Source organism: Caretta caretta, chromosome 10 (genome assembly GCF_965140235.1).
Source record: "Caretta caretta isolate rCarCar2 chromosome 10, rCarCar1.hap1, whole genome shotgun sequence".
Taxonomy (NCBI): domain Eukaryota; kingdom Metazoa; phylum Chordata; order Testudines; family Cheloniidae; genus Caretta; species Caretta caretta.
In genome coordinates, this window is record NC_134215.1 from 4,972,240 (window position 1) to 5,114,649 (window position 142,410).

Below are 142,410 nucleotides of genomic sequence, written 5' to 3' on the forward strand. Positions count from 1 at the left end.
GCTTCTGAACAGCTAAGAAACATCACACAGACCTCTGGATACTTACCTGGTGGTCAGTGGTAAAGGGGTCTTTGATTTCCGATGTGTTTGAAGGGCCACAATGGAGGTTTATCCTGGCAATGATGCTCAGCGAAGCTCTGGGGCTGAGCAGGTGTATTGCAGTAGAACGTCTGGCAAAGCAGAGGAGCTCGTCTGGAAGGCTTTGAGCAAAGTGAAATGAAAACCATGTTAGTAGGGTAGGTGGGTGGGTGAGACAGAGAGAGTGTCTGCCATTGGCTATTATTTAGACAGCTGGTCAATATTTCTCATTTGAAACTTTTTTTCGTATAAAAATGATCTTTTTTCAAAAAATGGAAATATTCATATAGAATCTTTCTGGGTTTTTTTTTCAAAATTTTCTAATTTTTCAACCAAAAAACCCCAATTTGAATTTTTTTCAGTTTTAAGGTTTCATTTTTCTTTGTTCTTTTTTTTGTTTTTTCTCTTTCTCCACGCCCCTACACCCCACTTTCCAGAGGAAAAAAAGGGGGTGGGGGGACAAAAAACTGAAAAGTGAGAACAAATTGTTTTAAAAAATCAGAAACATTAAAAAATGCTCACAAAAAATTCAAGAAAACAAAAGATTTGTGTGGTGGGGTTTTTTTCATGAAACCATTTTTCACCCAGCTCTCATAAATATTACGAGCGTGTGTGTAAATTTAAATGAACAATAGATGCCCTTCTATAAATGTTAGCACAGTACATGGAAGCAAACTGACCATCTTATTTCCTTTCCTGCAAATTTTCTTTGTTTTTAGTGCTAATAAATATTTCTTACTCACTTGACAAGACTGAAGTTTGAATTCTTGGCAAACAGCGCTGTGGCATACAGCTCTGCTACGTCCTTATGGATTCTTGTGTGGTTGAGGAGTCTCAGATTGTCTGGGTTTATGGCTAGATCCTGGAGCTAGGAAAGGGTGAATATGTAGTGTCAGTCCACGCTCAGCGGGATTTTCAGAGATGCTGAGCATTTGTGGCTTCTGTAAATTTCAACAGAAACTGACAGCACTCAGCAACTCTGAGATTAAGCCAATAATATTCTTAATGCCCGCTAGTGGTAGGTCTAAACACAGTACTTCTTAGCACAGGAGACACCTGTTGGGGTGTGCAACCCGGAATACTTCACAGGAAGTTGGGTTGGCTGTCTGCTTGGAGAGGGAGAGGTAAAGCGTGTGCATTGTTGGCAGCAGAGATCTTTCTTTTCCCTGCAGGAACCTGAAAAGGGGGCCCAAGCGAGCACATGGGGAGTAAGTCTGGGTAGGATGCTGAGTTTATTTTCCATACCTGCTAAGGCTCCGTGAGTGTACCTGTCCTTGTCCCATTTCAAAGAACCCCTCCCCTCCTCCACAAGGGAACTGGCATCCCAGAAGAACCGGGTTCCTGAACTGCACCTTAACTATGTAAGCGGAGACCATACCCCTTTGAAGAATATCAACTCTCATAAACTCAACTCTATAGGAGTCGTGCATTCTCCCCTGGCTAACAGGTTCTGCTGTTGTCAGAGATCCAGCTGGGGTTGGCAGAGCTGTTTTGGGGCCTGGTAGCTGCCTTGACCATGCCGCCAGGGGGAGCTCATGAGTCTGTGCTCCTCTTCTTAATGGACGCGCTCCCACACCCATTGAATTCAATGGGGGTTTTGCCCCTAACTTCAGTGGGAGCCGGATCCAAGCCTAGAATCTCACGCTGTGGTTATTTCTGTGTTGGCTTGCATCGTAGGCCAGTATCACACTGAAGCCCCCAGCGACCATACTTACAACTGTTGCGTTGTTGTTGATGAATGATCTTACATCGTCCGCACTGCTGTAGCGGACGGAACGCCCAAGGTAAGCAGCAAACCAGTTTGCTGTGCGGGGGTCACTGGCATCGTAACATCTAGGCCTAGCACTCGTTGCTGCATAATAAATGACAGTTAAATCATAAACCAGGTAATGTAGCTAGAGGTAAAGCTCTGTATCTGTAGATACCTGTGCTGTCATGAGATTTCTACGGTTGGAAGTTAAAATTTCTTGCAAATACTTTACTACAATTTCAGCACACTGCAAAATCCAAACTCAGACCCAGCCTGACCTCTGAATTTCAGCCTATACCAGATCCAGGTTGGGGTTCAAACATTAACAGCTCAATTTATTTCTCCTGCTATTGGGCATTATCATGTCAGAAGAGAATACAGGCTATTTTCTAGCAGACCCTCTGCTCCTAGGGCGGGCATTGAGACTTACCAGTGAGATAGGCTTTGGTGAAGTTATAGATCTCTTGCTGGCTGACCTTGAAAGCTGTCATGTTATTGCTCAGTTTGCCCACACTGCATGGAGAAGCAGAAACAAAGATGTACTGAAGATTAGACCGCAAAAGCAAACACATCCTAGAAATGGGGAAAGGAACAGGTATGCAGCTAAGCAACAGGATGGCTTCCTCATATAGACAGGGAAGCTGGTACTGGAAACAAAGCCGGGACAAGGAAATGTTAAGAAATGTTCTGCGACTCTGAGTATTTTGTGTTACAGACACATAAATGTCAAGAAATTTGTTCAAATAAGGATGAACAATAAGGATATGAAGAACAATAAGAATAAGGATGTGAAGCAAAGAGGCCCTCCGTGCTCCGCTGAGGGTGCTTACATCTTGCGGAACGCTGTGCAGCTGGCGTTCTGGGTACTGCTGAAGTTCAGTATGTTGCCTTGGGTAAAACTGAAATATCGCGACAGACGTGCGCTGAGCCACATGTCCACCACTGTCTCGTTGTCACTCCTCAACACAGCAGGCCACACGCCAGCCAGAATGGCCATCCTGGTGTCATTCGGGAGGGTGTCCTAGAGGGAAGGCAAAGGAAAATGGCAGCTTCTACAGCTGTTGTACACTAATTCCCGAGATTTCTGTTGAAGAAACAGTGAAGCTCCACCTTCCACCCGAACCCACAAAGCAAGTCACAGAAGAGTTTAAAGCAGGCCTTGTTTAGCTTGTTTCGTTAAGATCAAGGGTCGTATTGATGTACATTTAGTATCAGCATCAGCCCCTTTCTGGAGGTTCTAGCTTGTTCATCCCCATGAGGAGGGATGAGCTAATAGGTCTTTCCCGTTTCTAACTTCTAGGGTCCTACCGCACTTCAGTCTATCTAGGTTCTTGTACTGATCAAAACATCCCTGTAATATCTGAGCACCTGCTGGATTCACAGCTGGGACGGCTGAAAAAGGACATATTGGGATCAGTCAGTATTTTTGGATAGCAGTCAGAGATTTAGGCCTTAATTCTTTGGAGCCATGATCCCTCCAAGGTGGATCCAAATGCAGTATTGAGGTCTTAGCTCCCCATCTAGAGTAAGCACTTTGAGAGGCTCGGACAAAAGGGAAAGTATTATTTATGATTAATTATTATCACTAACTTATTCATCTCACCTTGGATATCCCCAGTGACCTCTACTCCTCTAACTCCCTTGGGAAAGCGACTCCCTTGTCTAACTGGCCTCACTGTTATAAAGAATTTTGGGACTGATAGAGGCACATACTGTTGCTTAGTTATGCCCAGGAAGAAAGTGTCTCTCTTTACACTAAAGGTGGAAGGAAGGTCCAGCGGTTAGGGCACTAGCCCAGGATTTGGGAGGCGTGGGTGGGTTCAATCCTCTGATCTGCCTCAGACTTCCCGTGTGACCTTGGGTAGGTCACTTAGCCTTCTCTGTGCCTCAGTTTCCCATCAGCAAAATGGGGATAATACTTCCCCCCCCCCCAAGGATGTTGTGAGGATACATACATTAAAGATTATGATGCGCTTTGAGAGCCACTGATGAAAAGTGTTATACAAGAGCTAGATATTTTAATTTTGCACAGCCCCAGTTACAATATTACCTACATTATGAAACAAGTTAGGAGCTGATCCTGCAAGGCAGGGAGCCATCCACACTACCTTGCCGAAGGCTCAGAGTCCCTCAGATGGGATCTTTCATAGTTCATCATCTTTCTTTTATAAAACCCAATAAAATACTGTCAACTTCCAAGAATGCTCTGCAAGATCCAATACAACCCAAAGGTAAAGAGTTTCCTGATTTTTGGTACTTGCTGTGTCAGGACAAATTTTCAGTATCCCTTCGCTGCCTGTGGAACTCAATGAATTCTCTTGATTTGGACCCCTGTTCATTCAGGTCACTGGTGGAGTGTTTCTGTGCAAAACCCATTACAATATGGAGGTTCATTTGGATTTACGGAAAGAGAGAAGCAAATATCTGACCTACCACAATGCTCCTCTTGTTAAACAGGTCAATGAAGGCCCCTCTCCTTTTATAGTTCTTCAGAAGAACGGTCAGGAAGTTGTTGTCATTGAGAAAGTCAGAGCTGGATAACAAATCAGCCAGTGCAGCTGGGGCCATTGTATTCACAATCTGGGATGAAGAAATAAAGATGAGGCTGGAGAAAGGTGATGGTAGCAACTCTTAGACAAAAGAAACTGTTTGCTGTAAATGTTGTATGAGTGATGGGTGCTGGATTGACAAGCCTGAAGCCTGTTCGTGTACAGAAGGGTATAAGCCAGAGAGCTGGTAACGTCCCTCTGCTCTCTGCCGCCAATGGGCCCAACTCTGAACTGGAATGAATCACCCCTAGCAATGAAAATGGAGGTCAGACTCAGTGGCCAGTCAGCCCTTGGCCTCTCTGCTGAGATTGTCAGCGGTGGAGTCAATTAGTGCCACCTGAAGTGGTGGTTTTGGTAATGTGGACTGGACAACTTGTCCACTAGGAACCAGTCTCAGATCTATCCATTTAGGGTCCAGCTCTGTAAACTTTACTCATAGGAGAGATCACTTGAACCACCCCAATGTGAGTACAAGTAGAACTTAGCCTCTTATTTCACCTGTGTGACAACAGGCTGTGTTAAAGCGCATTAGAAACTTTCAAGAGACTTCACTAGACTTAGGTCAATGATGTACAGAAGAGTGGAATGGGGCAGTTGGCTCAGATACTACTGTGATTGGTCCCCTGTAAATACGAGAGAGAGAGAGAGAGAGAGAGACGTGCCACTGGCAATTGGACTAGAGAAACTCTGAAAGAATGTCTCCCCAAAAAGGAGGTACGTCAGGAAGCAGAATGCCCCTCTCCTGCAGTAGGCAAAAAATAAATGTGGAGACCATGGTCTGAATACGTGTACAATTTCACAGTATTGTTCAGGTGGGCTGTGTGTGTAAACGGGGGTTGTAGCAAGACCGCGAACACATTTCCTAACGATTCCAGTACCTTTTGGATTTCAGATGCTGGAATGACTGAGGCAAGATCTCTCAGATTCAGAAAAGCAGCAAAGCCCTGAAACGTCTCTCTGAGATATATGGCGAAGCTAGTGTTTGTGGCGTAGCACCGTAGGGAGGAACCTGACAAAACCAGAGGGAAAAGGACAGTGGCTTACAAACAATGCGTGGGAGTGGGGCTCAGAGCAGTGGAATGAACCAGTTCACAACAGCAGCGCTACCAAACACATTCTGCGTGCGCACAGCTACGATGAAAGGCTAACGTTTTGTCAAAGCAACTCAATGGTTTAGAGAAACATTTTCATGACCAATGCTCCTTACCGGCGGTCATGTTCAGTATCCTGTGGTAAATGCTCTGTCGTGTGGTGTTGCTGAAGTCGGTGATGGAGTTATTAAGCACAGTTACTCTGTAACACAGCAGATACATCACATAACTCATTCCAGTTAAGCAGCTTAGCAACCCCCTCCTGGTACTCAAAACCCTAATCAAACTCCTGTTGAAGTTTCCATCAAGAGTCTGAATTGACCTCAGTGAGATTTGGATGGGAGTCCAGGTAAACTCAGCTCAGGTACAGTGTATTCTTGGGAGGCTTTTCTCCAGCTGGGTTGGCACAGGGACAAAGCCCAGTGACTTGGCTGGGAAATTCCACCGGGAGCCAGAGGTTTGGACCCTGGGACAGATTAAGGCTAGCCATTGTTTGCATGGACCAAAAATATAGGTACGCCAATCTGCTTGTATATTTCATGGGCGATGGAGATGAAAAATTAGGAAGGCCTCTTGGAAACAGGGAACCCTGAACCTGCTCATGCTTTCAGGAATGGGGGGGGGGGGAAGGGGGTTGGATGGAGATTCAAAAGATGCACATCTCTACACAGCAACTGACTGGAACAGCCAGTGCATTTGATCCAGGCTAGAATCCACCAGTTGCTTGTGTCCATAATATAACACCATCATCACAATATTCTAATGCACAGACCTTGTATTATTAACACTACTGTACTTTAGCAGCCGTGCAGAGTTCACAGAAATAAACTACTTTCATTACCCGTAGATCTGGCTTCAGTGTAATCTATACAATTTAATACAACCCCCTTCCCCCGTAAAAAAACAAATCAAAACCATGTAACAGCTCTTCAGGACAGGAACTATGTCCCTATATACCTGCACCTAGCAGTGGGCAGCTCAGTAAGAAATAATAAGCTTATAATCAACAGAGGATGTGAAATGATGTACTGGTTAGCTCATACGAACAGGAGTCAGGGCTCCTGAGTTTTATGCTTAGCTCTGTCACTGCCTCGCTGCATCTGTTTCTCCCTCTGAAAAATAAGAATCATAATAGCCACTCATCTTTGTAAGGTGCTGCTTGAGGGCCTCGTCTGCAAGGTGCTCTGCACATGAGAAGTCTTGATAATAGGGGTGGTCAAAAGTTTTGTGTCAAAACTGTTTTTCTGACAGAAAACTGGGGTTTTTGAGGAATCATTGTCTACGCGATGACCAAGGATACCCATGATGTACCACAGCGGCTCATCAAGAGGGCAATCCAAGGGGCATCAGCGGGGATGTCGTCCAACCAGGGAGAGGAAAATGGGAGTGTGAGGCACTTGAACTACAGCTCCCATGAGGCATTGCAGCAGCTTTCCAGAGTTAAAGTGTGTCAGGGTTTGGCCGAGGATGTTTTTCTGAAAGATCAAACCTTTCCACGAGGGAAGGGGGGAGTAACATTTTCCAGACAGCTTTAACTGACGATGATAATCGTCTGAGCCAGTCCTATGCTAAACAGGGGAAGGAAATAGCTCCTACACAGCGTTGATGGCAGAGCAGTTTCGAGATTCCAGATGGTCAAAAACGAGTGGGACATGGGTGCTGTTCAGTCCTGAGATCAAGCCTGCAAGGCGAGGATCCATCCAGTGCACGAATTCAGCATCATCTGCCTTCTGAAATATTGGCCGGGCTGCAGCTAGGACGTGCTGTAGCAGCGTGGTTCTGATGGCCCCCTTCAGACTCACGCTGGCCTGGAGCAAAGGGAACAAGAAACAGCGAGCTGTTTGGGGGAAGAGCCTCAGCTGATATAAACTGACATAGCGCAGCTGAAGTCGAAGGAGCTATGCAGGACACCAGCGGAAGATGTGGCCCAAGGTGTCTTGGATTCGAAGCTGCTGGGAAGGGAGCTGATTATCTCATTCCAATGGGTCTCTAGTTTCTTGAGACTTTGGAGAGCACGGCTTGCTTTTAGATTCCTCCTCAGCCTCTTTTCCACTCCCATCCTCACACCCTCGCCCAGATTCCCAATGGAGACACACACTACTTTGAAAATAAAAGCACAGTTCTCCCGGTCCCAAATTCCTCCCAGCTGCAGTGCCCCATCCCAAGGCTCATCTTCCCCCCCCCAGATCCACATGTTCCTTACGGAGAAGGAGGGAATGTGTCACCTATGGATGGGCAGGCGGAACAGATACCATATTGTACCTACACACCCACATTTTGGAGGAAGTTGAGCCTATCAGGGCTATGAATCCTGCCATGGAGTTTTGCACAAAAGTTCCCCCTGCCTTCAATGACAATTCTTCCAGTGGCCGGCTATGGCCCTGGACACTGGAATGACTCTCACCAGCCTGACCTGTCTGTTCAATTCATCGATGTACTCGGTTACTGTGGAGGTGGTCACAAAACTCATCAGTTTCTGAACATCTTCGGGGGTCAGCAAGGTCCCTTGGGTCGCTGATAACTGCGCACGCTGCTTCACTGTCAAACTACTGAGCACATCAAGCTAAGAAAGAGGCAGAGTGAAAGGAGGAGGAACAGGAATGAAACATCTGCTTTAGGTAGGAAGGATGCTCAGAGCAGCAATTTTAGTGACTCAAGGCCAAACACACATTGCTCTTGTTTTCAGAAATGCCCCCATGCTGGTGAAGGGTGGGGTTGAGTTGATTTTCTGCAGAGCGGTTGATACAATGACAGGTCTACAGGCTCAAGCCTTGTATTTATCCACACAACAGGCACCACATGGACAGTGACAGGGTAAGCGTCCCCCACACTCGCTGATATCGATGTGTTTCAGCCATCGGCCACAGGAACCACTCACAGAGTAGTTCATTCTTCATGGCCCAATCAAGCACTAACTTCTCTGCTGGGACCCCCAACCAGGGAGCCGCTCAGGGCTGGCAGTGACAATGAGATTTCTAATTATTAGCACCTGTCTGACTCGGAAGTAGCCTGAAGCCAGCAACTCATTTAGAAGAGAGTCCTACCCCCAAAATATAACTGCGCCTGTCTCTATATGCTGGAATAATCACAGCGGCTACTTACGCCATTAAATCTGGAGTTCAGAGAGAGGAAGTCGTGATATGCAGCATGTCTGCTGAAGTTTCTAAAGTTGACCCTTAGCCAAGCAGTGCTGGTGTTAAGGCCATCAACACAGGCGGACTCTGCAAGAGAACAGTGGACAGCCGTGGGGGCACCTGCAGCAGCTCAAATGAAACGTGACGCTGAAGAAAGGACGCTTCACCAGACACTGCCATGAGATCAGACGCTGTGAGGCTATTCGACAGGCCGTGATTTGCAGGCAACAGGTGCTAAAACTCCCCGGCCCCAGCACCCTTCAATCAAACTTGAAGAGGCGTCAGCAAAGATATCCCAGGCCTAAGCCAGCATTGAAAAATGGTAGTGGTTTTTGGGCTGCCCATGCTTGTATTCCAGGATATTCGCAGCCCCTTTGCCAGGCAGCTCTCTGGATAAACTGAGCTCTCCAGCAGGAATCACTGTCCGCCTGGCACTCCAAGTGTCAGAGCCAAACCACCATTAAAAACTCCTGAAAACAGCCAGTGATATGTCAGGTTTGCCTGGAGCCATCATGGGTTCCCTTACCTGCAACGTTTAACCCTTTCAGGTAAGGAAGCTGGAATGCACCGTAGACTTCCTCTTGGGTACTGTGGCTCATCTTTTTAAATTCCAGATCCAGGCCTTTAACTCTGGAATAGGGAATGATACATCAGAGAGAGAGAGAGAGATGATTAGTTATCACAGGCAAGATGTCCCATTCAGCTTTTTGCCTCCCAGTCTTTGGTCTCAATATGGCTGTTTATCATAAATTCCACTTAAAGGAGGGGTCACAGAATCTCCTCACCTGGCTGTGAATGTTGTACACATGATTAGTACATGCTGCTCTCCCACTGTGGGTATCATGCCCACATACCAGGCTCTGAACCACTGTCTTACTGTATCTCTCATTCCACCTTTCCTAACGTCATTCTCTCTGTTTTTCCCTGATTAATCTCTCCGACTCTCTCATCAAAGAAGCAGATGTTACAAAATCTAAGGTATCAATCATCTATATAGTTACAGAATCCCCAGACACTCCTATCTATCTATCTATCTATCTATCTATCTATCTATCTATCTATCTATCTATCTATCTATCTATCTATCCTGCATCCATAACCATGGAAGGTGTCAAACTCAGGTCCTGATCCAGCATGATGTTCAGCACTTACTACGTGGTGCTAAGTGCTTCTAGCTCCCATTGATATAAACGGCAGCAGACAGCACTCAGTCCCTCATAAGATCAGGCTTTCAGGAACACTATTTAAATTGAATCCAGGTCACGGATCCATTTCTAACACAGAGAGTTGGGAGATGGGAGATATTTACTAATGATACTAGCTATAACCAGTGAAACATACATTGCCTGATACTGCACGCATCCCAAGGTCTCGTTCTGAAGGCACTGGAGTATGTCGATAGAGACTGCAGCTAAAAAGGGCCTTAGCCTCTTCTGGAACCATGGCCCCACAAACTCTGTCTCGTTATAAAGCTCTTCGTTTCTCAGCTTCCCATCCCATAATGCCTCCAGTGCAAAGCCTTTCCATTTTGATGGGATCAGTGAGGAGTTAACAACCTGCAGCATAAATATTTTATCTCTGAGATTGTGTAACAATCAGCATCCTGTACATCACACGGCTATAGCCCCAGTCAGCCAGGGATCCCGAAGAGTTTCACAAATGCTAATTCTTTAGGCCTCACAAGCAGAGATGGACAAACTATTTGTCACTAGTAATACTAGTTATGAATGTAGCTATTTTTTGTGCTAGGAAACTATTTGTGAGCTGAAGTTGGCTTATCTATCTGCCAAAATATTTTCTTTCTATTCCACCCGCTTTACTGACAGCTCCCCACACCTCGTGAGAGAGGGCAACATTTTATCCCTTACTTTACAGATGCATAAAATGGGACACAGAGAAACAAGTGATTTGTCCCAAACCAGAAAGCAAGTCAGGGAGAGGAACACAACCTAAGAGTCCTGGCTCACAGTCTTGGGTTACATGCATTCTCTGGACTGCACTGCATGCTGTAATAGTGACGGCTGCTTTCCGACCATTTCCGACCATAAGAAAAGTCTCTGTAGTTTAACAGCTAACACAGAACAAAAACACAAGGGCAAGAAAGGAGGGAGAAGGTAATGTTCTCTCTCAAAGTGCTACAGTAAGAAGTGTGCTTTAAACAACTCCTGCACTTTCTTCATGGATCCTAACTCAAGGTGCTATTTTACCTTGTCATTAAATTCTTCCAATGCTTCTTCCAGCTCTTTCCCGTTCACTTTGCTGACAAGGAGCTTCAGAACACTTAGCTGTAAATCAACATCTTTCCTCAGCAGGAACTCAAATGCTTCTCTGATAAAGGAACTGTTCCATGTTGACAAGTTGTGTAGCTGGAGAAGAAACAAATCCATTGACCTAAACAATAAATATTTCTTTCTTTCTTTCTTTCTTTCTTTCTTTCTTTCTTTCTTTCTTTCTTTCTCTTTTCTTTCTCATTTCCTGCATAATTTCTCCAAAATGACGACATCACTTCCTGCTTGACATGAAAGCAACTAACCCCAAGTTATTCATAGAGTTTAAGGCCAGAAAGGACCATTTGATAATCTACTCTGACCTTCTGTCTGACAGACCCTCACTGGTCACTCAGTTATCCCTGTATTGAGCCCATTAACTTGTGTTTAACTAAGGTAAATCTTCAGAAAAGGATCCATTCTTGATTTTAAGACACCACCACTTCCCTTGCTAATTTGTTCCAGTGATTAATCACTCTTGCTGTTAAAAAAACTATGCCTTATTTCTTATTGGAATTTGTCTGGTTTCAGCTTTCAGCCATTGGTTCTTCTTATGTCTTGCTCTGCTAGACTAAAGAGCCCTTTAGTACCAGGTATTTTCTGCCTGTGAAGGTATTTACACCCTCTACCTGGCATGGTTCTGGTATGGCTATTACCTAAATTTATGCTACTACTCTGGGAAAGTAAGGGAGAGCATGGCCTCTCCTAGATCCCTTGTATGGCTTATGGGCACCCCAAGTCACTTCCATGAGGCTGCTACTCCCCACTCCTTCTGCTCAGGTGCGTGAGGTGAAGTGCAATTGTGGGTAGCCTTGTGTCTGCCCCACCAGTACATTGGCCAGTATGGAGGGAAAAGTTCTGTTAAAGACCCTCCCCTAGGAGCAGGGGGTGGACCAAGCAGGGGATTGTGACTCTTAGAATGATCATTTCCTTGTTATCAATGCCCATAACGTCCTAGCAAACTCAACCAGTTTGACATTATGGAAGCTAGCAAGATGTTAACTTTGCAATGAAATAAGGTAGAATGGAATAGAAAGGACATTTGCAACCTCTTGACTAGCACTTTGTGATACTCACATTGTCACAGATTAAATGAGTGAAATTTGAGGACCCTCCAACATCATTACTGTGAAAAGAGAGGAAGAAACTGCAATGTACTCCATAAGAGCAAACACAAGAGTGAAACGAATGCTAATTCAGTGTCTTTAGTGACTGGATAATGAGCTGCTTCTTTTTCAGCTCAGAACATATGGTATGTGAGTTCAGCTTCCGTTGAAATCAATGGCAAAGTATCAGTGTGTGCAGAGAATCTTTCAATACATGTTTTCTAACTACTAATATAGGATACACATTGGGTGTAAACTGGTCAGAGAAAGGCTGTAAGTGGCAGAGTGGCATAACTTGTCCCAGTCTGGTTGAACAAATTCACCTTTGGCATAAGCAGGTGCAGCTCCCACTGTGGTCTGTGGTTGTATCTGGTGCCATTAGGGCAGAGCTGAATGTGACCTTATCAGTGTTGGGGATACTATAGTGTGGGGAGAAGATCCTGTTTCCACTCACAATCTCCTGTTTGTTGTTTTTCCTCTTACCTCCACTTGGCATGCAAGTTACACTCAATTTGTCAAATTGGTGCAAGTCCATATTCTGACCAATTTACACCCAGTGTGTAACTTACCACTCTGTTTAGGTCACCACTAAATATGGCTCAGAGACTTTAATGGGAGTTGCACCCACTTATTGCATCTTGAATCTGCCTGTTAGCCTTCTCCAAGTCTAATGTCAATACATCAGACCTTGGTGATGCTGGAAGGACTCATTTAATCAGCCTTTGCAAACAAGTTCTTCACCAATGTGATGAACCTGGATTTTACCTAGCCTTGGGCTGGTTCATCCTGAGATGGTTCATCCAATCATAGTCCTCCCATCTAACCCTGAGCACTCAATGAGCCAGACTGGCAGAAGTGAAAGTAAACCGGTACTGTATGCTATGGCATACAGGCAAGAGTCGACCGTACTGGCAGGGGGCAGCTTCCCCAGGCTGGCAATTTAAAAGGGCCCTGGGCCATAGCCCTGCTGCAGGAGCCCCGGGGTAGCGCTGGCAGCCCCAAAACTCTGGCTCTGATTTAAAGGGCCTAGGGATTTAAAGGCCCCACCCCTTCTGGTTGGGGCCCCGCCCCCCTGCTCTGGACCCTGGCCCTGCGTACCAGTAAATCCCTTAATTACTTTCACCACTGAAGATTGGTTTCCAATTTGATAGTTACCATAATCCAGAGCTGAACCTTTAAAATAGGGGTTGATTATGGACCTTTCTATGATTCCAAAGTGTAGGGGCAGGAAGATAATCTCCTCCCACCTCTGATTACACTGATTTTGAACCTACTCTGGGAAAGTATGCAACAGCCAAACTATGCTTCCAAAAAAGATTTTTCCAGTTAATTTCTGCAAATACCTGGTTATGTTCTCGCAAACTTCTGTTGCTGATAAAAGAGGAAGAAAAAGAAAAAATTAACAATCTTTTCTCCCCACAACAAACCTTAAGGCTTATCACAAAATACAATGACAGATTGTACAGGGCAATCACGTACCGTTTATCTGAATGCCAGGCGCAGAACACTAGAGCGGGAAGGGAAAAAAAGGCACACAAAGAAATTTAATCTTTTACTTATTGGTGAGCGATTGACTTGGTCCTACCGCAGACTTTATTATGGTTACAATACCATATCTTAATATAATACCAAGAGTATCTTATATTGTAGAACTTCTTTCCTCCTTCAAGAGGGTAAGTCATTTCACAGACTGTGGGCTGGATGTTCTGGGCTGTTACCGCCCCTCTGTGACACCGGAGCAGTTCCGGAGTGGGGCGGGGGGATTGGGAAGCTGCTGTCTCTGACATGAGCGGTGTGGCCAGAATGTCACTGCTATCAGCATTCTACAACAGCTGGAATGGCCTCTTGAGGTTGTGGACAGCTGAGAAAAAATCACAGCAGCTCTGAGACTGTTCAAAGTTACAACAAGGGCCAAACAGAAGCCAAGATGCAGGAGTGGGGAGCTGCAAAGGTGGCATAAAGTTACTTTTTCTGTCCTCCTTGGGTGCTGCATTTGTTGGCACTCGGCCAGACCCAGGATCAGGCCCTATACAGGACTAACTGTCACCTACACATGGCCTTCCTCAGCCATGACACATCCATTAACCTAACCGATCTTGCCCCTCACTCCACTTACTTAGAAATAGAATATGCTGTAGGACGTGAACCCACAAGAGAGGCACAAGACGAACTAGTAGGCTTGATTTTTATTCAGGATGCAAATATCTGTGCAAAATAAGTGTTTGTTTTTTCATGCAATTGCTATGATTGCATATGCAAATTAGATAATTACACATGGTCTACTTTAGTAAAGAGCCTAGCACAATGTGGTCGTTGGTCCATGATTAGGGCTCAGAGACACCATGGTAATACACATAGATGATAATAATAACAATAATAATAATGCTCCCACCATAACTGCACCTATTTTAGATGTGCAATTGGATGTTCATTTATGTACCTCCATTTTTGTAAAAAGTCAGGTCCAATACAGCTCTTTTCCTTCTCATTTTTATAGCCCTAGTATTATCCTTGGTTTCTATTGCATGGGCCAGTTTCAACATCTTATCATCCTCATTTCTTATTGCCCTATTTTCACCCTTCTTTTGGAGGTCTTTGCTAATCTCGCATTGGACTACCTGGTAGGATTTGCTGAGCTACTTGAAATACCTCATTGTTAGCATTCCTTAGGAGCGGTATTAGTGTCTTGATGATATTTAAGCAGATGGCAAAACAACTTACTGATGCAGCTTTCACCGGGTCCATTGACAATCCTGCAGCAAATTGGAATAATGTTAAAAATAGCCCATAGTTATGGAAACAAGATCAAATAAAAATTCTACAACTATCAGAGGAGTCTTGTAAAGCATCCCTTAATTTATAGTCTGTGACAAGGAGTCTTTTCTTCACCTCCTTATTGATAAGTCATTTTGATAAGCTAATACAGTTAGTATACTCAGGCGAATACTATTTGAAGGATCAAAAGAGCATATTCTAAAAATTCTGCAACCTAGAAGGCTATATGACAGGTTTCAGAGTAGCAGCCGTGTTAGTCTGTATCTGCAAAAAGAAAAGGAGGACTTGGGGCACCTTAGAGACTAACAAATTTATTTGAGCATAAGCTTTTGTGAGCTACAGCTCACTTCACTGGATGCATTCAGTCACTTTCAAGGAAGCAGGACTCAAATAATCTAACCCATCCATTGATTGCATGTTGGCCAGATGAAAAGAGAGTGAGCTGAGTGTATACAGGGACAATGTGAGTATACTCTTCTCTGGAGGAGTGTGAACAGTGCAATATATTTCCTATCCAGTGCCCATTTAGTCAACGGAAAGGTGCCCCTGGACTTCACTAGGGTATTGGATCAAGCCTTTAGATAGAACTCCTTGGCAGTTTCAGTGAACTTGGGAGCAATGTGGATCTGTAGATTAAAAGCCATTGTAACCGAAGGCTGTGTGGAATAAAGTGGAAGACATACTATTTAAATCCATGTTTGAGAGCCTGCTCTTCTGACAGTTTGCTCTAGCGAATGGATGCACTGATTATACATTGAGAAAACAAGTAAACTCACCCAGGCAAAGGGCAAAAGCCAAGATGTAGGAAATGCAGCTCATCTTGGCTGTGAAATGTCTTTGTCCTCAAATTAGATCTGGAAAACAGAATATACACAAAGCACGTATTAACTAAGCTGCTGTCCCATCGCAGCTCTCTGTCAGGTTAATTCCCGTGAGAGGGATGCAGCATTCATGTGGAATTGCACGTATTGTGTCAACTAGCAACGCTACTGACAGCGGATTTGTGTCTCATACCTTAGCCGGGGAATATGTGCAAAACCAAGGCCAAAATCCATTTGCTTTACATACAAGTAATTCATCTTACAAAGTAGCAGCCGTGTTAGTCTGTATTCGCAAAAAGAACAGGAGGACTTGTGGCACCTTAGAGACAAACCAATTTATTTGAACATAAGCTTTCGGGAGCTACAGCCCACTTCTTCGGATGCAACCGTAGCCACAAGTTCTCCTTTTCTTTTCGTCTTACAAAGGAGCTGATGATACCCCAGACACGTTAGTGCCTTAGAACAAACCTGCCACCAGCAATAAATCACACCCGTAGACTGTAGCACAAGGACCCAGCCTGTAAGTTAGGTGGCGCACTGTTGTGCTGCCCCAGGAGAATCTCCAACTAAGAAATTAGGTCTCCAGCATCCACAGTTCACGTCTTGCTTTCCCCTTGCTCTAGGCAATGGTAATTTGCAACTGGCCTATACCAGCTACAAATTCCCACCCCATTCCCTGCATTGACTCAGCGCTGCTGGCTGGCATGGTGGAGTGGGAAGTGGGGCCACCCACCTCCAGGAAGGGAGTAACAGGCAGTGCCGACTTACTGCTGAGCAGCTAGCTTCACCACATGGCCCTGATTCTGAAGTGAGCTGTAGCTCCCGAAAGCTCATGCTCAAATACACTGGTGAGTCTCTAAGGTGCCACAAGTCCTCCTTTTCTTTTTGCAGATACAGACTAACACGGCTGCTACTCTGAATCCTCTACACCAGCGTACCAAGAGGAACTCCACCGAAATCGGTGGAGCCACAGTGCCGTAGGAGTGCAGAATCAGACCCATTCTCTCCACTCAGTGAGTATGACCTATCAGAAAGAAAACCAGCATGCCTTTCACGTGAAAAGCAAGTCAGCGTGAACACTGTGTCAAGCTTTTGGTGCTGTAGGGAAGAGAGAATGAGGCTGGAGTCTCCCAAGGCCTTCACTGGTGTGACAGCCTGGACAATATTAAAGTGCTAAAGGGTGACATTCTTTTGGCGTCAGATGAGAGTCTATCTGGCCTGGCTGCTGTTCAGTGCCCCATTCTCAGAGAGGATCCTTGAGAAAGATCCTTTCTGCTGTTAACCAGGCATAATAAGCAAGATGTGTTTGATCCCCCCCGCCATTTAGGGCCTGATCCTAAAGTGTCTTTCTATTGATGTCATTCAGAATTGGATCAAGCCCTTGGAGGCAGAAAGAGGCTGGAATACTGAGTCTGTGCAGTCAGTGGCATGACCCCTAAAGTAACTGGCAATAACGAGGTAATGCAAATCATTTGCTGCCTTAAATCTTCTGGCTTAAGGTCAAACACCCAGTGATGACTGATATATCCGAAAGACAGAAAGCAGGGCACAATCATTGATTCCAGGGCTTCACGGCTCCTGATTTGAATCTGGGATTCACACAAGTGCTGGAACTCAAAGGACCACTCAGCTGAACTCAGGTTTTCCCTGTGTTCTATCCAAGCCATAAATCTGCCCAGGTGGGAGCATGTGGAATATTGGTAACAAAATGCAAAAGAATTTGAAATCAGAAGTTTTCATATTTTGGTAGGAACTCAGACAATGTGGAGATTTTTCAAGGCAAAGTGGGTCTGTTGCAGGCAAAAATGGGATTGTTTTTTGAGTGAAGTTGGTGGCCTTCCCATTGCAGATGTGATCATTTGTGTTTTCATGGGGTTTCTTATGAGAAACTCGGCCTTTTGTCTGCTCTGCCAAAACAGGGAAGGAGGGAATTTGTGCAAAATGAAGTCGGAACAATTTGAATTCAAAATCTGCAAAACAAATATTGTGAGATATTTTGTAGCTTGTAGAAGCTCAGTCTCTCAGACAATTGGCTTTTGTGTGAGCCTCCGGGAAACCTTGAATGAACCTGAGACCCTGAGCAAGACGGATGGTAACTCAACCAAAAACCAGGCAGGTTCTGATATTTTTGTGCTGTTTTCTTTCCAAAAGGTTTGCACAACTCTAGTCTGAGCCTTTCAAAATGATTATTATTTATACTGCAGTGAGCTGGTATTGTGGAAACATAGAGGAAGAGACAGTCCATGCCTCAAACAGTTTACAGTCTAAGACAAGACCCAACCAGGCTGTGTAAGAATGTAGTACAGAGGGAATGTAGTAAGTAGGATGAGATAAGAAACCTGTGGTTAGGTAGACACAGTATGAGCACTCTGGTTTTGTGGCCGGAGTCACTGGTACACTTCGATTGCTTTGTGCTGCTCTGATAGTACAGCACAGATGTAAACCCTGTATAACTGGAGGGCTGCAAAGCAGCCAGAGTACACTGGTTAATCTGGCCCCTCAAGCCAAAGGTTATTTAGATAGAAATAAAATAAAATACTCAATTCATAGATTTTAAAGCTAGAAGGGACCTTATGATGATACAGGCTGACTTGCTGTATAACACAGGGTTCAGAATTTCACTCGGTGATTTCTGCATCAAGCCTATAATTACTAGCTGAGCTAGTGCATGTCTTTGAGATGGCAACAGGAACGACAAGGACTCGCTCCTCTTAGATATTACCCCGACTTTACATACCCTTTGCCTGCTTTTGCTTGATAGCAGCACCATCTTTCAAACCTACTTGGTCCCCTTGGATATAAATGGAGAAAACGTCCCTGTGCCTTGTGTGTTAAGTGAAGAAAGCTGGGTGGTGAATCATGCAAAGAGTAGTTAAAAAATAATCCCTTTGAGCTGGGAACCAGACTCACATCCTCTCTCTCTCTCTCTCTCTGTCACACATATAGCAACCTGTATGGAATTTGGAAGGAGGAGCACAGATTGCAGGAGGGAAGAGTTTGGAGGATGCACAAGGAAGTCAGTCGGTGAGCACATGGCTGGAATGCCAGCTACAGCTGCAGCACTTCTGTAAATAGTTCTTTCTCTAATATCCTGGGACCGACGTGGCTGCAACTACAATGCATACTCTTAATAAAGAGGCAGTTTAGTTTAGAAATGTGGAGACTTCTCATGTAATTACCTCAGGACATAGTAGATGAAACATGGTCAGAGCAGGCTAGAGAGACCCATAGCAAGGAAGAGGGTGTAATTAACAGGAAGACAAAGCAGCACCTAGAAATAGAGCAAGCAGGCAGCATGGAGGAATGCAAAACACCAGGAATGCTGGATTTCCCGGCAAAAATCTTGTGCACGCATGGATGCCGTGGAAGCAAGAACTGGATCTGGATACATATCAGACTGTGGGGGATAACAACAAAAAACAAAAGTAAAACTTTTTTACATTACTGGGGAGAAAAGATGAGAAGTGAGTGAGACCATGTTGCCAGGAATAATACCTAAAACACGGAAACAGCTGATAAAAGTGTTTGATGAGTACTGAACAGAATGAGATTGTAGAGAGATACTATTTCTTTACCCAAAACCAAGAAGCAGAAGAGAAAATAGATTCTTCCATCACAGAGCCGAGAACTCCAGCATCCACATGTAACTTTGGAGCCCTAAAAAATTCCCTAACTGGAGACAGGATCATTTGTGGAACATGTGATTCCAGCTTATGGGACAGATTGTTGAGACAATCAGATCTAACCCTAGAGAAATGCCTCCAAATAGCAAGAGCACCTGAACTGTCTAGGCGGCAAAGGATTAAAACGATGGCCACTAGTGCAGAACAAGTTCACGGGCTCAAGCTAAACGAACCCAGAAAGAGGAGAGAGACAGACTGGCCAAGAACGCAGGCATCAGGGTCTGGTGTGTACACGGTGGAAAGCAACACAAAGGGCAGAAAGAAAAATGCCCAGCCTATGGGCAATGGTGCAACAGGCTGGAAAACAGAACCTCTTTGCACTGCAGCTAATCCCGGAAGATAAGGGCAGCATTATGGGCAGTGAATGAGGATGCAAAGACATTCAGTGAAGAGGAGCATATCTGCAGTGTGACTTTAGCAACTCCAAAGACTATTATAAATGCGCACGCACTGCAGAAGAAGGCTGCGAGCCATTCAAATACCATGTTCACAGCCGGGTTATTCGATCAATCACCAATTCGATTCCAACTGGGTTTCAGAGCCATCTGTACTGTTATTTCAGCACACAGATAAGCAGCAATATTAGACTGTAGAAATGTGACCAGGTGCTGGTGTTTTGTACAATAAAAAACATTCTGAGGCCAGTAGGCAAATGAAGGCTGTCAATAAGAAACCCACAAAACAAGAAACACTATTGCTTGAGGAGGCACCAGGAAGCCAGTCTGTGTGCCCATGGTAGAATGCTACTTAAGGTTTCATATCCCTTCCAAAAAGAATAATAATAATAATAATTAATAATAGCATTATCTCTTCTAACTCTAGATAGTCTTGTTATCCATATCAATGTCCAATCCCTCTTGGAATCATGCTAGGTTTTGGCCTCAGTGACTTCCTGTGGCAGTGAGTTCCACAGTCTACTTACAAGTTGAGTGAAAAAGCATTTCCTTTTATCAGATTTGAATCTGACCCTTGCTCATGTGTATTATGAGCCAGGGAGAACAGAAGCTCCCAACCATTCTGAACCATTTGTTATTGTATATACTTTCATCGTGTCACCTCGTACATGTCTCCCTTTTCAGGTAAGCAATCCAAGTCTTTTCAATCTCTCCTTAGAGTAGCGTTTTTCCATGCCCGTAGACACTCCTGTCACCTGTCTCACTGGTTCCACTGAAGAGGCTCAGAAGGACTCTCTGGCTTGTTAAAGGGTGGTCTGTGAAATGGGATAGGATTACACTGTCTTTCAGTGGAGTTCATGCATTCCTGCCCACTCACTCAGCTGCAAGAGCCTCTGCTTTTCAGAGCTTTCCAAACCATACCAGAGGTGTTTGTCATGGCCCCCAAAAAGTCATTCTGATTTTAGTACACAGCAAGAAAGCCCAAGAATTCCAGCCAAACATCACAAACAGGTTAAGCACGTGGGGTTGTTTTCAACAGTTACACTATGAACCTCGCTAAAGAGATCCGAGGCAGATGCTCCATTGAACTCAGTGGACCTGTACCAATTTAGACCAGCTAAATCTCTGGCCCTCCCTGTTTTCCTAACACACAAGAAGACTCAGTGTTTCATCCCTGGAATTTTCTTTGTCAGATAATCAGTCATCTGAATAAAAATTAACATTGCAAATACAGAACTGTGTCAAAGGTGTGATTTCCTCAGTGGTGCTGGAACAATGCGTATAGTGGGGGTGCTGAGAGCCATTGAACCAAATTGTAAATCCTGGATATAATGGAAACCACTTCACACCAGGGAGTGCAGCAGCACCCCCAGCACCAGAGGTTCCAGCACCTCCGGATTTCCCATTTTACCGCTTTAGAAGTAACGGGACAAATTCTGCTAGCAATCACAGGGCAATGCACCTGTGAAGCTGAGAGCAGAACCCTGCTCATCGTCTCTAATTAGCATTCCTCATGTACTAAACAGAAATATTGATCACTACTCTGATTTGATATTTATAAGGTTACCACATATTCTTAGGTACCACTGGCTGTGAATCTAAATGACAGATCAGGAGTAACTCAACTGTAGTCCTTACAATTATATCTGTATAAAACCAGACTGAGACCAGTTAGGTGGCACATCTCCTCTTTACCCCAGCTAGAGCCAGAGAGCAATCAGATCAACTAGAAATGGCTAGTAGAAAATAAAAAGCTAGAGGTCAGATCAATAGGTTGTTCACATATTCCACAGCGTAATTATTTCATTGCTACCCCTCTGAAACGAGCCACAATTAGTAAACTTTCAGCTAAGTCTCATTACATTCTAACCCCTCCATGGTACTATTGGCTATAAAGTCAATATCGTTTCATTTTCATCATTGCTCCACTCCAAGCATTTGTTTTCTCCTGCTTTTATTAGAGTGAAATTTCTTTAACCCAAATAAAGATGGTCACCCACCTGTTACCGGAAGAGCTGAAAACCCAGCTTCTGCTAGTGCCTGGTGTCCCTGGGATGAGTAATGTTAAGGAACAGGTCTGTCCTGGTCTTATCGCTCCAGGGTGGGGGATGTTGCTCTCAGGCAGGGGGTGGGACAAGAGGCAGTTTCTCAAATGGTGCTTTGAAAAAGATCCTTTAAAAAAACTGTTAGTTTGAACTTCCTTGAGAGTGAATTAATTCCTTCATGAAACATTTCAGCAGATGATAAAGGGCCCAGTCCTGCTTTCCCTACTAAATCAAAACTGTCCTTGAAGTCAATGGAAACTCTTTCCAGATTGCAGGCAGCATATAGTCTCCATTCTCATAGTCTGCTCACCAAGAGTTCCTACTTCAATTCTGGAGTAGACTACATATTCTGGAGTGGACTTGCATCCCAGGCTGGACTCTGAGCTCATTTACACTAGTGTGAATACGCAGTTACTCCATCAGTGTAACTGAGATCAGAATGTGTCCCACAATCTCTGATCTGGATTATTAGTTCACTAGACTGAAGTCACTGTGTTAAAAAAAAAGGGTCAAATTTTCAGCTAGGCCTCCCAGTCTGTGCACCCTCCCTCTGCATGCTCAAAACCTGCAGCTGTTTACAAAGATCTGCTTGTTAGACATACAATTACCAGATTTGCATGTCAAGGTGAAAGTGTGGGAGCAATTTAAAAGGCCCATAAAAATGTGATGGCTTGTAAAGCTAAAAACTGGCTGGAAGCAAAGTGTTCGGGCAGGACAAATACAGAATCCCTACCCCATGCTAAGGCAACCTGAGCCATCATTCTTTGTTACCAGTGAGTCCCTGTGGTATCTGCTTTTCAGGAGGTGTTACAGACAACAAATGATTATAAATAGAAAATGGTTGCATGGCAGGGAGGGGAGATGAGCCTCTCCCATGGCCTGACCATTGGAATGAGCTGGCCCATCCTCCACTGGATAAAGAAAAAAGGGGCTTACAGCTGAAATACAGAAGCTGAGGAAGGGGTGTGGAGGGGAAGACTGACAATCCTTCACTCAGGCCATCCCAGGCCCCCAGGGATTTGTTTGGATCACAGTCCCTTGGGAATCTATGTTCCTGGCAGGTCCAGCTGCAAATTCATCCCGTGAAAGAGGAAAATTCGTTCTGGACTGCTGCACATTTTGCTGCAGCCTGATGGAGAATATGTCTCAGTAAAACAACCTATTCATAAAATATAATAATGATAATTATAATAATGAGCCAGAGCCAGGGGGTCATAGATTCATAGATCCTAAGGCCAGGAGATACCACTGTGATCATCTAGTAGTCTAACTTGCTGTATAATGCAAGCCATAAAACTTCCCCCAAATAATTCCTAGAGCAGATCTTTTAGAAACACATCCGACAATTAAAAATGGTCAGTGATGGAGAATCCACCACGCCCCTTGGTAAATTGTTCCAGTGGTTAATTATTCTCACTGTTAAAAATGTACACCTTATTTCCAGTCTGAATTTGTCTAGATTCAACTTCCAGCCATTGGATCATGTTATACCTTTCTCTGCTAGACTGAAGAGCCCATTATTAAATATTTGTTCCCCATGTAGATAGTTGTAGATTTTAAACAAGTCACCCCTTAAACCTTCATTTTGTCCTTAGCATTTACTCAGGCAAAACTCCCACCAAAGACAATGAGGTTAGCCCAGCAGAAACAATTATGAATAAGAAAGTAATAATAATGACTCTTCCTAGCCATTGAGTTTGGCAGCCTTCTCCTGATTTTAATCAGTTTTTGCATTAATGTAAATACTGGAAAGTGAAAGAAAAAGTGGGGGGGAGGGGGGGCTCACAGTTGTGAGGTGCCTCTGGCTCCTTTTAGCCACAGAGAACTGATGGGTGAATCACAGTATCTTCCTATGTTGTTTTTGGTGGCATCACCCTTTGTGAACAGTTTGTGGGCACGAGGAGTCAGCTCCTCTGCTGGTGGAAGGTGGTGTAGCTCTGCTGAAGTCCTGAGGATCTGGTCCCATAATCCCAGCTCTATTTGCAAATGGAATTAAAAGCAATGGAAATGGGATGGGCATGCACTTCCTTAGCAGCCTGCACTTGAATTCCCTGGCTCTCCAACTTGTGGGTGCTTTTTGTCATCATGGCAAGATTTGAATTCTCGTATTTTTAATTGAATAACCATGGCACCGATTTTCAAGCTTAAATCCAGATCAACCAAAATAGTTTGCTTGGGAATTTCTACACACAACTAGCTCTGTATTCTGAAAGTTTAAGGGAGGGGTCCATGTCTCTGTCAACTCTTGTGCACGTTATCTACTCACTGATTTGGTATGGGGAGGAATCCCTCCTTGGGGATTAGAAAAGCCCATGAACCTGCTACGCAGCTAATGGGGTTACTCGAATGTTATGGCCTTGGGCTGATGGTCCCAGTGCCCTCTCCCCATAGGGCGAGAGCATCCTAGCTCCAGCCAGCCTGAGACAGATGAGTCAATTCTATGTCTGGATCTTACACTAGGGGTTCTCACGACAAATGTTTTGGTGGCCTCAGACTGCGACCACCAACTCTCACTGGTGGCCACTCTGACAATCCTTCCTAAAATACTTAACTAACTTTAGGGGAAAAAATAAATATGTCCCTATCCATGTCCAAATCATTGTAATTTATTTATGTAGGGTTTTTTTTGCAGATTCAATAATAAAATAATACAGAGTTGTCTTTATTCTTTACTGGACCTAAACAGAATAGAAACACAAATAAGATGCTTTGCTTTTTGGTTGGGTTTTTTTAGACTTGCTAGCTAGTAAGTCTGCCACTGTGAAAATATTTGCATATTTGTTAATATCGCTTTTCTCAGCAGACTTACTCATCCCTGGCAAGCTGGGGGGCAAATTAAACCATGGATGGGAAGGTGGATAACGAGGCAGGAGGGCCAGGGGTGAGGGGGAATGTGATAGGGGGAGGCAGAGGAGGCAGCAGGGGTCAAGGCAATGGAGGGGGTGAGTCTGGGGCTGGAGCCTGGGGTCCTGCTGCATGGCTGGGGTCTGGAAGAGGCAGTAGGGGCCAGGGGTGGCATGGGGGGGGTGAGCCCAGGGCCAGAGCCTGAAGCCTTGAGGCTGGGGGACGTAGCCTGCCACCACATGGCCAGAGCCTGCTGCCCACCACCCCAGGGCTGAGGCCCAAAGCCCAAACCCCACCGCCCCCCGGAAGGTGGGGAACTCACACTCGTTGCCTGGTCCCACAGTGTTCATGGCTCCAGAAGGGGGCAGGAATCAACCCCTGCTGGCAACTGCGGAGGAGGGACTGCTGCTTCCCCCACCCCCCAATAATTACCCATGAGTCTGTGGCTGCAAGAAAAGCCCCTGATGGCCACATATGAGAAACATAGACACCACAGTGTTCTCCGGTGGGTCAACAGGCCTGGTCTTTATTGAGGCTAAGGAGGTCTGGTTTCTTTTTTTCTGCCCTGTTACTGGAAAAGATGAGCAGGTTATTATTTCAACTCTCCTTCTCTCATTACCAGACAGCTCCTAGCGGAGACCATGATAAGGACAAATGCAAAGTACTCCACTTAGGAAGGAACAATCCGTTGCACATTGTACAAAATGGGAAATGACTGCCTAGGAAGGAGCACTGCGGAAAGGGATCTGGGGGTCATAGTGGATCTCAAGCTCAATATGAGTCAATGGTGTAATCCTGTTGCAAAAAAAAAGGAAATATCATTCTGGGCTGTATTAGCAGGAGTGTTGTAAGCAAGACAGGAGAAGTAATTCTTCCGCTGTACTCTGCACTAATAAGGCCTCAGCTAGAGTATTGTGTCCAGTTCTGGGCATCACATTTCAGGAAGGAGGAGGGAGAAAAAATTATTCTCTTTAACCTCTGAGGCTAGGACAAGAAGCAATGGGCTTAAATTGCAGCAAGGGCAGTTTAGGTTGGACATTAGGAGAAACTTCCTGTTAGGGTGGTTAGGCACTGGAATAAATTGCCCAGGGAGGTTGTGGAATCTCCATCACTGGAGATTTTTAAGAGAAGGTTACACAAACACCTGTCAGGGATAGTCTACGTAATACTTAGTCCTGCTATGGGTGCGGGGAATTGGACTAGATGACCTCTCGAGGTCCCTTCCAGTCCTACGTTTCTATGATTCTGTGATCTGTCTCTCCAAGGTAAAATTCGAAGCACAGCCCCATTAAGCCGGAGGGTGCTGCTCTCACTGTACAGCTTCTTGTCTCTCTGCTGAATGTCTCCCAGGCAAGGGACATCAAACCTGCCCAACTGGTTCCCCCGAAGCAGCATGTTAGTCAATACCAGCATTTACGTTTCTGGTTTCTATTTTAGAATGATCTACTGCAAAGATAGCTGCCTGGCAGAATGATTAGGCTACAGAAACCTGTTTGATGTGATATTATCTACAGGAAAAGGCCTTCGACTGCCTAAGGCTTGCAACCCGAGGTCAGGTCTAATATTGGGAATGAGAACACAACACAGGGATCTTGACAGCTCATTGCTTACATGGTAGGGGCTTAAAGTGTGCATGATATTGAGTAGACATCAGTCAGCATAAACACAGCATTCTTAACAAGGAAACACTTGCCCTGCCATGTACACCATCAGCCAAATGCTGAAGACCCTTCTAAAGATGAGTGCCCCTTTATGTGGGTCAATGGGGAAAAGCAAATGGAGGGTGAAAATGGAAAGTAAGGGGTCAGGGTAGGGGGAATAGAAAATGTAATCAACCCCTGAAAGAGGTTGGGTTTGGATTGTAGGGAAAGGTTCTGGGCCCGGGTCCTATTTTATCCCAGCTGCTTCTCCTGCTCGTATAGATCATCTGTTAGAAGATGCCTAATCAAGACTTCCATCACAAAGTGGTCTGTGAAACCTGCCAGAACCCTGAGCAATATGAATTAAACCCAGGAAACTACACTCCTTAAGGCCACTTTCCCCTGAATAAAGAACCTGTGATGTACCAAAAGCATTACTTATGAAAACGGGCATTATGAATAACATCCCTGTTGGCAATTTCCTCCTTGAACTAGCTGAGCACAAGTAAAACAAACCTCTCACCTATCTATCTAGCTACCTATGGAATTTCCAGTGTGCCAATCACCACCTCTGTGCCCCCAACAGATGGTTAGTATGTTTAAATCCAAAGGTACGTCGGTCTCATTTGGGTCAGGAGAATAATAAAATGTTGGTATGGTCAGTGGGACACCTCTGCCTACAGTGAAGTCCATTTTTTACAGTAATAATATGAAAGGTTATTAGCGAACAAGGAGTCATCCTCTCATGAACAGAGAGTGCTAGACATTGAGGAAGAGCCTGATGGCTGCATATGTAACAAATCCAGAGGTAAGCTTCCAAACAGCTGCACCTATTAAGGAGATGTGGGCTGAGTGGACTCTTCGGAGATGCCCCAAGACAGTGAGTTTCACCTGTGCGGCAGGTTACTAAATAAGGGCCAATTTCTCCACTGCTGTAACTCCATTGACTTCAGTAGAGTTACCCCAGAAGGGTATTTGCCCTGTAGGGTTTAGAGCTATGGCCCATTCCTGCCTGGGAAAGGCAAGTGCGAGAAAGGGTTGAACTGCAGACGTTTGAGACCGAAATGGCCCTGTAGACAGAGCTGAGCAGATAACTCAGAGAGGACAACTGATGCGTCCAATTTAATCTCTTGCTCTGGGCTCTAATCCTGGTTCTGATGTTGACCTGATACTGTATCACTTACTTTCTCTGAGACTCAGTTTCCCCATCGGTAAAACGGAGGGCCATTATTTGACAGCTTCACAGAGCCATTGTGAGGCTTAACTCAATAGTGCTATAAAATGCTGTGTATGTGCAATGTATTCAGAACCCTAGGCAATGGCAGCTCTAAGCATAGGACTCAGGAGTTCTGGGCTCCCCAGCCTAGGCTCTAAGTCGAGGGAGACAAACCCCTTCTCCTCCTTCTCATGGAATTCACAGTTACATTTCTTGTTGAAATATTGCATCAAAAGGAGCCTCTTGTTTTTTCACTTCCCTGTGAAAAATTTCACCAACTACTCCACCGATAATATATGGTCTATAAGGTAAAGATTCCATGAAACCAACAAGTGGAAAGTTCCACATATGGCCACCAAAGGGATTATGAGGCCTTTCACCGATAGGTGTCTGGTTCCACCCCCAAACATGACTGGAAACACCCTGCTACCACCTGACTGCCCTTAGGCGGCCTGTGTGAAACGAGCTGGAAAAGTCTCAGTCCAATTTCCAAGGGACATGTTGCCAGGTCACTAAAAGCCCCATCGTCATTTGTCCCCCATGCTGACGGAATCAGCAAAGAGGCCAAGGACTGATTAGCTCTGAAGAATAATCAACTCCCAACCCCTACCCCTCTTCTCAATTAAAAAAAGAGAGCAGTTTTTTAAAGGCAGATGCGGATGGGAGATTCGATCATCATCTAGTGACTGGGGGGCATTAATAGAGCCCTGTGTGTAAATTTGAACCTAAATTCGTCCACGATCCACGAACATGGTCCACAGATATCCACAGATTTGCAGGGCTCTAGGCATTAAGAATCTGAACAGTATTGTGAGCATGAGGTACAATGTAAATCCATCAAAGAAACCAAAAATCACAGCTGGCATCTTTGCACCCAGCGCTTCCCATCTGGTGAGGGGGTGGGAAAGCAATGCACTGGGATCTTCTTGTTAAATGCTTAGGGCCATTTTTCACCACCCTGAGTGCCTTGTCTGGCTTTTTCTCATCGCAATTTACTAAAAGCTCTTTAATGGTGAAGTCCCTTTGTCCATCTTCCACGCTCCAGTCGCTGCTGACCAGGAGGGCCTTTAAAAGCTTAGCACCAGCAGCTGGTGGGATTTCCCTTGAGTGACTGATCTGAACTAAAGCCTGTGTTTTCATAGCAGGTTTGCCGGGTTAGTGTGAGCAGATGGGAGAGTCAAGAAATTCCAGCCTGGCCAGTATGTGCTCATTCCTCCTTAAAGCCCCTCCTGGCTTGTCTGGCCTTCCTTGATACGGCAAACAATTGCTCTGCCTTCCACGGTCACTAGGCTGAACACGGCCCTGCAGCTGGTTGCATGGGGTTTAATTGCGCAGTGTGTGTCTGTCTGTGTGTGAGAATCTCCTGTCACTTACTATTGTATCTCCACTAGCATCAAAACCAGCTTCTAAACCACTCGAGGGAACCTCGGTTTGAACATGCTTTGGCTGCTCAGTGTAGACGGGATCAAACATTGTTTGGAAATTTCAAAGCCAAACCACTTATTGATTGGCTCAAGCGAATGCAGGCCAAGCTCCTGTATGGAGAGGGCTGGAGAACTAGGAGGGACCTGCTGTTGCAAGGAGGACAACAAGGTTGGGCTCAGCTGAGGTCACATTTCAGACTGCTGAGGTCACATTCTGAGTGTTAGGAGAGGCCTGGGCGATGCAATGCAATGAGGGTGGTGCACAGAGAGCAAGAACATTCCTGCTGCTCCCTCACTCAGAGCAAGGGGCCGACTCTCTGCTCTGACGCATGGAAGTAGCATCCTAGATGCACGGTGACTCATCCGAGCTCGTGTCTGAACAAGGAGAACATGAAGTTTGATGGGCTAGATTCACCCTCCAGCTCCACCTACAAAGAACCCATGACGTTCAAGAGCAGGTCGGGGAGAGCATGTTACTTCCCTGCCTGTCGCTGGCCTGAGTCTAGGCGACCGGGTTAGGCAAATCACAAAGACAGTCAAAAGTCTCGCTCTGTGTACATGATATGGGGGTATCTGGTTTCAGCTAGTGTGTGTGGAGGGGATGTGGGAGGAGAGTCAGATTTAGGCCATGAATACTGGTAAGAGAGTAACTAGGGAAGATTATGGAGACAGTAACTGGGCTGCAAAGAACAAAGCACCCCTTTAAACTATGCTTCATTCTTACATTTCCCTCCAAGATCACCATGGAGGGAATGGTTTATCTCCCTACGGTCCTTATCTGACCCTCATCATTGGAGGCCTCCCCACTGTAATGAATGCATCCTCACAACTCCCCTGTAAGGAAGGATAGTACTGCTACTCTTACTCAGGTGGGGAACTGAGCCACAGAGTGACAACGTACTCGCCCCAAGTTCACACAGGCAACCAGTGGGGGAGCATGGAATTGAACCTACTCACTGGACCCTCCTTGGTGTTCCATGGAGTCTGTTCCTTTACCAAAGAAAAGGAAACTTGTCTAGTAGCGTTTGTAGAATGGAGATAATTCCTCGTCAGGATAGCGGGAGGAGCAGTGCAGAAAGCTTTGCCTTAATTTAAGGGGCTAAGGACACTGGCTATTTATTTTTTTAATCTGGCAGCATCCTTTTCATGCAACACCCTGTTTGTGTGAATTGAACAGGCCATTGGTACAAGCACGGTGCACACTTAGTGGTTTATTACAGGAATGTCCACAAATGCATTAACAATGAACAACAAGGATTATCCCAAGGTTTACAAAATGTCACAAAACACTCCCACCAAAACTACCCACGCCACATTATAAATATATAAATAGATCGACCTAGGGCTCCTAGCAAATTACCCAAGGGAAGTAACCGTCAAATCTCTACCACATGATAAACACAGATGAGGAGCTAAAGGAGAGCAAACACTGTACAGTGGAGTTCAACAGTGGAAGCAGTGTAAAAATGTTACTGCAAAATATATTTCTCAATCCACAATTCATAAAATTTCAGGAAAAAAATATTCATCTCTGATTCCTGCAACACTGGATAAAAGTGCAATACATAAAGTCTAAACCCTCCCAGGCGTGCAGAACAAACAGGGGATGCTGTGGTCTTTGCACCAACATTTGGTCCACAGGGTTCTGAATGGAATGTTTTCAAGACTTTAAATATTTGGGACAAGTTTTGTCCGTCAACCGGTGAACAAACACTAGGGTGTGCTCACCGAACCAGTGAGGTTCCCCGTACAATGGCTTAACTTTCCTCTTTGCGTGTATGCGTGGGGGAGAGTGTGAGTTATGGGTCACCACAGCGAAGACAAATTGAGATCTTCATGGCCAACGGGCAGCCACACTCCAATGTGAGCCAAACGGCCCCCACCACACACACCGCTGCTGAGCTGGTAGGATTGATGCTGAGCATATCTCAGCTGGAAGACACTTTCTATATCTCTTATGGGGTACAATTCACCCCAGTGTACGTGCCCTGCACAAAGCCCTATGTTAAGGGCATAAGTGTTGCCAGGACTTTCTCCACCACAGTGGAGAACACCACATGTTCTCTACTGGATGAGCCTCTGCCTGCCTGGCAAAATACCAGCAGCTGAACTAGGATACTCAATGGGGACGGTCCGATACTAAAGCAAACCAAGCTAGAGACTCTGCTTCCTGTAGCTACTAAAATTTGCTGAATGCTTTGCTCCTAACGAATGTCCCTCAGCATCAATTCACATTCATTGATCACCTGATCACTGCTTCAGATATGAGTGGGAACAGTGTAGGGAAGAACCATGAAAAATAATGACCCACCAGGTATTAACTGGCCCTAACTCTGCAACACACACACAAAATATCAAGCAATAAAGTGCCAAACAGGAAGAGTCTCCTATCAATGCATCAAAAGCTCGGATGATGAACTGTTATCTCAAAGACCCATTTCATAGCAATTCCATACAGCTACTGGAAGCTGCAGGGACACATATGCATCCACTGGTGCAATGAGATGTAATTCTCTAAGACACAAATCCTCCTCCCGATGGGTGTGTCAGTCTGACCTACGTGTTCTCCAGAAGGAGAACATACCAGCTACAATGCTGGAAACAAGCGAGCCTGCGTGCATTACATTGGCAGCTGAGACTATACTGAGGATGTATCAAATGGCATCCATGGAAATAGGTGGCCAGAGCCATTCTGAGGGGCAAAAACTAAGGATGATTTAAGTGAACATTTATGTTTCCATGTCCCCTGGAGAGCGGTGAAGTTCTTTTCACCTCTCCCAGTAGATTTGTCAACTGGGGGAACAGACAAGGTGGGTGAGGGAATCTCTTTTACTCTGACCTTAAGAAAAGCTCTGTAGAAGCTCAAAAGCTCATCTCTTTCACCAACAGAAATTGGTCCAATAAAAGATATTCCCTCACCCACCTTGCCTCTCTAATATCCTAGGATCAGCACGGCTATAACAACACTGAAACAGTGTGCACTATCAGATCCACAATAGACTGGGGATTAAGGGACCCTAAAGGCATGCACTGATGTGACAGCTCAGTGCTTAGATACTAAGGTGACTTGTGCTACGTAAATAGGTAAGATACACAGGTCACAATAGAACTGAATGGGTGATTGTTGTTTATTGTCCCAATAATCTATGGACTGTCTCACAGAATTCCATTACAGTTTTATTCCATTATTTTAAAACTACCGTTAAAAGCCGAAGGAAAAAATTAAAACACAAAAATGGCAAGTACAGCAACACTGAAGATTTGAATTAGATTTGCAAAGCAAGGAAATTCTCGGTTAAGGCTTCCCTTCAACTCTTGACTCTCCCAGAACAGAGACCCTGAGTCCCAGCCTTCCTTGCTGTGGTTTGTGTTCACCAGCCCCTTAACATTCCTTTGGTTTTGTGTGTTTTTCCTCTAGTCTCACTGCTGAAGTCCTAAGACAATTTAAACAAATGGTCTGTGATACCTGACAGGTTTCAGAGGAACAGCCGTGTTAGTCTGTATTCGCAAAAAGAAAAGGAGTACTTGTGGCACCTTAGAGACTAACCAATTTATTTGAGCATGAGCTTTCGTGAGCTACAGCTCACTTCATCAGATGTATACCGTGGAAACTGCAGCAGACTTTATATACACACAGAGAATATGAAACAATACCTCCTCCCACCCCACTGTCCTGCTGGTAATAGCTTATCTAAAGTGATCAGCAGGTGGGCCATTTCCAGCACAAATCCAGGTTTTCTCACCCTCCACCCCCCCACACAAATTCACTCTCCTGCTGGTGATAGCCATGGGCTATCACCCATGGAGGTGGGGGTGGAGGGTGAGAAAACCTGGATTTGTGCTGGAAATGGCCCACCTGTTGATCACTTTAGATAAGCTATTACCAGCAGGACAGTGGGGTGGGAGGAGGTATTGTTTCATATTCTCTGTGTGTATATAAAGTCTGCTGCAGTTTCCACGGTATACATCTGATGAAGTGAGCTGTAGCTCACGAAAGCTCATGCTCAAATAAATTGGTTAGTCTCTAAGGTGCCACAAGTACTCCTTTTCTTTTTGTGATACCTGAGACTGCCTAAGGCACCATCTAGTGATGAAAGCCAGGAAGTCCCCTTTTCAGAGTAGCAGCCGTGTTAGTCTGTATCTGCAAAAAGAACAGGAGGACTTGTGGCACCTTACAGACTAACAAATTTATTTGAGCATAAGCTTTCGTGAGCTACAGTATGCATCCGACGAAGTGAGCTGTAGCTCTCAAAAGCTGATGCTCAAATAAATTTCAGAGTAACAGCCGTGTTAGTCTGTATTCACAAAAAGAAAAGGAGTACTTGTGGCACCTTAGAGACTAACCAATTTATTTGAGCATAAGCTTTCGTGAGCTACAGCTCACTTCATCAGATGCATAGTGTGGATGAAGTGAGCTGTAGCTCACGAAAGCTTATGCTCAAATAAATTGGTTAGTCTCTAAGGTGCCACAAGTCCTCCTTTTCTTTTTAGGCAGTACCCTGTCACAGGCAATAGAAGAACAAGGTGATTCTCATGAATTTACTTAGGATTGTGTTCGTCTGCTGAGAATTGCCTGGAATGCCAATTTTTAGTCACAGCAGGAGTGACATGTGCAGGCAAGAGCGAGCTCTTAGAAAAGGAGCATATAAGTAAAGTATGTAATAAAATCTCACCATCTGTAGGGAAACTTTTTGGGGCATTGGCTATTTTTAATCTGCTACTGGTGCCGGTGTACTAGAAGTGCGATGTTACAAATATCTGAGACCGACAGCACTGCAGAACTGTTCAAGGACTGTATTCAGTGTCAAATTTCCTTAGAAAGTTTAAAATTCATTAGTATTCATCAATTTAAAACCTTTTAGGAATAAAAGTGGTCTAAATGCAGACTTGGGAAAGGTAGTGAGTCCTACCCTCCAACGAGAGGACCCTCCCAGATGCTCTGTTTCACTGGGGTTTACCCACATTGACAAAGCACATGGCCGGTTGGCAGGACTCTCATCCTTTTAGTGGGATCAATGCAAAATGCTGCAGGATACTTCTTCATACCCTGCACTGGAAGACAGCAATAGCTAACAGGACTCAGTGAGTGGACATGATCAGTAGGCGGGAACGGGGAAGTGAAAGCAGATCCAAAGATTCCACCCAGAAAGGCGTAAGGTCCACACCTTCTCGTCTCCATTACTGATTCCCTTTAAATTGATTGTATCCTGGCAATGGTTTAGTACTACAGGTTTGAAAGGCGCTCCACCGTTCCCTGCACGAGCGCCCTAAAATGGATCAGCTCTGCTGAACCCCTCCTAGCAGTTTAGCGCTAATACAGAGTTGCAGGCCACTGGGGCTTCTGCCTCATTTCTGATATGGTGCACGCCATTCAAATCCCGTAGCTGAGTTGCAGAACAAGGAGAATGTGCATCCCGTGGTGGGGTGGAGCTTGACTCGCAATAAACAAAATCCTACTTGATGCTAAAATAAGTCAAATCTCAGTCCCGGAAACGAACCCTTGGAGGATTCATTCTAAGATAGCTCGGCATAAAAACGTGCTGACGTGGAGGTGGTGTTGGGTCCTGGGATGGGGGGGGGGGGGGGGGATTGTCTGTCACGTCCCACAGTGAGAAATGGAATATTGGGTTTGAAATGCACAGCAAGAGCAGCATCTCATGCCAAGGCCCACTCCGCCAACCACTGCTCACACTTGGCTCGTTCTTCCTCTGTCTCCAGGCTCTTGGCTTTGCTCGGCATCTCTTCTCCTCCACTATGAAGCAATGCTTCCTGGTTCCTCTCCTCTTCCTCTACCCGGATAGTCTTGTCCTTCAATTCCTGGAGCATCTCGTCCAGTCGGTGCACAGTGTGGTGAGGGACCCAGTTGCTATCCAGAGAGGTCAGAAAGGGGTCAGGAGCATTCACCTCAATCAGTTCCTTCCTGGTAGGGATCCGCAGGTAGTAGGCATGGAGCATCATTCTGTACGGGTTACTGTCCTTCTTAAAGCTGTACGTGAAGTCTCCCACTATGGGGTGTCCAGCGGCACTGCAGTGAACCCGGAGCTGGTGTGTCCGGCCTAAATGCAACACAGGAATGAAAGAGTAAAGGCACAGAGTTCAAACGCTGACATTGAATCCCTGGCTCTTGATGCCCGTGATGTTGGGAGAGAATGCATCATACTCTTTGACCTTTGGAGACCTGGGCTCAAGACCCAATTTAGGTCATGACTGACAATGAGTTTGACTTTCATCTCATCCTAGCCCCTAAATGCTTCTGGTCCACAGTGCAGAACCAAATCACAACAGTAGAGACAAGGCCCAGGGCTGCAAATGCCAGATGACTGGGGTTTCTCCCTGAAGGACATCCTGCTCCTTCCCTCTAGCTCTCTTGCCTCAGAGAGACTCTCAATATTTTCGCTGATGAGACACACCCAGCGCCACTGTCAGGGTGAGTCAGCAAAACAGCTCTGCACCCTAGTCAAGGCCCTAAGGCCTGGCTCCCTCTAACATAAGAAACAGTGCCATGCTGGGGTTGCCTCAGCCCTCCAGCACTTACCCGTCAGTGGTTGTAGAAGCACTTTAGTTGCCGGGTCACCACTATATGAACCATGCTCGAGGACGCTTAGCTCTGACTGGCAAGGCTTTGGATTTTCACAGCCTAAAACAAGATGGGAAATAGGAGTTCAGCCATATCCATCACAGCTGCCAGTCTCATGATACAAACCACCAAGATAACAGTGCAAGGAAAGGACACTGGGTCTGATCTATGAGCAGGCTTACCTTCTGTCCCTTCAATACACATCATGTGGGTCATTCCCTCTGTCGTGTTCTTCCCTATGGCATAACGGATCGTCATTCTGCTTTCACTCACGTGGCCCCTGACCTGCAGCACAGAAGAGTTAGTTAGTTAGTTAAGGGGACAAACCAACCCCTGAAACTCAGCTCAGAACAATTCCAGGCCACTGGAAAAAACAAAACCCAGAAATAAATTGCAATTTAACAATTGAAACCTTTTCTGAGCCATCAACTCTGGGCACAACTCTTCCCTCAAGAAAACAGAAACTTGACACAAAAAATCATGCTCTCACAGAAGGCAGCAAAGTCCCAGCACCAAAGAACTTACGATCTAAGGTTTTGATCCTGGAACTGACAGCGCGCACGCAGACCACTGCATCTCTGTAGAGCCCACTGGACTCCAATGCGTCTACTGTGTGCTGTCACTTTCAGCATCAGACCCGGAGTACTCGATTTAAATGTCAATGGCGGCAGCATCCAACTGTTAATACGACACAGAAAATAGAGTTCAGACATGTGATTCACACAAAGAATACCCACTCTGGAAGCAATACTAATATAGCCATGTACACACACACACACACATATATAAAATCTTGGGTGGGTTATCATAGAGACTTTTGCACTAGTGCTTCCTAACACCTGCAACACTAACAGTGGGTATCAATAATTACCTCTAGACACATCAATAGTACTTCCTAAGATGCCTCTCTGAGGACATGCTTGACATCCCTCAGTTCTGCTGGACAAATTGATTCTGTCTCAGAAGCAATGCCAAGTGACATTTACTCAACGCATGTTCGTTTTCTCCTGAGATACCATCCAAATGTCACTGATAATAAGCCGTTTGTCTGCAACTGGCTTTGAATTAATAACTTGGCCAGATTGCTAGGCAGAGGATTCCCCTCAGCTCATATCTATAAGCACAAAACTATATTCACACAACAGTTGTCTCTGAAACATCTGGGGCTAACAACAGCCAATAGTGGGAAAGTGACATTGCATACACTGTTATTACACAGGTGCACTGGAGCTGATCTCTCTATGGCATTTCTTTCACTCCAGGCTCCCTAGTCTCTATTCATATTTTAAGCATATGGTTAAATCACATCGACTTCTAAGTTAAACACGTGCTTAAATGCTCTGGTGAGTCAGGATGTAAGCACTAATTACCATCTTTTTTCAACTGTGCTCGCCATTGTTATTAAAGAGATTAGAAACATTTCATGAAAACTGAAGTTCAAAAGGGAGTAACACACAAGACCACAGGAAATCACACACGTTTATCCTCAGCTACTAAGATGAAGGAATCCTTGTATTTAAGGAATTAAATAATCTTGGAGTATTCCCTCCACCCCAAAGCGGCTGCCTTCACTCAAGATTGCTTCAAAACCAAATCGTTGTGATCTCTGCAGAGTTATGTCAGCTCGTACATCAAAAGATTACTGGCATATTTATACCGACTGATTTTCAATGCTGATTTAATCATGCCAAAGGTTTTACTGTAGAGCTGCCCATGGAGGGAAGTACTTAAATCTCCTCAGATATGAAGCAAACAGTATAATCAGGGTTTACCTATTGTTCGGTGAATCAAGCTAGGTAGAAACAATGGAACTACCAAACTGCTTGACTAATGCATGAAACCTTCACCCCGGGTTACCTTTAAAGCTTTGTGGATCTGTTTTCTTTTGGCATGCCCAGTATTCAGCCAATTACCAGCAAGTCCAGACCCTCACAATACTACAGGGATTTCCTTATTTGGTGCCAGTGAAAGGTGCCAAATTGGCAGACCTGGAAGACGCTCTTCTCCACATGCAGGAACGGTACAGCATGCACATTGCCAGTGCGGATAACGTATCATCTCACCAACGGCTGGTACAGATCACTTCTATCAGTGATCAGACTCCAGTCCATTCGATCCTTCGCTTGCCTGGTCAGAGTACCACCACGGGGACTGCTGATGGAGTGGTTTACTCTATTGAGACCCACTGGTAAGACCACAGTTGTCAGAAGGTAATGACTTGGCAGTAACTACCAAGATGGGCTGGACTGAAATTGTTGGATTAGGGAGGAAAGGATCTATGTCCTATTGCAAATCCTCTAAACCACCTACTCTCCTGGGCAATGCTGGATTTTACATCCTCAGTGTGGGCCAGGTTTTAAGACGGCTCCTCCGTGAGCAAGCTCCAATCTCATCACCAGGACATATGACATTCTGGTTTAGTTCTAGCTCTTAATCACCAGTGCTGCTGCTGAACAGCTGTGAGCCAGATGTGCCTTCAGAATCCCAACCTTAACCAAAAACGGCTGAGGACACACTACCGGTTTATACGCCTCGGAGAGTAACACTGCCATTAAAAGGGCAGGATGCAATGAATGGTGGCCGAGAGGACGTGGACCATGACAGAGCGGGCTACGCTTACCAGAGCGAGGTAGGCCTTGGTCACCATCCGTTCCTTAAAACACTTGTACGCGCTACCGGCAGCCGCTTTATTGAGAGCAACGCAGAGGGCTCCACTGGTGGAAAAGTCTAGCTGGTGGCAAAACCTAGGAGAGATAGATAGTGCAAGGGAGGGTCAGAAACACCCTCCATGGGATTCTGAAAAGCCACAGCTGGCTCTGTCACCCATACAGCAGGAGTCTGGTGTAATGGTTTAAATACAGGGCACTGAGTTTGGGTGCCTAACTCCCATAGGCTACTTTGAAAATCCCACCCTAAAAGGCTAATCTATGGTGCTGGGGTACATCTAAGTACATGCTGGATCTTGGCCCAAGCCCAGGCCCACACCAAGAGCTTGTAGTCCAGATCTGCCCAGCTCTGAAGATGCAAAGCCTTATGTAAGTGCTCAGCATACTCTCAAGACAGCCCATTCTTAAAGGGACACTGGCAACTTGAATTTTCTTTTACTGAAATAGTTACAGATAATCCTCATTGCTGGTAGAGCACCATTTCAATGGGACGTCTTGTACCTTATTTATCTATATTAATTGTAAGTGCTTTTAATTCTCAGTTTGGTTTTTCTGTAGTGCCCATTATCGCAGTATCTAGGGCAAGCTGCTCAGAGGATGGAGGCTTTCCACTGATAAGGGAAAGGGATTCCAAATGTCCCAGCAGTCAGCCCACCTGGAGCAGTTTGCAGTCAGGATCTCAGTACTTAGGCCTTTATCCTCAAATGATTTCTAATGATTTCAGTGGGAGTTAGGTGCCTAAATACCATTGAGGATCTGAAAAAAGAAAAGGAGTACTTGGGGCACCTTAGAGACTAACCAGTTTATTTGAGCATGAGCTTTCGTGAGCTACAGCTCACTTCATCGGATGCATACTGTGGAAACTACAGAAGACATTATTTTACACGTGTTTCATGGTCTCTGTGTATATAATGTCTTCTGTAGTTTCCACAGTATGCATCCGATGAAGTGAGCCGTAGCTCACGAAAGCTCATGCTCAAATAAATGGGTTAGTCTCTAAGGTGCCACAAGTCCTCCTTTTCTTTTTGCGAATACAGACTAACACGGCTGTTACTCTGAAACCTGTCATTGGGGATCTGGGCTCCAGTGGATAATTTAGATCCACCAAGCACTGTCTGTGTGTGATGGATTCTGCTCTTTGCCGGTCCCAGGTTTCAGGAGTGATTCTAGCTTTACCTTCTCCCTCTTTCCCCTTCTCCTTGCTTTCTTGGCTCCCATTACAGTGGGGCACGGTCGCATGTTCTGAAGGTGGCCAGGTTTTGGTTCAGACGAATCTGCTCTGGTAGCTCATTTTAAAGTCGATTGCCCTGGCCTGTGACTGTTTCATCCCCAGCTCTCTGCATCCTAGTCTTGCAAGCTCATGTTCCTGGAACATCTCAGCTGTCTCGGTGAGGACGTGCACTTAGAGCATTGGGATAACATCTCTGTCGAGCTGAGATGAACGTTGCCCTTCCGTGCTCACTTACCTGAAGCCATAATATGTGTCTGGGTCAGCCAGCTCTGGGAAACGGTACTTCAGCTGGCTCTGCAGGGTCAGCTTCTCATACCACATCTTGCTGTCGATGCGAACATCCCAGTGCTTGTTGACCACAATGAAGTCAGAGCTCTGGTACAGGATGGACAAGTTATCGATGCTGCCCGGCTCCATGGCCCTTTGAAGGGAAGTAAGCGTTCAACCTTGGGAGCGTGCTCTTTCGTTTATAAAATCCTTCAAAACAAAGCAAAAAGCATCAAAATCCATCAAACATACACTGGACTTCTGTGACATGGTGCAGAAGCATTGTCGCACTCCAGCTGTTGAAAGCTCCACACCTCCCTTCGTCCACCCTCTTCGATTGTTTGTCACGCCCCCTTGATGTGTCTTCTCATAGAAAGACTCCTTGGGGCCGGGACTGTCTTTTATTGTGTTAATACAGCAACGATGACAATGGGACCCTGACTGAGGCACGATCATAACACAGGTAATTAATAATAAGTGAGCGCACCCACCTGTTGTGGGATGTACGGCGATGTGGTGATGTTCATGGTTTCCCCACTTCCAGCTGTGTACAAAGGGCAGTGAACCCTCTTACTTCTACTCTCTATGCAACATTTAGGAGTCACAATGCGGTTGTATAGTGCCTAACACAACGGGGTCCTTGTCCAAGGCTGGGGCTCCTAGGTACTACCACAATACAAATAATTTATAATAACGAGCGCACCCATCTGATGTGGGATTTACGTGGGGGGCAGATACACTGCACTTGCTGAATTTCAGACAGGCTTTTGCACTGGCCATGATTGAAAGGATGCAGTCAACTCAGACTAGGCCCAAAATTTAGATGGTGTAAAACAAAGCTTCTACAAAACCCAAGAGAAATGTTACTGTGCCATTAAAAAATATATAATCCATGGGAAAAAGCGATTTTGAAAGGTATATATACGATCTGTTTATAGCCCTGCATTGGCTGAAACTGAAAAACTGCAGCCCTAAATACAAAGTGAAAGTCACTTCACTGATCAAGCTGTGAGCAATGCAAAATGTAAACACAAGCCATCAAGAGTGAAAGGTAACTTGGATTTTTAAAATCCTTTCCGTTACAACCTCAGGCGATGTCTTTGAACTACAGAAACTGCTGGTACCTGAATCCGTGTTGTCAGTAATATAGGCAAAGAATGGTTTGTTAACAGTGGATGGTTTTAAATTGGACAGTGTGCATTTAATGTCAGAAACCAGTGTGACGGGAACACAACATGCGTTGTGCTCCTTCACCGCCACTGATTTTTAGATACAAAATAAACCACCTGCCGTTCAGGCTGAATGACTGAAAACGGAAACGATTCTACCCGCGAACCCATCCAGCACCTCCAGGGCACAATACAAGATTGTCCCCTACACTATACGGTATATTCTCCTGGGTAGTCTGAGCGCCTGTCAAAAAGGAGGCTTGCTTTGGTAGCAGTCAGCATCCAATGATGCACAGCAGGAGAAAAAAAGGGATGCAGGCCCCAGGTGTTGTTGGTACCCACATCCCGTTGTGGGTACCCCACAGGTAACAACCCCCTTCATCCACCGCTTCTTGCCACTGACCCCTCCCAACGGCAGGAGCGCCGGCGAGGGGCGCTTATTTTAATGTACGATGAGGCCGATTGAAGGATAACGTGCCCTGAGCCTAGTCAGTGCGTCCTCCTGCCGCCCCCAGCCAGGACTCAGCGGGCCTCCTGGGCAACTTCTTCTTGAGACAGCGGCTCCAGCTGCAAAACCAGCAAAAGCGAAGGGGCGAGGGTCCCTGCAGGGGAGAGAAATGAGGACATTCGTGCAAACCCCTCCCCCGCCTTTTTGCGCTGGCCCGGGGGGGGTCCCCCAGCAGCGAAAACCTGCTTCCAACGCACCCCCGAAATGCACCGAGCGCGACCGACCTGCCGAGGCAGCTGCTGCCCTGCGCCCTGGGGCTGGCGGAAAGGCGCCGCGGCTACATTGTTTCCAGCCGGGAGCGGCACGAGCCCGGGCCGCGGCGCGCGGAGGGCGAGGCAGCCAATCAGCGGCTCGCGAGGCGGCGGGATGGAACGTTACCCGGAAGGGCATGCGAGGCGCGCGAGCCCGGCTTGCAGCTGCAAGAGGAGCCCGGGCGGTCGGCGGTGCAAGGCTGGGGGAGCGGAGCTCAGCTCGGGGCCGGGCTCATGGAGGAGCCGGAGCTGTATGGCATCGAAGATGAGTTCGACCAGCAGTTTGCGGACGAGCTGGAGGTGCTGGCAGAGATGGAAGGTGGGTGGCGCTGTGTGTGTCCGAAGCCAGCTGCTGGTTTGTTTGTAGCGTGTTGCCGTCATGCTTGCACTGGCATGGCAAGATCTGCGGGGCGAGAGAGGTGGGGCCCCCTGCGGCCCCTGGCAGAGCTGAGTTCAGGATGGCAAAGCCGGGGCTGCCTAGTGTTATCAGGAGATTCAGCCTTGGTCCAGCAGCCAGCCCATCAGGAAGGGGTTTATCATGCTGTGGCGGTTACCTAATGCCCTTGTGCATAGTGACAGGTTTCAGAGGGGTAGCCGTGTTAGTCTGTATCAGCAAAAAAACCGAGGAGTACTTTTGGCACCTTAGGGACTAACAAATTTCTTCAGGCATAAGCTTTTGTGGGCTAAAACCCACCTTATCGAATGCAGTGAAGTGGGTTTTAGCCCCCGAAAGCTTATGCCCAAAGAAATTTGTTAGTCCCTAAGCTGCCACAGGTCCTCCTTGGTTTTTTTTTTTTTTTTTTTTTGCTTGTACATAGTGTTGGTCTTGGATGTTGACTAGTTTCCCTGCAAGTTTTAAACTTGAGTAACAGTGAATTTTATCTGAGGGTTTTATGTGATAAAAACGTGTGTGGTACATTTCTTAATACAATCACCAATACTTAGGTTCCATCTCCCTGGGGCAAGCAACCATGTCTAAACTTGCTTCTAGCTGGACGGACCTGGAACTTGGCTTGACTAGCAAATGTAGACGGAACCCACCTGGATATTAAAAGAAACCTGTTCACTCTTAGCTGGGCTAAAGGACTAGTTTAGTGCTATGCCTGCTGGCTGGCCGGTGTTGCAGTCTGGTTTGGCATCTCCTTTGCTAAAATCGGGCTTATTCATGGCTGCTTCTCCCCCATGCAGAGGGGTCACCTCATATCGCTGTCGTTTTTTTTAAAATATCCCTTTCAGATGTCCCATCTCAGCTGTTGGCCCCAAAAGTCTCCCAGCTCCGGAGCAGAAAGCAGACATTTGAAGAAGCCATCACAGCCGGGGATGGGGTTAAGGACTCTGCTGCTCTAAATTGCAAGCCAGGCCAGGAAAAGGACTCTCAACACCAGACAAATGCCGCGGAGAGCGCTGGGGAGGCTAACCCAAGGAAGCGGCATCTAGAGCATATTCTGCATGAATCCGAGGAGGAGTGTTCGGGGAGCTTGCCCCCTCGCCAGCCTCCTGCTGTGCTCAGTACGTTTTGGAAATGCTCTTTGGTTAGCTTTATATACCTGTAGGCCAAGGCCCTTTTGTGCTTCCCTTTGCCTCCACCTAAATGGCTTCGTAGCGGCTGATTCCCTTTGCAGCTCAGACTATTGGCATGACGCTGGATTGGCCAGCTTGCCATGTTTGCTGTTACCTAGAGGGTAAAGCGGACACCTCCCACCCGTCTCCCAAGCCCACGTTCCTCTTCGAAGCACCTGAAGTTCATTTCCCAGGGTGTCTCAAAGGTGGGCCCTGAGCAGGCCACAACCGTGTAGCCTTGCGCTGAAAAATTTACTTTACGGGATCTCTCTAATTCAGGAAACGTTTGTGTGTGTGTCTTGGCAGGACAATCTTGGAAACTCGGACTTCCGGTGTCTGTTCTTGTCTCTGTTGTTGACTCTTTGGGCAAGTCAGTTTGCCTTACTGTTTCTCCGTTGCCCATCTGTTAAAAGGGGATACAGGGGGATGTGAAGCGCCGTTCACGAATGCTTATAAAGTGCATTGAGATCTTTGGATGAAAGGAGTTGTATTAACTCTCTGTAAATACCCTGCTTTGATCGGCATTCCCTCCCCCACTTCCCTGTGTGTCTAACAGCTCCTAAGCCAAAGCGGCGAAGACTTGAAGCCGTTAAGAAGCTGAATTTTGGTGCGGAGGACAAATTGGCCTCTCCTGATTTCCCCCAGGACGACATTACCCCGCCTCCTTCCCCGGGGGACTGCTCCAAACCACAGAGTGCCAGGTTAACAGGATTTGGATCCTTTTCTCGTTATTTTGTCACTGTTGTGAGGAAGGCCCTTGGCAGTCAGTAATTTTAAATCTTGGAGCTAAACTTGTGCAGTAAACTAAAGGTCGTTGGAAGCTTGGGGTCAGATGTCCATTTAGGTTACAAGGGAAAACGAGTTGGGTGGCTTTATCCTAGTCCCTTTTTGTTTCCACTTCACACAACAGCGCAGGTGGTTTCTGCTCCAGAGAGACCCCTCGCTATCTAAACTTTCATACCATACTCATTGCAGTGACATTTGAGTGCCTTGCTTGGGCCTGGCAGGAGCTCGAGGTCAGGTTCAGGGGCTTTGACAGGGCGGGAAGAGCAGGACTGGACTAACAGGATATGCGGGGAGTCAAGGTTGAGGGTCGGTAGAGTGGTGTATGGGGGGGACTGTAATATCAGGACAGAAGCTGTGCGGGTGACGAGACTACAAAGTGCTGAAGACCAGCACGTAGGTACGTTGGCAGAGCCGTGTGGAGGGCGCTCAGTGCTAGAATAGCTGGGAATGCTGCATGACAGGCTTTGTGTGGATGACCAAGCTTTGTTGGGTGGAAGTTTGCACAGCGTTTTCCTGCTTGTATTTGTTGCCATTTTCTGGTGACCTAGAAAGGCCCATGAAATCTGATTTGGGGGTGTATTAGATTTGAATGTTTTGGTTTTGAAGTAAGTTTTGGTACATTGAGTTTAGCCTGCTGGGAATGTGATTTCATGGGCACTTTCTCTTGTGTCCCTGTCTTAAAGGAGTCCAAAGTTCCTGAGCCCGGATAGCATGGAAGTGAGCGACATGGTTCCGCTGCGCGTGACGCCACCCCCTAAAAAGGACCCGAAACGGGTTCTCAAGCGCCCGCCCATCCTGGAGGACTATGTCAATGTGACTTCCGCTGATGGCACCAGAGTCTTCATGGTTCTGAAGGAAGATCACTCCAGAATTGGAGTGAAGGTAAGATCTGGCAACTGGAGACTGGGTTGGTTAGGTTGTTCTGTAGCCTCCAATGCAGTGATGGAAGCTGAGTAACTCTAGAGTCTCTTGCTAAGGGTGAAATATGAACCTGTGCTTTGTAAATACTAGTGCAGTCTCTGATCTTTACAGCTCCCCAACTCTCTGGGCTGGAACGCACAAAGACCACTTCATTTACTGGGGGTTCCTTTTTCCTACCTAAAGGAGCAAGTGTCTGAAGAGGTATGGTACCCAATTCCTATTTCTAGCTCTTTCTCTCAGCTAGCAATTGATATTTCTAGGGTCAGGCATCAACGACCTGAATCTTCAAGTGTTTGTTAATTCTGGGTGCCTCGATCTTTAGTTTCCATACATCTTAAGCTCCTGCAGTTCTGACTGTAGTTTGTGGAACCTATGAAAGAATTAAGCTATCAGTGTGTCAAGCTGGGTACCCAGAATTAGCAGACACACCTGAAAATCAAGGTTCCGGATGTTCTAAAGTATCGCCAGCAGGTGTATTTTTCTGATCTGCTGCTTGCTTCCCTTTTGATGGTAGAAGTTAGAGATGGAAAAAGACTGTGGTAACATTTCCAGAAGAACGTAAGTGACTTAGAGCCAAAGTCCTGTTGGCTTTCAATGAGAATTAGTCTCCTAAATTCCTAAGTCACTTTTCAAAATGGGATGTAGTCGCTTACATGCTTTGGAAAATGTCACCCCTAGTAAATTTATTCCCTGTATTATGTTCTTAAGTCCTTTGCCCACTTAACATGACTCAAATAATGTGTGAGATGGCTTCCCCTGCTTCCCTTTGAGTCTGTTCTGTTGGACTAACCCTTCTCCTTCCTTTCCCATATGAAATGTTTGGTTTCCAGGCATGGCTCCATATAGATTACCATCAAAAAGCAGATCCTTAAGGAATGTAGTCTCCTTGCAGAACGAGCACCATGCAAACTGATCTCTAGCTAGGTCTTTAAGACGGTCTGGCTGGATGGCCAGTCTGTGTCCATCACTGGTGATCCAAGGTTTCGTTGGTCACTTTCACCTCCGTGTCAGAAAAGCTCTTGGCTGTTTCAGCTACCAAGACAATTGACCAGATTGTAACAGGTGGTCCTGCCTCACTGTAAACACCCTCAGGATGTGAATGTACCGACCCCAGAGGGACCATATAGATTATATCCAGCAACAAATTTACATGATTCATTTTTCTTTCTTGTGTGGATAGAACACTGAGATCAAAATGAGCTAGGAGAGGGTAGCACTCTGTAAACTAGCTTTTTTTGTATATGGTAGATCGGAAAACCTGGTTCTTCAGAATTGGCCAGATGGCCTTCTTGAGGAGCATGCAGTCAGTGTTTGAGTGCTCAGCCTCATTCATACTTGCACCAAAGGACCCACCAGACGCACACAGATTGTTTTATTGCAAGCACAGATGGAGACCTTTCGAAAACGTGGCCTTAAATATCGTGTCCCTGAACAGCCAGGTCTGGAGAATGCCCACCGGGGAAGTGACGTATTTTAATATATGGATTTTAATTCTTGGACTAAAGCAAAATAGTCATCACGGCATAACCTCCTTGCCACCCTGCCAGGCAAAGAGCATTAGTTATGAAATCCCTGCTAAGTCACCAGCCATGTATTAGAGCATTTCTGACCCCCATCGCACCCCTGTTTGTTTTTAAGCGTCGGAGGCGGGTTTTGGAGGCATCGCAGCGGCTGACCGAAATATTAAACAGGTGGGTCATTTTGGCAATTCTCCTTCTGTCCTTCTAGCATCTACTGCCAGGGTTCTCACACGTCGCTCTCTGGTGCCGCTTCCGTCACCACGATGAGGCTTCTGTTGGGACTCAGCCACTGATGCTTCCTGCTCTAGAGGGTTTCTTTAGGTCGAAGAATGGCCTTGTGGTCCAAGACATGAACTGGAACTCGGGAGATCTGGGTACAATTTCCAGCTCTGCCACAGATTTCCTTGGGCATGTCACTTAATCACACCATGCCTTAGTTCCCCATCTGTAACATGATCATCCTTTTTCGCTTGCTGTTTGCCTCTCATGTCTATATAGACTGTGAGCTCTTTGAGGCAGGGATGGTCTCTTACTACATATATGTACAGCAGCTAGCGCAGTGGGACCCTGATCTCAGATGAGGCCTCCAGGTGTTACTGTAATAATGTTTCCAGTAGGGTCCAGCAGGCATGTATTCTTGGCCCTATGCTAGTCAAGATTTTTATCAATGACCTGGAAGGAAACATAAAATCATCACCGATAACTGCAGATGACTCAAAAATTGGGGGAGTGGTAAACAATGAAGAAGGCAGGTCATTGATACAGAGCGATCCGGATCTCTTGGTAAGCTGGGTGCATGCACACAATATGCGTTTTAGTATGGCTGTATGTACATGAATCCATCTAGGAACAAAGAACGTAGGCCATACCTATGGGATTGGGGACTGTATCCAGGGCAGCAGTGACTCTGAAAATAATTTGGGGGTGGGGGTGGAGAATCAGCTGAACATGAGCTCCCAGTGTGATACTGTGACCAAAAGAGCTAATGTGATTCTGGGATGCATCAGCAGGGGAATCTCCAGGACAAGTCGAGAGGTTATTTTACCTCTGTGCTTGGCAATGGTGTGACCGCTGCTGGAAACCCATGCTACAAAAGTGCCATGCAAACACCTGTTCTCACTTTCTGGTGACATTGTAAATAAGAAGAGGGCAGCATTATCTCCTGTAACTGTAGACGAACTTGTTTGTCTTAGCGATTGGCTGAACAAGAAGTAGGACTGAGTGGACTTGTAGGCTCTGAAGTTTTACATTGTTTTGTTTTTGAGTGCAGTTATGTAACAAAAAAAATAATCTACATTTGTAAGTTGCACTTTCACGACAAAGAGATTGCACGACAGCACTTGTATGAGGTGAATTGAAAAATACTATTTCCTTTGTTTCTCATTTTTACAGTGCAAATATTTATAGTCAAAAATATTATACACTTTGATTTCAGTTACAACACAGAATACAATATATATGAAAAAGTAGAAAAACATAAAAATATTTAATAAGTTTCAGTTGGTATTTTATTGTTTAACAGTGCGATTAAAACGGCTATTAATCGCGATTAATTTTTTTGAGTTAATTGTGTGAGTTAACTGCGATTAATTGACAGCCCTAAAAAATACCCAAGCCCCATCACCTCTATTTATCCAGTGCAGTCTGTGATCTTTCGAAAAACCTCAACACTGAATAGGTAGAAGTTGCTCAGTGGGCTAGCATGTAGCCCATGACCTGGGGCAGTTAGAGAAATGCGATGAAGGGAGAACTAACTGCTCAGGTGGATTTCTCTAACTGGATTAAGTTAGCTGGATTTAGGATCTCTTCTGTCCTTTTGGTGTTGGATGTTTTGAACCTAGGCTAGTGTTGACTATTGCCTGATCTTTCCTTTGACTCTGGTACAGGCTCTCATGGGTGGGCACTTTGTGCTCTGAGGTTTTTAATCTCTGCCTTGTTCCTTGCAGTCCCCTCCTTGGAGAGGCTGGAAATGAGACCCCGGAGCCTAATGAGGAAACGGATGGTGCTGACGAGGAGGAGGAATCTGCGCTGCACTGCCTGTGGGTCGACAGATTCACTCCTAGACACTACACGGAGCTGCTCAGTGATGATGTAAGATCTCTATATAAAGTAGACCTGATGGGGGTTCTTTTTATGATAGTTCTTTAATCCTGGGGGTTTCTGGTGCCAAATTATTGTTGTTTGTGTTATCGCAGCTCCTGGAAACCCCAGCTGAGATCAGGGCCCCATTGTGCTGGGTGCTGCTCATACATATAGTGAGAGATGGTCCCTGCCCCAAACAACCTAACATTTAAATGGCCAAGCGAGACAAAGGGTGGGAGGGAAAACAGGCAGAGAGGTGGGAAGGGACATGCCTAGGTCACCCAGCAGGCCAATGGCAGAGCTGCGCATACAACACAGGTCTCCTGATTCCTAATCCAGTGCTGGGCCTGCTAGATGGTGCTACTACCTCTAACCCAAATGGCACCTTCCATTCAAGAAGATTAAAATGTCAAATGCCTGATTTAGTTAATTATATCCATGTATTGGGACACCCAATTGTGTGTTTATTGAGGGGCTGAGGCTGGGGTGGGGAGAAATCCCTACTGCCTCCTGAAGGCTCGAGTCTGATCTGCTCAGCTCGTTGGTTGTTTCATGTGTGCACATGGAAAAGAACCTCCCAACCGAGATCTTTGCGGTCCATAAACGGTAGCTTTTTAAGCTACAGAGGAGGATACTTTCAGCTCTGTACATGGGAGGCTCTCTTGCACTCGTCTGTTTCTCATTTTCTGCTCAGGCAGATCCTTCAAGCTCCTTTGATTATTTATCCTTCCCCCTTTCCTCCTCTGTCATTCAGTACACAAATCGCTGCCTTCTGAAATGGCTGAAGCTGTGGGACGTGCTGGTCTTCGGGAAGGAAAAACCCGTGAAGAAAGCCAAGCCGAGTGTTGACGCCCGCCCTCCATTCAAACAGCCCAAGGAGCAGCAGAACAAATGGAGAAGTAAGGCACAATTCACAGAAGAGATTCTGGAAGCTGAGCTGGATCACCACAAGAGACCCAAATACAAGGTCCGTATTAGCAGCTTTGCCCCTCCTCTTCCAGCACAACCCTGAGAAATTTGGATTTACTTTTTAGAATTTAAGTGAATTCTTGGGGTTTTCCTGTCAACTTCTGCTTGCACTTGCATTTTGCAAGTTTAAAAAGTGGGATAGCGGCTGGGGTGAAAGGAGACTGTTCCAAGCACAGGCAGCTGCAGCTGGGTGCATACTTGTGCTTGTCCTGTAGTTCAATCTTGTCTTCTGAAAATCCCCTCCACTAGAGGTGACATTATGTACCCTTAAGCAGGCACGATTCCTTCCAGCAGAGGGCAGCGCTGCACAAATACATCATAGGAGGATAAAATCATACACTTGGCTTTATGATTTGGTCAGCTTAGCTCTGTCCCATGAATGGATTTTGAAGGGAAAACCAGAATAGATACTCAACAGCGGAATAGCACTGCATACATCTCCTCTGCTGGATTAAACAGCAAATTAAGGGATACAAATTAAGGTTATGGCAAAGATTGTTTTAAGTAAATACATTGCTGGGATCTTAACCACTTATGCAGAATGTGTCACCCTGAAGGGATCTCAAAGCACTCTACAAACTTAAATATACCATCATACATATTGCTGGCACTGATGCCTATAGTTAAGGTTGCCTTATGTGTTCCATTAATGGATTCTCCCATCGCTTTGAATAAGTGAACTGTTTTCATTTGCTTTTATAACTTGGCCAGACTTAGGTATGTAAAATACATAGCTATAGCAATCAGTGCAGCCACTGCTACGGTGGACAGAGGCTGTTGTTTAATAGCAGTACCACAGGATCATTTAGGACAGGAAGTGAAGAAGAATTTCATTGAAATGGCAGGAATTAAATAGGCAAGGTTACAATGACCCAAACTGGGATTTGATCAGGATACTGGGCTAGTGTTGCTGTATAAAGCACCATAGGATCTGAATGCCAAGAAGTTCGTGGAGTCTTGAGAGGTAGAAGATGGGGCAGCTTTGAAGACAGAGCAGTTTTCAGGCTATAGAGCTTTGACCCTTTGCAACATAGACCTTGTTTGGTATCGAGCGATGGTCTCCTGTGCTGGGCACACGGTGTGCATTGCTCTGCATTCCCACTCTCTGCTGTAGGTGGCGCTGCTGTGTGGCCCACCGGGTTTGGGGAAGACCACGCTGGCCCACGTTATTGCCAAGCAAGCGGGATACAATGCAGTTGAAATGAACGCCAGGTGAGTCGGTTCTCCTGCCTGGCCTTCCAGTCTATCCTGGCAGGAGATCTTCAAGGCCGAATAAACTCAAGAGGATATAAATGTCTCCAAACGGCTTTTGTTTCAGTGATGACCGCAGCCCGGACATATTCAAAACGCGGATTGACGCTGCTACTCAAATGAAATCTGTGCTGGGGGCCAGTGAGAAGCCAAACTGCCTGATCATTGATGAGATAGACGGTGCACCAACTGTAAGCCCCGTGACTTGGGACGGGGGGGGGCCCAACCTTGGGTTTCATAGCTGGGGAGATCCTACCGTTTCCTCGTCACTTGTTCTTCTGTATTGGGGGAGCAGGAAAATGACCAAGACTCTTAGAGCCAGATTTTGAAAGGTATCTAGGCACGCAGTGACATTTTCAAAAACACCTACTTGCTTGGCACCCACTGAAATCTTTGGGAGTTACTGGCTAGAGGCTTTTGGAAAAACTCACTAGACACTTTAAAAATCTGACCCTTAGTGGTTTGCTGCAGGTGTGTTTCGTCACCATCGCTCTCCTTTGCAAGTCCAGACTGGTCAGTAACTTTTTGAGAGAGAAGAACTTAGCCTGGCTTCTCCCTTGGCTAGGACCAATGAGATGTCAAAGCCTGATTCCTCGGGTGGCGACTCATGGCAGCAATGCGTGCTGCGTGTAATGCGGAAGAGGTCGAGAGGGTTCTAAGCAAGTCGGAAATGGGAGGGATAGAGTTCAGTTGTAGAATGGGGTGAAGCCTTTAACTGGGCTGTGTGGTGGTCGGCTGCCTTCCAAAAAAAACCATTCGGTACACTTGGGTGTCTTGGGGAGAGGATACATACAGGACCTAGAGCTCAGAGATTGGATCGCAGCGCCCGCCAGCACAGAGTCCCCCAGAAAGGGACAGATTTCATGCTAACATCAGTTCTGTGCTTGATCTTGGGCAGAAGACCCTGCAGAAGAGAGATCCAGCTGAGCAGTGCCCCACCCAGCAGCACTGGAGTCGAGCATCCTGACTCACCCCCCACCTTTCCCCCATCGCTGGGAATTCGCTCAGTTGTATTAACTCTTTCCTGCATCCCTCAATAACTAACATTCACTCTTTTTTCCCTTCTTTCCCGCACCCAATTCTTCAAGGCTTCTATTAATGTGCTGCTAAGCATCATCAACCGTAAGGACACGGAGACTGAGCCGGCAGCTAACCCTGGTGGAGCAGGTGGCAGAAAAAGGAGAAGGGAAGGCGGCATCTTATTAAGGCCAATCATCTGCATTTGCAATGACCAGTTAGTATCTTTCATTTAGGCCTTTCACTCTGGGTCAGGAAATTGAAGATAGGATCAGGCATAAAACCAGAACCAACCAGCTGGGGTTGCTGGCTGCTCCATGCCTTGCGGAAGGCTGGGTCTAGAATAAAGAATGGCGGTGTTTCGTTTTACTTCTGAATGCTTTGCTTCCTTCTCTGCAAACCACACTGAGTACGTGGTTTGTGTGGTGTGAATGTGAAGACCAGTGGTATCCAAACTTTTTGGAGGGTGCCCCCTTACCCTGGTCCACGCACCCCTGCTGGGCCGGGAATGGGGCCACATCTGGAAGGGGCTGGTGGGTGGATAGGGGTAAGGGGGCCGAAGCTGGGGTTGCAGCTGTGGGTGGGTGTAGGCTGACAAGATATCCTGATTTTATAGGGACTGTCCTGATATTCAGGGTATTTTCTTATATAGGTGTCTATTACCCCCAGCCCCTGGCCCGATTTTTCACACTTGCTGTCTGGTCACTCTAGGTGGGCAGGAACAGGAGTGGAGCCGCAGCTGGGCTGCGGTGGGGGCCGGCAGCCAGGCCTTTGGCCAGGTGTGGCTCTGCTCCTGGCCTTACCCCAGCCTCGGCCCCAAGCCAGGAACAGAGCCACACTGAGGTTGGGGATGGCACCGGGCACTGGAGCTGGGGGATGCAGCTGAGGGCAGGACTGGAGCAGAGCTGGGAGCTGGGTGGCGCTCCCTCCCCACCCCCATGGGGGCTGGCCCAGGCCCTGCCACGCACCCCTGGGGGGAGGGATAGCTCAGTGGTTTGAGCATTGTCCTGCTACACCCAGGGTTGTGAGCTCAATCCTTGAGGGGGCCATTTAGGGATCTGGGGCAAAAATTGGGGATTGGTCCTGCTTTGAGCAGGGCTTTGGACTAGATGACCTCCTGAGGTCCCTTCCAACCTTGATAGTCTATGATTCTATGTTCCTCTGTGCCCCCCTTGCGGGACGCGCCCCACACTTTGGGGACCTCTGGTGAAGACACTGATTCGTTATGTGAAAGCAATTCCCCCCCCCCTTCTTTCTCTCTCTAATCATTCAACTGTTTCTTTCTCCTCCAGCTAAATTACAACTGTAGCCCTGTTCGGGAAAGAGGCTGGCACATTTCTGGTCCCAGCACGCCCTTGTGAGCAGCATCTGCCCACCATAGCATTCCCAAGCCAACTTAGTGACTTGTTATCAAACCTCCCCAGAGAAGGCACCTTTTAAAACTCATTCTTACTAGCCTTTCTTAAATCACAAAGTCATCTGTTCGTGTGCGTTACAAACCCTCAGCTACCCAGGACCCTTTTAACCCAGTATGTGTAAATGTACGCTAGGGCCTACAATAGAGCGGCCTGAGCCCCTTATGGACCGAACTTCCACTGAAGAGAGGAGTTAGGCCTGGGCGGTAGCTAGAGGCCCATTATTTTGCTTGGTTTTCCTCCTCCCTAAGGGTTATCCTTAAAGGCCTCTGTGTTTCCCTTTGGCAGGTATGTCCCCTCTCTGAGGCAGCTGAGACAGCAAGCTTTCCTCTTAAATTTTCCTCAGACTGCACCCTCCCGGCTGGTGCAGAGACTATACGAGGTCAGTGTACACCCGAAGCGCCTTTCTTCCCGGGATTATTTCTCTGTGTCATACAGGAGCTAATGCACTAACTCCCTTTTCTGTAGATTGCCGTCAAGCAGGGCATGAAGGCGGATACAGGGGCGCTCACCGTGCTGTGTGAGAAGACCGAGAATGACATCCGCTCATGTATAAACACCTTGCAGGTACAGCAGAGCTGTCACTTCCCACAGGCCTCTGGGTGGTCTTGACTCTGTGGCTCTTGACACGGGGCTGGATTCCAGCTGGCAGTTTAGAGGAAAAGCTCTGTATCCCATCACTGGGCCCTTGAAATGTCCATGCAGTCTGCTCTACTTAATTTCTTTCAGCTCTCCTGTTAAGCAGATCTCCCCCTTTTCTGGGATCACAACTTAGCATCACCCTATCGACAGAGTATGTAAAGTCAGATTCGGGTGCCATTAACTCCCATTTTTATCAGCACAAGCGTGGAAGGATGAATGGTCAAATGCCACTGAAAGCCTCTTTCTGCCTTCCCCCTAATTTCCTTCCTCTTCAGCAGCAACCCTCCCTCACATTCTTCATCGCATTGGCTATAATCAGATTTCTTGGTTGTTTCTCCAGTTCCTTCATGGCCGAGGCAAGAAAGAGCTCAGCATGAGGATGGTGCAGACGATGAAGATTGGCTTGAAGGACCAGAACAAGGGGCTCTTCTCCATCTGGCAGGAGATCTTCCAGCTTCCAAAGGTTCAGAGGTAAAGAGTGCTGGTTATGTCTCCACCATGGAGAGAGCAGGGTAGCGTAGGAAACGGACTCTCATTTGTTCAGTATGGCGGAGGAGGGGGATTCAGGTACCACGATGGCTACAGAAACGAGTAGCTATGTGCATTTGCTTGCAATGGAGAAATCTGAAATCTCCATTACAGTGCATAGGCCATAATTCATATCCTGCAGCATGGAGGGCTTCATTTGAGCAGCTCTTGGGTACCCTGTATTCTTGCGTTCTCTTGTCCCATCTCCAGTGTTGGTTGTAACTTGGATGGATGGCAATGCTAAAGCCATTCTGAACAGCCTGAGTGTACTCTGCTAATCTCTGTCTTTGGACCACACCACCCTTTCTTCAGGGGAGATGGGGTTTATTATTCACCCATGCTCCCTCCTTTCTCTCTCCCCAGACAGAGGATTGGAATGGACCCTTCCTTGCCAAATCAGATCTTCCTGGGAGCTGATGCTGACCTGTTAAACATGTCGGGGGGAAGAGCTGGTCTTAATGCATCCACCCAAAGGTTCCATCACATCCTGCATCTCGCCACCTCTTCTGGGGAGCAAGAGAAGCTCACTCAGGTACAGCAGTTTCAGCAGGAAAGCCAGGTGCTGTTGCCTCCAACCCCCCCCAGGTGTTTTCCACCCAGGTTATGAGGCAGAGATCTGGCTAACACAAGCTATAGCTGGCATCACACCAGGCAGGTCTCTCCGTTTTAGTCTATAGGACCACATCTGTTGCCAGCTGACCGTTCGAAAATAAGGCCAAGCCAGAGGCTGTGGAATGGAATGAAGGGAAAAACCATGTTTCACTATGGTACGGTGGTGACTGAAAATTACTTCCAGGTTCCCTTATGACAGGGATTCTCAACCTTTTCCTTTCCGAGAGCCCCCTTCTTCCTCCCCATGCTATAAAAACTCCACGGCCCACCTGTGCCACACCAACTGGTTTTCTGCATATAAAAGCCAGGTCCGGCGTTAGGGGGTAGCAAGCAGGGCAATTGCGTGGGGAAACTACGTTGCTCAGGCTTCGTCTTCAGACCTGTGCAGAGGGCCTTTGGCTTTCTGCCCTGGGCCCCAGGGAGCCTAACCTTGGCCCTCCTTGGCAGGCCCCCTGAAACCTTCTTGTGGCCCCCCCCCAGGGGGCCCCCGACTCCTGATTGAGAGCCACTGCCTTATGATACCTCGGTAGATGAGAGAATCATGGCGCCTTATGCTTCGTTAATCTTGGCCATGGAGGGTAAATAACCATCGGACACCACCACAGTGGCAATGTGATATCGCCAGGCATCTTGGAAGCGGTGGACGCAGCGCTCCCGTGTGGAGTTACAATGCAATGTGTCGTGACGGAACTCAACGGTGTGGGGTGGGGTGGCGCAGTATCTGATCCTGGTGGACAGAAGGAAGGAAAAATGTCGCTATTCTACACAGAAAAAGGGAGATGAATTTTGTGAACCAGACTCTGAGGTGGAAGTCGGTATAGTTCCGTTGGCTTCTCCGTGATGTTCTGCTTACTCTGTGCAATGTGCCCTTTGTGAACTGAAAAGTTTTCTTGGCAGAGACGCTACTTGATTCATAGCAGCATGAGCGAGAGTTTCAGTTAATCCCAGGAATGTTACTGATTGAACTCAGTGGCTGTCTGGAGACTTCCAAGGCAGGCGTTCTGATTGTGAAATTAAATCATGTTTTTGTGTGAGGGCATTTGTGTGGAAGTTTAGCCAGGGAATGGATTTCTTCTTCAGTTAACTATCACAAATTATAAATGTTTACAGTTCCCTTTGATGGGTGGCAGGGGGTACCAAAGTTTAAAAACCCCAAAGGCACCCGTTAAACTCTCTGTGGAGGTATAACAAATACTTGCTGATGGAAACACTGATAACTCCATACTGTTCTAATTGGCTAAAGATCTATAGGCCTTTATTTTTGTAACTGTGTACCTGCACAAATCTGCAATCATTTAGATGCTAATTTTGCAAACACTGTTGCTGAAAACCACACACTTTCATGGGCAAATACCATGCTTGTACCTGCAATTGTGACTCAGGAATGGTAATTGTACACCTAACCTGCACACACAGAAATGCACAGTTATGAAAACACGGCCTTTAGCCTTCAGAGGGTGAGAAATAAGAAGCATGATAAATTCCGGTCATTGTGATACACCAATTGTGATAAAACTTGGGATTGGACAAGAGCAGCTGATCTGATCGTTGGTTGTCACAAATCAATAAAACCTGGTCAGTTGCCTGTGTGCATCTAACACGCAGCTGCCACAAGGATTGATTTGCTGTTACTTCTGGATAGTGCAGCAGGTGGATACGCAGCAATTTAACTACATACTAGTGGGATGCTTGAAACCCTGACTCCCAGCTATGAAGGTGACAGGCTGTCTAGTCAGGATCAATATGTAATCGTCGCTCTGCTCTGTTCCTTCCAGGGCCTGTACGACAACTTCCTGAACATGAAGTTAAAGGATTCCAGTTTCAGCGCGGTGTGTCTGGCTCTGGAGTGGCTAGGCTTCTGCGACATAGTCAGCAGCACCGTGATGCACGGCCAGAACTTCCAGTTGATGAGATACCTGCCCTTCCTCCCTGTTGCTTTTCATCTGCTCTTTGCTGCTTCGAGCATCCCCAGACTAGCCTATCCCAACAGCCAGTACGAGGCAAGTACCGAGGACTGATGGGCCCGGGCCAGTGGTTTGGGGCCTACGAGGGAGGGTTATTGGCTTCCTTTCTATAGGTGCGATGCTTATAGCTGTGTTGTGGGAAGGAAGCAGCCGTTGGAGCAGGGGACCTTGACTCGGACTCCTGGGTTCCTAGGTGATTTGCCTTTGGATATAAGTGCGTTTGCAACACAGTGGCTCACAGGTTTCCTGCTCTGTCTTAAACCAGGCTCTGACCAAACTGAACCAGATGCAGAATCTCGTGGCATCCATGATATCGGGGATCGCACCTAACTCTCGGAGCCACGCGAGGCCTCAGTCTCTCATCCTGGAGGCACTCTGTCTGCTCTTAGACATCATCTCCCCAAAGCTCAGGCCGGTGAGTGACCCCCTGGAAGGGCGGTGTCTGCGAATGTCTCCACATGGGTGGCAAGTGCCCTGTGCTTGTCCATGGGGCACGAGAACCCGTCCCTTTGGAAAGTGTCCGTAGTGCAAACTGGGTCCCAGAATGCACTGAGTAATTCCGAGCAGCAGACAGGGATGGGGTATGAATTGCAGAGAACAGAAATGGACTGAGCCCGCCAACCCAGAGTGTAGTGCTCCAAACTTTGGGCTAGCTTTAAAGTGGGGCTGCTGTGATAGGACATCCCAGTCCCGATGCTGGACTGTTGGGGTCTGTGGGGTAGTGCTGAGTGCCTACAGCTGAAGGCAGGAGGAGCTGCAAGCACTTGGCACCTCTGGTAATCAGCCTCTTGGGGAGAGGGGCACATGTCTGTTCTTATGCACTTGAGTGTCAGTTTGCACTTCCATAGGTGAGACATAAACAGTCCTGGTAAGTCCCCGGTGCCTAAAGAATTAGGGTGTCTATGGAGGTCAAATCAAAGGAGTGAGGCCAGCAGCGCTGGGAAGGGAGCAGAGAAGTACAGGCAGCCGTCCAGTGAGGGGGAGAGACCGGTAGCTAGACCTGAAGAGAAAGCTTTTGTACCAGCAGCGTGCACAGAGAAGGCCGGGAGCAGAAGCGGGGTATAGAGCAAGATTTGGTCTGTGAGTGCAACCGGAGGAGAACACGCTGCTGTATTAGGACGGGATCAAAGTACACCCAGTGGATGCTGGGACACTAGTGCTTTCCTCTCTGATCCCTCTTACAGGCCCTGGCAGCTGCGGAGGCTGGGTCTGACTTGGGTCAGCAAATGCTGCTCTTTTGCTTTGGCACCGGAGAGCGATGGGCTCTGTCCCTACCAGCCTGGGGGAGAGTGACGCAACCCTATTTGGCGTGTCTCACTATTTTAATCCTCCTGGGTATTAACTGTCCTCCTTGTATCAGGGAAAGAAATCTACTTCATGTTGTTTTTGTGTTTAAAGGTTTTACGGATTCATTGTGCTCGTCCCTCAGTTAATCTCACCTGTGTTCAAGGTGTGTCCTCCACGGTCAGGAAGCTAAGGCAGGGTGGTTTGGTGAAAGTCTCGTAACTGGCATTGCTAGGATGCCGTGCTCTTTGTGTGGTTGAAATACAAGCAGCGACAGAAGGCCCAGTCCTGCAAGGTGGAGGTTGTTCCTTTACGCTCTCCTGTTGAACAGATCTCCCCCTTTCTGGGAGGATCGTCACTCCCAGCTACAACAGATTAGGATCACCCTCTGGACAGAGCACCTGAAGGCAAGAGTTAAAGGCTCTCGGGGATGCTCTCTACTACCCAGAGTTAACACTAAGGCTGAGCCCCTGGGTCCCTGTAAAGTGCTGGCATGTTATGTCCTTTGCATGTCTGATGGCTGGTTCGACCATTCACCCAGAGGAAGAAGGAGGGGAGTGGTCTATGGATAGGGGGTTAGGTTGGGACACTGGAGAGCCAGGTTCAATTCCTGGCTCTGCCACAGGATGGCTTTGCCCTGTGTGTCCTTGGGCAAATCACTTAATCTCTCTGGGCCTCACTTCCCCATCTGTAAAATGGGGATCACAGCCCCGCCCTGCTCAAAAGAGAGGTGTGAGGCTTAATGCATTAAAGGTGCTGATGCCCCCAGTTACCATTAATGCCGGGTGGGGCACCGAAGTACCAAAGGGAGATAGATTGTCCCTTAGTGACTGCAAATGAGTCTGGGGAACAGCTTGCTAATCCTGCAATGGAAGGACCAAGTGTGGCTTCTAATCCTGGCTGGGAGGGATTTGCATGGGGTTTTCACTGGGTCAGAAGCAAGCAGGAGTTTGGTCTCTTCGTCAGAGTCCCCTATTTGCGTCACCAGACGGGCACAGAGCATGGCGCTTCTTGCTGCCCTGGCCAGCCTGTGCTTGGCAATCCCCAGGCATGGTGTGGCAGTCAGTGCTGCGGGTCTGGATTGAGGAGCAGCCATCAGGGAACAGGACAGGAAGGTTTATAGCTGAGAACACCCCTTTGAGCGCTGTGCTCAGTGGAATGGTGGGACCTGGATTGTGCTCCTGCATCAGAGCTGGGTTCAGGAGTACCAGTACCAAACTCTTTTGGCTTCAGAGAGTCCTTGGGAGTCTGCCTGTGTGGCCCAAGGCTCTGGTGAAATGATAGATGCCATCAAGGAGACAAGCTTTCCATGCTCCCAGCTGGGTGGGGGAGCACTGTTGTGACAGGAACAAGTGGTGGTTGGCATAATCCACAGCCCGCGAGAGCAATAGGGTGAGACCATATTGTCCAGCAGTTAGAGCCTGGGAGTGAGGAAAGCTGGTTTCTATCCCAGGCTCTGTCACTGACCCCCTGCATGACCTCAGGCAAGTCACGTAATATCTCTGCCTCCATTTCCCCATTTGCAGAATGGCATTGTCCACATTGTAAGCCTCAGAAGGTCAGCAGAGAGCAAGTGCAATGCATTGTTACTTCCTCGGGTCCCTGCTGGGGCTCTGCCATTAGACGTAGATCTTTTAAAAAACGCTGTCACGTCAGCTTTCTTTCTTGACATAGATTTCTGCTGTTACACACGAGGACTTTCATCTCCTTTATCTGTAACTTCCCTTTGTCATTTCTCTGTGACAACCCTTCCTCCCCTTCTTTAGGGGATGGGGCAGCCCTTTATCAGTTCACGTGTCACTTTCAGCATCGAATGCTACAGTAACATTCCTGATTTGTATTTGATTACACGCAAACGTACACACATACCGTTTGGGCTTTCAATTTTTTTTTTTTTTTTTTGCATGCAAACATCTCTGCTCACCCTCCTGTTTTGAACACAGCTGCTGCCTTGTCCGGCTTGGTTATATTCTGGTTATCAGATGTCAAGATGCAGTAAAAATGTGTTCTCATGCATCCTGAGTTTTCCTGTGAAATAAATGGGCAGGGAAAGGTACGTAGTTTATTGCCCACTGTATGCACAGCTCAGTCAGTGACGAAGGATTCTCGTGGGGATTTATCAGCATTAAAGCTGCTAGTAAAAATTGTTCCATTTTGCACTTCTTTATTGTCTTCCTTCAGCCATCTCAAAGGAATAAAACTTTAAGTAGCTCCCATTTTTCTGAGAGGTAAACTGTGATTTACCCAAGCTAACACAGCAAGCTGGTGACAGAACCCAGGAATCCTGACTCCCTGCAGCCCGTCTTCCTGTACTAGCTACTAGATCACTCTGTACAGAAAGGCCTTATGTTCTTGAGGGGAAGGTCTTTAACTGACATTGATACCATTAAAGGTAGTGATTCTAATAAAGCAAAGCTGCCTTCCCAGAGTCTTTGGTGCAATAGGCTGTTCCTTTCTGGAGGCTGCTGTGTTTTTAGAAAAGGCCTTGATCGGGAACATATGCAAATCCTAGGTGGTCACTGCGGTGTGTTTTCATACTGTAGTGTCTAATATGCACCTGCAGGGGAAGAAGAGCACGTTACCTGCACTCTAAGTATTGTCTCTGCAGCCCTTCACAAACGTGTTTAAAAATAGCCCAGAAAAGCAGCACAATGATGTGCGCTGGGTTTGTTTGCTCAGTTGGGAGTCGCTTGGCTCCTTGGAAACCAGCTGAAACCAACGTTGGGGGCCTAAGGATTTATTAGCTTAATTTTGTTTTTTCTTTCTGCCTTTTTATATATATATATACGGATTCTTGCAACATTCTATATAATAATGTTGCAAGAATCCATCCCTGATAAATTAAAAATCACAGCACAGCAGCAGCCATTGCTGCCTGACGCATAAGTGAGGGAAGAAAGAGAGGGCTGAAGGAAGCTGTTGAGTGGACGTCTCTGGGGAGTGGAGAAGTAGCCCAGATAGCAGCCACAAAAGCTTCTCTTTCACTGTCCCGTCAGCTCCGATTCATAAATTCCAAGTCCAGCAGGGACCATTGTGACCATCTAGTCTGATCTCCTGCATAATGCAGGCCAGAGACCTGCCCCCAAAATAATTCCTGGAGCAGATCTTCGAGAAAAACATCCAATCTTGGTTTAAAAATTGCCCCTGCTGGAGAATCCACTCTGATTCAAATTGTTCCCACGGTTAATTACTCTCTCTCTTACAAATTTACACCTCATTTCCAGTCTGAATTTGTCTAGCTTCCACTTCCAGCCATTGGATCGTGTTAGTCCTTTCTCTGTTCGATTGAAAAGCCCCTTATTAAATATTTGTTCCCCATGTAGATACGTATAGACTGTGATCAAGTCACCCCGCCCCCTAATGTGTTCTGGGGGACAGGAATGCAGCACTCTAACGGTGCCAATCGGGGAGTAAACTAGCTGGGGTGGTGGGTTTCACAGTGTAGGCTTGCAGCTGTTGGGAACGGATTGAGACCCGATGACACCAAGCAGCTATCTGAGGGGATAATCCTCTGGTCACTGCAGAGCCAGGCTAGCTTTGAGCTAATGGCCTAGTGGTGAAGGAGGTCGTAGGCGTGTGTGTGTGTGTTGTTTCGACAGGCACTCTTTCTTGTTGATTTTAGGATTCAGTCCTGCAGAGTGCTTAGTCCTCCACTTCCATCGGGCATCGCTGGGCGTTGAGGACCCTCAGCACTTGACAGGCCAAGACGCCTCAGCCTCTCCCTCCCCGCTCACTAAATTCATTTCGGCTCCTGCCGCACTAACTTCGTCGTGGGCAAACCAGAGCAAAACTCTGGAGAGGAATAACTGGCATGCAAGGAGAATCTGTTGCATAGACCAGACCTGGTCTAGGTCCTTTCTCGGATCATGGGGAAGAGTAAAGCACCTGGCCCCCTCTCGCTGGATGTCCAGAGGGAATGTGTGGATGGAGACGGCGGGATCTGCTCCCAGTGGGGGCAGAGAGAACTAGCTTGTGTCAGTTGGTGTAGATGGAATTTTCCCAATGTACATGGCATCTGACCTTGAAAGAGCTTCCACTGTGGCTTGAGTCCACTCCAGGTGCCGTGTATGTTTAGACCAGGGCGCTCCTTTCACTGATTCAATGGACAGGGCACAGAACTGGGAGCTAGGAGACCTGGGTTCTCTTCCCAATTCTGATCTTGGGCAAGTCCCTTCTTCTCTCTCTGCCTCTGGTTCCCCTTCCACCCTGGTGTGGCTAGGCTGTGATTTGGTAGGGGCAGGGACACTCTTGCTGTGTTGTGCGCACCCAGCTCAGCGGGGCCATGATCTTGATGGGGGTCCTGTAGGTGCTACTGTAGTGCAAATAAGGAAGAGCATGACCATTTATATACCAGTTCAAGCCAGGGCTCTGTCTGATTGCGAGTCCTCTGACTGATGGTAATCAGTACTATGCTCTGCAGAGAAAAAGGCAAGAATTCTGGTAATGGATAACTGTGGAACAATCTGCCAAAGGGGCAGCTTCTTCCGATCCCGTGATGGCTATCAGGACACAAGCCCTCACTCCGTGAGGGTCAGAACCCTTATAAAAGTTTGTCCTGATTCATGGAGCTGGATGTTCTGCTTCCTACTGCAGTGGCATCCAGCAGTTGTCCTGGGTTGCTGCTACAGGGTCGGTATGTGAGGGACAGCACACGATCGGTCCAAGCTTTACCTGAGGCAACCTTCCTGTATTTTCAGGCTAAAGGGGACAGTTATGTAAGGCAGCTAGACAAGGGTATATAATCAGGAGAGGACTTGAAACAAAAGCAATTGCTAACCAATGTCTTGGGGCTGCTTAAAATGTGACATTTATTTATTCAGAGCACTTTGATCTTGCATTCAGATGTCTTTCAAGATCTGGCATTTCTGCTGAAAAGTGTCACCTGTTTAATCGGTCAACCTGCAGTTACGTGTATTTGTTTGTCTTTCAGTGAAGTCTCAGAAACCAAGGCTAATGTGTAGTTTGTGTGAATAACGAGCCTGTTACTTTTGGTGCGAGCAAGGGGTTATTCTGAAGCCCTTGCGCTACCTTTTCCCTTCTTCACACTCCAGTTCTACCCACACCCTTGTACAGCACTCTGGCAGCAGGGCTTCCATTCATGGCGACAGGAGCCACATTCAGTCCTGGTGCAAGCCAGCGCACCTCTGCTGAACTGAGAGGAGCTGCAGCTGCTTACGGCTACTGGGCTCAGGTTAGCCTTCCTGTGTTTGCCTAGAGAAGAGTCCTCAGCCAGCAGGGGCAAGCTCCTTTAGGAACCTGGGGAAAAGGCAGGCTCTTTTGGCCAGATGGGATCAGTCAGGCTGGAAGGGGGAGAAGCAGGCTGCTGAAATGGAATCCCAGACCCAGCCGTGGGGCTGGCTTTCTCAAGCCCTCCCGTACAGCTGATCCCTTTGTGCCAGCCAGTGGGGGGGCTTCCATGGCAAACTCTGGCGTGTTCTGCGTTAGCGCTCTGGTGCCACTGGTTACCTGTACCTGCTCTTTGCTGAGTGAGCCCCCCCCCGCTGCTTCTGTCGTCCTGCTGAAATGCCCCCTGGCTGGGGGTCATGATGGAAGAGGAGGAGAGGGAGGGTCTTTCTTTAGCTTGTATAATCTTGCAAACTGCTGCCTAATTGAAGGCTGGATCACAAAGGGGTTTGACTGACCTGGGACCCTCTCTGTTGTCCCTCTGTGAAGCTGTGAGAGGTGTTTACATACAGAGCAGGCATAGTGAGACGGCAGTTGTGAGTGCAGGAGACCAGGGTCCCAGGGGCTGCTGTTTCAGACTTCCCGTGTGACCTTGGGTAAGTCACTTGGCCACCGCATGCCTCAGTTTCCCCATGTCTCTGGTGAGGATAATGCTGCTTCTGACGATTATAGGTGCTCAGATGCTTTGGTATTGGGTGCCAGATAGGTACCTTAGAGTGACAGCTAGCTAGCTCTTGTGTGAAGGGGTCTCAGTTTGGGTTATTTCTTTACAGGTGAACACGCAGCTGTACAGTCTCAAGGAGAAGCAGCAGTTGGCTGACCTGATCAGTACAATGCTGGCCTATAACCTCACCTACCACCAGCAGCGCACTCCCGAGGGGCAGTATGTCTATAAACTGGAGCCGTGAGTATGCGCTGAGCAATCGTGTGCTACAAAAGGCCTTTGTGACACAAACACTTGATTGCGATCGCCTGGGGTCAGAAGGTGAAATGGGAAGGCAGCAGATTCGAAGGGGATAAAAGGAAATAGTTCTTCTCTCATATGCAATTAGCCCATGGTATTCATTGCCACACGAGACTGGTGAAGCCAAAGATCTTGGCGGGATTCAGTGTGGTATTAGGCATTTCAAGGGCGAATAGAAATATCCAGAGTGAGAATAGCAACTGTTAAAAGTAAACAAGAATTTATTTTTCATGTTTCAGGGCATAAGGCAGCCCTCTGACTACTGGAGGTCAGGTTTTCCTGGGGGAAGCTTATGCCATAACTGTGAAAGAAACCTTCCTCAGAAGCAGCTTGTGCCGGTCCTGGGTGCAGACAAAATACTGACTGGATTCTCTGAGCCAATCTGGCAATTCATTTTTAATAACCTTTCAGTTGAATGTGTCACCCTCAGAGTTGGTCCAAAAGATTTCCCTGTTTTAGAGCGGAAGCTGCATCCAAAAGTTTAAAAGCCTACCCAGAAAAATGCTGAACTAAGAATACTCAAGAGCCTTCAATATTTACAGCCTTGGACATGTCTGCAATCAGTGAGCCCTTGGATTATTTCTTTGCTGCATTCCCGCTCTCTGCATACAATACAAAAAGTTTCCAGCTTTATAAAATGCTCAGCAATGTCCCCTCAAGATTCAGAAGAAAAATTGCAAGAATCAAAATAGTGACAGAGGGCATCACAGATCTGCTCGGTTATGTAATCTGCTCAAGGACTGGGCTAAGCTTTCGCTCCTGGCTGCAGTCTTTGGGAAAAGCAGGTATTTCAGAAGTTAGGAGCAGATGGCAAACTGGCTAAAATATCACATTTATTTCTCTGCCTATTGACTTTAAACACACCCCTCCCCGCACAATACCCATGCTCTTCTACCCCCTCACTTCCCTCACACTTGCTAATCAGACTTTGTTTTATCCTTTTTAACTTTCACCAATTTGTCTTCTCTCGCTTTTTTTTTTTTTTTTTTCATTTCTGTAGAAGGTTTTCATGGGTATTTCGGGGTCATGCCCTCTCTCTGCTTTACAGCAGGTTTCTAAATCTAGCGGCTGATACTTTGCAGTTAACTATTTAATAGGCGGGTGGGTCTGAACAGCTGCTTGTATCTAATCTCTGTAAACAGAAACCCTGCTTTCAATAGCAGATGGTTAATGAGTGTCATCTCGCTGTCCAGAGTGTATATTCCATTCTAGTTGTCCTTTGTTAGACTTCATTGTTTTTTAACCCCAATAAGAAGGAATTGCTTGCATTATGATGGACAAATTAGAGTTGATATAAGCCCCATGCGAAGAATATGGTCACTGGGAAAGGTGTGGATCTGAAAACTTTTAATTCCTTTATCGAGCTGTACAAAAAACCCCATGCGTAGGCTGGAAAGGATTTGATGGAAACAGTTAGTCGTTGGTAAATGTCGATTTCACCTGACACACACACATCAATGGGAAAAAAAATAACTATTGATAATAGTCTGTGAGGGCAGCCTCCCCTGCACCTAGCACCTGCAAGGTCCGGTACCCTGGCCCTTGGCCATGCAGGGAGCCCCTTGCAAACCCACCCACTCACTTCCCGGCCAGGAGTTCAGAGCTGTCTGGCAGCAGAGTGGTCTCTCCCACGGCCAGGGGCTCATTCTTCTTGTTGTGGTCCTAGGCCTGTCTGGGGGAGCTCTGCTCTGCTGGGCCAGGACCTTAGCCTTCTCCACACCTTGTGCCAAGTGTCTCAGGCCCCTTGGCCATGCAGGGAGCGCCCCTGCAGTCCCGCTGTCAACATTTGCTGTCTTTAAATAATTGTCTGATTTCCATCATCCGCCTTAATGTCCCACAACAGTGAATATTCAAAATTGATAAAACCCAAAATTTCACATAACTGAGAAAATGATAAAACTGATAAAAATAAAAAACATGCTTAAAAATACAACCCGACGATATCTATCAGAATTACAGCCAAATCAAAATCTGATTCTGCCACCCTTACCCATAAGGCAGTCGTCATCTTAGTATATGTGCAACGTGCCTCAGATGGCACGTGACCAGGATTCATCACCGAATTTGGTCTGCTAGTTGGATCACTGGCTTTGGGCCGGGTACTGATGGGGAGTGCGACCAGTGGTGGTGAGTTAAGTCAACAGCCACGAGGAAGAAAGCATGGAAATAGGGATAGCTTGCCTTTATCATCTTCCCAAAACAGTGATGCTTACTAGCCTACCTTGATGTCCCATAGAGGCCGGAGGCACAGTGAGAACTGTGTCCTTCTGCAAGTTATTTGTGACGTGTTGTGGAGACTTTCTATGGATTCCATTTATAAAACAATTAATAGATGTTCTAAGCATCTAACAGATATGAGTAGCTTTTTATAGATGGTTATAAGCACATCCATAGAAGGTATTATATTTCAAACAAGAATTAATTCAGGGAATCCTGTGACTTTACTTGTGTCATTTAGAGCCTGGATGATCAAAGTGGTCTCTTCTGGTCTTATCTATGAATCTATTCCCAATTCTGCCACTGACTGATCTTTGGGTGGGGTCAAGTCCCTGTAGCTAGCTCTGTGTAAAATGGAAGTAACACCGAAACGCTCTATAAATCTCTTTCAGATCCTCTGATAAGAAGTACTAAAAAAAAAATACTATTAACACATTTTTGTTTATATAATGTGTTAATTAAGCCTCTACCCCCCCCCCCCCCCCATGAGGTAGGGAAAGTGTTATTCCCATTTTACAGGTGGGGAAATTGAGGCACAGCAAGGATAAATGATTTGTCCATGGTCACAAAGTTGGTCATCGATGGATTCAGGGATAGAACCTAGGTCCTCTGCTCTAACCGCCAGCCAAAATCCCTTTCATTTGGCGTTGTGCAGAACTCCCCTGGGAGCATGGACCAGGATTTCACAGGGAGAGAAAATGGCTCAAGAAAGTTAATTTAAATATTTGAATTAATTATAGAAGTTGGATGAAATTTACATGCTGATGTGCTTCCTGTGCTATCAACTTTGATCATTTTTATAATAATAATTTTTAAAAAGCCCAAACTAGATGTAGCAGCAGTACTTGTGATTGACAAGTGGGTGGAGGGAATGGCTGAAACTGAGCAATAAAGATTTTCTAAAGCACCTAAGGAATGCAGGCGCTGACGGGCCATGGAAAGGACTTGTGCTTCTTTATCTCTTATCTCTCTCTTTTCATTCAAGAAATCTTTTTGCAAAGCACTTCCAAGGTTAATTCTGCTGAAATGTCCTGTCGTCCCAAATCCCTTATGTATCTAAGGGGCTTACTGACATTTTTTCAATATAACCCCCCTCTTTTTTGTTGATGGGGTTTTACTCTCTTTCTGCATCACTGAGCTGTCTCTTTCCAGGAAAATATTAAAGTGTCACAAATCCTCTATCTTCTCCACATGAAGTCTTGTTTTTTCCTTCCCTCTTGAGAACAGCAGAAAGGGAGAGTGGGCAATTCTGATGCATTTTGCTCTCCTACCACCTGTCCGATGTTCGCAAGGTTTCGCTCTCTCCCTGGGCATCCACGCAAGCTAATGCTGGCATGAGATTGTTCGTTTTCATCGGATTAAAGGAGGGGAAACAGCTGCCTGTCAGCTTTTAACACAGAGGTGTGAAGAGCCGGCAGAGAGAAAAACCAAAGATGCCCGTGGCTCTTCTTTTGTCCAAGGAACAATAGAATGCAGCACGAACCCCTGCTCCTATGTTCCAGGCTCGCTGCCACGAGACTTTGTTCATCATGGATTGGGGAGTGCCGCTGGTAATTGTGCTGCTCCTTCTCGGGTTGATCTATCTGTTCGTTTACCTGCCCGCCACGCTCCAGCTATCCACCGGCGATGAGACTGTGAGGAACTTAACAGAGAAGTGTAGTTACAATGGCCTGAACTTCGCCAGACAGTGAAAGACTCCTTACTCTTGGCTGGGTTTACGTGGTCCCTGTAGGTGAGTGACCGGTTTGATAAGAGACAGGTCTGCTCCATCTCTTGTTCGATGAGATGGGATGGAAGCAACTGGTGTGGATGGAGAGAGAGAGTTTTGATTTATTAGCCATGGGATGATCTGAAAAGGAAAACTCGATACATCAAACTCCTTGAGAGTGGCTTTCCCAGGACAGGAGGCTTTTGTGCACTGGGCTCTGAGGTTCTGCGTAGCTCTCCCCTTCAGTCATCTCCAGCTTGCAGTGTTCTGAGCAGGAACAATGCAGTATTGTCCGCCCTGAATGGTATTCTGTGCAGTGTGATTTTTAAACCTGGCTTCTCAGTAAAGACAAGTTTGTCCAAAGCCAAGTTAACATCATCTCGCCAGCGCAAAGCAGATGAAAGGGGATCCAGCACTTGGAAACATCAACACTCTGCAAACAGAGAACTCGACCCAAGGACAATGGTTGACTTTCTCTGTGAACTTTTTGTGTTGGGTTAAATGTTGGGGGTACATCTGGAAGTCGAGGCTGGTTTTGGTGAGAGAGGGGGACAGTAGTTTTGAAGATGGTTTACCCAAGGCAAAAAGTCAGAGATTCATAGCATTAAAAACAAGGGATGTATCTAATAACCTTGAGATTTCTCTCTGCATCAGGGCCGTTCCCCATTTAAATTCTTGTCTGCACAATGCAAAACCATAGGAAAATGGCATCATTCCATTTGCCAGAAATGTGTGTCAAGCTCCATAGGCTAATATGGAGTAACTAGGAGTTAGAGTAGAGGTCTCCAGAAAAACGATGTGTAGCTATGACTGGAGTTATGGGGCTGGACAGTGTCTTTAGCTTTGCAGCTCATCCATGTAGGTGGAATTAAGATTTCTGTTGCCAGAAAGCTTGCAGAGAGGGTTATTGTTAATATGTGATTGACATCTCTGTTCACGTGCACACAGGAGTTTAGAGTCTACTTGATTGCACCAGGAGTAAAGCCAGTCATTTTTTGCACCAAAAATATGCTGGTTGATTCACAGCCTTACCTAAGATTTGAGTTCTGTCCACCTTGGTTTGTGTTACTACTTGATGTAGTCTCACTGATCTCAATGGGGTTGCACCAGCAATGAATCGGTCCCCTTGTTATATTTTTATTTGCTGAATATTAGTAATAATGGTATTCAGTTACCAGGCTACAGACCTAATAATTTTTAAATATTATGTTTTAAGTATGTACATTACAGTTCACACATCCAAGGTGTTGGGGATGCATTACAGTGTAATAACACAGGACCCAGACTGTAGCTAAGACTTATGCTAATGTAGTCTCCAAGTTTTTAAAAAAAAAAAAAGGGGGGGGGAATAGCAGGAGTTAAGTCGTACACTGTATTTAATTCCAATGAAACCTTTTTCAAGCATCAGCCCAAAGGACTGGAAACATTTGAATTGGCCTTCTAATAAAGGAGAAGCTTAATGGAGGTGGATCTTCCAGTGACGGATTATAATCGCACTTGGTACATCTGAGGATATTTTGTGTGATCATTTAAGACAGCAGTTGTTGGACAAACATTTTGCACAGGTTTCACTCTGTGCATCTTATTGCTGGCAGTTACGCTATGCAGTAGGTATTTAGATTTGTTTCAAGTGATTCCTTCACCTTTCTTGAAGCGGCACATGTAGATTTCACAACATACATATGGAAACAATGTAGACCTGACTTAATACACTTGAGTGGTAGTGAAATGGTATCCCCTCCCCGATTGTCCCTGGTTTTGGCTTCTAATTGAAAATGTTGCAGAGTGTGGAAACCACATGACATGAAAAGCAGCATTTGGTGCAGGCATGCGCTGTGATATTGGATCTTAAGTTTTGAGTCTGGGCATTGTTTTCTTTTGCTGGCATATTCTGCAATGTACTGTAATAGTTACCGTAATGATCGGAAAATGCATGAAGGTGCGTTATGTTCTATTTGCACTTTAGGCTGTGTGACCATGGGTTGCTTGGAAGACAAGACTGTACAATGCAGCTGTTTCTCAAAAATGCTAGTGGCCATTCTAATTTCAAATAGTAAAATCTCTCTAAACCTCATCTTAAGCCATAGAAACTTTTAAATGAGAGGAATATTTGAAATGACAAGCACCACATTTTAAAGCAAAGCTCTGTTAGAAGTCCTTATTTTTCCTACAGTTACAGATTCAGTCGGATGTCTGTTTTATGACTTTGTTGCCTGTTTCTGAAGACAGCAGAGAGCCAATGAGAAAACTGGAAGAAGGGTGCCTTTTCAAATAGCAAATTGGGCAGAAAGCTGATCTCTAAATCACTGAGAATTCTTCTGATGCATGGGTGTTTTTTGTTCTTTCTCAAGAGAAATATTATCAAGTGCAAAGAAGACATAAAATATTTATAATTGTTATACAAGAAGGTTAATCTGGTTTCTAAGAAATTCTCTGGCTGTGTTCATGTTTTAACTGCTCTTCCCTCCATGTCCTGCGCTCAAATCCTGTTCAGAATAAACCTGCTTTGCTTAACCCAAATGCCTGTTTATAGCATAGCTCAATAAAATCAACAATGGGATTTGGCTATAACCCTTTTCTCTCCTTTGTTGGATTCAGTGCTTGATAGGAAATTGGGGCAGGAGGTGTCCCATGCAGTTTATGTGAAGGATGCTTAATTAAACCCATTCAAGTGGAATGGGTAGAGATACTTTGATACAAACGACAGTGTTGGGTTTTTTTAATAAAGAAAAAGACAGACAATACAACAAGAAATGCTCTGACAGGTTGCTGTAGCATGGAGTGCTTTACCTCTGAACCCACTTTTATGTTCCTCAGACAGGCAGATCAGACAATGCAGATCTTTTGCCAGTGTGCTAATTTATTGGGGAAGCCTGTCAGCCAAGATGAAGAACTAGAAATGGTCTCTTTGAAATTGAATTCTCTTTCATGTTGCAGTGTGACATTGGGGAGTTAATTCTAAATACATCTGTTGTTCAAATCCATTGAAAGTTGTTGGACTTATCTGCAAGTGTTCTAGATCTGCTCCTGAGTTTATTAAATCCCGAAACGTTACTTGTGCTGCATGATTTAGGTCTAGGATCCAAAATCCTTTGAAATGGATGGTCAATCCCATTGACCTCCCTGAGCTTTGGATCAGGTACTAAACGCCCAGTAAGGAATCCAAGAGAAAACTCCAGGAAAGACCAAACCTCTCTTCTTGTAGCTGGTTCTTACCTCGTCCAGGATTAGATGCGCACCCTTTATTTTGCAGGATCAGGTAGAAAATGTAGTAAATAGGCAAATGTCTGACATATAGGTTGTAGAAGTTAGAGCCTTTTGACCAAGTTGCAATAGCTGCAATAAAATCTGTCTCGCATGTTATTACATTGTCTATTTCCTTGTCTAGTCCATCCCTCCCCTTAATCCTTTTAATCCAGGATTTCTCACTGAATAATCTTCAGAAAATATTTTAAACCCAGGTGACCTGCTTTATTTTAGCTTCTACAACTCAATGGGCAGAGCACTGGAACTAGACAGAACAAAACTGAGCGATCTTGTTCTGATGTTGAATAATTGACATTTCTATCGGAGACACAAGGTGCGTGAGGCAAATATCTTTTAGTGGATCAACTTTTGGTGGTAAGAGACAAGCTTTTGAATTACACAGAGCTCTTCTTCAGGTAGCTTTCACCACCAAAAGTTGATCCAATAAAATATACCTACCCAACCTTGCCTTTCTAATATCCTGTGATCCACACGGCTGCAACAGCAACACTGCAAACAACAATGGAAGATTTCTATCAGATGCATTTGCAATCGGTACTGACCTTGTACATCTCAGGTGTCAGAGCCCTTCCAAATTTTGCTCTCTGTTCGGTAGGGCTGTATATATGGGAGCATGAGAATGAGGGATAGTGAGTCCTAACTGAGGTTGACAGGTGGACTTGATCATTGGCGATAACTTCCACTCATGCAGGCACTTACCAGTTACTAAAGGGCCCTATAATTAGACAGACAAAGGGCTGTTGCCTGGAAGTTGAAGCTAAACAAATTCAGACTAGAAATAACAGAGAGGTGGTTAAGCATTGGATCGGGCCACCATGGGACGTGGTGGATTCTCCATCATTTGACATCTTTGAATCAGAATTAGCTGACTTTGGAAAAGATACGTAGTGGATCAACCCCAATTTATCATGCTCAATACAGGCATTACTGGGTTGCTATGTAACGTACAGGCCAGGCCAGACCAGAAGAGCGTAATGGCCCCTGCTGACCTTAAAATCAATCCATGCATAGTTAGGTGTCTGTTTGAAGATAGACCTGTACAGTGGAGATTTGGTGGGTTAGGAGTGCAGTGCTTTGACTGTCCAGGTCACTGGGCTGAATGCTGCCCAGGGTCAGTGGTCTCTATGGGTCAGCCTCTTGGACCAGTCCCTACTCGCCCATACAGTTAATACTAACGGGTGTCCCTGTTGGCACTGGTGGCAAACAGGCCGAGGACTGGATTGACCATGGCAACTGCTACCCTGGCTAGTAGAGGTGGCTCTTTCTGAGCTGTTGTGGAAGTGTGTCGACAGAGCAATGGGCAAAGGGTCCTTTCACTGCTGCCGCTCGTGCGGTGGCTAGACAAAGCTCGGCTAGGGCAGGGCTGTCAACGTGGCTTCTCACGCAAGCATTACATTCGCCGCGTTCACATTAAAACAAACGATAAGAAGTATGTGACCTGTATGAACTTCTCCCTGGTTTGGAATCCATTGAAACGACCCTGCTCTGCACTCCTGGCACATTTCGCCAAGTGATTTCAAAGTGCTTCTCAGACCTCTAAACCTCAGCACGACCCTGGGAGGCTGGTAAGGATTTAAGGATGGGGAAACCAAGGTAAAAGGAGACAGTTAGTTACTTACCCAAAGTCTCACACCCAGGAAGTTACAAAGTTGGGGCTAGAACCCAGGTCTCCCGGCCCCCTACCCTATGACCAAGAGGCAACGCTTCCTTCCAATAAATAGAGCTTTCTTGTGAAAGGAAGGATAATAGAAAAGCAAGTACTAAATTTTGAATGAGACTAGGATGAAACAAAGCCGAGTTCCACAAGTCTGCAGATCAGTGTAAATGAACCTTTGACCCTAGATTTTGAGGGTAAGATTTTTCAAAGGCATAAATGGGAGCTGACTATCCAGCTGCACTCTGTACCTTTCTAAAAATCTCCCTCTTATCAGCAGCCAAAGGCTGTCACAGTACCAGCCAATATTAACTGGCTCCGTTTCATTTATTCCCCCAAATCTGTTCCCCCTAGAAACGTGGAAGACATCTGTAGATTCCCGGACCTACCGGCTCGCAAACCATTGACGTACCAGGCCAAGCAGCTCATTGCAAGAGAAATCGACCTCGAGAAGATGAGGAGGACGGAAGCTGTGCTACGAGCCCGGAAGGCCAGCCAGGTGGGAGTGGGACGCTGGTAACGGGAGACGGCCCGAAGCTTGAGGGGAGCAAACATGGCAGATTCATCAAGCTCTCTGTGTGGCCCAGGCATAGCTAAAGAGGGACCGAGCACCATGTTGAGTGGGGGTAGGTTGCACAAATTATAGGGGCCGTGTGAGCGGGAGCAGTGTACTGTCTGTCCTAGACACAGAGGCCAAGACTAATGATTCTGGATGGCTCGTTATATGGGTGGGCAAGCCCTAACGGAGGGAGAGACTCGGAGGGAGGGTGCTCGGCAATGACTGGAAACCAGCCCCCTGCATAGTGTCTCCACTTGGAAAGTCTTAGGTCAAGTTGCTTCTCTCTTGTGTTATAAAACTCCAGCTGCCTCTGCCCAGATCCTCAGCTCTGGCCTCTCAGTGGGATTAGCTGTCTCTGCTCCATGATGGCAGCGAGCAGGGGGGAAGCTTTGCCTGGCAACTTTCCTCTGAAGCCAAGTGCGGTGCGAAAGCTTTCCTTTTGCAAGTGAAAATCCTAGATTAAAACCTCCCTCCACCACCAACGATCTGTATGTTGTGCACCAGCAGCTTTAAGGCTGTCCATGGCTTGGACCATGTGAAACGTGTGACATTAGCATTGTGTCTGACCGAGCCAAACAGCTCGTCTTTCTGCCGGGACCCCAGTAATCAATACTCACTGAAATGTAAAGTGCTGAAAAGTGATTCTGCAACAATGGCTGAGGTCATTCTGAATGTATCCCATCTCCTTGCCTTTTGCATGCGTTGGTGAAGCAGCTGTCCGTGTAGAGAGATGCTCTGGCATCTGCTTGCTGGTAGATAGTCAATGACGTTATTTATTTATTATTGGACCCTTCTGTTTCACCTTTCTCCCAAAGCACGCCAGGAACATGAGGTCATTTCATCCCTCACTGAAACAGCTGCCTCTGTAGCTAGAACTGATCCCCTGGCCACGCATGTCTGCTCGGGTGCCTGCCGCATCCTGGGTGGTCCTCTCCACCTTCCCCTCTGAAACCAAGAGCAGCTCCCAACCTCAGCCAGGAGAGGGACCTGGTAAAACCACAATTGGGCCTGACACGTTCCACGCAGTAGAGGGCAGCAGTGCGCGCGCGTGTACGTACACACACAGACAGACAGACAGATTGTCGCTGGGACTGTAGGGTATTGCTAATGTGCCTTTAGCAAAGGGTCGCATTGATGTGGAGGGGAGGGAGGGAGGTGAAGTGAGGCACAGCTGGGGTGGATATTAAGTACCAACAGTGCTTCTAGCGCTGCAGAGAACACAGAACAAGGCATGGTCCTTGCCCCGAGATGCTTACAGCCTCAATAGCCGTCGGCCCCAGGAATTGGTTTCCTGTGCTGACGGCTGTTTCCCTCTCTAATGCTAGCGTTCTGTACCGCGCGCTGGTTTTCCCTGCCTGGCTAGGGGCAGGAACGCTCCGGCCGAGGCCACGGGTGCTGTGCTCTCCTGCCAACGAGCGACGGCCTCGCCTGTCCATTTCTGCTCTTGGTGCATTCGGGGGCCATTCGCGCCGCTGCAGAATTCCGACAGGGAGTCGCCCCCATCGCGAGAGCCATGGGTCGTGTGCATGGAGCGACGAGGGAGGGAGGGGTGGGGAGAGGGGGAGGCTCGGAAACGGCGTCATTGGGGCTCATGTGAGTCCGATCGCTTTCAACAGAGGCCTCCCCTGGTGCAGCTCGGCAAGATAATTAATCCTTAAGAGCCGGCGACTCGCAGCAGAGGGTGTTTTTCGGGGAATGCAATTGGGGAAAAGCGATAGTGTAAAAATCTCTGGAGGATTCTTGTTTACAAGATGCCATCGGGGAAATGCACATGCCAGTGATCAAGAGGCCAAGCTGGGCTTGAAACGTTCAGAGTTCTTAAAATGATGGCAAATAATTGCCACGGTATTAGGATTTTTGTTTTTTTAAAAAATTGTCATTTTTATTATTAGTCATGTTTATTACAGTGGTGCCTAAGGGCCAGCCATCATGGGGCTGCACCGTGCTAGGCGCTGTACGGACACACAGCTTCAAAGAGCCTAAACAGACAAACCAGAAACTGTGTTCTGAGATCTCCAGTCAGGCTTTTTTAGAGGAAGGCAGTGGGTCTCAGCCTAGCTCTCCTGAACTTTGATTCCCAGGGGGTGGAGTGAAAAAAGTCTGACAACCAGCAGGGAAAATGCCACTTGTCTGAGCGGGGCAGGACTGAGCTCTAAGCAGAACTTTAGGGTATGTCTACTCTGCACACTAAACCTGGGCTGTGACTCTGGTTTCAGCTCCACCCCCCTTTTTTCCACACATACATCAGTCTGACTGGGGTCAGCAAGCACCCAAGACCCAGGCCCAACGACCGTGCTAGGGGGGTGGGTCAGAGCCTGGGTCCAGGCCCTGTCATTTTGCAGTGTGGACGTAGCTTAAGCCACAGACCCGAGTCAGAAGGTCTGCTTAGTGCAGTCTGGATGTGTTAGCACGGCTGTGAGACCGAGGTCTAGCAATTGTAAGCAGTGCTCAAGCAGGAGCTTGAAAACACTGAGTCCACAAGCCCGTGTCCCGCAGACAGTGCAGTGTGTAGATGTGCCCTTAAAAGGAGACTTCCAAAGGCACAAGGAGCTGTTTAACATCCACTCACTTTCAGTGGAAATGGGCACCTACCTGCCCTTTCTGCTTTTGAAAGATCCCCAGGAACAAATAGGAAGGAGTCGGCAATAGGAAATGGCCAATAAGGGCATGATCCAGACTCCACTGGGCCCTAAAACTGTTAACGAGCCTGTGTTTTAGACCGGTACTGACGCAGACATCGTGGTGAGGAGCTGGAATGCCTGTTTTGTCTGGCATGCTTAGCAGGAGGAGAACTGGAGCCTTGAGATGTCTCGTGTTGTAACATAGGTGGGCAAGGGCAGGTGTGGCCATAGCCTTGCCTGCTGCCTTCATAAGGCTGGACTGGATGGCAAAGAGCTATTGGAAGTCGGGGGGGGGGGGGGACGGGACGGGACTTAAGTCTCCTGGCTAGACCACTCTTAAGGAGGGAAAAAGCTGTTACGTGCTCAGACGCCATGGTAATGGGCACGGAGTCTTGGGGAGAGTTCACGGTGCCCCCACACCTTTGAAAGGTCCCCTCTCATTCTAATTCCGTCCTCCAGCCAGGAGAAAAGAGAGAGACACTTAAGGAAAAACACCAGTGTGCCTTGTAGATCTGATGGGACCAAAAGGTAATTGGAGGCTTATCCCCTGGGGCAGTGCGCTCTTCCTCCACCGTAGACCCTTGTATCGCGCTGACAAGAGGCTGCACTAAACAAAACTGACCTAAGTGAGTCCTGTTTCATGTGAAAACTGCTTGGTAACTTCCCTTATCTCACTTCTCAAGGAAGGATAAACCCATTGAAATCCTCGCTCCGTGCTGGTTTGTCATCTTCAGTCTGTGACCTTTCTTAGGTCCCTGAGCATGTGCATTAGCTGAACAGGCAGGCAGGAATAAAATAAACTAATATTAGATTATTTTTCCCCCAGGCCGGTAGAAGCTTGTTATAACCTCCCAGTGTATTGCAAAAGCACCTAAAATTCCCAACTCAGCTCTGGGTCTCGTTGTGCTAGGTGCTGCACATACGCATAGTGAGGGACAGTCTAGACCCCAAAGAACTCACAGTCTAAATAGACAAAACAGGCAAAGGGTAGGAGAGAGAAGACGGGCACAAAAGATGAAGCAACTGGCCGCAGGTCAATGCAGAGCATGCCAGAGCTGGGACTAGAACTAGGGTCTCTTGACAGCTGGTTCAATGCCCCAGCCACTAGACTGCACGGTCTTCTCATTGTCGTTGCACCTGCAGCCCACCCAAGAGCTGTGTCCAGCACAGCTGGCTGGCTGGCTGACTTGGGCCCTTTGAAAGGGTGATACTGCCCAAGAAATTAGCACTTCAATGTTCCCATGCAGAGGCTTCCCATAGCAAGTCCCATGTGAACGGTGATGTTTATTGCTGAGTTATAACCTTGGAATAACGAGATTTGTAAGAGAGGATGTTCCTTAACCTGCTGTTGCACATCCCAAGGAGTATCCTGGTCGTGTCATACTGAATTTTATGAATGAAGAAGGAAGAGGTTGCTCATGGAGAGCAACTTTTACCTTCACAGGATCAATGGTTTGTCTCCAAGAGAACAAATGAGAAGGAGGAACTGTAAATACAGTGTGGCTTGTCCAAGTAAACCTCCGTCATTGCAGGTCTCTGAAGAAAGCCTCGGTGAAACAGAAGATAAGCCAAGTGCAAAGCCAGGGGTGCCCAAGTCCCACGTCCGCAACCATGAGCAGCGTCTGGAGCACATCATGAAGAAAGCTGCTTTTGATGAAAAGGTGAGATGGAAGCCCTTTCACAGAGGAGATAAAGGGGGTTGGCTGCCTGGCCCAGGGCCTGAGGCAATGGCACATGGAGCTGTTCCCACGCTGAGGTCAGTGGTTCAAATCTGGCCCAGGTAAAGTTGTTCTTATCTGGCAGCTGCTTGTTCGCCATGATGAAATGAGTCGTTGGGTTACAGTCAGCACAGGTGGGTACCTGTGCTGACAGACTCTGAAGAGGCGCTTACAATAGCTTTTGAAGGCCTGGTCTACACCTAAAACTTATGTCAACCAAGCTACGTCACCCAGGGCTGTGAAAAATTTCATGCCCTGTGAGATGTAGGTCGATTAACCTAACCTCCAGTGTAGATGCAGCTGGTCTGACAGAAGAACTTTGCCTCTGACCTAACTACTGCCTCCCACAGGGTTGGATTAACTACAGCGGCAGAAAAACTCCTTCCATGGCTGTAGTAAGTGTCTGTGCCATAGCAGCATAAGTGTAGGCATACCCTAACTGGACTGCAGTTTTTCATGGCATTTAAGTGACTGTATTTGCCTCTTATTTGTAAAACTATTGGTCATGGCATGTTCTTTGATATCAAGGCAACCACTTTCCCTGCTGTTGCCCACCTAGTAACATGCTCCTCTTCCCTTGGTAGGACTTTGGCACGGGCTCTGTAACATAGCTAGACATGTCCTCTTTTAGAGGAAACACTAAACCAAGTTCTCCTCCATGAGCGGGGAATCACCCTCCCACGATATGTGCGCAAGCTATTATGGAGCTTGAAATGGCTCCTGCAGCTTTTTCCTAGCTGATGGTCACTTTGCACTGAGCTTTAGGAAGGTAAGATACCATGAGGATGGGGGCCTTAGAGAAGCCTACTGGATCACGCTTAGTTTGATTCAAATTCTGTTTTGCTTTTCAGCACTGATCGGTGAGATTTTTAGCTGGTGTAAATCAGCCTTGCTCAGTTGGCTTTATTGGAGCTACGCCGATTTACACTAGCTGGCGATCCGGCCCCTGTATTTATAAGGCATATCAATGTTTTTGGTGAAACAAACACGGCGGTTGCGTCTGCTTGTGCCGCATGCACGACCCGTCTCTGCGGTCGGAGCACTGGAGGGTTTATCTCAAGGAGTCGGGTTTCAGAGGAGGTGTAGCTAAGTAACCTAGCATCCGTTGCCCTGGCCAAATGTGCTTTGGGATTTTAACGTCCTGGGATCCAGGAAAAAAGCAATCTTCCGGGAGGCTGTTGCTACTGCTGTGACCCAACTAAAGCCCCACGTCCTGAGAGGGCAGGCCGCGTTGCTGGAGTGCGAGTGCCTCTGATGCAGATTGCATAGCCATGTATTAAACATCAGCACACACTGATCCACACTTCAGACTGCTTTCTCCTCCGCTACGCTCAGGCTTCTGCAGCAAGGGGGGGCTGCTGGTATTGGGGAGGAGAGAGGGAGTCAACCGCCTGTGTGTAGTGAATAGACCGTTCACAAAGGCATTGAGGGAGAGGGGGAGGTCAATAGTGGATATTTATAAACCTCTCTTTCGCTCTGAAAAAACAAAGGAATTCAATACCATGCTTCCCTTAAATGCATTAGTGATTTTTATAGTGCATAGAGCAGTATAATTAAATATTGATGGCAGAATTACCTACATGCCAGGCACAAGCAAAGCAGCAGCTGCAACATTGGCAATGTTTATGAGCCTGCGTCAAAGTCCTCCGGGCCAGATCCTCATCTGGTGTAAATCACTGAGGCTCCATTGAATGCTAGGGAGTTCTGCCGATTTGGGCCTTAATCTTTCAGGGCAAGGCTAAACATGGGAAACCCTGCCACTGGTTTGAGGGGTGTGAGACTTACGAAACAGATAGTTGGAGGCTTTGGGAGGCCGGGTGGGCGACCTTGGGAAGCTTCCCGTGAAGCGCAGAGTAGCTCGGCCTCCCTGCTCAGATCAGCGTAGTATCTGGTGCCGAGGCTCCCAAGCAGGGGGCACCAGCTGCGTCCGTCATGGTAACGCGAACCCCCGTGTGACATGGTGGGCTCACCCAGAGCCATCGGGGTTCTCTCTGCCTGCCTGTTTCATGTGCTGTGCTGGTAGGCTCAGGGCTCTGGCACCAGCCAACAGGTGCAAGGTTTCACCCTGCCTTCCACCAGCCTAGTGACCTCTTGCAACATGACTCAACAGCCGATTCCAGTCCCGAGTCTCCCCAGATCTGTCTCCCCAAGTTCTGAACCCCCAGACACTTGGACTTCTCCCCTCTGGGCCGTCACCCCCGGAGGTGTGAAACCTGCCACCAGTTAATTCACTTCGGAGCACCTTTATTGCCAATCCTAAATGCTCAAAACCCATGAGTCAGGCTCACCAAAAATCACAAGATTAGCTTTAAATCATGAGATTATGTAAAAATAATAGATTTGATGATCTTTTTATTTGCCTTCTGCTTTGAGCCTTGAGGGTGCACTGGGGTAACATTTTGAAGCTTTCTCCACCACCACAAGGGCTAGAAACTTACTTTTTCTTTAAGAACGAAGGCTGAAATCATCACATCTCCACCTGACTCCAGGAGCTGGGGCTTTAAGGAAACCAATAATCATGAGACTCATGACAAAATCATATGAATTAGCAGCACTGGGACATAGACCACACAGTTCGCACACCAGAGACCTGCTCGGGGTAAAAATAAACAGCAGATTTATTTGACAGGAAAATCGTAGGTTCAGAGATGAACTAGTGAGGAAAAGCAACACACGCAGGTTACACAGAAAATCAGCTTAAAGACGCAACCTCAGGCTTTACACTCCTGCGTCTGCTGAACTCCCTTTTCTCATACAAGTTACCTACTGCTGCTGGACGGCTTCCCAGCGTGCCCTTGGCCTAGCGGGGATCCAGTATTTCACAGGCAGTACCCTACTTCAATGCTGGCCCTCTGTTTCTGGCTCCCCTTCACTTTAGCCCCTCTTTCCTTTTAACAGAAGTTGCTGTTTTCTTTCTTTTCTTTCTCTCTCTCACATTGTGGTAATTCCTGATTACCCAGTGGGGAGGGGAACTCCCCTTTCTTTGGTTTTCTTGGAGTTTTAATGTCTTTCCATTGACTTTCATGATCCACCCTTGTCTTTCCCTGGGTTGTAGGATACTCGGTGCCTGGAGTTAGTTTCGTGTAAACAGCTAGTCTGGGAGGCGTCCCTCCTCGCCTGTTGGCTTCACTCCCTGTTGTGAGGCGATGCCACAAGTACAACTTTCTACACAAAGGTACACGTGTACATTCAGAACTCTAACCTGGATACAGATCGCCTAATCACCACCAAGTTCAGAACATTGCAAGCTTCCATAAAAGACGTTGCCTGACATATATTTATACACCATAACCTTGTATACAACCAGTTGATTCACTTGCTTATTCTTTGGGGTTCAGCTCCCCGGTTCTTCCATTGGGGTGTCTGGGGGATGTGGACACTGCGCTTCTGAGGCTTCCAGTAAGACACCCAGTTAGCGTCAGTCAAAGTAATGTGAACCTCTCTCTGCTGGGCACTGAGCTGTGACCTCCGCCCCATCTCATTTCACCCAAGCCATCAAACAGCCAGTGGGGCTCCCACCGGGTTGTCTTGAGCCAGGTTGGGTTTGAATCGACGAGGCTCTATATCCATCTACCAGTCTCCTGAGCCATCCAGTTCCCCTCCTGCAGTGCCTCTGGATAATTAACAGGGAATGCAAAGCTTCCAATGCAGGAGCAATGCCTAGAATGTGTGGCTGTTACCAACCGGAGAAATGCTTGGAGTTATTTCTAATCCAGTAGATCGTTATATGCCAGTAATCTCATCCAGAGGGAAATCAAGTTAATGGCAGATAGAGAGTATAAGCCATAGGAAAGATAAGCTCTCTGGCTTTGAGGATGTGAAATAAAACCAAGAACCAAAGACCACATTTTAAAAATAACACATAAATACGTTCAGAATCGTCTTGGTTTGTGGAATCATTTTCCTTTTTATTCTTCTGACCTTGCAGGCTCTAACGGGAGGACCTGGCTAATTCACACTAGGCACAGGGAGACCTGTCATCATCTACTAGATTCTAGGAACTAGGGAGTAAGTGAATAACCGCAGTAGGAAAAAGAAAATCTAATGCATCAGAATAGACTTTGCTTCTTGTTAGACCTGTCAAGGGCACCTGCCCTCAGAATGTGGTGTTGTTTGCAGCCTTTGGGTCCATGTGAACTGCTTGCTGCTCCTTAGCACCTGAATCACCAGGCAGCAAATATCGCACTCATCCCTCCAGCTAGAAGTTTGCACCCCAGCCTCCCAGTCACAGAGCTGGCCACAGAGACCCATGTATTTGTGGCCTCCAGGCTCCGTTTGTTGCAACTCATTATATCTAGGGATGCAGCCCCAGGCCCTGTAAGAGCAGCAACCAAGATAAAGTGAAGAAACTTCTACAGCAGAGGTTGCTTCAAACTCCTCACCCTGGTGCCCCTCTCTCTGTGCTCTGAATGTTTCTTTCTTTTCCGCAAGTCTGGAGCCTTAGGGCCTCAGACCTGTGTAGCAGTTTAATAATGAAACCTCCTATTTTATTTTAGCTTGGCATCTAAGCTTGTAGAAACATCTCTGTCCGTGTGGGTGTTTCTGGGTGTTTGGGGTGGGACAAGAGGGAGATCTGAGTTCAGATTTCTGTTGCTGAACTTGCTTTTATGGAGAAAGCATCCAATGGCCTGAGCTAATAACTTTTCATGGAGCATTCTTTACTCAGTAAGTGTTGCTGATGAGAGAAATAGCAATGATCAGGTCAGACTGAGGGCTTGTCTACATGGAGGCATCCAGAAAAATTAATCTGAATTAAGTAAAATGTAAATATGAAGTGGATTAGTTAAACCACATTAAATCCCTGTGTGGACTCTTTTTTTAGTTCAGAATTAAAGTGGCCTTCATTCAGTTTAGTTTAATTCACTTTGGAAGTAGATTGATAAACTGAATGAAGGCCACTTTATTTCTGAATTACGGTGTCCACACAGGGCTGTAATGCAGTTTAACTAATCCACTTCAAATTCACACGTTTAGTTAGTTCAGATTAATTTTTGTGGCTGTTCCCGTGTAGACGAGTCCTTAGAACGTGAAACTGCCCGAAGTTGTGCTCTTGTGCTCTCCCTAGGAATCAGAAGATGCAGCAAGTTACTGTCATTCTGCCTACAATGGTAAATGTCAAACTATCTGTCTTAAGGTTTTCTCCTGCTGTCCATCACCATAGTATCTGAGCACCTTCATGTAAAAGCAATAGCAACAGTAAAGGGCCTTGCGGACAGCCACATTAACGTTTCTTGCATGCTGTTGGCAATGCATGCCCAAAAGCACGAGCCTGGGTCCCCAATAATATAATGAGGTCTAAATATTTTTCTAGATGAAAGACTTTTGGCCATTGGGAAACCATCCACAATTCAGAAATGTTGTCCAGAGCAGAGAGCTCAGTCTGTGCAATGGCACTTGGACTGTTTCCTGGCTTTCTCCCTCATTGTGCAGTGCTAGTGGGGTGAATGCTGGCCAATCTTGATGACTGGTACCATTCACCCAGTGCAGCATCTCTGTGCTCAAGGGAACAATGGCACCAGGAAATGGCCCTTTGGACCTGAAAGCCAGCTGCTTCCAAAGCTCGTCCATTTGGAGTGAGGAAAGGGTTGTCCGAGGCTGTTCTCTGTGCCCCGGGGAAGTTTAGTACAAGGTGTTTCTCTGCTTTTAATGTTTTCTCTCCTTCAGCAGCATTAACATGCACAGAGCCTGGAGAGAGACAGGCAAGGGAAGCAATTGCCAGTCTGTCCAGGTTTGCGGAAACTGGATCTAGCTAGAAACAGCAAGCCACCAATTTGAAGGCTGGCCTAAATGTGATCAGTCCCATCCAGCAAGTCGCTACCATCCATGATAAAACTGAGTTTCCATTTCGGAACATCCCATTTCCCTTCATCTTCTGCTCAGCCTGGCTAATTCATCGAATCCCTGCTGGGACAGAGTGAGCGCGCTTCTGAAAGCTGGCCTCTGTCCTGCAACATGGCTGCACCGTGAACCTTTTGGGTCCAGTCCCAAGGTGTTCAGCTCCTCCAGCTGTTGAGTGGATGTTGAAGGCACCTCAGCACCTTGCCATGGACTGGAGACCTGCTCTGCCTTTCTGTCCCTTCTGGCAGATTGATGCAGCTGTAAATAATGCAGTGGCTGCCTTGAGCCAGTGAAGCCAAAGGAATTCCTTCACCCCTCCTGGGGCAGGGACCATGAAAGAGGTGAGAAGGCCCGAGCTGTGTGTGACTCACTAACACACCACAGGGTCCTCCCCTCACTTTCCACTGCTACTGCTTATAACAAAACCAGTCGTGGATTCACGTACCTCGACTGGAATGACCTCCTCCCCCCTTTCCCCCCCCCCCGCCCCATGACTATGAAGAAGCAAGAACAATAAAACACAGAATGTGTTTCCCGCTGGATCCTGGAGCACGTGCTCACATCTGTTCTTTATTGTGCTGAACTTTTCATCTGCAAATAAGGGGCGACCTCTTGAATTGCTGTTTTTAAATAAATGTGCCTGTGTTAACTGGCATTGGCGGTGCAGCATGCATAAAATATCGTACCCGTGGTCCCCAGGTGCACATACTCTAGTGTGGTCCATGTGAGGCTATACAGGCAAACGAACTTGACTGGTGCCATCCAAGCTCCATTGAACTCAATAGCAAAATTCCCATTGAGTTCAATGGAGCCAGGATTTCACCTGATTATATCTGGGTGTTTTATCCCATCTTATTATGCAGAGACCTTGTAAACTGTTTCTTTTTTTCTTACAGGGATGGTGTTTATGGCTTCCATTTTCAACAACAAAAACCCTCCTTTTTTCCCCCTGTTACTAGCACCAATTAAAACTGCAATTCTTTAAAAAAGACAACTTTAATTTGTCACCATTTCTGCTTTTTTTTCCCCTCCAGTGTCTGCATTTCTCAGTGAAATCAGACCAGTCACTTTCACGCTTTGTTTCTAATCATTTGCATTCTAGTTCTCATGCATGCTAAGGTTTCTTGCTTGGGTTTCCGGACTTGTGCAGGCTATTTGAATGAATAAAGAAAGGGCCTGAAATATAGAGTGATCTAGGTATACTTAATCCTACCTCAGTTCAAGGAAATGGTCTAGATGACCTCTCCAGGTCCCTTCCAGCCCTACATTTCTGTGCTTCTATAACAAAAGGAAACATTTGTACTGATAAGTTGTGTAAACTTTTTTCTTTCTTAATGAAGTCACATTTTGGGTTTGTAACTAGATAAAAATCCCATCTGATGTTGAACTGTACTGGGCTGGCACTAGTCTCTTTATAACCAACGTGTACCCAGAGATCTGCTGAGGAGGAGTCTACTAAAACCATTTTGATTTCTTTCCACAGCCAGAAACTGACTTCTTTGGGCGCCAGCTTGTTAAGAAGCAGGTGTCTCCATCAGCAGGTATGTGTAGAAAAGGCATGATATTAGTCAGGAGAGATGAAAGGAAACTGGGAACATGTGCTGTAGTAGAAAGCTTTGCAATATCTTCTGTGGTTCCATAATGCTGAAATAAGACAGACTGTGGTTCCTCAAAAGGGTGGATGGAGCTGGGGAGCAATTTCCATGGTGTGTTTTGCAACTGTCTGACAACATTTATGTATAGGGGAGGATTGGAAAGAAACTTGGGCCATGACATCAGTCCAGTCCCCTACATGGAGCAGCTATGGTAGGATATTTCATTATGGAAGTACCCAAAGGCCCAGTTAATGAGTGATAAATATGGCTGTGGTTCTGCTCCTTCAAATGTTTTAAGCAATAATTTTACTTCGGGCATGTCTATGCTATAGCTGTGTTGTAGCGTAGACACTTCCTCCACTGACAGAGGGAATTTCCCTGCAGTTCATCCATCTCTGAGAGACAGGAGCTACGTTGACGGAACAGTTCTTCCGTTCACCTAGCTGCATCTGTGCCAGCGGTTAGGTCGACCGAACGGTTGTGGTCAGGGCGGGACATTTTTCACACCCCTGAGTGACGTAGCCAGATTGATCTAATTTTGAAATGTGGACCAGAGCTTTGCAAAGTTATGCAAGATGCTTAAGTGTGTGTAGGACCAGGGGCTTTGAATGTAAGAACCAAGTTCTGAATGCACTTAGTGTGGCGTAGTGAATTGACTGTGGGAGCACTCGTAGTAAGCACTACACCCGGCAGTAATGTTTGCAGGTGCCGTCCTTTTCAGTGTCTTATTGGTACTTCCTTGAGAGTCTGTTGCCTAAACTTTAAGCCTTTCCCATTTTAAGTCCGTTGATTTAATTGTATTATCGTATCTTCTCTCCCCACCCACCAACCTTCTCTGGTTACCATCAGCTAATCAAACGTCCGAGCACGACTCTGTTGAAAAACAAATTGGAAAGGCTGTTGGAAAGAGCGATGTTTGGTTCCGCTTTAATGAAGGGGTTTCGAATGCCGTCAGGCGGAATATTTACATTAAGGATTTGCTCTAGTGATGATGTAAAGAAATGAAACCAAAGAAACAATACATACAGAACAGAAAGGAAAATGTGACTCTTAGCTTTCTGAAGAACATGTATGGTTCATGAGAACTTTCCGTCTTTTAGTTTCTATTCAGCTGTTTGTAAAAAATAAATAAATAAGCAAAATAAATGTTTTTGAACATTTGTGAAGTATTGCTTTGTTTATTTCATTTATAAACCCTTAGTTCTCGTATTTCGCCGGCTTTGCTGCAAAATTGTATATTCTACAATATACAAAAAAGTATTGAAATTTTTTTTATAAAAGTGTTTTTCTTTTACAAAGGCTCTGCGAGGTTCACAGAAGCATAGTTAAGCTCAAGCTTAATTGAAAACTACAGGATTAATCAAGAGAAACCTTCTGCCCGTTGTTTGACATTGCTTTTCAAGTCCCCACTCTGATGCTGCTAATCAGCCATTCTCCAATACATTGCATCTCTTACCAATTTACTCTTATGGCATGTGCTTTTTCAGTATAAAAAAGAATCGCTTCTACTAATAAAAATAATAAGACAAGATGAGGATAGTGTTTGTACAGTTAGTCATATTAGGAAACTAATAAAAAAAATTTACATTCAGAGTTAATGCAAACTTGAATATCTCAGGAGGAAGCCATTTTGTCAGCCACTGCTGCTTGGGAGTGAAGTTGGATTTAGGTACATTAGAGTATGGTACATTTTCCTTTTTCCACCCAAGGGTTGCTTTTCATCAGCTCTGGATTCAGAAATGGGTCTTCTGGAATGCTATCTTCTATCCACTTCATCAACCTGCAGAGAAGAGGGGAGAGGCGGGGCAGTTAAATGGCTCTGTGCGTTTCTCGTGGTCTTTTTCTGGCTGAAGTGGAGCTAGAAAGTTTTTTTTCATCGTTATGCAGTAATGATACTTAGCGTCCCCATGGCATCTCTCAGTCGGCCATCCTGTCAGGTAGGTAAAATACTAGTATCCTCAAAAGACCAGGGGGCTAACCAGATTGCCCACGGCTACACAAAGAGTCAGGAGTGTGACTGTGAAGAGAACCCAGCCGTCCCACCTTCTCTAACGCTAAACCCTCAACGCCCAGACTCTGAGTTTCCCAGTGCTGTGGGGTTGCTGCTGTTGGAGTAAGCTGAATTGGACGCAGCACACAGCATTGTCCAGGGTGGTGGCGAAGCCCTGTGGGCTGTTCTGTGGTGTTGGGAGCAGGAAACTTAGCAGGTGAGCAGCGGTTCTTGCATTTTGAGGCTATATTTGGCTCTTTAGTTTTGTCCATCCCTCGCACCCAGTCTCAGCAGGCTGCCCTTGGGATGTCTGAGTGGGTGAGCTGCCCCCAAGACTCCTGGCACGGTGTTCAGCTACACTTACAACTTTCTGTCCTGACTTCACTTCTCTTACTTTTCAGTGTATCTTCCCTTTCACGTGTCTTGCTGACTACGCCCCTCCTCCTCCTTACTCTCCCCCACGTACCCAAAGGGTGTAGCCTGTCAGAGGCAGAGCACAGAGAAGTGTGGGGTGGCAGGTCTCTGCGTGAGCTTCCGACCCTGGGCATGTGACCTGTTCGCATAGTCAGATCTATGAGGGATCACAGGGAGGGAAGGTGGGTGGCTTCCACCCCTTTATTGATAGAAGCAGCAGCGTATCTGCCGTGTGTTTGTGTATGTGTGTGGAGCTGAGATTCTGTGGCTCCCACATCCACACCCGCAGTGATCAGGCACAAGGGTGCATGTACACCCGCTCCCCCCCCGGGCTGATCTGGTGCCTTCATGATGGGGATCTGGCATAACTGCAGATGCTACAGGCATAAAAGGTTCTGTTACGAGTTCTACAGTGTTAGGCAAATCACGTCCCCAGGTCTCTGAGGTCACACATCCTCCTGAATGGGCGGTAGCGACAGGCTCAGTTACAACTGTACACGTTTTTCAGTAAAAAGAGCCTTGCGTCCCAAAAGATCCTAGAGAGCTTTGCAGCTTTAAGCTCTTTGAAAGTTGCCACCTGGAGCAGAGCGGTTTGGGGAACCATCTTAAGTGGTGTTGGTGCCCCCGTTGCCCTCCGGTGACCAGGAGACCCCAGACTCGGGTAATTGGAGAAGACAAATGAGCAGATAATTTTTCAGCTACTTTGTTTCCAGAAGGCATGCCTCCGCTACAGCACAGCGTGGGTCACATTTTAATAACGCGATTGTCTCTCGGATGCCTCACTCCCATTCATGATGGCGTGGACCTATGGTCCCCTCTCATTCACGATCACCTAACACCTCCAGGCTACAGTGATTATACGGGAAAGTAACAGCCCTGAAGCATTTAAGGTCCTCCGAATTTCTGCTAATGTGCATTAGCAGCTGAAAATGAGGAGTCAGCATCGTGTGGCCTGTCAGCCTTCTGCAGACCACAGCTTGAGAACCTCTGGTTTAAAACTCCTTGGCTTTGAACTGTGCCATTCACACGCGCAATGGGTTACCCATCAGGAGATTAATTTTTTTTTTAATACAAGCAAGTGTATTCTAAAGCTTGGAAGATCACTGCCCAGAGTGTGAAACACAAAGGCTTAAGTGTACAGGACAGGTCAGAGCTGAATGTCTTTATCACCAAGCTGTGGAGGAGATTGTAACAATGCAATGCATTTTAATGAACATCTCTCATTTCTTTCATCCCGCAGGAAACCACTGGCCTCTGCTAGATTTGCCATCCTCCTCCCAGAATGCATCATTCGGAGATGCCACTGGTACCAGAACCATTTGGTTTCACCTGATATTCATGACCGTCCAGAATGCTGTATTCTGGGGCACAGTTGGAAGGTTTCAGAGACGAATCAAGCTACTAATCAGCCTGTAATCTGTATTTCTCCCTCCACAGCCTGGTGAGGAAAAGTATTCAGCACACAGGGCTGGGCCCGCTTCAGATTTCGCCAAGGCTTTGTCGCTCGCGCTTGAAAGCAGCTGCTGTTAAACTTGTGAGCATTGTCTCTGCAGCCATTGGGCAGTGACCCTCCCCTGGCCAGCACCCACAGCCCGGACTGTCGCAGCACGCTCAGGCGACCCCCGCAGTCAGAACGGGGCCCAGTGTGTGAGTTTGGATTGCAGCCCTTTGCTGTTAAACCTGTTCCTGTTCAAGTGTTGACGGTACTGATTTGAGCGGGGCACGGTGAGCCTGCACTGTCCATGCACCCGCGGCCGCATCTCTGCCGCTGCAGCTTCCCGTTTTGTTCCGGGCCTGCCCCCAGCAAAGCACCTCCCTTCTAACTTCCAGGCCTGAGACAGACAGTCATGTGCTGTTACAGCCGCTTATGGGGTGGGGATTTGGGGACTACAACAGGTGGAGGTGAGCGGGTGTTTGACATTAGTACCTCACTCACCGTCTCTATTCTTGTGGAAACAACACTCGGGGCTCCACGTGCAATAGCCAGTCTCATAAACAAGCACTTGAAAGGGGCCCCAAAGTTCCTGCGGCAAATTTATTCATCCCGCAGAGACCAGGCTCGGCTTTTTTCTTTTGCAGATGAGTTTCTAGGGCAGGTTTCACTATATTCTTACAGGTGATTGTTAATAATTTGAGTGTGCCGAGGGGCGCCAGTCAAGGACCATGTACTAGGTGCAGTACAAATACAACATAAAAGTCCGTGCCACAAACTAAGATGAGAAAACGGATGCAGGCAGACGGGGGAGTATGAGGAAACCATGAGACGATATAGGTCAATGGGATGGGCAGTGATCGCAACACACCAGTTGCCTAACCACTGTAACATTTGTTGTAGGCTTCACAGCAGAGGAGAGTTTTAAAGAGGGTGTTGAAGGAGGACAGTGAGCTGGCTTTGTGGCTGGAGACCTGGAAGGATTGCGACCTTAGCAGCACACAGGAAGTGAGTCACCGGGCACGGTCATGACTGTGTGGACTTTCAAATCTCTGCTAACGATTTAGCCCCCCTCCACACTTCAGCTAGAGGTTGCAGTGTTGCCGGCTTTCTCAATATTTGGTATTTTGTTTTTAAAGCCCCCGTCCCAGAGTCAGGTGAGTCTGTGCGAATCTCAGCTTTCAATAAAGACATAACCCCCATAGCAGCTCAGAAACCCCACGGCAAATAAAAAGAGCCCAGCCTTTGTTGTTTCTCTCGTTTTCTGGGCAGGCTCCATGTTTGTTTGAGGATTTGGAGCTGCTGATGTAACAGGTGAGAGATTTCTCAGCATCCCTCTGTGGGGAGCAATCTCAAAGCCCGAAGGGGTGGGAGCTTTCTGTGGGGCAGAGGATGATGCAAAGGCAGCTGCATCTGATGCTATGGGAACATCAGTCTGGGAGCAGTTGGGTCGGCACTTCTGCTATCTAGATAGGTCTTGAGTTGGATTCTTAGAGCTACCAGGGCTTAAATGAACAGTGCAAGGCTCCTTTCTCAAAAGAATTTGCACAACTCTACAAAGATTTGGAACTTAACAAAGTCATTAAGTCGTATGAATTTTTCCAGAAGCCAGGAGAGATGCCTAGAATGGAATAGGTCCTGCCACATGCACTATGGAGTTGTCCCCAGTGCAATAAGTTTTATAATACAAAAGCACCTGACAGAGCAGATTTTCAAAGGTAAATGCAAATTCAGTGGCAGCTCCCTCTCTCTTGCACCGGCAGCTGCCTGCCTTTGCACATGTATTTGGCACAAGTGTTGCAGAGCGACTCTGTTGTACATGCACTTATCCAGGCTGTGGGTGCGGAGAGGGGAAGTAATGTTTCTAGGTGCACTTCCAGCCTGGCTCTGCAGGGAGCACTATCTGCAGGCCTGCTGGGCGCTGAGGGGTGCATGGCCCCCATTAAATCTGGACTAAAGCAGGAACCCTGCAAGCTACCACCACCTCATGAGCAGGTCACCAAAGTGGAAGGGTCCTTTGCTTTCTAATCCAGGGGGAAAGAGCTGAGAAACAGCTGATCCAACCCAATCATGGCTAAAACAGAGCTAAACTAAAGTTAGGTGCAGACATATGTTAACCTAGCGTATCCCTTATCCTGGGCAAATCTTTCCTGCTGGCCTGGTCTTCTTGATGCCAATTTATTTCTGGCAAAGGGCGCTGGATTCAAGACCCTGGAGTCTGCTGTCCTATGTGGGGCCAGCAGTGGGGCCCGCTTCCCGCAGGGCCTGCCAATGCACCTCACTCCTCCCAACTATGCAGAGCACCTAGAGGGGTTTTCTTGTCTCCAAGTCTATCTCATCTTTAGCCTTTCTGCTGAGGCTGCTGACAGAGAGAGCAAGATTCTCAGCTGGTGCATATCAGCACGGCTCCATTGACCTGAAAGGAGCTACTCCAATTTATATCAGTGTGGTCCAAAGTGCCTGTTAGAGTGACCTGTTTGAGATGAGGGCGTATATCCACTAGGCCTTGGTCTGAGACCCACCAACTCATTCCATGTGGGCTACTGAACGGCCGCCAGAAGGGGCCAGGGGAAAGCATTGACTCACTCAGGTATTGTTTTAGAAGACATCTCCCTCTTGTAAGCCAGTTGGTATTTCAGGCTGTCTACTTCCTTCTTCCACTGCGGGAGGTCCCATTCATCCATGGTGGCAGGTCTTAACGAATGTCCTTTCTAATGTGGAAGCAACCTGGGCTGAAAAAACAAAGGCAAATTTGCACTCGTTAATACTCCCAAAGCCCGTTCCTCCTCAGGTGCGTTGGTTATAGCTCGTTCCCTCCCGCTCTAGCCCTTCATGGCTGAACACGTCCGTGTTGGACGGCCGTTGGAAATGAGCTTTCCTACGGGTGTGTCTATTCTCTGGGAAAGAGCTCTGCCCTGCCGTTCACAGATGAAGTGGCTTGTCAAGAACACATCAAGGCTTTCTGTGCAGCCCGCCCCTTTGCCCGGGACCTGTTGGGTGTAACGGGCGTAATGGTTACCCGGTGATGGTGGCTTCCCACATAGCCCTGCCATAAGAGTTCAAACAAAATGAACTCGCAACCTGGGAATTAGGATCTGCTGAGGCAGAATCCCCCCTTCGGCATATTCACCGTGCATTCTCCACGGTCTCTGGCTGTCGTCACCACTGTGGGTTGCAAATGGTCAGTGAGGTGATGCCAGGAAGCTGAGCTTTGGCTACCCTTCATTGTGGTCCCTGGCACTGACTTCCCGCCCCCCCAAATCTGCTCCTGCCATGCCCTTAGATGTCCTTCCAGACCTTTACCAGGGGCTCATTGTTTGCAGCTCCTTCACTGCCACCCAGCTCCACCTCTCTAAACTCTTAGGCCAGAGCTGCACCGTCGTTTGACAGCTGTTGCCCTTCACTCTCTTCTTTCTATGATGCACCTGCATCATACCAGGGGTCCCTCCCATGCATCAAGGGTGGCTGCTGCTCAGTCTGAGGCTACCACTAAGGAACTAGGTCGGGCTGGTGTGTTCATTTGAAAGTAATTCTCCCCCGTGTTGATCCCCCTCCCCACTGCAATTTGCATAGTGCATCAGACGGCATTATCGTTTGACTAACAAATCTTTTTGAGTGCTGCATGGGGAGGGAGAGCTGGCAGCTGTTCCTGACTGATGGAAATGAAGGATTTAGCCTTAATGTAAATATCTGCCTTTCAGAAGTAGTCAGACAGCAGGCTAAGCTCCAAAGTGGGTTGGACACATGGTACTTGCTAACCACAGCCCCTTCATTCTGAGTCCTGCCTTCCCTGGATGAAACCAGGCCCAGATCCTGCTGACTGAGAAGCTCCTGGCATTGTGTGTCTCGGGGTCAGAGAAGAGCCAAATGTACTTGTCTGGGATGTTAGGACAACACTTACACGTGGCATCTGAATATAAGCAACCTGGGATTCAGAAGGGGAAGGGTTAACTAAGAGAGATGCAACGAGTGACTTCCAGGGGAGACCAACCAAACACCATTCTTCCTCAGTGAGCCTGGGGAAGGCGTCCTTTTGGATACCTGGGAGAGACCCACCAATGTTCTGATTTGGGCGAGTCGCTGGGGCTACACATGCAGATACCCACTAAGTCTGGATATGAGAGGAAAGACCAATTTCGTGTGAGGGGCTTTCAGACAGCTGGGGAGAGGCCCCGGGTCAGAGGAAAGAATGCTCGATAAATCTCCGAGCCAAGTTTGGGAGTCCCTGGGCATAGGGCTAATCTGCCAGTGGACACAGAGGAGGTCCAACCACCGGAGACAGGCTCGGCCATTCTAACGGTTGGCTGTTGGCAAACACAACTGAGCACAGCTTCCTAGTGTCTAATCTCTAACAAGGCAGGTAGGCTGGAAGAAAGATAGTCCCGTGGATAGGGTGTAGGCCTGGCGTTTACGCCTAGTTCTGCCACAGACTTCCTGTGTCACTTTGGCCCAGGTCCTCATAGCTATTTGAACACCTATCTCCCATTAATTTCAATAGGAGTGGGGCTCTCAAATACCTTTCAGGTCCTTGACTCTCAGGGGCCTGATTCCAACAAGGAGATAGAACCTATCGAGTTTGTTGTTATAAAACGTAGCGGGTTAGTTAGTTTGCCATCTGCCTCACCTAGCGTTCTCCTGGTGCGTCACAAGCCCAGGAGACCCTTTTGAAGCCCCAAAGGGAAAAAAGCATTGCTTTCCTGCAGAGCATGCAAGGAATAGTTCAGAGATTCCTCCTGGATCTAATAGGACGTTAAGGGCCAGATTCTGGTACCCTTAACCTGAGTCATACATTACACGTAGCCTCACTGAAGTCAGTGGGACTTCGGATGGAGTAAGGTGCTATTCAGCACAAGTAAAGCTATCGGAATCTGGCTATGGTTGCAAACGCTGGGCCAGACCCTTAGCTGCTGTGTTGTCAATCAGTCAAGCAACATTCATATTACATTTATATTAAATTGGGCGCAGATAGTGCGGCTGAAAGGTGCTGGCTTGACGGCCCTGGTTCTCTGCTGTGCCTCAAGCAGCTGCAGGGCAAACATCCCTCACACCCTGTCCTACCAACATGCTTCAGGCCTGACCTGCAGGCTCCCCCTATTTCGTCTTCCAGTGGGGTTCAATATGCATATGTCATTTCTCTACCAGCATGGGCGGTATGAAGTGCCAGTTGTCACAGTGATGGTTTGGTGATGTGGACAGCTCTCCATATTACTAGGAACTGCCCTGAGACCAACTCATTGCACACAGGTGGGCTTGGCAGAATTTGATTCTTGTTTGTGATGATTTGGATGGATCATATCAATTTTTATGTTTAGATTTTTATCTATTTGAATTTTCACTGTTGAGGGAAATTCTGGGAGGAAGGTCAGACAAGGGCTGGGGAGGGGCAGCCAATTGTTTAATGCCAGTGGATGCTGCGATTCCAAAAATGAAAGCTTTAACTGTTGAACCACAAATGCTCAACATCACATGTCAAAATATACAAAGTAAAGATCCTAAAAATCAAACTCTGAAACCTTCTCTCAGAGCATTTTTCTTATCTCGCCTCTTTGTACATTTCCATCCTCATGGATGGAACTATTGTATAGTTCTCCTCACTTTAGTGTGTGTGGTGAAATTGACGTTTATCAATATTTACTGGTAAAAATCAAATCCTCTCAAGCCAATACCAAACAGCCACCGGACAAGAACAACTTGTCTAACACCAGCCAAACCCGAGTCCTAGGTGAAAAGCGCGTTAACAAATACCAATTTCCTCAGTCGTCTTGATCACTCTCCCCCCTACCAGCTCTTTCCAAGTCCAGTTCCCATTTCCTCCTGCCACCTCGAAATTAAAGGTTCCAGCAGCAGCTGGGGACTCCAGACTCCGGGATACCTGTAGAGGTGCAATTTCAGGGGTCTGAGGCCCAGTCTCCCTGTTCACCGGTGCAATCTGCCTGCACCAATGAACCTGCAGGCACCAAATGGAATATTTGCCCTTCTCCCTGCAGTGGGCAGAGGTGCAAACAATCTGAGTTGCTCCTGCAATTCAATTCTAAATACAACTTTGCAGGTACAAAGTGCACCTGCTGGGAAAGACCCTGCCCGTCTCCCAATCTGGCCCTTAGTGTAAAGAGTGTCATTCCCACAGTGAAGCATATAGGCCTGTCCTGCTGCCCACTGGCTATTGCATTTGTCTCTGTATCGCAACAGCAGCCCCACACCTACCTTTGCACGAATCCACCAAAGTCAGAGCTAAGCAGCGGCATAAATAACACAAGAGCTTCTCCTTTTATAGCGTGGGCTAGCAGGTTTTGTGCTTTGCATACGCTGCCGGAAGCATTAACATTCAAATAAGTAACCAGGAGAACCAGGTCAGCTTTGATTGCGATTTAGATTCTATGATGCCCTTAGGTGGAGTGTGGCACGTAACCACTTGGCCACTATAAATGGAGCCTGTTTGATGGTGGGGGAATACATTATCTGTGCTGATAGGTTGTCAGAAGGGTGAGAAGGTGGGACGCAGTCCCTGAGTAAAGGGACCAAGACAAATGTTGCCTTCACAAAGAAGTCATTGACCCTTGCACAAGGGTGGAGGTCAGGCTAACATCCATGAAGACAATGAGTTACTCCTGTTTTACACGGATGTAAGTGAGATCAGAGTCAGGGTTTGGTTTGAGGTCGATATACACCGAGGGTTCACTGCAGGCTGTTGCAGTTGGGTTCATAGGCTTGACTGGGCCTGGCAGGATTGTCCCCACTGAGCAGCATAGTGAGCTGATTCAGGGCGATCCCTGTTACTTGAACATCCAGCGCTGGTCAGGTTTCCAACATCGACTGCCCCTTGCCAGCTAATGCCAGTTGACATGTGCTTAACGCTAGAAGCACTGGTGAGAGCAAGGGGCATGAGGTGAGCAGTGATGGACTGGAGAGGCTGAGAGGAGAATGGGAAGGGATGGATGGGGGAGAGAAGAGAATTTAAAGGGGAGCGAGGAAGGGAAAAAAATCACAGAAAATAGAAACGGGGGGAAGGAAGCCAAAGGGCATGCACACTGCAATGTTGGTCTCGCTCTCATGCTGCGCCTGTCAGCTCTAGCTCTTTGCAAAGATGAGGCAGGAAGTATTCTTGTCCCTATTTCACAGCAGGGGAAATCAAGGCACAGAGCATTGACATGGCCTAAGGTTACCCAGCAAGTCCATAACAGAGTCCAGTTGAGACCCTGGAAGTCCTGGCACCGAATGCCACAATGAGCCCGTGATAAGCCAAGCTATTTCACGTCTGAGGAAGGGGCCAGAAGCCACAAGCACCTGACCTAAGACTTTTCTCTGGGCAAGGCCCCACTGTCTAACACCTTAGCCCCAATGGGTCCCTGCTGCACTTTGCTGTCAAGCCGAGCTGCGGTGGGCAATGGCCAAGGCAGGTGGGCAGGGAGGTCCCCATCCAGCTCGATCTACCCTGGTCCCGGTTTGTCCCTCTGGGCAGCCTCCAGCAGGGTGTGGAAAGCAGCATGTAATGCCCAGCCTGGCAGCATTGCAAGAAACCGTTCATGCTGCTGGAGCAGGCGGGCACCTGGGCATCAAAGCCTCTGGCGCCAGTTCCAATAATCCAGGCGGGGGGAGAGGGGGCGGCCGCAGAGATCTCACCCCCCGACCCCCACCCCGGGCTAAGAGTCAGTGCGCCAGCGAGCGCTGGGCTGCAGGCACCTTAAAGGAGAGCGAGGGGGCAGCGGGCAGGAGGGAACTCGTCAGAGCGGGGTTTGGTAGGGGGTCAGGCCCATCAGCTCCGTTCCGCTCCTCCCCTCACCTGCAGCAGCCCCGGTGCTCGGTCGTATTTGTCCATCGGCCTCTGCTCTGCTTCGCAATCTAGCCCCATGGATGTGGCCCTTGCCCCAAAAGACCTAAAACAACCCTGCGGAGCGGCCACAATGTTCAGCCCCCCCCCCCCCCCCCCCACTGCATTCTCCAGCAGGGTGGCCACGGCCCGGGGGTGGGGGGAGGGGGGTCTGTCTTAGCTGGGCTGCATGGATGCAGCAGCATGAGGTGTGCGCTCACCCTGGACACAAACACACACCCCCTCACTGTCTCCCCACGTCTAGCCTCCAGCTGACCCTGCCCCCTCAACGCCACACACCCTCGCCCCGGGCAGCCAAAAGGCGAGAGCTGCCATGACCTTAGCCTCGGCGTCTCGCTTACAATATTAGGCTTATAATGTTTTGGCCCTGAAACTGACGTCCCCGCTGGTGAGCGTGACGCGGTAACAGCTTTTAGTGGACCAACTTCTGCTGGTGAGCAAGACAAGCTTTCGGGGGTACGCGGAGCACGTCTTGGCAATCACGTTCCTCTACCGTGACGGCAAACGCCAATGGGCCCTTCGGAAACCTCCACCCGCTGCAGGGATGCCAACAGAGCATCACCGAGAGGCCGCACATGGCTAACTTCAAACACACACATACACCCCCCCCTCCCATCCCCCAACAGAGCTTCCCAGGCGGGACTACACGAAGGCCCCGGCTTTTCAAAAGACCGGCAACGCAGTGTGACCGAGACTGAGACGCGAGTCCCAGGCCGCAGCTGCAAAGGGCCGGTTGTGCGGGGCACGTCCCATCTCCCCAGACTTTTCCGACACGCCGCAGACGCAAGCTCCCCGCCGGTGCCAGCAAGCAGCAGATGCGTGTCCCTGCTGTTGTTCCAAAGCGATGCAGGCAAATCAATAGCAAGGCACACAAGGCGGCTTTGATTTAATCTCTTCCCCTGGAGGGGGTGGGGGGGGGAATAATTCCTCTCCCCTCCCCTGCCAACGCCTTTGTCGTGCTGCTTTTCAAATAAACAAATCAAATCAGCCACCTACCTTGTAAGAAAATATGTAACCAGGAGGAGAAAAAAGTGCAGGTCCCCCCTAAAGGATGCGTCCTCCACTGGCTCAGCGAGACTCAGTGGCCCTTTACCAGCATGGATCCAGCTAAAGCTCTCCTCCCTGTTAACAATCGCCAATCCTCAGTGTAAGCTATTAATGTGCAGCCAGGCCAGCTGCCTCAGACACAGCACCGAGCGGGATAATGAGACCGTCTTTTCCCCCACCCCACCCCAGAGGATTTTGCTGTTTAGCGGTTTGGTACTGAGCTAAGCCGAGCGCCAGCCAGCCTGTGTCCCTGGCTCCTGTGCTGATCGCGCCAATGCCCTCTGTGCTGGAGAACGGGTTCTGCAGAAAGGGCTGATGCTGCTGGCTCTTGACCAGTCTTTCTCCTATTGACAGCCGCTGACAGTAACAGCTCCTGTTTGGATACCATAGTTACCTCTGCCGAAGCCTGGTGCCTTAATTGTCTCCCTAAGGGATCAGGGACCCCCAAGAGATGCTCGAGTAGAATAACACGGTGTAATACAGTCGTTACTGTACCGCTCAGACACAGTGATCATTCCTCAGGCTTTGCTGGATCCCTTGCACAAGATTGCCTGCTTAGTGTGTGCTGAGTTATTAAACAACCAACCAAAACTCTAGTCCCACTGCCGGCTTTTCCCCGGAGCCCCTCACGCAACTGGTGCAAGAGCCGTCGGGCTGTCTCCGGCGTGGGTCTGTGCCGATTGCTGGCACATCCATGAAGCCAAGCGATCCCCATCGCCAGCAGAATGAAATGGCGACGTTACAGGTTTAAACAAAGTCAAACGAGAAGCGGAGCCGTAACAGAAATGCCGGCGGATTGAAAAACCCCAACCCCCCTCTGAAAATCAAGGTAGCTAAACTGCTAAGCATTGAAGTAATGAACAGGGTCCCTGGTTTAATTACCATGAAACAAAAACTAGAATAATACCACCCAGCTAAACGTAGTGTCGCCATCGTGGAAGAAGTGGGAAAGTCGAGTGTCGAGGCACTATTGGGGGTGGCCAACCTGAGCCTGAGAAAGAGCCAGAATTTACCAGTGGACATTGCCAGAGAGCCACAGTAACACATCAGCCACCCCCAACCAGCTCCCCTGCGCCCCGCTCCCAGTGCCTCCCGCCCACTAGCAGCCCCTCCAGTCAGCTGTTTTGTGGTGTGCAGGAGGCTCCGGGGAGGGGGGGACCGAGGGCATGGCTGGCTCAGGGGAGGACGTGGGAAGGGGTGGAGTGGGGCAGGGCCTATGGCAGAGCCAGGGGTTGAGCAGTGAGCGCCCCCCAGCACATCGGCAAGTTGGCACCTGTAGCTCCATTCCTGGAGTCGAGTCAGGGCCTGTACAAGGAGCCGCATATTAACTTCTGAAGAGCCTCGTGTGGCTCTGGAGCCCCAGGTTGGCCCCCCCCTCTGCACGATGGTCTCGACTAGACGACTGGGATTCGAGACTATGCTGTGTGCTGGAAGAGAGTATGGTCTAGTAGCTAGAACTAGGGTGTCCTCTTCAACCCAGAGCAAGTCACTTCCCCTCTTCAGGTTCCCAGCTGTAAAACACATCTATTTACCAACCTGCCAGGCGCCTTCCAAGTCTTAATTCACTGCGGGGGTTGGTTTGTTTGTTTCCACGCTTGGAGCGCGTCGGGCATAAATCGCAATAGAATGGATAATAATAATGACACTGAAAGCCTGGGCTGAAAGCTGCTCCCCAAGTGCCCAGTATCATATTACGATCGTTTCATTCTTTCACTCTGATACGCCGGCGGCCCCCCTTTCTAAGGCCCCCAGCTGAGCTCACAGGTGTATTGTTGGCTCCACTCGGGAGCTCTTTCCCAGTCCCTGTCCGTTCCATCTCAGACCGGTGGCCAGTGGCCATGCCCAAGCCAGCGGCTAAGAGCCTGGTAATGCGGCCATTCTCCTGCCATTAGCGCCTCATCGCTGCCGCATTAGACTTGGGTTTTAAACTGCAGCCAGCAGTGGTCATGAACCACGAACGAAACACTTACCTGCCCATACACATCCCGTTGGCTGTACCCTGCTTTGAGCACATGGCACATACAGTAAGTGTATGAGTACAGGGAAATTACCCCTTGTCTCAGCGGTTTGTATTCTAGGCCAGGCTGGCAGCTACTGCCTATTAGTAAGGTTGCCTGATACTTCCTGTGACAACCCTGTGTTTTCAGTTACTTGTAACGGTGCCAATTTTCACCTGTTTGGGCTGAAATGTTTCCATGCTGGCTGGGCCGCTGCCTCATGGTTTGCAAACATTCAGCCCAAATGGTCCAGCTGTTTCCAAGATGGAGGCGAGTGAAAAACAGATTGTTTTGCCCATGTTTTTTTTTTTTTTTAAAAATCCTTTGAAAAGCTCCAGCGTGCCCGTGCTGTGAAGCAAGGACTACTGAGCTGTAACGTCCCACAGCTTTGCAGCTGGACACAGAAGACTCTGTCCGGGGCTGAGCAGGACTTTGCAGCTCTGGGTGGCTGTGGGCCAAGCCGAGGCTGGGCCCCGAACCGGAGAGCAGGGACCGTGTCTGTGCTGGGCACTCAGAGCTTCCCTCTGCTGACACCCAGAGCAGTCAGGAGAAAGCTGCCTGATTTGAACACAGAGCCAGATGGCGGGGGCGACGGGGCGGAATTCGATTGGAACAAGGAGCCTGGGATGGGAGACCGGGAGTTTGCGGGGCGGAGGGGGTGGAGATTGGGCCAGGAGACTGGCGGGCGGGAGATTGGGAGTTGGGAGGCGACAGATTCATAGATTTTTTTAAGGTCAGAGGGGGCCACTAGATCAGTCAGTCTGAGCTCAAAGGTGACTGCGACTCACTTGGCAAAGAGACTGGGACAAAGAATCGGGTTGGGGCAGGGCTGACCTTGGCTGAGAAGCTCAGCGAGCAAGACTGGGCTTTGGCCAGGGAGCCAGCAGGGGTGGGGAGGAGTGCCAGATTGTCTGAGGCACTTGGTTGTTGCTTATGCGGTGAAGCCGGGTGTAACAGTCGCCCTACCCAACCCCTTTGCAGTGCACCAAAATGTGCACCACCCCAGCTGGCCAAGAAGCGACAGAGGACTGTTCTAGCATTATGCTGCTCGATGGTATGGGCCGTGCTTTTTGTTACTCCATTCCGTGTCAAGCATTTTCGCTCAAGGTGGAGCCAGCTGAAATCAGCAGGGCCTTGCGAGTAGCAAGCTGAATGATCAGCGGCAGAGCTGGCTGGAGGAGATGGCAGAGGAGGAGACTAAGAGCTCCCAGTGCTCAGGAGTTACATTTTCTTTGAGAACCAGTCGAGAGGGCACTGGATTGGGTGTCAGGCCACCTGGGTTTCATGCCCCAGCGCTGCTGGGTGACCTTGGGCAAGGCTCCGCTCTCTCATTGCTTCTGTTTCCCCCTTCTCCGGCCTGGCTCTCTCTATGTGTTTGCCCAGCATGTCCTGCCACAGAGGCCCCGTCTCGGCCGTGCTATAACGTGGCTGGTAATTACAGTGTTGCCAGTAGCTCCCGCCTGTCGCGCTCGTTCTCGCGTGACGGCCTCACCTGGGAGCAGGGCTAGTTGCCGGATGTCACGCTTTCACGTGCTTCCGTCTCTGCCCGCTTCTCTAACCGCTCTCTCTTCAACCTGGCCCCTGAGGGGCGCCATCCAGCCATGGCGGCTTTGTGCAGCATTCACATGAAGACGCCACACAGACACAGCTGAGTTCCAGTTTTACCAGCCCTACACAAAGCCGCCCAGGTGGCCGAGCAACGCCGCTGCTTCGTTCGGGTCTGGGGGGTGCCTGCGATGGACGGTGGGGAGCCCCACTAGGAAGCTCCCAAACTATTTAAAGGGGCACCACCCACTTCCTATTCACTACACGAGCCCTCTATTGCCAAGTTGGCCGAGGTGCCAGATCAGTCACGTCACAGCGTTCACAACATTTGGCACTGAGGTGCCCCCTCGCCCCCCCCGCTTTTGCCGGACATGTGGGGAGACGCCAAGAAGCGACGCCACGGACAATGGGCCATGGTGACAGCACTATCATCTCACTGGTGCAGGCGATCCCCCCCCCCCCCCCCAGGCCCGTGCCGAGCCGAGTGGGACACTACAGGCCCTGCTGCTGGTGTCTGTGCTGGGGGGGGCGAAGCAGAGCCAGCGTGGCCAAGCTGGCGCCTTGCACGAGCCGCACGGCTGCACGAACCCATTGAAAGGGGGCACGAAAATTAGTAAGGGCTCAATGCCGAGGTAAAGGACGGCAAGAGCTTAACTACGTGCACGTGTAAGAGAGCACAGCTGCACACACACGCTGGTAATGGGAGTCAGCATGCATAGGGACAGGACAGCGTGTGCGTCTCATTAATGGCTCTTGACCGTTCTCCAGCAGCCCGTGCTTTCTCGTCAAGGCCGATACATTTCCAGCTCCAAATCAATGTGGGCGCCAGGGTATTTGCTGTTGGCAGGTACTGTACGTCCGTTATGGCCAAAGTCCCTTGCGGGCTCCATCCGCCGCCTGTCAAATCGAAAGAACTTCAGGTGCGTCCCTGGGGAGTCGCTGCTCATTTGACCAGTGCAGACTCAGCTGATGGGAACCAAAGACAGAACCAAGTCTGCCTTCAAACCGCAGTACAAGCTGTGTTTTTACAGGCAGCAAAACCGTCGCTCAGGTCTCAGAAAAAACGGGCTAAGCGCCTTGGACTGGTTCAGTTTGGAGTTGATGGTCAAGGCACACAAGGAAAGGGCGAGCAGAGAGGAGCTAGCCAGCCGGCCGCTGTAAGAACTAAAGCCAGCAGTCCCGCCAGAAGGCGTCACTCTACTTGAATTATACTGGCCTGGCAAGTCAGGCTTGTGGGGCTGCTGTGAGGACTGGGGCTTCTCAGCTGCGGGCTGGCTGGAAAAGATGGGGGTTTCTTGCTCCATCGTGGGGCTCAGGCTGTGTACCTCTCAATACACACACAATGCCCACTCGGGGGGCCTCACTGTGCTCTTTCCTCTGGCCGAACAGTGACTGAAATCTCTGTGTTAGGCCTCCCCAGACAGATTCTCAGTCTGGTTGCTGCTCAGCCTCCAGAACTTAATTTCCAAGAACATTTTCACTGGAAATCCTGACATTTTTGTTAACTGATGTTCAAAATTTCCACAAAACAGTTGAACAGAAATGATGCCGTTCAGAAACGGCTGGCCTGTGCCTCCCTTGGGCCGTTCTCTTCATGACAACAGCGGGGAAGGCACCATCTTTGCTGGGGCAGAGCTGGAGTCCAAAAGGGACAATATTGGGCCAATCTGCGCTGGCATCACTGAACCAGCCTCTGCAGGCCATTTGTTCACTGGATGCTCCTTCCCGGCCATAGCGTCTGCCTCTTTGGGCACCATGTCCCCTGTTAAAAGTATTCCAGGGACTTGAAAAATCGTCAAGGACTTGTATGAAGACTAAGGGAGTAATTCACCAGGGAGCAGGGAAGGAGAATTCCACTGCAGTCCAGGGACTCAGCTCATCCACCACCCATGTTCTCTGAGACAAATCAATTTATCAATATCACAGCACTAGGGCAAACGCTCATTGGCTAATCTTGACCTTGAGGGCATGCCACAGCTGTTAGCAGCTTAACCCTTTCCGTGGCTTCACAAATATCTTGCCTAAGCCCTTGGCAGTTGGTTTCAGCTTTTTAACTTCTGTCCTTTTTATAAGGCCATCAGGACTTGCTCACACTGGTGACAGGACCATCTTCTGGGCACCCCTCCTCTGCTAGTCCCAAGTCCTTTCTTGCTCTCGTTATGATAAGGCACTCTTTTCCTGAGCGCCAGCCTGGTGGCCCGGTGTCTCTGATAGGGGTGCAATGTCGGGGGAGAGGGCAAGGGGCCCAGGCTCGCCCGGCCAGCTCTGAGGGGAGACCCAGAAGCCTGCACCATCTCTCCGGGCGGTGCCTGACGTGGCAGCCCTGCAGCCAGGGACCCAGTGCCCACTCAGGAGGCAACAGGCTGGAGCCCCGGCATCCCCGACCAATGGAAAGCCCTGGCATTCAGGCTGCAGCCCCTCTCCCTGCTGCTCCCCACCCACGGCTGGGGAAATGTTGGGGCCTCCCCTTCCCAGCCTGCAGCACTGGCAGGTGCCCCAGCCTGATACCTCCTGTGCGAGAGGCCGGATCCTGCTGCTGACTCAGGCATGGCCGGGATGGGAGGTGGCAGTTGCCAGGTTTCCGCTCAGAGCTGGCCAAGGGAGGGGGACGAGGTTCCGCACTTCATTGCACCCCCGTCCCCCCATGATCCTTTACCTTTGCACAGGCCTGGCGGGAGGATAGTGCCCCTGCTTCTCCGCTTTTGCTGCCCACAAGTCAGTCAACCGGACTAGTGGCCGCAGGGCACCAACGGAGGAGCTCCAGCACCTCTTTCTTTGGGGCACCAGCACTGGGCTGCTGTCCCTGTCCTTCCCCCTCCCGCCCCCCCATCACCTCGCCTCTGCGCGCCTGCCAGATAAAAGCAACAGCAACAGCCCTAGTGGAAGCCGAAGTTTCTGGCACGTTCTTTGTAGCCAACCTGGAGCCTCTGGTGCTTTACCCTTTTCAGGGAGAAAACTCTTAGGGAGCAGGGGTGAGTTTCTTTCTTTAGTTAGTTGGTTGATTTGTTTATTTCAGGGGTGGGGTTTGGAGGGGACCTCACTAGACCTACATAATGAAGCCATGCTTTCTCTTAAAGAGAGCTGATTCATTTTTATTGTGACACCAACACTGGGCTTTTCTTTGGGACTCTAAATCCGTGATGTTGGGCTCCTGTTTAGCAGCCTCTTGGGGTTCCTCGCTCCCGCTGGTGCGCTGCGTTTTTCTGAACGACACCACATGTTGCTTAAAGAGGTCAGCGATACTGGCTTCAGAAATACCAGCTTACTGAGCCGTTGACATCAATCGTAAGCTCCTCGTGCTGCCTCTCCAAACAGTTCTGGGGCAGGATTGGGGGGTTAACGACAAAATGACGCTGAAGGTGGGTTATTGGATTTTCTTGTCTTTTCCGACATCTGACTGTAGTGGCAGCTAAACAGGGCTGTGCACATCTGCAGCAGAGCCCAGAAAGCCCCTTTAGAAAAGAGCTTTGTTAGGGATGACGTCATTGGCTTTGGACTTGCCTGGGGCTCTGTTTACCCTCTCGCTTAGAAGCAACTGGGAATCACGAATGCTGCAGCACAGCTGTGGCAGCCAATGCACGAAGCATCTCCTCTGACAGCTTTGCCAGCAAGGTAAATGGGTGAGGGGGCTGACAGCAAGGGAAGTTCAGCTTTTCTGTGTAGATTTTCCCAAGAAGCAGCAGGGGCCACTGGACAGGAACTCACAAGTCATGGGCCCTGTGCCTGGCTCTGACCCTGGCCTGTTAGCTGATGTTGGGCAAGTCACTTCACTTCCGTGCTTCTCCGTTTCTCCCATCCGTAAAATGAAGATATGCTGCCCGCCTCTGCAAAACACGTTGAGCTCGATGGCTGAAAACAGCTACGTGGCAGCTAAGCATTAATAAATCACAAGGCATCTGCTGCTCTGTACCGTGAATCAAGACTGGTACGTCGTGGAAGTTCAGCTTCCCATCAGACTAAATAGCCCTCCCTTGGGGTACTTTGGAGGAGCATACGTCCCTTTCTTTAGCATCGTGCACAATTGCCACCCATCTGTTGGCCTGGCCCTAGCACACGGATCTGTCCACCTGCTCACATTGAAATATCAGACGTGCCAAATTCTTCAGCTGGTCAAAAAAGTCAGTTTTACAGAGGAATATCCCCAGCTGGGGGGCATCATCCCAGGAAACGCTTCTGGGCCAGGCCTGGCAGATTGCAGGCCCAGCTTTATAGATTAGGGAATTATGAACTCCTGAAGTTTTGTAATATTAATGATTGTGGGCCAGCTGTTAATCTGGCAGCCAGAAACGAGCTGCTGGTTAGTTGCTTAGTCCAATTTATTAAAAATTATATTTCTGGCAGGCAGCTGGAAGAAAGATACTGATGTGTGCCTCTAGTTCATTGACAGAGTCTTTAACTAACATCACAATAACGGAAAGTAAATGCGTTAGGATTACCGTATTGCCCCCAGACCCTCCCTGCGATTACAGCCCTTCTGGGCGAGGTGCTGGACAGACCAATAGAATGAGGCAGGCCGGTCCCTGAAAAGCTTACAGTCTAAACAGAGAAGGCAGACTAAGGGAGGGAGAAATGAGATATTATTTTACACTGGGGGAACTGAGGACCAGCTTCAGTGACTTCCCCACCGTTGTGGGGCCCAAATATTCCCTGGCAGAGCTGGGAAATGACCCCAAATCACCGGAGTCCCAGCCCAATGCCTTCATCCATCCTTCACACATCGTCCAATTTTAAAGCATTGATTTTGAAGTTCCCATGAATTCCGGATTCAGATTCCCTTCTCCATCCCCTCTTCTGAGCCCAGCCTTGATAACCAGCCATGTAACGAACTATCCTCACACTGCACCTGTGGAGGACAGCAGCTCCTGCAGAATGTCACAACTGCGCCTGTCCAATGCTTGACTTTGTTCCTTCATTAGCCCAATGAATGGCAGCATGCAATACGAATATGATGTTCCTTCTACTGGAGAGTTGGGCATGCTTAACCATGCATCTGGAGGTGAATACATGTACATTTCAATCTAGATAGTGCCAATGTGTTTAGCGACTTCTTACCAAGATGCCATCTCAACACCAGCTACCTGCCCAGAATTTTCATGTCACATGCTGCAGTAACTCATTAGAGCTACTTAGAACTTTCCAGCCAATCTGAAGTTCTTCCACGGAAGCCATGATGGGGGCTCAAATCACAGGCTCTTGCCTGAAAACTACAGAGCCCTCTGACAGCTTGCTTCATCTGGCACATAGTAAATGACCTCCGCAAATGCAGGACCTCCAGCCTGTGCAACGTGTTGCATCCAGTGGAAACCAAGTGCGCTACTGCTGTACTTACTTGCCTATCACTCCTACCTTATAGCCACCAAAACACACCCAACCAAAGACAGAGCAAGCTCATTACACTGCAGCCCTTGGAAACTTTGAAATATGGAGCTTCTAGAAGACTACATCTATTGTGCTCCAACCCACTTAGTGCTCTAGACGCTGATCTACTCACCTTCCTTAATGCCTCATGCAGCATGATGAAGTCATTTTTTGGGGGCTTTGATCTAATGTCAGATCTGACCCTTCTCTCAGTAAAGTCTCTGGTGTGTCTGCCATTAGCATCGGTGGCTGCAGGATCAGGGCTGTAAACTGTAAGGGCCAAATTTCCAAAGCCCTCCGACCTTTGGAGCCCAAAGACGCAGGCGCATGCTGTAGAAAGCCAATCATATTTTCATTCACCAACTTCTGTCTTATTTTGCAATCTCACCACTATGTCTGGGGGACATGGTGGGGGAAGTAAGAGCTTTTACGAGGGACCGAGTTGGTTGCATGCGGTCTGCTGGCCTAAGCGTTCTCTGTCTTTGTAAATCCTCTCCTACACTCACTGAGCCAGAGAACGTTGAGGCCAGCAAGGTGAAGTGGCCTGGTAACAACAAAGCATGCCCGGTGAGGACAATGGAATCTCAGCAGAAATGAGCCCACCCAGCTCCCCACAAAAAACCCACAGAGCAAGCACAGCAGAGGTCATCAAAAACGGACCTTAGGCAGAGGTCATCAAAAACATTGATGGTGACCTCAGAGCAGGTGGCTAATTATGGATCTCTTTTGAATGGTGTTTTAGCTAATTTAGCTTTCTAATGCATGCTCAGAAGGGATAATCTCATTTAGCAGGTTAATTAGTGTGCTCTGTAGAAATAGTTTATCAGTGAATGTCCTATCCTGCTCAGCAGAGACCATTTAAAGGTACAGTACTGAATGTCTGGACTGCAGGAAAAGCCAAAGAGACCTTCAGTGTTGACTGTATATGGCACCACATCTTGCTCTTATTTTGATTGGGTAATTGACTGCCCATTGAAAGTCTTAGAGTATGAACAAATGCAGAGATTTCCAAAGTTGGCAAGGGGGGCTTAGATACCTAATCCATATTCGAGTGAATAGGAATTTGGTGCCCAGAAGCAGGTTGCTTTGCACAACTCAGCCTTAATCTCAATATCAAAACTTGTATTAGTAGTAATGAATAGCTGTATAGCAGCAGGGCAGAAAGGTCCTGTTGAGGCTTAGGCCCCCCACTGTGTCAGGTGCTGTACATACACACACAAACCCTGCCCCAAAAGATCCTGCTCTAATTAGAAACACAAAGCAAAGAGTGAAAGTAACAAACAATAAGTGGGGCTGGGGAAGCGAGGATGAGGGCAGTGGTAATAAAAAACATGATTATGTGGTTTTGTCCACACGATTCATAGTTTTCTTCCACACTTGTAATCAGACTGTAGCACTCACTGTCACAGGAAGTAATTGAGATCAAAAACTTAGCATGATTCCAAGAGGGACTGGACATTTAGATATATAAAAAGATTATCCAGCATTACAATAGTTACTACAATTTTCGGGGGAAGGGATATGCAACCTTGTGTTTCATGTTTAAGATAATCTCTAATATTAGGGTTTAGATGAGATCTTCAAAGGAAGCAGTTTAGTTCACATCTGCCTATTGCAGGGTTTATTGCACCCACCTATGAAGCATCTGATGCTGGCCCCTGTCCGAGACAGGATACTGGACTAGACGGACTCAGTATGAGCTAGTTTGGCAAGATCTGTGCATAACTAGATGGTTCCTACATTTCTGTATCACTTGATCAGCTTCCTCTTCCTCCTCTATTTTGTAAATATAAAAAAATTCAGCTGTCGCCAATGGATCCTCATCCTCCAGGATGCAAGCTAGGATTAAAATCGACAAGCGGATAATTTAGGAGCTGTATAATACCAGAGAGCATTGATCATGCAAGATTAGCAGCAAGGTCTAGTGAAATCATTTTCCTAATGGGTCTAAAATGAGCTGGAAATAAGCAGTCACAAGCACTATGTGAAAAACGTGGTGTAAAATATACGGCGTACGGCAAATCTGTTAGCCCTGCCCCTTCAAAAGGCCTACAGAGCACTTGCCGTGCTGACACTGGCATAGGCATCCAACTCCCGGTAACCAACATCCCACCCTCCTCAAGCCATTATTATTATTAGCTATTATTTTATTAGTAACCTTCACTCATCAGGTCTGGGAGCCTCACAACGAGTCTACCTGAAAGACAGCTGAGGAATGTTGTGAAATATCTTCCTTTTTATTTTCTATTTGCAAACTGGCTTGATGCTGCTAAGAAGTCATAAGCAACATTGGAGTGACCAGGAGTGAGCAGTCCATTGCTAAGGAGGTCTTGTGTGTCTTGTAATATCTTTAGGGCAGGGACTGAGTTTTACTAAACCTACCATACAGCACTTAGCCCACCAGGGCCTCTGCTACTGAAAAAAAGAATCCCTGGTGCTTCTCATCGACAGATCTCAAAGTGCTTTGTCAAAGGTGGTCAGTAGCATTATCCCCCTTTTACAGATGCAAATTATACCTCATTCAGGGGGGCTATAAGGACCATGGTGCTCAAAGATCCTTGGATGAAAGGTGTCTAAATACAAGCCAGTATTATCCAAAAGGAATTTTGTTTCTTTCACAATCCAGCTCCTACCCATAACATCAAACAGCATCAACATCTGTTAGTAGTCTTTAGGATATACGCTATAGTAGGCAAACATTGTTCCCCCACACCCATCTTCAGAAATTTAAAGAGAGCAGTTGCTATGGCTAATCACAATCTCCTGTTAGGTTAGGAACAGTATTTTGATCATTTGGTCATACTTTTGTTCCCCAATATCTCCCCTCCTGGGCACCAAAAGAGTAGCAGGAAATAACCTTAAATGTGATTTGATTGAGGTCAAGAAGGTATCCCCTAAGGTTGTCTTTAAGGCTCTCTTCTCATAAACTTTCTAATTCTTTGGCACGGTGCACAGCTGATTTCTCTGCTGAAGGCATCATGTCAGTATTTCTCTGTCTGAATTATCATTTAAAATTAAAATTACAATTAGCTTTTAATATAAGAACAGGCTTCTTCTGCATACCGCAAAAAAGCCAAGCTGAGGTTTCTTGAACCTGATGCAGGAATTGTCCATAATTTGTAATGAAACCTGTCACATGTAATATTAAGATAGAAGTTGTTGAATCTTCAGAAATGTTTTGTTCTTCAACTCAGACATCCATTTACTCTTCCTCAAAACTGGCCTGTATTTAGAGCAGAGGATTTCACAGCATCGCATACATAGGTGATCTTAGGAGACAACCCTGCTGAACTTTTGATCTTAAGGTTTTATTTACAGCAAAATATAAGTTGAATTGCCCCCAAAGAGTTACAGGATACATGCTAAAGACTGCTAACGGTCACTGCACCTGTTTGACAATGGAGTTAGGAAGAATCCCTATCAGGGAGTCTAAACAGATGTTCAGATTGTACAGTTTACTATTCATTCATTCACTGCACAGGTCAAATTTAAGATCCGATTGTAAAACCTAGGGAACATTACTTAAGAATGGACAGGCAGGCCAGACGTCATGAGAAGAGTAGAGACACAATGTGGGTGAAGCAAAAGCTTTTACTGGATGAACTTCTGTTGGTGAGACACACAAGCTTTCAAGTTTACCCGAAACTTTTGCAACAGGTTCAGAAACTTACTCAGGGGGTCTCAGCTAAATACAAGGTGAAAGATTGTTCAGCATAAGTAGTTAACACATTTCAAGGGACTAGTCAAGGTGAAGTGGCTTGTTAACACTGCATAATTCCTAAATATTTAAAAGTAAGGAAGATTACCCCCCACCCCACCATACTGGATGTTGAGAAATAATTTATTATTACACATTTCTAAAGCTCCTAGACCCCTAGCACCAGAGTGCTCAGTAACAGTACTTTCTACTGAGACAGTGCTTTCCATCAGAGAATCAGCTCAATTTTACTCAAATTCAGTGAGTTTATCCTTACTGGCCAGGTAGAGCATGGAAGCACTATCCTGTTACTGATGAAGAAACGGAGGCACAGGTGGTTTGTGTGACTTGCACACGGTAACACAGGAGTTGTGAGGCAAAGGCTGGAACAGAACCCTGGTTTCTGACACTCAGTCTTCTGCTACAGGCAAAAGACCATCCTTCTGCCTGGCCATAAACTAGCCGTTCGTTAGTCACCCATTCAGAAGGCCACGGCAATGGAATTCTGAAACATGGTATGGCCAAGGTAACATGAGGCCACCACCATCTCCAGATGCAAATAAGTGGTGCCCCTTCCTTGAATCTCTATATTAGAATTGAGCTAATTTTCAGATGAAATTTGACTTTGCATGCAGACACGTTCATTTTTTGGGCAGTACTGGCTGTATAATGGTGTCTGTTAAAGGAACACCCCAGTTTAGATAACTTGGAAATTTGGATCAGAGAAATACTAGCAAAATAAACTCAACCATTTTTGATCATATAGAACTTTTAACATCTGAAATGAAACTCCACTTATCTTGATTACTCATGCATTAAACCCGATTGGCCTTCAACCTGACATCCCACACTGACCACCAGACAAACTTTTGAGGTTATGTGGATGCTAGTCTCACAGGAAGGCTGGGAAGAGGTTTTCAACTTCTGTTGATTATCCAAATTTGGATAAACAAACAGCTATAAAGAAATTTGGTCTTTAGAGAAAGCCAGTTCTTCATACACATCAGATTACCCCATTATCTATAGCAAGGGCGGGCAAACTTTTTTGGCCTGAGGGCTGCATCAGGCTTCTGAAATTGTATGGAGGGCCAGTTAGGGGAGGCTGTGCCTCCCCAAATAGCCAGGCATGGGCCGGTCCCCACTCCCATCAGACATCCCTGCTTCTTGCCCCGACAGCCCCCCCAGGACCTCTGCCCCATCCAACCCACCCTGTTCCCTGATAGCCTCTCAGGGACCCCTGCCCCATCCATGCCCCTCCCCCCAGCTCTTGATCCCCCGAGATCCCAGGCCAGGATCTCAGGCAACCAGAAGACAACGAACTGGTGTGATGGGTAAATCTTTTGTGTTACCAGGAGCAAAGGCCCTCTCCCTGCTCAAGGACTCTTTCAGTAGTGAATGGCCCAGTGGTCAGGGTAGGGTAGAATAGGATAGTGGTATTTGACAGGTTTCACTTAAGTGAGGGAAGTATTTCTGAGCCTCATTTAGAAAAAAATATACAGTTTTGCATTTCTGATGTCAGGATATGATTCTCTCTGCAGTCACTTTGCTAAGGGATGAACAGGGAGTTAAAGTGTCAAATGTGAGGGCTACGCTTTTCTCTGTCCTTTCCCCATGTATGACGGCCATCCCCAATTCCTCTAGAAAGGAACCAATATATCACAGGCTGAAATAAGCGTATTTTTTTAAACAGAAGATTACACTGATCTGATGAGTTGGGAAAGTGTCAAATGAGAAAGGACTTGGCGAGGTGTGATGACCCTTCCCCCGGATACTGGGTTTAGTTTACAGCTGAAGTGATGGGTTTTGTGAGTTGTAAGAACATAGACTTTGAGACCCCAAGTTGTCAGTCTCTGCTCAAGATCACCAGGACGGGAAATAGCAGTTTATTGCAGGTCAGGACCCACGTGCATTTGGGGAAGGGGAAACTTGAATAGCCTCTGCTTCCAATAAGTGAATAGGCATCAAACTGCAAATTAAGTAAACTTGGAAGGATTAGATTTTTAATCCGTAAACATAAATTTCATTGCACACACACAAACTGATGGAAAATTTTTCCATCAATCATCAAAACTGAGATAGGCAAACAAAAAATACTACTTGAGAGCTCAGAGTTGGAGTCACAGATACTTAGTTTGTATATTTTAACATGTTAAGCAGACAATGTGTGTTTAACGGTTTATAAAGCTAACCTTTTGAATTTCAACATCTGCTCTCATTGTCTGACCCACCCCCTATAATTTCCTACAACTGTGAAAATTTAAATAAATACACGTTTAAAAAAAAAAAAAAGAGATATCCAGTGAAAGACTAAAATATAAAATTCTGCCCAGCCTACGAAGCACCTACCAGAATTGTATTTGAACTAAACAGATGCACAGCAGGCAAGAGTACTACAATAGTTACAATTTATTTAACGTTTTATACAAGGGGTTTCAATTCACATTTTCACTTTTTTTAAAAAAAGAGACAAAGCTTCAATAAAAGTATTTTTGTAAAGAAAATAATTTAGCCGAACTTGGCACGAATAGGCAGTAAAAGCCATTATAAGCCTTAAATGTGCAAAATAAAATACATGGACATGCCAACATTTCTTCCCCTTCGCTCCCAACACTGAAAGATGTCATGGGGATTGTAGTCAGACTGTACTTTTTACTGAATTACATTTCTCTAATTCTACATCCAGTTTTAAAGGCAACTATTAAACTACAATTATGATAGCAATTCAAGTAACCCAGAAGTGTTAGCACCTGTCAAATAGCCATCAACTGCAATACATCAAAAAAACAGAGCTCAGTCTGACACACCTGAAAGTTAAAATTTCTCTTTACAAACTATTAATTTACAGCATTAGAACCATTTCTAGTTTCTGTATGAGCATTTGGGATTGGAAAAGTCCAGGAAAATGGAGAGTGGAGGTACTAATCTAAAACAAGTGGTTCATATTCATAATTAGATGCCACATGCAGGAGGGATTCCAAAGAACGCACACTATTATCATAAACTCGTGCAGGACCATGAATTAACAGTTTCTCTTATCCAGGAGCTGTCTGCTCAGTCAGCAAGTCCTCTGCTCCTGACATCACAGATCAGCGTGCATGTGTCATGGTAGAGAACAGATGTCTGTTGCTCTCTCTGCACTTCCATATAGTAAGCAGCCCTGTAAGTACGTTAAGTTATAGTCCATAAAAGCCAGATTGCAGAGAACTGCTAAAGCACGTGCCTGCAAGAAAGAAGAAAGTGTTAAGCACACTTTGGCTTAAACACCTCCTCCACTCAACACAAATCTAGAGTTGGATGGGATTTTTAAAAGTTTGTTTGTAAAATCAGCTCATAGGCTGAATACTTTTATTGAGGGGGAATAACAAAAGGCAACCAATTGGGAGGTATTACACGGCAAGTCAGAAAATTCTCAAGAACCTCTAAGAGTGTTACATTTTTTCCAAAACAGCTATGAACTTGGCAACTTCATGATCAGCCGTGGTGCCAAGAGGCAGCCTCCGTAATCCCTGCACAGAGAAGAGGTGGTTAGAAGTTGTTTTTTTTTAAAAAATTCTATAAAAAAAAAAGAGGCGCTCACTTACTAAAGTCATCTCCCATGGAGGGGTAGATAGCCAGCCTTACATCTCCCAAAATACCTCCCTTCCAGAATCCCTGACTACCTGCTGGATTAACTACTCCCTTTGTGCCCTCCTCTCACTCACATGTGTGTGTCTTCTTCTACCTGGTCTCATACACATGAATCCCTCCTCTCTCTCTCTCTCTCTCCACAGTCCACATTGCCTCTACTCTTTCCTCAAGATCACTTCTTCTGAAAGACCTACAACATTGGAACTCCCTGGAGAGATGTGTTCAGCTAGATGGGACTATCTTTCCCTAAAAACAAAACAAAACAAAAAAAAACCACCTTTTAGAAATTCCCTGCCCCCCCAAAAAAGGCCAATCATTAGCAAGACAGGTACTAAACTTCATGATTCAGTTTGCTTTCTGTTCCTTTCTAGTCTGCTTTGTGGAGATTGTCTGTTTAGACTGTTAGTGCTCTCAGACAAAGGCTGGGTTTTAAGCTCAACGTGCCTCATGATGTAGACAGATGGCACTATGTAAATTAACAACACTGTATTCGTTCAGCAGAGGAGAAAACAGTCCATCTATCCTGGTGTGTTAATGCTATTCTGACCAAGCACTAGGAAAGGCAACATATTGCAACCCCACAGCCCAAGGAAAATCACCAACATGGAAATTCTCTCAATATTAGAACCAACAGCCATAAATCCAATCCATAGAAAGAAAGATGGACAAGAAACTTTCTAAGGTTTCCAAGATTTATTAAGACCCACAAATTCCTTTGTATTGTTGCTAGCTTCAACCTAATTATTTTATTTCTTCCATTTGCTTACAGAGAATTTAACTTGTGACGACAAATTTAGCATTTGAGAATCACTGCTGGGGTCAACAACCTGAGGTACAAAGACACTTACTGTGTTCAGAAAGTTGCAAAGATGCTTCGCCCATGGACACCTGAAAACAGATTTAGATTCTTAATCCACTTTCCACATATGGACAGCGTCCTTCCCCATTTCAGCTACTTCATAATTAAGGAAAGTTACCCTGTGACTGTGACATTCCCAATACTTTGTTATACTTGCTAGTCAAATGCTCCAACTTCATGTCCCAATGTGGGAGAGGTCACCACTGAAGTCACCTTTATATTGGAGTACAACTTCAACCTTGAGCACATGTTGAGACATATTAAGAAAGACCTAAATAAACTGCCCTGCCAGCTGATGGAATCCAATAAATATAGCAAGCCTGACAAAAGAGGGTGTATCCAGACCTCCTTCTTGCAGACATCTACATCATCAGGCTCATGTAAGCCAGTGATTAGTCACCCCAACCCTTTTGCCATGTACAGTGGAAACAAAGCAAACGAGAAGCTCTTTAAGAAGCTGATAACTTAAGTGTCCCTGATTTCCTCTCAGAACAAGATTACAGGAAGTGCAATTGGAACGTTATGCTGCATGGTCTGCTACATGTTTTGCCTGTGAATTAAAAATCTGGAGCAGGCAATCTCTGCACCTTCAGATACACAAACATTTAGCTACATTGTTTTAGGATTATTCAATTCTTAATGCCTGGTATGCCAAGGCAAAAAAAAAAAAAAAAAAAAAAGCCCACATTCTAAAACCTTGAATGCTTTACTACCAAATCTAGAAACAAAATATTGCAAACATACCAGACAAGGCTTATGCTTACTTGTGAAACTACTTTCTCTCTGTAACACATCTGAAGCATTTATAGCAATAACTGCATTCTAAAAGTACAGTTACAACTATTTTAGAAACCCTTCCCTCCACACCTAGTCACAGAGCAGATGATTGTCTCCGAATTTTATACACACCTTGAGGCTCCACCTAGTTTGCCTAAAATGGGACAGATCAAGCGTTGGTGCACCTTTAGCTCCCACTAGAAGCACTGCTATATTAAGGATGTGAGACTCCACACCCCAAACCAAGTGGATGAGCTGTTTGAATGAAGTGAGTCTTGCGTGTTGTGCTCTCTAGTGTCTGGGAAAGGTGCAGGGTCTTGCTTTAGCGTTTCATGAAACATGCAAAAACCCCTGACTAAGCTCCATTAACTGGAATTGCTGCTGCTATTAGTGACTATCACTGTTCATTAAAATGACCAGATGGCTTTCCAGGGTCCATAGCTCCATGGAAACTGCCACAGGCCAGGGGCCCCATGTCTTCTGCACTTCTGGGCCAATTGGTTCCTCAGGCTGCCTGACCCCCATAGCCTGGGAAGCCAGCTTCTCTGAGTGTGTCAGGTAGCACAGGGAGCCAGCTGGCCCAGGAACCTGACAGTCCTGGGTCCCTGGCCCAGGGGCAATTGCCATGGAGAAACTTCACTGGAGCCAGAGACCCTGGAAGTTGCTGACTGAAATTGACATGATTTTTGTCAGTTTCCCTGCTGAATAGGAGCTATGCATATTTCCTTTCAAAAACATTTGCATTTCTCATACTACCAATAAATCAGTCAGAATGTCCAAGTTTTGGCCATTTTAAAAAGGTGTCCATCTACTCCCCATGAAGCTGGAAAGCGCCTCGGACTTGAGACCAAAGACATTACCACTACACTGAAGACTTTATACAAATGTGATACAAAAGAGCTCTATGCTCTTTGGGGGACAGGTTTCCAGCTATGTTTTAAGAAAGATCGTGCGTTCTGTTAACCAAACATTTGTTCAGTATTAAGCCTTCTTAGGAACCCAGTAATGTGATTAATAAGTTTTTCCTAGATTTATTTAGCTAATCAAAAATGGCTTCCACAGAGAACGAGTGCGGTGTCTACTAGTGGAAGGAACCACTCACCTGTTTTCCCAAGGCAAACAGAAAACTAGTGAATATTATCCTGGTCACGTTCCTAAAAACAGACTACAGACTTCTTTGATAATAGATGTCAGTGGGAATGCAAAAAAGCCAGAGGAGCCCATCAGGTAACAGGGTTTGTCACTGAAACATTGACATCAGAACAGTTTTAAACCCACCAAAATTTTGAATCTCATTACTTGCTGTAACAGCAAGGATAAAATTGTGCAAAAAAAATCCATAACAAGATTGTGTGCATGTTAATGGAGCTCCAAGCAACTCATCGGTGTAATCTGCATTTCTATAATCAGCCTGGTATTTGACTCCAAGTATTCATACTTACATATACAGGTGCTCGCTAATTACATGGATGATGAAGATGCCAATGGACTGCATCTTTCTATTTCTGCAAGTCAGGTACAGGCAGAGCAGCTCGCCCACATATTGAGGACCAAGTTTTTTCCACCTGAACAATAAAGAAAATTGGAGTAGCAGGTGATGACACTTGTATCTAGTTCTAAAAACTTATGTGGCAGCATACATAATTTGGCTAGTTTGTTTTGTAGACCATTTCCTGTCTTCCAACAGAGTCTTAAATCAAAGACATCTCACCATGGAAAGAGGAGTCTATTGAGTAATGCGGCTCAACTGCAGAGCCAGTATAACCTACATGGTGTCCTTGCCTGACTCTCATATAGCCACTGGTTGGAATACATTTTTCCCAGTTTTAAAACTACTTCCCTGTGATTGAGAACCACTTTGAAAATGAAACCTTCACCCCATATGCACTAGAAGAACATATATCCTGTATGATAAGTCACTTGGCAATGCTTTAGTAGAGCCCTGCGCAAATACAAAATTTATATCTGCAGATGCAGATATCAATGGAGTTGCAGGGCTCAGCAGGGCCATGACCAGCGACCGGGAACAGGAACCGCAGTGGTAAAAGTAGCAGCATGTCAGGCCACCGCTTGCAGGAAGGGACTCCTGTGTGGGAGCGTGCGAGCCGCTTGCACAAACTAGTGCAACCAGTGACAGCTGCCGGTGAACCTGGTGCCCGCCTCAGTGGGCAGGGCAGGGGGCAGTACAGGAATGCTGGAGAAGCTGCCAGGGCTGGGCTCCTGCTACTTTCCCCACTGCGCTTCCTGGCCTGGTTGCTGGCCATGGCCCTGCTAGTCTCACTTGTTGTTGCTAGAGCCCTGCAACTCCATGGATATAAATTTTGTATCTGAGCAGGGCTCTATTCTTTAGGGTAGCTTTTAAAAAACAAGTTTGGCCATGTCTTACTGACAATTAGCTGGTTGTCTATAACCCACCCCACAAAATACATCTCTGGGGGAGGAGGGGAGGGGAACCCCACAGCCTTGGCATTTAACTTTTTCCACAGATAAAGGATCAGACCTCAACAAAACGTTTACTCACAGATGCAACATTGTTGCCTTCTGAAAATTCAGATCTCTCAGAAGCAAGTTAATAGTGCCATGGAGAATGTGTTCTTCACAGGAAAGGCCATTTAATAATAGCTTCAGAGCCCAGAAGTTATTCTAGTAGGTAAAGAGAGGAATAAGCTATCGAAAGAATTCTACGCTACAGTACTTCATTTCATTGGAAATCCCTGAAAAATAAATAACTGGTAAAGTTTAAATATAAAGAAAACAAAATATAAAACTTGACAAAAACGTGCATAAAATTCAATATGCTGTTAATAGCATTTTAAGCATCATTTGTTGTAATTTACTACAGTTGAAGATTCTAGGACTTACCCCGAAAGCTAGTGTTATTTCTAGAAAGGAACTCAAGTATGGAAGGTCGTTTAGAAGCATCTGCTGCACTGCTTGCACTGTGAGGATAAGACTAGCCTCAATCTGTAACTGGAAGATTCAGAAAAGATGTTAAGAAACATGTAAGGCCTGATTCTCCATGGCCTTGTACCTTGTGTTGTCATTTACAGCCGCTCACATTAGGTGTCAGAGTAACAGCCGTTACATCTGATGAAGTGAGCTGTAGCTCACGAAAGCTCATGCTCAAATAAATTGATTAGTCTCTAAGGTGCCACAAGTACTCCTTTTCTTTTCACATCAGGTGTAAATTGCTGCCATTCTGTTTTACACGGACTTTGCACAGGTGTCAATGACAACATATTGTCACAAGGCAGGAGAATTGTATGTTTGCACTTCTGTGGCACCTTTTACCAAAGGTTTTCAAACTGCCTTACAAACATTAAGGCTCACAACATCACTGTTAAGTAGGTCAAGTGTTGTTACAAGGACCAAGAAAATCCTGACATTTGAGTTATGCAATTAGGAAAGAAGTTCTCCTTTTATTTCCTCTGAGGAAATAATGGTTCAGTGTTAATCAGTTTGCTTAGGTAAATGAACATATCCTAATTATGGGTAACTTTCATCATGCTCACCCTCAGCAAATCAGGTACTATATACAACTATCTGCTTTCTGATTATTAAATTATGGACAGCCAGGTTTTCCAACTATAGTAGATTTTGCTTATTACCAACCCATAAACTGCCATCAAAAAGTTGTCTTATCCAGTAGCAGCCAGTAGAGTGGAAGGCAGGTTTGTGGGGCTGCAGCCAGGGAACGAAGCACTGGGACATACCTTCCCTGGCTGCAGCCCTGCAAGCCTGCCTGCAGCTGGGGCCTTTCTTCCAAAGAAAAGTTCTCAATAAGTGGCACACCTGTTGTCAATATCCGAATGCCATTAACATTCAAGTCAATGGGATTGGATTGGTTCCCAGCCAAATGATATTAACCGGAAGTTAAAATCAGGGTTGCCATTAAGCTGCAGCCACTGTATCTAACTTCGGATCAGTTAGTTTGAAGACAGCCCATCCTGCTTAAATTCATGGCCAAAATGGAGAGATTCCCAGATTTTTTTTTGACGAAAATTCCTAATGGGTATGAAATAGCAGATGTTGACTTCTGCTGAGGCAAGCATTTGCTGATTCTCAGTATAAAGGGTGGTCTCCACTTTGATTAAAGCCATACTTACCTCTCGGGTCAACTAATCCTAATACAGAAATTGAAGTCAGTTTATCCCCCTTTTATAGATGGGTAAAATTGAGTGCAGAGAGGCGACAGCTGTCCAAGGTCACAGAGTGGCAGGAATAGATCCTGGGAGTCTCGGCTCCCAGTCCTCTGCTCTAAACACTAGACTGTGCTAGGAATTCCTATGCCACTTCCTAAAAAGATTCTCATCTTATTTCAAAAGCATTTAATACATTTGAATTAAAGACAGCTATTTTCAAATCTAATAGTGCAATCAAAAGTCCACTATTCAAAACAATCACCTCTCTCATTCACCATTACATACTTACAGGACCAGAAAAAATGTTTGACGGCAGAGAAACATTGACTTTTGTCTTCAGTTCATTTAGAAGAACGCAAGATACAGACATTACCATCTGCAACAGGAAGTTATGACAGTCACAAGCAGAGCAAGAAGGAGCCCAAGTATTCAACAAATGTCAAACCGTGTCCAAAACTTAATTCTTTGGCATAGGGTGTTTTCAGTCCTATTTCTGCTCACTATGGAGGTTGGTTGTTATATCTATGAGGAATGCTATAATTGTATAGTCCATTCTCAGCAGTCCCCCTAAATATGCTTGTATTACTATAACTGTGCTTTAGGTTTACTGTGTTTAGAAAATATTCTGTTACAGAAATATTGACCTTTTGTGTTATCCCTAAAACACCTCCTTTAAAACTAAATCCCTCCCCTCCCGGTTTTATAATTATCCAATGCACTTCACAGCTAAGAGATCTGGAATCAGCATCCAGAACAGTTAAATGCCATAGTGAATTAAGTGTTATAGCTGTGTTGGTCAAGATATTAGAGACAATGTGGGTGAGGTAATATCTTGTATTGGATCAACTTCTGTTGGTGAGAAAGAGAAGCTTTTGAGCTTACATAGAGCTCTTCTTCAGATCTGTGTAAGCTCGAAAGCCAACATAAGATGGTCCAATAAAAGATATGACCTCGACCACCATGTCTCTCTAATGCTGAATTAACTAACTCCTATGCAGTTACCAGATGGGACACAAATAGCGTATCGGACTAAGGCCAAAACACGTCAGCATTTCCGTATGGAAAGGTTAAGACTTGGCATGCAAGGTTTTCTTTTGGCATGTGCCAAATTAAATTGATGGTGTAATACAACATGGATCCATTCCCAAGACTCCAAAATGAGTTAATCCCCAAACTGAAGAAAATAATTGAACACAAGGCAAAAGCTTCTCCATTGCAAAGTGGCATCAGTTACCTCTTGGAAGTCGTGTGGTGGCTCTTTCAGTGAGGCAGCATTGAGATGCCCGTTTTTCTCCAGAGTACTGCTACTACCCAAAACCATGATGAGGGAGCTCCAGCATTTTGGCTGAAACACAGTAAAAACTTTCAATTAACAAAACCACAGACTTTTGTGAAGTTTGCTGAATCAATCAGTCTCTAGATCTAAAGAAAGACTGAACACGGTAAATATTATATTTTCAAGTAAAGTACATAATTCTTTGGATAAAAAGTGTCTCCGGCATGGTACACACAACACAAAAACAAAAACACACACAACAAAAAACAACGTTTTCTGCTTTATGTACCACAAACAGAGTGAGAGAGACAGAACACAGAGGTTTCTTCCCGCGTGACTCTGTAGTGCTGACAGTGAAATGGTAATATCTGGCCTATCAGAAAAAGTCAGGAGGAGCACAGATATTTGCAACAGTGTGTCCAAGATACTACTTTCAGAGTCACTGTGCTGACCACACTCTGGAGTTATACATTAGAGCGTACGGGGCTTGTCTTTTCCCCTTAGGTTATACAAACAGTATCCCCATTGTGCCTCACCTGAAGCAAGGCTGCCCAGCTATCACACTACAACAAAAGGCTTCAGGGCTAGACCTTCAGCTGGTACAATTGTCATAGCTGCATTGAAGTCAGTGTCATGGACCATACCATGGACTTCTACGAGCTGACAATCTGCCCATCAGAGATTGCTTAGTGTATTAAAAAAAAAAAAAAAATTTACATACACACAACCATAGTAAGTTTTATTTGCTTTGTTCTAGGTCAGGACACTGTGGTAACAGTGGTCAGCTCTACTTAAGACTGCTTTTCCCTTTTACACAGGGTCAGCGGTGCATGCAATTCTTCACCACTCCTTCCAGCTCATAGGTCAGGTTCATAGGTCCTGGAGTTCCAGTCCTTTTCTCTTCAAACTCTCTTAAAAGACAGTCTTTCCATCACATCCTCAGTCTTCCATGTTTTCCTTGCTGTCCTCTTCCACTCATGTATTCTTTGGTGGTCATTCTCCCATTCTTGTCACATGTCCAACCCACTAAAACGTGCACTTTCCAGTCCATCAGAATCCCAAGTTCATCTTCCCCCTAGTTTCTTCTATGCACTGTTTACCCTCCACTTGCCTGATAATCTTCTCAGTATATTATTTTCTACAACCTGTATCTTGTTTTATTCTATCTCCATGAGACTCACTGTTTCCAAACCATACATCAGAAAGGGAAAAAACAACACAGCACAGACTTCTCCTTTCAAATTTGTTACTTAATTGCCTGTCCCACAGTACTCCTACTGCCCACACACACTGGGTGGTTCTTTTCAGTTTGAGATCTTTCTTGATGGCACTAAGCATACTTCCCAAGTACACAAACCTCTTTTGATTCTGCTTCTCTCCTAAAATGTCAGCCAACAGCTCTTCTTCCACCTTCCCTCCTTCCTTTTCTGTGTGTTTACCTTCAAATCATGATCTTCAAACACAGATGCCCACTCCAATACCATATTTGCCAAAAGGGCTGGATGATTAACATATATTCATTTTCTCTGTCTCCCCACAGGCTTGGTTCTCCTACTAATTAACTCCAAAAACTAGGATGAAGAGAAGTGGATTCACAGCACAGTGCTTTCTCTCAAGCTCACCGTCATCACAAAACTCTCTAAAATTCCAATATTGTTAACACCTAAGCTCTTGACCCTCAATACAGCTCTTCTATCTCCTCCACATCTTGAAGTCCCCCTCCCATTCATCTCCATACTCCAAAACACCAGCTCCCACTGTACCAAGTCATATGCGTTCTCAAGATCAATAACTGCTACACAGCAGTAACGCCCTCCATTTATCAGTCTTTCAAGCATCTGTCTCATTGCAAATATTGCATTTACAGTACTCCTTCCCTTCCTAAAGCCACATTGCTCTTCTCCTATATTTTCCTCCACCTTGCACTTCAACCTTGCCTCTGAAACTCTCTCAAGGCCTTTAAAGGGTTGACTTAACATGGTCATGCCCTGGTCAATGTTAGAATCTTTTGCATTATCCTCACCCTTCCAGAGGGGCACAATCAATCCAGTTCTCCAGTCATCTGGTAGCCACTTTACTCCAGTACCTCCAATTGCCTTGATCATATCCACAGTTCTCATATTCACCAACTACTCTACCATTCTTCATGTTATTCCATGTTTCTTCTACCTCCTGTACAGAGATGGATACCTTTTGAGACTTTCCTATAGCTGTCAGCGGCGCTTGCATTTGCAACAACTCTCTTCTCATTTAATGGCCTTCAGAAATAGTTTTTCCATACCTCTACCACTTCTTTAGTGTTAGTCACCACACAGCTCCCGATCTTCACGCAAAGATTTCTTCATATTTTATTTCTCTTTCATCAACCCAAAAGCCAAATTTCCTGCTATCATCTTTCTGTGTAATTCTTCTTCAGCCTCCATTCTTACCTTAGCAACTGCCTTTTTAGCCTGTTTGTTTGCATTTTAAATTGTCTCTTTATCACGATTCCTCAAAACTTTGAATAATTTTTTTAATTTGTTTTGTACATCAGACTTCCACCACCATCTTATTCACCCCAGTCTTACCACTAACCATGTTATCTCCACTGCCTTAATGAAACATTCTTTAAACTTCCTCCATTCTTCCTTCATTGACTTCCTTGCCGTTAGCAAAGGATGAAAACAAGCCTTTCTTTACTTTTTGGCAGAATTCTTCCTTACCACCCTGCTTTCCCCTTTACATAACCACCAACAAAATTTCATCTTCTTTCATGTCAACTCACTGAAAACTGGACTACATAAGGGGACATTTGACCAAAAATGAACTGATGAGGTTCTAGTTCAATCAACCAACCCTTTTCATCATCTTGCTTTTTACAGCTTCACAGCGATCTCTACTTTGTCATTGGACCCTGCTGTACCTCTGATGGACTGATCTCAGGGCTAAGAGCCAGGAACCCCCAAGTCTGACATTGATTAGTATGTGGTCTTGGGTAAATTACAGCTCCTCTGCCTCAGTTTCCCCAACCGTGGAAAGGAGCCAATGCCTGCCGAGGTATTGAAAGGATTATCTTTTGCAAATGTTTTGAACATAGAAGTACAGTATTAAAGTTTGGGGCGAAACCTGGTATAAAGTCAGAAAAAAAAGAGAGGCTACTCAACAATGTGCTCTTGTATTAGACAAACAGAACTGCACAGAAACTAACAGAAGCGTAAGATTAATACAAACACTCACATTCCGGTATAATGAGAGATTGCAGTAAAGGAGCTTGAGTGCATGCTTAATGAGAACAGAGGGCTTCAAAGGAGAACCTAAGGAAGGAAAAAATAGACAACTCCTTAAACCCGATATAAATGAAGTGCATATTTAAAAAAAACCCCAAAAAACCAGGAGGCAGATTTAATTAAGTACAGTAATGTTCACACACAGACTGTTAAGATTTTGTCTTGGTTATTTTTAGTCACAGACAGGTCACAGGCAATAAACAAAAATTCAGAGGAGCCAGTGACCAGTCTGTGACATTACTAAAAATAACCAGGGGGCAGGGCTGGGGTGGGGAGAGAGAGGGGGCAACTGACAGCATGAAGCCAAAAAGAGGTCACAGAATCCGTGACTAAATCTGTATAAGGATACAATTTAAACACCCATAAAGAAAAGAGGGGATAGAAATGAGAAGTGTCCATGCTACTTTACAATATTTCATGCCACAATTCTAGATTCTAGTCATCAGTTGTAATATGCTCCCCCAAAGTCCTTAGGGATATGTACAAGCAATTAAAAGGTACTAAAACATATCACTTGGAATAAATCTTCTCACCGGGTACAGAACATTTACAATACATGACTATTGTGCTCAAATATCCCATGCTCCTTCAAATATCACCACTAATAGCTATCAAGTGGACTTGTGTGAAATAAGCTTGTGGTATCAGACTCATTCTTGTGGGGCAAGTCTGTGCGTACCAAGGTCTATTATCACAATAGTCTCAGCAGAAACCCTCTAATAAACTACAATGTATACAAAGGCAATATATACATTGCCCACATTATCCTGATATATCAGCCTTGACCTTGAGCAAATGCCTTTGGTGAAATGGGTCTCAGTGTCTCTATGGTCCATTCACTCATGTGTTCAAGGGCAAGGCTAACACATCATAACAGTGTGGGTAATGACAGTGTGCCATTGTGTACATTGTGGTTTATGAAAGGGTTTAATACTCAGCACTTTTTAACAAAGCAGTCCTTTAAAAAAACAAACAAACAAACAAGAGCTGAATGGCTGACAAGGGTTAGCATTTGTGTAAGTTAGAGCATGATAAAACAAAGTAGTTTCTGCTTGAGTCTAAAACTTAAATAGCATTGTTCCTCACCAACACTTATGTACCATGCTTTAACCAAGTTAATTTATGGCTGAGTTTGAAGTCCCATAAATCTCATGTTAGATTTAATCCAAACAGATAACCACACACCACCATAGTCAAGTGGGATTGAAGCAAGAAGCACTTCAACGAATAATACTTGCCAATTGAAATCCACTCTCCAGGGTCATGAAAATTATTTCCACAGGAAACACTCCCAGTTCTGAACATCTTTAGGTAGATCTCAAACTGGAAAGGGGTTATCCGGCAGGCGGTACAGCATGCAAGGTTATTGAAGGGAAGCAACAATGAATGTACAGCACTAACGAAGTCTCCACTTTTGCACAAGTAGAATGGGATTTTATCTCTAAGCTTTCTTAACCTGGATACAAGAAAGGATTGCAGATTTGATTTTTGTGGATGCCATTAACAACATGGAAGCATTACCAGGATTTCCTTTGAGACCTCTTTCCACTTGGCTTCCCAAGAACTCAGTTTGACTCCAGACTTTGTCACTCAGGTATCTTTATTTGGCATACAGCAACGCTACACTGAGTTGATTAGACTTGAATGAAGGGGGTGGATGTCGGGTACTTCATGTATCCAAGGTTACAGAGAAAACATCTTCCTTTATGTACATTTACAGATTTCCTTACATTTACTATACACGGCATTCCACATTTTGGGATTGGTTTGGTTACTTTGTAGGAACCAGTCCCTTTACAGCATGCTTTGCCCATGCACTGTCCATGTTCAACCTACTCTTTACAATCCCAGTTTCTCTTGTTCATTGTTATTTTGCTCTTTGTAAATGGTTCCCTGGGTGTTCCTGTGACACTCTGCACCCCATATTCACCATAGTGATATTATTAAGATAAGATTATAACATAATTATGATGCATCTTGTACAAAACATGTCATGTGAGGTGTCAATGGAAAAGTTATGGTTTGCTGAATAATTATCTTATTTGTATGCATGTATCATTTTTGTATCTGGAGTTACTAATATTGACTATGCATCTGTATTTCAAACGTGTTTGCTCCTGGGTAACACTCACAAAGTAGCTTACATCCAGCACATTGTGAATGAACTATTTAAGGTAATGGCCCCCAGGAAAAGCTTAGCCTCACCTAATAAGCTTTCCTGTGGACACTTCAGCCAAAATATGGGTAATGGATGCCATGACTCATCGAAGCATGCAGGGGCATGTAACTAAATCATGTGATATTGGACTCCATTTTGGTGCCTATACTTTCCCACAAACTGCTGGGGGCTTGTTTGAGACAATGAAATTCCCTCCACATGAAAGAAGCTATAAAAAGGGGGAAGTAACGTCATCACTTGGCCTCACTCCCTCTACAACACAACACTGGAGGATAAAGACTCAACTGGGGAAGGAGGTTCCAGGCGGGAAAGAAGAAAGCCTGCCTGTGTATGGAAGGCTGGTGGACTGTTTGTACTATCTAACATGGTGAGACACTGCTTGACTCAAATCCAGTTTAGTTTGTAAAGCTTAGATTGCATTTTGTTTTATTTCTTAGGTAATCTGCTTTGAGCTGTATGTTCACCACTTATAATCACTTAAAATCTATCTTTCTGTAGTTAATAAATTGGTTTTATATTTTACATCTAAAACAGTGTATTTTGCTAGAAGCGTTTGGGGGAATCTGCTCAGGAACAAAAACTGATGCATTGTCCTCTCCACACTGAGGGAGAGGCAGACTGGGTAATAAACTTACACTGGCCAGGCTTTTGACCAGGGCAAGATGGTACAATCCAGGGTGCAAGGCTAGGGAGGTATGGGGAGTTGGCTGCAGCCTCTCTATTGTTAGTTCATGAGTGGGTGAGGAGAAGCATTATGTAACTGCACCTGGGTGTGTCCCCGCCTGTGTAAAGGTTTGTGAGAGTACAGGACCAAGAGCGGTCTGCAGCTTGCCACAGTGTGAGAGAGAGCCCAGATTGGTATGCCAGAGGACTCAGCGGTACTCCAGTTCCAGGGTGCACCCCGGGGAAGTCAGTCACAGTTCCTTCCCCTTATCTTAGCTCGGTCAAACAGTCTATCTTAACTAAGATAAGTAAATGGGTCAGTGAGCTAGCACAAACATTCTGTTTTCAGCCTGCTGATCTATTTATCTTCCTAATTTTGTCTTCCAAGAAACATGCCTCCCCCCTCTTAATTACTCATATCAACCCAGGTCTACAAATGTTTTTTATATATTATATATATAAAAATAAATAAAAAATCTAATCTGGATCCAATTACGTTTACCAGCCAATAGTGATGCAATGTTGTGTTCAGCAACTAAGAAAGTCTGCCAACCAGAATCATTTCTTTTCAAGGTGTGATTTTACTGAAGATTAGACACAGACAGGGAAATCTTAAAGCAAAGATAAAAATTAAAAAAGCCACTTACCCTAGAATGTCATTACATTTCACAGCTTTCAAGTAGCGAACTATTTCCTTATAACTAAGGAAGGGAGGAGAAGAGGCGGCATTACATTTTGAACAGATGAAGCAGGAATACGGATGAGAATTAATGAGACAAAGCAATAGCTCCCACGTAGAAGACATTTATGTACAGAAAAAAAAAAAAAGGAAAAAAAAAAGACCTGGATGTAAATAAAACTGCTGCTATCTCGTTGTTTTCTGATGAGCCCCAAAACTACTGACGTCCCTGGATAGATTTAAAGAAAAAAGCAGCATTCACCAATACAGAGTTATTCAATATTTAAATCTAGGAAAATGTCACCACTGTGGTACTGGTTGTGGAAATTCAGTGGAAACACCAGCTGTGTAATCAATAGGAATTTGCCTTCCTTCTCTCTATACCATATATGGCCAAACTGCGGCTCTTTCACAGTTAAAGTGTGGCTCCTGGAGGGGCACCCCCCACCCCATTCTTCGCCTACCAGGCTGGGTGGCTGGGAGGGGAGCTTCGAGCTTCTGCCCTGCGTCAGAGTGGTGGGGCTAGCGGCTTCTGCCACAGACAACTGGTGCCTGCTGAGTGTGTGTGGGGCCACAATTTAAAAGTTCAGTGTCCGTCCCCCCCGTAGCTTAAGTCATACCACCCAAGCAAAACACACCCCTTTCCCTCAGTGGCCCTTCCCAACAGCTCCCAGGTGTTAGCTCTGCATGGAAAGGCAGCAGCAAACAGCTAGGAGCTGCAGGGAAGGGCCTCTGCTTTAGCTCCTCTGTGGGAGACAGCAGCAAAAGCAGCGTCTATACCTGCAGCTCCCAGCTTGCTGGCTCCAGCAGCTGCCATGCAGAGAGGGGGCCCAGCAGCACCATATGACCAAGCAAGGCCAGCAAAGGCTGGCAAAAATCTGGGAGGGCATGTGACCCTACGTGTTCCCCTCTCACATTGCCTCTGGCTTCAGCGCAGTAGGGAGGGAGGTGTCAGGGCTTCAGCTCAGGGGGGAGCGTGGTCTCGGGGCCAAAGCCCTGAGCCCTGGCAGGCAAACCCTGGCTCTTGAACTTCTGAAGATTGTCGTATGCGGCTCTGAGGGTCAGTAACTTTGGCCACCCCTGCTCTATACCATGAAGCATTGAAGAAACTGAAAGCATTAGAAATTGTCTACATCCCTGATCTAACATCCCCTACATGAACCTTCGATCCTGGTCTGTACTTAAGCTTACGCATGTACTTAAGCATGATTGCCAAGCTTTACAAGCTACATGGGACTAACGTGATTTGGAAACTGCAAAGGCTACGCCCTGTGCAGCACCCACTGAAAAACAGGAATTAAGATGTGTGTGTGTGAATGCACATTGTTGAAACTAGGTTTCAGAGTAGCAGCCGTGTTAGCCTATATCCACAAAAAGAAAAGGAGGATGTGTGGCAACTTAGAGACTAACAAATTTATTTGAGCATAAGCTTTTGTGAGCTACATCCGAATGATTGCATCCGATGAAGTGAGCTGTCGCTCATTGTTGAAACTAGTAATTGTCTCTCTCCATTATAACAGCACTATATGCTATGCTTCCCCAATGGATTTCCCAGTGGAACAAATGAGAATGGGAAATCCATTGCGGAAGCATAGCATATAGTGGGGATAGATGGGAATCTGGGAGGCAGTGACCATGAGTTGGTTGAGTTCAGGATCCTGACACAGGGAAGAAAGGTAAGCAGCAGGATACTGACCCTGGACTTCAGAAAAGCAGACTTCGACTCCCTCAGGGAACGGATGGGTAGGATCCCCTGGGGGACTAACATGAACGGGAAAGGAGTCTAGGAGAGCTGGCTGTATTTCAAGGAATCCCTGTTGAGGTTACAGGGACAAACCATCCCGATGTGTCGAAAGAATAGTAAATATGGCAGGCGACCAGCTTGGCTTAACAGTGAAATCCTAGCGGATCTTAAACATAAAAAAGAAGCTTACAAGAAGTGGAAGGTTGGACATATGACCAGGGAAGAGTATAAAAATATTGCTCGGGAATATAGGAATGAAATCAGGAGGGCCAAATTGCACCTGGAGCTGCAGCTAGCGAGAGATGTCAAGAGTAACAAGAAGGGTTTCTTCAGGTATGTTGGCAACAAGAAGAAAGCCAAGGAAAGTGTGGGCCCCTTAATGAATGAGGGAGGCAACCTAATGACAGAGGATGTGGAAAAAGCTAATGTACTCAATGTTTTTTTTGCCTCTGTCTTCACTAACAAGGTCAGCTCCCAGACTGCTGCGCTGGGCATCACAACATGGGGAATAGATGGCCAGCCCTCTGTGGAGAAAGAGGTGGTTAGGGACTATTTAGAAAAGCTGGACGTGCACAAGTCCATGGGGCCGGACGAGTTGCATCCGAGAGTGCTAAAGGAATTGGCAGCTGTGATTGCAGAGCCATTGGCCATTATCTTTGAAAACTCGTGGCGAACGGGGGAAGTCCCGGATGACTGGAAAAAGGCTAATGTAGTGCCAATCTTTAAAAAAGGGAAGGAGGATGATCCTGGGAACTACAGGCCAGTCAGCCTCACCTCAGTCCCTGGAAAAATCATGGAGCAGGTCCTCAAAGAATCAATCCTGAAGCACTTAGGGGAGAGGAAAGTGATCAGGAACAGTCAGCATGGATTCACCAAGGGAAGGTCATGCCTGACTAATCTAATCGCCTTCTATGATGAGATTACTGGTTCTGTGGATGAAGGGAAAGCAGTGGATGTGTTGTTTCTTGACTTTAGCAAAGCTTTTGACACGGTCTCGCACAGTATTCTTGTCAGCAAGTTAAAGAAGTATGGGCTGGATGAATGCACTATAAGGTGGGTAGAAAGTTGGCTAGATTGTCGGGCTCAAGGGGTAGCGATCAATGGCTCCATGTCTAGTTGGCAGCCGGTGTCAAGCGGAGTGCCCCAGGGGTCGGTCCTGGGGCCGGTTTTGTTCAATATCTTCATAAATGATCTGGAGGATGGTGTGGATTGCACTCTCAGCAAATTTGCGGATGATACTAAACTGGGAGGAGTGGTAGGTACGCTGGAGGGCAGGGATAGGATACAGAGGGACCTAGACAAATTGGAGGATTGGGCCAAAAGAAATCTGACAAGGTTCAATAAGGATAAGTGCAGAGTCCTGCACTTAGGACGGAAGACCCCAATGCACAGCTACAGACTAGGGACCGAATGGCTAGGCAGCAGTTCTGCGGAAAAGGACCTAGGGACGAGGACCTAGAGACTGGACGAGAAGCTGGATATGAGTCAGCAGTGTGCCCTTGTTGCCAAGAAGGCCAATGGCATTTTGGGATGTATAAGTAGGGGCATAGCAAGCAGATCGAGGGACGTGATCATCCCCCTCTATTCGACATTGATGAGGCCTCATCTGGAGTACTGTGTCCAGTTTTGGGCCCCACACTACAAGAAGGATGTGGATAAATTGGAGAGAGTCCAGGGAAGGGCAGCAAAAATGATTAGGGGTCTGGAACACATGACTTATGAGGAGAGGCTGAGGGAACTGGGATTGTTTAGTCTGCAGAAGAGAAGAATGAGGGGGGATTTGATAGCTGCTTTCAACTACCTGAGAGGTGGTTCCAGAGAGGATGGATCTAGACTATTCTCAGTGGTAGAAGAGGACAGGACAAGGAGTCTCAAGTTGCAGTGGGGGAGGTTTAGGTTGGATATTAGGAAAAACTTTTTCACTAGGAGGGTGGTGAAACACTGGAATGCGTTACCTAGGGAGGTGGTAAAATCTCCTTCCTTAGAAGTTTTTAAGGTCAGGCTTGACAAAGCCCTGGCTGGGATGATTTAATTGGGGATGGGTCCTGCTTTGAGCAGGGGATTGGACTAGATGACCTCCTGAGGTCCCTTCCAACCCTGATATTCTTGATTCTATGAAATCCCAAAGGAAGAATCCATTAACAGAAAACCCAGACAAAGAGTGTTGAAATCTGGGTTCTGGTAGCAAGTGCTGTGGTGGCATATCAAATGAGAGGGTTGACTCACATGACTGGGGCCCAAACCATTCAGATCTTTAATTGGACCATGAAGATTTGTCTAGACAGAACCATGAATGTCAAGTACCTTGAACTGCCCTTAACATTCAAACTGGATACGAATAAAAAAAAAAAAAAAAAGGAACAGTTTTCTTATAAAAATGGATACAAAGTTTTGAATGAACCCAATTAACATTTAATTGGAAAAAGCTTCCATTCTATCCCCAATGGCAGCTATTATAGGATCTAACCTTTACAAAAGGTATAGTCAGTACAGACAGCAATTTACCCAGCAAGAAAATTTACCTTTATACACTGTTTGAAAGAGCCATTTGCACAGGTTCCAAATGTGTTAACTGTATGTTCATAGACCTATCAAGGTTTAATCAATGTTGTAAGAAGTTTCAGAGCCAAAACCCAAAAGATACCGTTAACATTACTACTTATGGCCTTACAGGAAGCAGATCAAGCACCTCTCTACACGGCTGTTACTCTGAAACCTGTCTAACAATTCACTAGCTTTCTACAGTGCCTTTTATCCAGTGATCTCAAAATGCTCTGTAAACATCAATCAAGTCTCAACACCCTTGGGAGATAGGTATTATCCCCATTTTCTGTGTTTTTTTCGCACGTTTGGCATGTCTGCTGAGACCTACTGGGAGTTAAAGAGACAAAAAAGGAGCGTAGAAGAGACGAAGCAAGCTTCTTTGTGAGTTGTACATTTTAAGACCGATAAGGTGTCAGAAGCTCCTTTGGATGGTCTTTATAAAGCATGATGGAAAAACACTCATTACAAGCTGTCAGTAAATTTTTTTTTTGTTTTTTAAAGAAAAACACACAAAGCGCAGCAGCAATTCTAGGTGTTTGAAAGACACCATACTATATAAAGCTGATATGATGCAGAACTCAAGTACTCAAAAGATGGATAAGAACTTACTGTCCCTGGTTTTCCATTTTTTCTACTCGAGCCTGTATGACAGGAAGTACTTCCCACAGAAATACTTTCTTTCCTTTCTGCGTTCTTTGACCAGTGATGTTCTGGCCTTTTAAGACAGTTGTCAGTAATCCATGATCCCACGGCACCACGTTTAGGCTGAAAATTGAAGTGAAAGACAATACTTTTCTAAAAACTATTGTAAGGTTCTATAAGAATTCACAGAACAGAGCAAAGAGACACCCATATCACTTCAATACCACAACTCCCCCTCCCCCCACATTAAGGTTGGGTGCAACATGGACTACGATAATATTTCCAAAGGTTATGACTCATTTCAGAAAATTTAACTTGATGGACCCCACGTTAGTCATGGCAGCAGAATGAAGCTACTAGCAGCCACATAGAGTCGTGACACTACCTGCACTAAGCTAGTTACTAGCAGACCTTGGGGCCATACATCACCAGTATTCGGGACAATTATCCTTTAGAAGAGAATTGTGTTGGAACACATATTTGTGTAATATGATTGGGTTGCTACAGAGATTGTATTGATCATGCTAGACTAATTCTTCTTGGTAAGTCATTATAATGCTCACAGTATACTTGACTCAGTAAATCTTGAGTTTGATAAACCAAACATCTTAGAACCTAGACCACAGAACCACTGCATCTAAAAATAATTGTTTGCCACCCAAGTACTGACAGTTCTAATTTCAATGTCCACAAATCACACAAGCATGACACCATGTCGCTTTTTCCAAGGAATTTCAGTAATTTTGTTTGGAAGTACCAGAATATTAACCAGACAGACAATGTGGGTTTTATGAAGATATGAGATATCATAATGAATGCTTACAGTCACTATTACAAACAACTTCTGACCATTTCCTGCAGTTTCTAAAGGCAAATAAAAGCAAGTCTGATGTAGCCCTGTTGTTTTAAGCTTCCATTTCCCAGACTGCCAGTAAAAGGAATATTTAGTAGGAAACTATAGCTAGTTTCTATTAAACCATATGCCAGGCTTAGTCTCTGGACAGATTTCAAGAGTTCAGGTTGTTGGCCACACATTAGAAATCCCAATGGATATAACATGTAAATACTCCCTTTCACACTTGAGTACATTTAAGTCCACTGAGTAATAACATTTAGTCAATAGAAGCAAAGAACATACCTATTTGAGAAGGCATAGCAGTGAGACGGAAGCGAGATAGTCTGGAAAAAACTAATGAACTTTTCATATAAAACTTTTGGAAAGTCACACAGCACAAGCATCCTCTGAAGTTGTGTTGTAATCCTGCATTTACAAAAATAAACTAGTTTTAAAAGTCAGAGATGGGAGTAAAATCTTTTTAAGCCAGCTGAATTGTTCACTAGGTCAGTTCCCTTTTCTGATTAGGAACAAGTCTATAATGTTTTATAAAAAATTTCGAAAGGACACTTTGGATTAAAATTTAGATTTTGTATAAAAACAATTTTATAAGACTTACTGTGACACTATACCCATATGCATCATGGGGGTATGATTATGATATAATTATGATGTAATTTGTACAAGAGGAGTCATGTGAGGTGACATTGGGAAAGTTGTGATTTGCCTGTGTGAATGCTGGTGGAAGCGTAGGACCGGGAGTGGTCTATCGCTGGTCTCAGCGGCACAGTGCTGAGAGGGAGCCCAGGTGAGTCCGAGGGCTCCGTGGTACCCCAATTCCAGGTGGCACCTGGGGGACGTGGGGTGGAAGAACACCCACCACACTTAGAACCAGTATGAATTTTAAAAACAGAAAACTTAAGTATTTATTGTGGGGTTTTTTTAAATCAAAGATCCTCACGCACTATTTGCAACATCATGCCAGTGTGTACCAAACTAGATAGATCATTTGCAGTCAAAATTCAAAAACAAAAAAACAGAACAGCAGTGGGTAAAAAATTTCAATTCTATTTAAAATTTAAAATTTGAGATTCTTTATTTTAAAGTATAAGATTTTAAACTGACACTGTCCTTTTAAATGAATAACTTCAAATGCCATTAAAATACACTTTGTTTTTAATAGGTTTGTAGCAGAGAGTAGGAAGTCCATTCTGACGTGAACCATTGATATTGCAAGAGTGGTTTCTGTTTCTGACTTAAGTGGGAGCTCCTTAACAAATCAAGGAAGACTGGGGAGCAAAAAAAAAAAAAAAAAAAAAAAAAAAAAAAATCTTATTTCATGTTCCTTCAAGATCATGTTTTTATTCTCTTGAAGCCCTAGTCACAACCAGGACCGCCTTGCGCTAGGTGCTGTACAAACACAGAACAAGAGGATGGTCCCTGTCACATACAGTATACAATCTAAGTGATAAGGCATTACCTTTGAAAAGAATTATTTCCTTAATGTAAAAAGCAGTCATTTAAAATGAGGACAGATGTAGGCTGTACCTGGCCATTGGTTCAAATTAGGTAAATAGTGGGAGGGATACGATTGAAGTCTTCCCAAAAATCAGTTCTTATCTTTCTGGCTGGTGGATTTACTATTAAAAGTAAACTGCAAAGCTAAACAAAGAATTGAGTTAAGCGAAGAAATATGTGTTACATGTCCCCATTCCCAGGCTTTGGAAGAAATTTAGAAGAACGGTAAGTTTTAACTAACCTTTTCTACTGATAAAAGAAAACGAGTACTAGCGGCAACTTAGAGACTCACCAATTTATTTGAGCATAAGCTTTCATGAGCTACAGCTCACTTCATGCATCCGACGAAGTGAGCTGTAGCTCATGAAAGCTTATGCTCAAATAAATTGGTGAGTCTCTAAGGTGCCGCTAGTACTCGTTTTCTTTTTGCGAATACAGACTAACACGGCTGCTTCTCGATACTTTTCTACTGATATATCCTGGTTTATATAATGTAATTGTGTAACATTATGGATACAGTTAGTATTACTCCGTATTAGAGCCATACAATTCATCTTTAAGGAATTCTATATCAGGAAATTTAGATTTGAAGCACCAAAGCTATTTTAAACACTTCAGTAACTGAAGGTGGCCTTTGAGGATCTGATGTGTTCGTGTACTTTGTAACACACCAGTAGAAACTTTGCAGCCAACTACCATCTCACTGACATCTTAATCTCACACCAAACTAACCAAAGTCTTACCTTTCCATTAGACAAGGTACAGCCATCCTCAAAGATGCAGTGACACCAAGATTTTGCAAGTTCCTAAAACAAATGCATTAGTTTAGTGCTTACATATTCTTCCTAGGACTGGTTTTAAAGCAATCAAATTGACAAGAGAAAAACAAGTGAAAAATATAGTTTCCATAAACAGATGGCATCTACCTCACTGAACTTTGTTTGCAAATACTTTGGAATATTTTCTAAGTTACAATAAACTCAATGCATTGAGTACCTTCTACATTTATTATTATCTGTATTACAGTAGCACTTAAAGCCCTGACTGAAGTGAGGGCATCTATTATGCTAGACGCTGTACAAATATATAGCAAGAGATAGCTCTTCAAGGCAAGGGTTTACAAGCTCAACGCAAAACAGAGATGGAAATTTATTACTCATTTTAAAGATGCGGAACTGAGACAGAGATAGAGTGACTTGCCCAAGCTCATAAAAAGTCCAGATAGTAGAAGTTGCAATCCAATCATCAGCTATGAGACCATCCTCCCCGTTTGTTTGGGATTTCCAATTTCTCTCCAATTTTGATTTAAAATTATTTTAAGCTCTGCCATTATTCAGTTATAAATCATCTGGGGCGAACAGCCACAACTGTAGCAAAGGGACTCAGGGATTAGAGGGTGAGCTGGAATACTTACTGAGCAGGGTCTTTATGAAGTGCTATTTCTTTGGCTGCTCCCAGGAGCATGACAGCAGCAGCTTTAGGATTCTCTTTTTCTGCCTGATTTAAAAATGTTGTTACCAGTGCAAAAACGCCAGAATACCTAGGAGAATTAAAAGTCCTTACGGTGAAGTATATCTGCACTGAACTGGTTTGTCAGCATGAAAAGTGTTTGCACAAAATTCTATAGTTAGCATTTAACTTGACTAGTCACGATACTTCAGATTCTTTCAAGGGAAAGATACAAGTCGTTTAAAGGAAACAGCAACATTTAAAAGGAATGGATGGATGGGATGGAAATTGGACCCTCCGACCCCAGAAAAAATTATTCTAGTCAGGAAGCAGAATTTAGTTTTAAACTTCCATGAATTATAAACAGTGAGGAAAAACTGTTAAATATTTGGTCACACAAGGACAGACACTAAAGCTTAGGGGTTCATTTGAACTGGATCCTGGTCTGGCCTAACTGGCCAGTGGAACATATTGCAAGAGGGAAAAAAGTGAGTTTTCTACAGCATTGTTCTAATTATTAATCTTAGGTTGTCATGAGTCTAACTGTGTTTTACCTACTGGAAAGCAAATCCCTGTGAATTAAAAAAAAACATTCCTTGCAAATTCACTGAACCCTCTCATCAGAGTTACCTGTATATAAGCTCCATATGGCGCTGTCTGCAGACATTACATTGCCCAGGTCCCCGTTTTGGGTGACAGAAACATTCATGTGAATTAGGAGACACTCTCTCACCAACCAGATATTTGTTATATTCCACTGAAAGTTCATGGACAAATTTCATCAGAAGATTTCCTGGGGGATTGAAGAGGAAAGAGTGCTGAAATAGGCTCTCTTCTAGACAAGCGTTATGCTCATAAAGAGTCCTATATATTAAACCTCGCTGATTCTGGGATAGCACAAAAGCATAATGCTTACCACCATGTCGAAGGTCTGCATCTATATCTGTGAGCTCCAAGTTGAACATCACAAGAACACCAGCCAAGGCCAAACCACGCTGGTCTTTCCAGAACGTGCTTTTATTATGTGCATTGCAGTGACAGTGAGAAGGGGTTGTCCAGTTTTGGCACTGTTTTATGGGGGAAAGGAAGAGGAAAAATTGCATTCAAGTTAACCAAAACAAAAATTAGTTACGATCCCTTGCTCAGCGAGGTCAACATTGTATCCATGTTGCTAAGTATCTTTTATACTGAGCTACTGCATATTCCTATGCAAATGTTAGCTGATTTTACAAACTGTACAGTAACATACCCGTGCCTGGAATGACATAATCTACACTATAAATCTGGGTCAAAATTACAAAGTAGTACTTCTTCTCACACATCACCAGATCTAGACTAAAGAATATAAAACAGCCATTCAAGGTCTGACTGGTTGTGAGCATGGAGATTTTAGTTCTATTTACTCTTTAGTATGTTTCTTTCAGTTGATCGTTCCCAGTGTACTCAAAATCCAAATTTAAGGTACTGGAGTGAGCATATCAACCAACAACTGGAAATACTATTATAGAAGAGGAATTTACATGAAAAGCAGACTGATCTAGAAAGAGTGAGAACTGGATCTTAGAAAGATTAAGCCTTTATACATATGTAACTAACTCACAGGGATGTTGAGAGGCTTAATTATTTGGGATCTGTAAAGCGCTGTCATTCCTGGATGAAAGGCATATAGTTTAAACCTACAAAGTTTAGTGAATTTAGGGGAAAAAAAACCCTGAAAATAATTTTAAGCCACTTTTGAGCTAATGAACCATTTTCTATAGAACACTTGGCTCCATGTTCAAAACTTCCCTAAAATCTGGATAAAAAGCTGGAATATTTTGATGAATTCCACATTTTTAAAATTTTAGCTTTTTTTTTTAAAAAAAAACTGTCTGCAACAAAAAGTGGAGAAATCTGAATATTTCTGATATCAAGCTAATCCGGGAGGGAGGGGGGGGGGTTTCCACTTTGGACAACTCAAGCCTGTGTTTCATAACTACACCTTAAGTCCTTCCTTACCTCAGAAGCTAGCTTATCACAAATGTAGCAGTAGCACTGATCACAGATATTGGCATTGTTCTCAAGGGGTGAACATGTTTCACATTCTGCTCGCCTGTAGGTTGATAAAGCAGAACACTATTTATAGTATACACTAAATAACTGTTCTGTTCCTCTTCTACTTCATGACAATTTTTTTAATTATTAAAACCTACCACAATTATTTAACAAAATAAGCTAATAAACTTACACTGGTAAAACTTAATATATAGCACTAAGGCACTAATTTGAAAAGGTATTTTAGAATAGCATGTGGCCCAGCAGGAAAGTTGAGACCTTGCTTTGTGCCCTGATTGCAATTATATGATTTAAATTTTCTAGCCATAAAAAAAAGATATCACTGATACTGGGTTTTTTTAGACTCCTCTATTGAAATTTAGTACAAATTAAATAAATGCACACAAAATATCAATAATAAAAAAATCTGGTATTACTCCCTATAAAAGAGGAAACCCATATTATCCACTATGCTACTGAACATACTCAAATGGGTGTGTCATACAGTCATATCTTGCATGAGGCATCACTTTCCCTTGTTTACAGAAAGTAACTACTACTTCACATTCCTCATCCACAATCTCTTCAGCTTTGTCTTCCAGAATAGGTTTTTCTGTAAAAAGGGAAATACACTGTGGTTTATTTCAGAGTAAAATGATTGCAGATTTAGTTAAAAGCAAAACTGGCTATTGGTTTTTATTCATTAAGCATGTTGGGGCAAAGATGGTCTTTGTCCGGTGTTTGAACAGAGCCTAGCACAATTGGGTCCTGCTCTATGACTGGCACCACCGCAACAGAAATTAAAGAGGTTATTCACATTGATGCAGGACAGGCATTGGAAATCCTACTGGTACTTTGATACCACACACCAGCCGTATTTAGAGAAACTTGTTAACAACTTAAAACTACTTAGTGCTTAAAAAAAAAAGTTAAAGTTTCTGGAGATCTTAAGTTGAATTTTTTTAAAAAAGATGTGAAATACCAGAAGAACCTTTGCTTTCTCTCCGTTTTTTGCTTTCTCCCTGGGAAAGAGAAGAGAAAAGGCTCCACTTTTTCTGATGAAAGTTTAGATTCTGGGGAAATGGTTAACAAAACCACTTAAAATACTTTTCCTTAAGTATACTTTGCCCTTTAAGGGAATTAAATGTAATGGATACCAATTTAAGAGGGACAAGGTCCACTTATAAAATTCTTTTTTTTTTTTTAAATGAGTATTTTGTACAAAGGAAAATTCTTATTTTTCCAGTTTGTTTAATAAGTGCATTTACAAACATTTTGTTTATACCCAGTTTTATTGCTGCCCCTGGTCAATTTTCTTTTTTGTTTTCGTGGTGATTACACACTGCTACAAGACAGAGGAAGCGCCTTCACACTTTGATGATTTTAGAACTACATACACTGGCTTGGAGATTCAAAAGCAGTAGTAATACTAAAAACAAATCTGAACTAAAAAAAGTCTCTTTGCGGAGACTTACATAAGGCAAAAGCACAGCACTTACGCAATGGTTCAACTAACAGGACTGAGTTCCCAAGAGGAGACTCAGCTTCATCATCACTTATCAGGATCACACTTTCCTCCTGCGCACCTCCTTGTTCTGGGCCCATGATACCTAACCTCAAAAAGAAAAAACAATTTGGGACTAGAGGAGAGAAATGAACTTTGCACTTTGCTACAATACATTGCTCTTAATATAGAGCTTTTCATTAACAGGCTTCAAAGTGCTTTACAGAGCATTAGCCCCATTTTACAGATTGGGAAACTGAGGCTTATGGAGGGGACGTGATGTGCTCAAAGCTGCCCAGCAGGCCAGTGGCACAGCTAGCAATAAAACTCAGGCTTCCTGAGTCTCAGTGCAGTGGTCTATCAGCTAGGCCACCCTGCTCCCCCTAGGAGCCTTTAAATCCCACAGATGCTTTGGCTGGCAGCCCAGAAATCGTTACGCAAACACCACCCACAACACGGAAAGCCCCACATGAAGGTAACTAAAAAGTGTTTTGTTTTTTTTTTAAATATTTGGACTTCTGACTAGTGGTTTCAACTGTCCCTGCAGAACTAGGCCAGGAAAGCCAGAAACGGGCTGAAAAGACCATTCCCCTCTCCCCCCCGACTCTCCCCACCCTTGTTGTCCCCCAGACCTCCCCCCACTCTCTCCCCACCCCCACACTGTCCCCGACCCCCAGACCCCCCCCACTCTCTCCCCACCCCCACACTGTCCCCGACCCCCAGACCCCTCCCACTCTCTCCCCACCCCCACACTGTCCGCAACCCCCAGACCCCCCCACTCTCTCCCCACCCCCACACTGTCCCCGACCCCCCCACTCTCTCCCCACCCCCCACTGTCCCCGACCCCCAGACCCCCCCACTCTCTCCCCACCCCCACACTGTCCCCAACCCCCAGACCCCCCCACTCTCTCCCCACCCCCCACTGTCCCTGACCCCCAGACCCCCCCTCTCTCCCCACCCCCACACTGTCCCCGACCCCCAGACCCCCCCTCTCTCCCCACCCCCACACTGTCCCCGACCCCCAGACCCCCCCTCTCTCCCCACCCCCACACTGTCCCCGACCCCCAGACCCCCCCACTCTCTCCCCACCCCCCACTGTCCCCGACCCCCAGACCCCCCCACTCTCTCCCCACCCCCCACTGTCCCTGACCCCCAGACCCCCCCACTCTCTCCCCACCCCACACTGTCCCCGACCCCCAAACCCCCACACTGTCCCCGACCCACAGACCCCCCCACTCTCTCCCCACCCCCCACTGTCCCTGACCCACAGACAGACCCCCAGTCTCGCCCTCGTTGTCCCCCAGACCCCCTTCTGCGCCCGCCACCCCACAGACCTCCCCCAACCCCCGCCGGCCCCTCACACACCGCCCTCCCCGCCACGGCCCTTCTGCCGCCAACAGCGGCCGCCGTCGCTTTCAATTCTCGCGGCTGACGCCCCGGGCAGGACTTCCGGAGCCGCGACCCCGCGCGGAGGCCCCGGGACCTGGCGGCGGCACCGGCGCTTCCGCCAGGACTGAACGGAGCCGCTACCTGTCACGTGATGGGAGGCGGGCGCCGCGGCGGCCATGTTGGCTCCTGGCGCGGCGGGCGGGGGGCTCCCTGTGGGCCCCCGCCGCGGCGCGCGACAGCCTGGGGGGGGGCGGGGGTCTTGCTCGTGCTGGGGCCCCGCAGGCCGAGTCGCGCCGGGCCGTCGGGGGACTGACAGGAGTTGTGGCCTGGGCCCCCCCCCCGAGCCCCAGCCCAGAGCCCCCTCCCGCCCTCCAACCCCCGCCCAGAGCCCCCTCCTACACCCCAAACCCCTCATCTCCAGCCCCAGCCCAGAGCCCCCTCCTACACCCCAAACCCCTCATCCCCAGCCCAGAGCCCGCACCCCCAGCCAGAGACCCCCCTGCACCGTAACCCCCTGCCCCAGCCCAGAGTCCCCCCCGCCCTCCAACCCCCCCATCCCCAGCCCAGAGCCCCCTCCTACACCCCAAACCCCTCATCCCCAGCCCAGAGCCC

General features: G+C 46.3%; 4 protein-coding genes across 10 annotated transcripts; 1 reads left to right on the forward strand and 3 right to left on the reverse strand.

Annotated features, from left to right (window-relative positions):
* Positions 1–33,236: 33,236 nt before the first annotated feature.
* Positions 33,237–41,573, reverse strand: RPUSD1 (RNA pseudouridine synthase domain containing 1). Of its 3 annotated transcripts, none has more exons than XM_048866269.2 (7): positions 41,461–41,548; positions 40,051–40,225; positions 39,528–39,769; positions 38,016–38,139; positions 35,578–35,680; positions 35,354–35,455; positions 33,237–34,874 (listed from the first exon to the last, which is right to left on the reverse strand). In XM_048866269.2, exons 3-7 carry the CDS (start codon positions 39,707–39,709, stop codon positions 34,474–34,476), a joined length of 912 nt encoding a protein of 303 aa, XP_048722226.1. In that variant the 5' UTR covers positions 39,710–39,769; positions 40,051–40,225; positions 41,461–41,548; the 3' UTR covers positions 33,237–34,473. The 3 variants fall into 3 exon arrangements, with proteins under 3 accessions (XP_048722226.1, XP_048722224.1, XP_048722225.1); XM_048866267.2 differs by having other exon boundaries at positions 40,051–41,330; XM_048866268.2 differs by lacking the exon at positions 40,051–40,225 and having other exon boundaries at positions 41,461–41,573.
* A 37-nt stretch (positions 41,574–41,610) lies between these two features.
* On the forward strand, positions 41,611–91,786 carry CHTF18 (chromosome transmission fidelity factor 18). 5 transcript variants are annotated; one of them, XM_048866260.2, is made up of 22 exons: positions 41,611–41,806; positions 42,724–42,996; positions 43,604–43,748; positions 44,517–44,715; positions 44,866–44,955; positions 46,393–46,445; positions 48,221–48,365; positions 49,111–49,323; positions 50,440–50,537; positions 50,644–50,767; positions 51,665–51,810; positions 53,297–53,390; positions 53,477–53,575; positions 53,991–54,121; positions 54,542–54,710; positions 56,566–56,790; positions 57,020–57,169; positions 63,996–64,126; positions 73,387–73,531; positions 77,745–77,873; positions 85,252–85,309; positions 86,213–86,529. In XM_048866260.2, exons 1-22 carry the CDS (start codon positions 41,722–41,724, stop codon positions 86,347–86,349), a joined length of 3,039 nt encoding a protein of 1,012 aa, XP_048722217.2. In that variant the 5' UTR covers positions 41,611–41,721; the 3' UTR covers positions 86,350–86,529. The 5 variants fall into 5 exon arrangements, with proteins under 5 accessions (XP_048722217.2, XP_048722220.2, XP_048722218.2 ...); XM_048866263.2 differs by lacking the exons at positions 85,252–85,309; positions 86,213–86,529 and adding an exon at positions 89,008–91,786; XM_048866261.2 differs by lacking the exon at positions 85,252–85,309.
* Positions 86,275–91,883, reverse strand: GNG13 (G protein subunit gamma 13). Its single transcript, XM_048866271.2, has 2 exons — positions 91,786–91,883; positions 86,275–87,143 (listed from the first exon to the last, which is right to left on the reverse strand). Exons 1-2 carry the CDS (start codon positions 91,881–91,883, stop codon positions 87,038–87,040), a joined length of 204 nt encoding a protein of 67 aa, XP_048722228.1. The 3' UTR covers positions 86,275–87,037.
* A 21,176-nt stretch (positions 91,884–113,059) lies between these two features.
* LOC125643306 (uncharacterized) lies at positions 113,060–141,976 on the reverse strand. Its single transcript, XM_048865692.2, has 20 exons — positions 141,775–141,976; positions 140,405–140,515; positions 139,392–139,518; positions 138,870–138,963; positions 137,788–137,938; positions 137,502–137,664; positions 136,837–136,962; positions 136,166–136,228; positions 134,208–134,330; positions 133,037–133,192; positions 128,108–128,161; positions 125,857–126,074; positions 124,569–124,645; positions 121,311–121,421; positions 120,366–120,452; positions 118,797–118,904; positions 118,456–118,577; positions 117,377–117,499; positions 115,147–115,186; positions 113,060–114,177 (listed from the first exon to the last, which is right to left on the reverse strand). Exons 1-20 carry the CDS (start codon positions 141,974–141,976, stop codon positions 114,100–114,102), a joined length of 2,334 nt encoding a protein of 777 aa, XP_048721649.2. The 3' UTR covers positions 113,060–114,099.
* Between the last annotated feature and the right edge of the window lie 434 nt (positions 141,977–142,410).

What these genes read in the sequence shown, in the direction of transcription:
- LOC125643306 (XM_048865692.2), bottom strand. Translation starts at nt 141,976, where the DNA reads ATGGCCGCCGCGGCGCCCGCCTCCCATCACGTGACAGGTAGCGGCTCC. An exon ending in CATATGGAGCTTATATACAG is followed by an intron (nt 136,963 to 137,501) that starts GTAACTCTGATG and finishes TAATTCTCCTAG; the next exon opens with GTATTCTGGCGTTTTTGCAC. An exon ending in ATTAGCGAGCACCTGTATAT is followed by an intron (nt 115,187 to 117,376) that starts GTAAGTATGAAT and finishes ATCTGTTTTCAG; the next exon opens with GTGTCCATGGGCGAAGCATC.
- CHTF18 (XM_048866260.2), top strand. Translation starts at nt 41,722, where the DNA reads ATGGAGGAGCCGGAGCTGTATGGCATCGAAGATGAGTTCGACCAGCAG. An exon ending in CAGCTTCCAAAGGTTCAGAG is followed by an intron (nt 54,122 to 54,541) that starts GTAAAGAGTGCT and finishes CTCTCTCCCCAG; the next exon opens with ACAGAGGATTGGAATGGACC. An exon ending in AGCAAGAGAAGCTCACTCAG is followed by an intron (nt 54,711 to 56,565) that starts GTACAGCAGTTT and finishes TGTTCCTTCCAG; the next exon opens with GGCCTGTACGACAACTTCCT.
- GNG13 (XM_048866271.2), bottom strand. Translation starts at nt 91,883, where the DNA reads ATGGATGAATGGGACCTCCCGCAGTGGAAGAAGGAAGTAGACAGCCTG. An exon ending in TCTTCTAAAACAATACCTGA is followed by an intron (nt 87,144 to 91,785) that starts GTGAGTCAATGC and finishes TCTTCTCTGCAG; the next exon opens with GTTGATGAAGTGGATAGAAG.
- RPUSD1 (XM_048866268.2), bottom strand. Translation starts at nt 39,709, where the DNA reads ATGGAGCCGGGCAGCATCGATAACTTGTCCATCCTGTACCAGAGCTCT. An exon ending in GACACATATTATGGCTTCAG is followed by an intron (nt 38,140 to 39,527) that starts GTAAGTGAGCAC and finishes TATCTCTCCTAG; the next exon opens with GTTTTGCCACCAGCTAGACT. An exon ending in CCAAGGCCTACCTCGCTCTG is followed by an intron (nt 35,681 to 38,015) that starts GTAAGCGTAGCC and finishes TCTGTGCTGCAG; the next exon opens with GTCAGGGGCCACGTGAGTGA.